The following is a 143,811-nucleotide window of genomic DNA, read 5'->3' as shown; positions in this document are numbered from 1 at the left end:
AGCAGTAGTTGGTGAGTTGCTGGACTCCCTGCCACACTGTCGTTGCTGTCCAGATAGTCCTCAATCCTCCTCCTGTAGTTCAACTTGGCCTTCCTAATGCCTCTCTTCAGGCTGGCTCAGGCTGTGCAGTAGAGAGCCCTGTCGCCAGAACTAAAAGCTGTGTTCCTTTCTTTCAGCAGCTGCTGGACCTCCCGATTCAGCAAGGGCTTCTGGTTAGGGTAGACCCAGATCCATCTGTCCCCTGTTACAGTGTCAATGCAGTATTTTATGTAACATAAAACGCTGTCAGTGAACACCGAGAGATCTGGCTGTTCAAAAATGTTCCAGCTGGTCCTCTTAAAGCAGTGCTGTTGTTGAGAGGGACCATCAGGCCATCCTCAAACTCTGGTGCGTAAAGGGTTAACTGACGATGAAAGGCCTCTGACAGACAGGTAACCAACTATACAATAGTCCTCCTGGCTGCCAGAGGTGAAGTACAAAGTGTCTGTATCCTTTTGTAGACCACATCTGATGGATCACAGATAGACAAACTTTTCATGATGGCTTTAAACTGAGATTAATGTGAAAAAAAGGGTTTCATTTAGAGTGGTCAAAGCTTTTCTGGTAACTGAGAAGGATTTTTGTGACATGACTTGTTCTGTTTCTCAGCCAGCACGTGGCCAGCCTGAGGCTACACGGATAAATATCATCTAAGAGAACATCCTGTTCACAAGAAGTCTGAAAGGCCCTCGGATTGTTAGAAAGCTGAAAGGATGAGTTTAGAAACTGAGATCTCTTCCTTTCTGTGTTATGAAGCCATTTTCTCTAGTTTAACAAGTTGTGATTGGCTTTTTTTTTGGTTGTTGTGATTGTCAAATAAATCTGATAAATCTCAACCCCAACAGTCTGCACTTTAACTTCATTCTGCGTTGCTTTCATGGTAGATTTAGTGGCTTTTCTGAAGTGAATTTAATACTTGAAGGAGAAGTCTTTCTTGCTGTTGCTTCCTGAGCAAAACTGTGGACACAGCTTTGGTGTGTTAACGCCACTCTAAACGTGTTGCTGATTTATATTTAACCAAAACACTACTATTTGTGTTTTGTTCTTTCTGTCATTGGTTTGGGTAGTTTAATAAGGCTCAGCTCTCAGCTGGGTTAGGTCATACTCAGAGGTGCCAACAGGCAAAACAGGCAAATGCTTGGGGCCCTGAGGCAGTAGGGGGCCCCCAAGGGCCAACCAACTTTGAGACTGAGCTGTGACAATGTGGAAAGTTTGCAGTGACAGTGATGACCACTACAGAACTCCCTAAAGGGGCCCCACCTCCATCTCTCAGTCTTGCAACGAGTAGTGGTGGGTCTTTTGTAAACAAACAGGAGAGAGCAGGTTTATAAAAATGAGCATTTTTCTATCTGGCAGTAACAAAAGAAAGATATAAAAAAAACAGGATGAGTAAATACAAGACCAAGACAGTGGTAAGTAGTGGAGATAATCCAGAAGCTAATTTAGCTCAGAACAGCTCAGTCTGTCCTCCTGATGACAACCTGGGTGTCAGGAGGCTGAAAATAAAAACAGATAACTTGGATCATATCCTTATCCTTCTGAAAACTACTCATTTATGTGCTGTATTTGCTGTAAATGTAATCCTAAAGGGTCACAATGCCGGTTTCAGCACATATTTACAGCACATGATCTTCTGCATTGGATCTACATTAAATCAAATTGCCCCTTGTTGATTAAATGAACATAATCAATATTGAAGAAGTCAGTAGAAGAAGCGAAAGCCATCAAAGAACATTTAAAAGTTGCAGTTGAAGAATTTAATGCTGTACCAATAATGCCTTTAAAGATATTGACATTTTGTTGTTACAATTTCATAATAAAGGGGCAATGAACGCTGGTTGGAGGGCCCCCTGTGAAATTTTATTGGGCCCCCAGAGACCCGAAATCACCTCTGGTCATACTTCTCCAACACAAACTTCTGTCACTTTTTCCTCTGCTGCGCTCCCTGGTGGGTACCACAAGGCTCTGTTCTTGGACATTTTTTATTTATTAAAGGAAAAACATTTGTGGTTTGTTGGTTTGAACATGGCCTGTAAGGAAGATGGGGTAGGGGGGATATTGCTTATAGGCAAGGCAGTTTATTTGTACAGAACATTTCATGTACAGTAATTCAAAGTGCTTTACATAAAACAAAAGCATTACAGATATTTAGAAATAGTAAAAGGCAGCAACACACAGCAAGAATCACAATAAAATAATAAATTACATTAAAATGATTAAAAGCAAGATAAGTTAAAAATAAAAAGTTAACATGCAGATTTCATGCATAGGCGCATGAGAATAGAAATGTTTTTAACCTGGATTTAAAAATTTCTACATTTGGTGAAAGTTTAATCTCCACTGGCAGTTTGTTCCACTTGTTTGCAGCATAACAGCTAAATGCTGCTTCTCCATGTTTAGTCTGGACTCTGGTCTGGACTCTGGTCTGGACTAGTTGACCAGAGTCTTTGGATCTAAGAGCTCTGCTAGGTTTATATTCTCTGAACTTATCACAGATGTATTCTGGACCTAAACCATTCTGGGATTTGTAAACAATCAGAAGGGTTAAAACAAAGGTTGTTGTCTGTCCTGGATGATTGTGAAGTTAATTGTTTTGGGGTTTTGTTGTTGTTGTTGTTGTTTTCCTGCAACCCTGGTATACTCATGTTCTTCCTTATGTCTCTTCTCTTTATTTAGGCACCAGTCTGCTACAGGAAGTAGTTTACCTAGTGAGTCAGGGAGCCGACCCTGATGAGATCGGCCTTATGAACATCGATGAACAGCTTCCTGTCTTAGAATACCCACAACCTGGATTGGATATCATACAGGTACGGAGATTCCACTAATATTTATTTATCAGCTAAGCTCAGACTGAAGGAGGCCTTAGCCATCTTCGATTCTCAGATTATCATTTAATACGTGGGGAAACTTTGATTACATATCAGAGTTTTCAGAGAGAAACCTGGTAGCAGCAGAGAAACCAAGAATAATTAAAGCTGCAAGCAAGATAAATGGCCTTTACCTTCAGCACCGCTTTCGTCTATGCAGCGACCATGTTTCCTGTCAACCTTTCTGCCACGGCGCTTTCATCCTCACTTGCAGTAACACCTGTAATCATGTAGGCTCCATGTGTACAAAATTTCATCAAGCTCCAAACATCCCTGTGACCTTGCTGCCAAAAAGGATGATTTTTGTTTTTTGGCATCACCTCAGAATTTGCCACGGATACATTTGGCAAAAACGCAGAATTCCATGAGTTTTGGGGCATGTTCAGGCCCCCAAAAGTTCATTTGAGATGAAAAAGAATATTAACCACAAGCACTAAGGGAGCGCAGACCACAACCAAATCCTTGTATGAGAGTAGAGAAAAGACAGAGATACAACAGATAGAAGGCAAGACCCTTCAATCCAAACAAATACCAACCAACTGAAAACAATGGCAATTATCATGAGCACCTAAAAGAGACAAGCAAGCTGAAAGAAAAACAAACATGTATCGCAGCAATGAAATCAGAAACACACACAATAAAACCTAAACAAAATGTATAAACCCATAGGACAACTCAGTGTCAGCATGCAAAATCTTACAACTCAAAGATGACTGATTTTGTAAGAGGCTGCCCAGAGACCCAGGCAATCAGCAGTAATACCACAGCACGAATCCCAGCCACCCCCCACCCCAGATCTGTCCAGAATGTGGAAGAGTAAGGCCCCAGCCAGAGTCCCCCCGCGATCACTGGGCACAGGCCTGGTGAGCCAAGATCGGCAGCTGCCGACCCACCAGGTACCGGCTATCCAGGGCGACCAGAGCACATAGGCCAACCCCCCCACCCCCCACCGCAGTGAGAGGGAGCCACCCCCAGGCACTGGAGCCAGAAGCCACTGCCACAAGGCGGCCCTAACTGCAGACCCCCCACAGCCCCCAAAAGGGAGCTGTGGACATGACCTTAGAGCGAAGCTGCCCAGATCCCCACCACTGGAAACCACCAAGGACCTGCAACCATCAGGGCCCCCTGGCAACATCCACCCCCCAAAGCATCAAGGTCGCAATCCTCCACCTACACTGAGTGATGGAGGTAGCCAGAGGGAGTGAAATCCAACTAACTGATTCTTTGAGGAGGCAGACATAGTTTCAGTACTGATGTGGTCTAATAAGGGATTCCTAAACTGCTGAATACACAGATTATTTTTGGTTTTCCAGTTCACAATGATAGTTTTCTTTGTGATGCACAAGACAGTAAGGATCATGTGTGCAGAGTTAAATACCATGTTGATTTGATGCACAGTGGGGGGTTTGCAGGAATATTACTTTTAAGACACGTTGACAGGTCTTCACAAACCTGGTTTTCGTTCTTCAACAGGAGCTGACGTCACCTCGTCTGATAAAAAGCCATCTTCCTTACAGATTCCTGCCGACAGCCATGCACAACGGAGAAGCAAAGGTCAGTTCACTGAAGCCAGATTAGTTATCTGTTGTTGCCAAAATACACTCCAGCTGCTCCTCGCTGGAGCGAGAGTCAGTGCCAGAGTTGCTAATCGGAAGGTGCATCGCAGCAGCGCCGTTCACCGACTGCTCGGTGATCAGTTGAACATGCAGTGATGAGTGGAGATATTTCAGTTTTACAATAAATATCTTTGATGCCCTCTGATAAGACAGGTGAGGAGACAGGAAGTATACAGAAGATAGCAATACGATGAGGACAGTAGATCAGGGATGGCCAACGTCGGTCCTCGAGAGCCACAATCCTGCAGGTTTTACATGCATCCCTGCACCGACACACCTGACTTAAACTAATGAGTCATTGTGCAGATCCTTATAGGCTGTTGGATCCATTTAATTTGAGTCAGGTGTGTTGGTGCAGGGATGCATGGAAAACCTGCAGGATTGTGGCTCTTGAGGACCGACATTGGCCACCCCTGCAGTAGATGGAGGACAGGGACAAGAGGACATGAAACAGAGGGACTGGGTTGTGTAAAACATAAGTTGCTCCAAGATAAATTTTGTTTTTTGGTTTCCAGAGACGTGTGGATGATAACCGTCTCTCTTTATTGCTTTGTGTGTTTAACTTTTGCACCTTCTTGATCTTCTGGTGGGGATCCCCAGTATAATGGTAGGGGAAAGACTGGTATTGTTGTGGCTCTTCATCACCGTGACAAGCATTGTTGTGGCTCTCTACCAGGTGATCTATATGGCCAGAAACCCAAAAGACTTGGTCGTTTCCTACTACCAGTTCCACCGCTCGCTGAGGACCATGAGCTACCGGGGAACCTTTCAGGAGTTCTGTCGGCGTTTCATGAACGACAAATGTAAAAATTTTGTTTTTTAAACTTTATATAACAATTTGTCCAGTCTTCTTTCCACACTGTGTTTTTCTTTCTTTTCCTCCAGTGGGATACGGTTCCTGGTTTGAACATGTTCAGGAGTTTTGGGAACATCGAATGGACTCTAATGTCCTCTTCCTGAAATATGAAGATATGTATAAGGTAAATCTTGTCTGGCTTCTGGGTTTTAGTGCTATTATCTTTATTTAACTGTAAATCTTATGGTCTCAGTTTGGGTTTAATGGTTAACAATTCAAGCAATTCAGTTCTTACTTTATCAATCCTGATTGGGAAATCCAGCTCTGCATTTGACTTATATGTACTAGAGAGCAGTGGAGTGCCATGTTTCAGCACTCGGGGGGCAGTTGGGAGGGGTTGGGGGTCTTGCTCAAGGAGTGTAACTCCACAATTTGTGTTGCATAAAAGCTGAGACTTTTCCAGTTTTCATCATCATAGAAAAATAAAATAAATCAGAAGTGGCCAGTATTTTTATGAGTAGGGTTAGTTTTATTGACTTTGACCTGAAGCTAATGTAAGCAATGTAAACAATGAAAATCCACTAACCCAGGAATCCTCAGTCCTGGTCCTCGCTGCAACACACCTGATTCAGATTCAAACATGCTTGAGGTCAAGCTGTGCACAAGTCTGCTGATTAGCCATTGATTTGAGTCAGGTGTGTTGCAGCAGGGAAACTTCTAAAACCTGCAAAACCGCCCCGGAAGAACAGGATTGAGGATCCCTGCAATGCCTAGCAAAATTAATCAACTTCTGGCCTTTTTTAAAGATTTCTTGTTGTCTACTTGTTTTATTTTATTTCTCTATTTGTTTTTATTTACTCTTATTAATGTGTTTATTTTATATTATTTAGAATTTGTTATTTATTTATTTATTTATTTATCATTCATTCATTATTTTTTACTGTATCTTTTTGTTGTTGTGTTAATTTTTATTTATTTATTTTTATTTTTACCTCGTCCTGTTCAGCATGGTGGCAGCAGAATGATGGTCGGGCTGCTGTGTTTTATGGGTATAAGTCTCCTCTTGATAATCTGATTTTTTTTTATTTAAATTATTGTTTATTTATTTATTATTATTTAGGGCCCAGGACCCCAAAAGCCCGAAAGCCACCTCCTTCCCGCTAAAGCAGAATGCCCACACAATGCCCAGGAAGACCAGGACCCCCAGACAGCCACTCGGTGTGGGCAAGCACTCGCCCCAATGCTCCGCCCCGCTCATCACCCAAGTGTCCAAGACACGCGGCCTTAAATAAGATAATATGACTACAAAGTCGATCATCAAACTGCAGCTTACAGGGTCCTGGTGCCAAAGATACATGTGGACACTCTTATACCTGAACATGATGTTTGTTATGGACAGTCCATGACAAGCACAGAAGTCCAATAACACAACACCGATTGGATTCAGATTGGCGGGACATTCCTCCCAGTCACGCCCCTCCAGGTCTCGCTGTCATTGCCCACGTGGGCATTGAAGTCCCCCAGCAGAACAAGGGAACCCCAAGAAGGAGTGCTCTCCAACACCCTTTCCAAGAACTCCAAATAGGGTGGGTACTCTGAACTGCTGTTCAGTGCATAAGCACAAACAACAGTCAGGACCCAGTCAGGTGGAGGGAGGCTACCCTCTCATCCACCCAGGTAAACCCCTAAATACAGGCATCAAGTCGAGGGGCAATGAGTATGTTCACACCTGCTTAGCACCTCTCAACTGGAGTAACTCCAGAATGGAAAATGGTCCAGCCCCTCTCAAGGACAGTGGTTCCAGAGCCCAAGCAGTGTGTCGAGGTGAGTCCAACTATATCTAGCCAGAACCGCTCAACCTCATGCACCAGCTCAGGCTCCTTCCCCGCCAGAGAGGTGACATTCCACGTCCTTAGAGCTAGCTTCTGCAGCCAAGGATCAGACTGCCAGGGTCCCTGCCTTCGGCTGCTGCCCAGCTCACACTGCTCTCTACCCTGAGGCCCCTCCTGTAGGTGGTGAGCCCATGGGAGGGGGAGCCCATGTCACCCTTTCTGGCTGAGCCCGACCGGGCCCACATGGGCAAAGGCCTGACCACCAGGTGCTCGCTTCCGTGCCCCACCTTCAAGCCCAGCTCCAGATGGGAGCCCCGGTGACCCACGTCCAAGACAAGGGAAACCTGGATCAGTTGTTTTTATCCATCGTAGGGGTCTGTTGAGCCATGCGTTGTCTGGTCCCTCCCCTAGAGACCTGTTTGCCATGGGTAACCCTACCAGGGGCATAAAGCCCCCAACAACATAGCTCCTAGGATCGTCTGGACACGCAATCTTCTCCATCGCAGTAAGGTGGAGGCTCAGGGAGGAAATTATTAATTATTTAATTATTTATTAATGATGACTAATAACTAGATAAGCTCTTTACTTAAGTAAATGTTTATCGACACAATAAACTAAAAAATAACACTGATGCAGTTTATGAGAAGATTTCAGCTCTTTAACCTCTGTACCAAGATGTGTAATATCTTCTATCAGTCTGTGGTGAAGAGCTCAATCAGCTTTGGGGCAGCAGAACCAGAGACTTAAAGAAACTGAACGAACTGATCCAGAAGTTCTGGTTCTGTTCTGGAACTAATCTGGAGCTCCACATCAGTCCATAACAACAAGGATTATGCACAGCCACAACTACATACAGTTTTATAAATAGTGTTTGTTTTATACTGCAAAATAATTTACAGTTCTGATGTTTTTATTGCATTGTTTCAGACAGAAATGTAATCTTAGTTTTACATTTTTCTTTGCATAATTCATTATGGCCCAAAATATAAATAATTTTAAATTAATTACTTTAGAATAAACTGACCTAGTTAAGAATAAATAAACACATTACTGCACATCATAATAGGAATAAACTAATCTTATTTCATAGTTTTAATTCTGTAATATAATTTTAACATTGCATTTCTGTCCTGGATTACAGTAATGCTGCAGTCCTGGTGCAGAGATGAAATAATTCTCTGAATTTATTGCAAAACCAAAACACTGGGAAGACAGTTAAATGATTCTTCGGTGGTCATGACACTAATTTAATTACCTCAGTCACTTCAATGACTATAAAAAAAAAGTGAAAGGTCACATGGCCCTGTTTAATCTTTACTGCTGCTTCTGGACTGGAAGAGTTTGAGATCCAAATACTGAGGGTGCACTTTCATATTAATGTTATTTAACTTAAATGGGAAAAAATAAGCTGAAGTCAGATTCTCTCACAGTTTTCTCCTGCTCCTGGCTGCCCCTGCCTCTTTTGTGCTGTGTTGCAGAAATCCATCTTATCTGTACTTAGTTCAGCACATTCTTGTTTGTAGTGTGGACTCTTTGCTTTGCCAAAGGTCCATGTTTGCATTATCTTATCAGTTTTACAGGGTTGTGTTAACACTGATGTTCTACATGTTTTCATGTAGAACAGCTTCAGAGAAAACAATCAATCAATATTTTAATCAATATTTCTACCTCAAATAGAAATCGGATTGGACCATCAGGCGCCACCTCAGGTGATTGACAGGTCGCTGGAATTGGTTTTACAGTAGCTGCAGCATGAAAATGTGGAGAAAGATCCTGGAACCAGTCTGGTTTATAGAGGAAGATATAAGAATGAAGAGGAAGGAGACAGATCAGGTGGAGACAGACCCCAGACCCAGTACCAGCAGCCCCATAGCTCCCACCATGGAGCTAGCCACACCAAGATCCAGTCCACCACCACCACCACCAGACAGTAGACCAGAACAGATCCCCCTACTACCACCCAGGATCCAGTCCACTACCACCACCAGACAGTAGACCAGAACCGATCTCCCTACTACCACCCAGGATCCAGTCCACCACCAGACAGTAGACCAGAACCGATCCCCCTACTACCACCCAGGATCCAGTCCACCACCACCAGACAGTAGACCAAAACCGACCCCCTACTACCACCCAGGATCCAGTCCACCACCACCACCAGACAATAGACCAGAACCGATCCCACTTCTACCACATCAGGATCCAGTCTACCACCATCAACAGACCGTAGACCAGAACTGATCCCCACACTACCACACCAGGATCCAGTCCACCACCACCAGACAATAGACCAAAACGGACCCCCTACTACCACCCAGGATCCAGTCCACCACCACCACCAGACAGTAGACCAGAACCGATCCCACTTCTACCACATCAGGATCCAGTCTACCACCACCAACAGACCGTAGACCAGAACTGATCCCCACACTGCCACACCAGGATCCAGTCCACCACCACCAGACAGTAGACAAGAACCAACCCCTCTACTACCACACCAGGATCTACATACTGAACCCAAAACAACCAACACCCACTCCTCATTGAGACAAATAAACTTGCTAAAATAGCGACAAAGTCGCTAACTTGGCAACATTGGACAGATTTCCTTTGTCTTTCTTCGTTGTCAGAGGTTGTTTTGGGGATATCTCCCCCTAGTGAGCAGTTGTTGTAACTACATGACGTTGTCCCAGTGGTTTGGTCTGTTTAAGTAAAGTGCAGTGTGAAAGCAAACCAAACCAGAGTTGGGACATTTTTCAGAATTCTTCATCCAAGTCCCCGAGCCTTTCCTGGTGGTAATGTGTCCTCACTCAGCGGGTAAAAGAATCTGTAATCAGATTCAGGAACAAATAGCTGCACCTTGGCCTGAGACAGGTTATTGAGTCATCCCCTGGTTCTGATTTGATTTCAAACTGAAGTCACACAGAGACATACCACACACATAATAATCAATTCTTAATTCTCCACAGGTGACTAATCCTTACACACCAGCATCTGTTGCCCTTTATACCAAACACAGCAGAAGGACACAGTGATTACTGCCCTATAAAGCCTTTTTTTATTTCTCTCCTCATGTCTTCTCCAGGATCTAGGTACGATGGTGGAGAATCTATCCAGGTTTCTGGGTGTCAGCTGTGATAAATCTCAGCAGGAGGTGATGGTGGAGAGCTGCAACCAGCTGATCGAGCAGTGCTGCAGCTCAGAGGCTCTGTCTATCTGTCGGGGTGAGTGGGAGGGGAACAAAACAGGAAGCACATCTTAGAGCAGCAACATAAACATATACACGCACATGCACACACACACACATGCACACACATATATATGTATATTATATTTATATATTATCTTCCTTTTTTATTTACAAAGTATTTGTTCTTGTTTATAATGCACTGCACAACTGGTTGAGGTCTCATTCTCTCGTGTTTATATTTTATGTGCATGATAATGACAATAAAGGAATCTTATGTCTTAGGAAGGGGTTGTGGGGTTGGAGTGGGGTGCACTGCTGCACGGACGTGCTGATCCACTTCAGTTTGCTATGTGTGAACAACCATCTTTTTTTTCTTTTTGTTCACTGAAAAAGGTGCAATAATTATTTAAAAAGGTTAAGACTAAAGGATTTCAGTCTGTTTTCAATATTTAATATATCTATATATCTATAGATATATTATTGTCTATATATTGTCTCTATATTTACCCCCCCCCCCCCCCCATCCACTTCATCAGGTCCACCTTCTAGTACTGGGTTTGACCCCCTTTTAGTACTGGGTGTGATAGATGGAAGCAGGTGGAAGTTTTCTCCATATTGACATGACAGCATCACACAGTTGCTGCAGGTTTGTCGGCTGCATCCATGATGAGAATCTCCCGTTCCACCACATCCCAAAGCTGCTCTACTGGACTGAGATCTGGTGGCTGTGGAGGCCGTTGGAGTCCAGTGAACTCATCGTCATGTTCTAGAAAGCAGGTGGAGATGATCTGAGCTTTGTGACATGGTGCATTATCCTGCTGGAAGTAGCATCAGAAGATGCTAAGGGGCCCAAAGTGGGACAGGAAAATAAAACTCAGTTGCAGGTGGACCTTTTAAAGTGACCAGTGAGTGTAAAAATCCTACAACATTTATTGTGTTTAAATTTTGTTTACATCTAAATTCACGTTGTCATTTCAGTTCTTTTTCCTACTTTTTTTTTTTGTTTGTTTGTTTTTCCATCTGTTTTATTATTATTTTGATTATTTAATTAATCAATTAATTTTTGCCATCTAGTGCTTTCAAGTCTGGTGTTTGGTTCGATATAGATTTTACAGCTGGCTGTCTGTCTCATCTGTGTCACCACAGTAGGTGAGTTGAGTCGCTGCCATGGAAAGCTGCTGTTCAATAAGATGATTTCTGGACAGGGAGGAGAGTCTGTGGCTGAAGATCTTAATGGTCCCTCTTGTTCCTGCAGGTCGTGTTGGTCTGTGGAAGGACGTCTTCACGGTGTCTATGAATGATAAATTTGATGCCGTATACAGACAGAAAATGGGCAAGTCTGACCTGACCTTTGACTTCTGGCTGTAAGAAGGACCCGGTCTCTTCATCACCACGGACTGCCGCCTCCCTCCTCACACTGATGATCACCATTTATACCACCAGTCACATTCCTACATCTACACAGAGTTTATCAGTCTGAAATGAAGTCACATTGTAAGACTTTCCCCCATAATTCGATCTATTTCAGATGAACCATATATCAGATGTGGCCTGAAGGAAATCATTGTAGTTACAGAAATACTGAATGATCAATAATCAATAATCTGTCTTTACAGTATGTTTGGATGTTACACGTACACCTGGTGTGGGATGGGCGTGGGGGGGTTGTTTGTTTTATTGAGGAACCCATGTGCACATATTTATACTGGAAATCCCATATTCATGGCATAATGAAATAAACGTGCTCACATCAACATTTTTCTAGTTTACATGTGAATATTCAGATTTAATCTCACATGTTCATACTTTTAGGAGAAATGGTCCAATGTCAGGAAATATGAGAAATGCCAACTTCAGTTTCCCTCTGGAATTAATACTTTTCTCTCAAAGAAACATATTACATATCTGGATGCTAAATGTTAAATAAATGTTAAATAAATGTTAAATAAAGTCGCGAAAGTTTCCTCTTCAGAGCTGCTTCTGATGTTTTAGATGAGCTGGAGCCACTTTCACATTACAAATATGTTTGACCTAACCTGACGCCTGGTTTTACCAGTTTTTAGTTTATTTTATTTCTGGTATCAGACTAATTTATTTATCTGCTTTTATTTATTATTTATTTTGTATTTCTTTTTTTTTTATTTATCTTTAATTGTTCATGTTGTTTTATATTGTGTTTTTTGTGTTTGTGTTTTTATTTTTGTAATTTTTTTGTTATTTTTAAAACATAATTGTAAATAAATAAGGAGTTAAGGGGTTGATGCAAAGTAATACCTTAATGACATTTCAAAGATACAATCCTTATTTTTTTCTTTTCTTTTTTTTTTCAACCCTGTCCTGTCCAGCATCCTAACATATAGAACGGTGGTCTGTGTGCCATATTTTGCTTGGCAGATTTTATTATTTTTATTATAATCTTATTTTCTTTAGTCTTTATATGTCAGTGCCGAACCTGACAGGGAGATAGAGGAAGAGGGGTAAAAAAGGAAGGAAAGGACAGAATTAAAATGTGGAAATAACAGTTGTCTATGCTGCCTAAAACACACCACAAAAAAACAATATAAACTACCACAGTACTTCAGAACTCGGCGGCACGAGTTCTGACGAGGACCAGAGGACGGGAACACATTACACCAGTTTCAAAATCGCTGCATTGGCACCCCGTGCATTTCAGAATTGATTTTAAAGTTCTTTTAGTAGTTTATAAAGGTCTTAATGGTCTTGGGCCCTCTTTTTTATCCGACTTGCTTTTAGACTATGAACCCTTGCGGACCCTGAGGTCCTCTGGTAGCGGTCTATTAGTTGTTCCAAGGGTGAGGACCAAGACATATGGTGAGGCCTCTTTCCGTTGTTACGTCCCTCGTCTGTGGACGGCCTGCCGGAGAACCTCAGGGCTGCAGAGACTGTTGATGTTTTTAAAAAGAGGCTAACAAACAGACCAGAGTTCATGAGACTGAAAGGTTGTGTGTCTGGGATGGTGGTCAGCAGCACTGGAGGACCACAAGGGACTGGACTCTCACCACTTCTCTTCACACTGTATACCTCAGACTTTTAATACAACTCTGAGTCCTGTGATCTGTAGAAATACTCTGACTATTCTAAAGCTGTGGGGAGTATCAGTAATGGACAAGAAACTGAGTACAGAGAACTGGTCATCACCCTTCAGAATGAAGCTTTATCTTAAAATTTATGTTTTTATAAAAGAAATTAAAAATCTACTACAACATTATAATCCCATCTCAGATTAATAAACTGTTTTAATTTAATTTGTTCTTAAAACACGATATGAGAAATAGAAATTTTTTACAATATTTATTGAGAATTTATGGTTCAGTACAATGATATGGAGTATTTTGTCCACAGGAAGGAAGGATTTATATATGTGAAACGTGAAATTTGAAGTTTTAAAAACATCTAAGAGTGCCCTGTGTCACAGAACACAGGCCCCAGAAAGACAGGGGGCAGCTTCCCCAGAGAGGGACAGAGCGCAGGCCCCAGAAAGACAGGGGCCAGCTTCCCCAGAGAGGGACAGAACGCAGGCCCCAGAAAGACAGGGGCCAGCTTCCCCAGAGAGGGACAGAACGCAGGCCCCAGAAAGACAGGGGCCAGCTTCCCCAGAGAGGGACAGAGCGCAGGCCCCAGAAAGACAGGGGCCAGCTTCCCCAGAGAGGGACAGAACGCAGGCCCCAGAAAGACAGGGGCCAGCTTCCCCAGAGAGGGACAGAGCGCAGGCCCCAGAAAGACAGGGGCCAGCTTCCCCAGAGAGGGACAGAACGCAGGCCCCAGAAAGACAGGGGCCAGCTTCCCCAGAGAGGGACAGAGCGCAGGCCCCAGAAAGACAGGGGCCAGCTTCCCCAGAGAGGGACAGAACGCAGGCCCCAGAAAGACAGGGGCCAGCTTCCCCAGAGAGGGACAGAACGCAGGCCCCAGAAAGACAGGGGCCAGCTTCCCCAGAGAGGGACAGAACGCAGGCCCCAGAAAGACAGGGGCCAGCTTCCCCAGAGAGGGACAGAACGCAGGCCCCAGAAAGACAGGGGCCAGCTTCCCCAGAGAGGGACAGAACGCAGGGCCCAGAAAGACAGGGGCCAGCTTCCCCAGAGAGGGACAGAACGCAGGGCCCAGAAAGACAGGGGCCAGCTTCCCCAGAGAGGGACAGAGCACAGGCCCCAGAAAGACAGGGGCCAGCTTCCCCAGAGAGGGACAGAACGCAGGGCCCAGAAAGACAGGGGCCAGCTTCCCCAGAGAGGGACAGAGCGCAGGCCCCAGAAAGACAGGGGCCAGCTTCCCCAGAGAGGGACAGAACGCAGGGCCCAGAAAGACAGGGGCCAGCTTCCCCAGAGAGGGACAGAACGCAGGGCCCAGAAAGACAGGGGCCAGCTTCCCCAGAGAGGGACAGAGCGCAGGCCCCAGAAAGACAGGGGCCAGCTTCCCCAGAGAGGGACAGAACGCAGGGCCCAGAAAGACAGGGGCCAGCTTCCCCAGAGAGGGACAGAACGCAGGGCCCAGAAAGACAGGGGCCAGCTTCCCCAGAGAGGGACAGAGCGCAGGGCCCAGAAAGACAGGGGCCAGCTTCCCCAGAGAGGGACCCAATATGAAGTTTTTTCATATTCAGTGTTTTCATAAAAGCCTTATTTTTATGCTTTTTTTGGGGGGGGGGGGGGGGGACATTATTTAAGATTTTAATTAAAACTTTAAATGAAGAACTGAACAGTGAAGCATTGGTATCACAGTTGATGATTTGTTGTTATAGCTACCTATTGAGGAGTGAAACTCCCTGTAGAGATCATTTTTAGTCCTTGGGCGTTACGTTGCAGTACCTACATGTCCAGCAGAGGGCAGACTGAGACCATTTAATTTGCTTGGTTCCATGCTGTCATACATACATGCAGAAGAAGAGAGTGCTGCAACGCTGCAGCCTGCAAGTGGTTCAGTAAAGATCCTGAAAACACAGTTCATGTGTGGTCATTGGATTTTTTATGAGGATGCAACAGAACTACAACAAACATCAGATAGTCGGAACATTATGATGCTGTAGATTAACTCTGTGATAAATTTTCATTTAACAAATTCTGCTCTCAGCTTTTAAGTTTCTGTCATCAAATGCAGCAAGATGCTGATTATGCTCATTAATTATTTTTCTCAACTGGTTTGTATTTAAATCTGTCTCCCTGTGAACCTGGTTACTCTCTCTTCAGAGTGTCTGCCTCCTTCTTTCTTACATAATTTATGATTCAAGGCTTCCCCCAGGAGAGACGGGTAGATCGATACTCTTGAGTCCGGAGAATCAAAATTTTGGATTTATTACCTTTTTGAGTATTGAGATACCCCTCTGCTGATACAAAACATGCCATTTGTTTTCACTGAGAGTTTTAGGCCAGGGATCCCCAACTTCGGTCCTCAAGCCACATAGTCCTGCAGATATTTGATGTTTCCCTGCTTTAACCACCCCGGGATGCTTCTCATCATCAGGTGGTCCCCGAACCCATCTTCCGTCCCTCCGGTGTCTTCTTATTGGCTATAAAATAGATCTACCCCTTTGTGCTGAGCCTACAACGATATGGAAATTATTGGCTACCAGAGGACTATGAGAAATTCTGACCAGTCTGAAGAATGTTTTTATAGATTGCTTTCAGTTAGACCCAGGTACGCTTGGGGATGGAGGGGCTACATCTGCTAATATAATATAATATAATATAATATAATATAATATAATATAATATAATATAATATAATATAATATAACATAATATAATGCAATATATAATATAATACAATATAATATAATATAATACAAAATTACAGTTTGAAATCCAAACAACGCAGAACGTTTTTTAGTGCATGAGTTCCTGGTTGAGACTGGTGCACACGTCAGAGATCGGCTAACAACTTAGCAACTTTGGTGCTATATTTAGCGAGTTTTCAGACCCCTCTAAGAACTGTTTAAAAGAAATCGACTAGTGACAATTCTACCAACCTTTTCTGGTGTTCTTGAGGACTTCTGGAGACGGACGGGAGAACACTTATAGTTTACTCTTCTCAATGAGCCGCAGGTGCTGCTGCAGGCCCCTCCCCCGTCCAAAAGCACTCAGCTGCAGTCGGAGCAGCTGCCTCTAGCTCTACATGACCACACCTGGGTCCCCCTGGACTCAGCATTCTGAATACCACCTAATGATGACGTCTCCTCCTGTTTGACTTCTGCTCGTGTTGTTCTTACTGTCAGATGTCAGTCGCTTTGGAGAAAAGCAACTGCTAAACGACTGTAGAATAGAATAGAATAGAATAGAATAGAATAGAATAGAATAGAATAGAATAGAATAGAATATAGCATGTTGCAGACTTTAAATCATGGAACAGTTAAAGTACTTAAAATGACACTTTAATTTTCGGTGTGCTCAGTTTTGGCCATAGATATTTACTATTTCTTTTTCTACTGTTTTCAATTGAAATACAGTTAAATAGACATTACAAACATTACTAGAGCTTTAGTTTACAATATTAATATCTGTGTTAATGTCTTTTCAACACATCAGACACTGGCGGTTACAGTCTGTGGCACATGCAGGTTCTCTGTGGAATCCATTTTACAACACATCTCATTAATTGCAGACAGAAACATCTTAACACTGCCCTCTGGTGGCCGTGTCCCAGGACATATATTCCAATATTTGGCATATCTTCATACATGCATAAATCAACAACAAGAGCGCACTGAGCTCTTGGGGCCCTGGGCCCTTCACTTTGGCCGCCCTGGATGCCTTGTGACCTTGGGGGGCTCTGGCTGGGGACTTCCTCTGCCGCCCTCGGGATGGGTCTGGGGTGATCTTCATGGCTCGGTTTGTGCTCCAGGATTGCTGCTGATGGCCTGGGTCTCTGGGCCGCCCTAGTCTGTCTCTAGCCTCCGTAGAGGCGTGTTCACATTTGCAGGATCACACTCATCTGATCACTCCTCATTCCTCATCCTCTGCATGCTGACACAGTCCAGCGGGTTTATTCACTAAGAGATGGTTCAGGTGTGTGTGTTTCTGGTACTTTGGTTGTTGTTGTGACACATGTTGTTGTTGCTGTCTTGGTTATTTTTTAGGAACTCCTGATGATTGTCAGCTTAGTTTACCTGTAAAAGTTGTAGGAAATCCTCTGCTGTGTTTCTGTACAGATGTAGCAGCTGGTTGTCCGGTGTTAGGTTGGATTGAATCTCGTTGCTTCTATCAACTGCTTTTATTATACATTCCTTTTCACTTCTCTTCATTATTCTCCTTTTTTTTTCTTTCAGCTCCAGTCAGGTCCAGCAAGATTACATAAATTCCATAATTCCAAATAAATAAATAGGTTTAAATAAACAATCTTATACCTAAAAAGCTCCTCTTGGCAAAGCAAATTTACAACACAGCAGCCAGACCATCATTCTGCTGCTACCATGCACAGTCACCGCCCAGCTGACTGTAAAGGAGTGGACCCGCTACTCCCCGGGTCACCGCCCGGCTGACGGTAAAGGAGCGGACCCACTGCTCCCCGGGTCACCGCCCGGCTGACGGTAAAGGAGCGGACCCACTGCTCCCCGGGTCACCGCCCGGCTGACGGTAAAGGAGCGGACCCAGTCAGTGTTTCGTAGCCACACACACAAAGTAGACGCAGCAACGGCGAGTCCAGAGAAAAGAGGAAGAGTTTTAAACTGGAACCACAGACACCAGTTTCCCTCGGAGACAAAAGACAAGAACGTTATGAGAAATGTTCATCATGACCAGAAAGATGTTTTTTTCATGTTAGCTGGAAGCAGGTAGAATCAGATGAAGCTCCTCCTGAAGAGGAGACGGGACATCCAGAGCAGTGTCCATGATTTTCCTGTTAGTAATTTATTCCATCAGGCTGCCATTTCAATCATTAGTCAGAACTATTATTTGGTTTTATTTTGAATTAATGAGCATGCAGATGGATGTGAAATTCTGTGAAAGGGAACATGTTTGAACATTTTTTAAAAGGTAACAGAATAGTTACTTTTCTGAGTAATTAAGTACTTTTATAATGCTGTAACTCCGTTACTACTGGCGTTACTTTTTGCAAGAATAGTAATTATAATTAATTACTGTTTTAAAGTAACGTGCCCAGCACTGCTCATAGGCATGTTTCTAATCCAACAGACTGGAGATGTGACCATCACAAATGAAATGATTCTTTTGAATGACTCTTTTATATGATGAGAACTGAGTTGTAGTTGTAAGCGGTTCTTTTCTTGGTCAGATGTTTGTGGCTGCAGGAGGTGGATTTTGATATTGCAACAAAAGTGAGAAACCTGAAGAATCTGGATCCGTAAATCCAGAAACTGGAAATAGAAGCGAGTCGTTTTAATTTACAATATAGTTTAACAAACTGTTATTGACACATTTTTTAAAATGGTCTTTACTTTGAAGTTGGATCAAACTAATTAAACATAACCATGTAAAAATAATTTGCAACCTGTGTGTTGATCAGCTAATATCAGTAATCCAGACCAAACACGTCTACATGTCTACATCGATGTGCAGTCACAGTGACTTTATTCACTGAAAGCCATGTTTTCATTCTATCACTACATAATCTATAAAGAGCAAAGAACATCAGACTGGATGAAAATATGGATTAAATCGTTTTGTTGTTTCTAACGTGATTTACTTCTGACTGGGGGGTAAACAACAAGCCCGGCTGTTAGCCTGGTGTGGAGCAACTAGCTGCACAGAATAAATCTCCAAGCTAACTTTCGTGGGACCAAATCAAGGAAAAGCTCGGCCAGGATGAACGGGAACTCTGAGCTCTTTCTTGTCTCAGGTTTGTGAAACAGCTCTGTGGGCTCGTGCAGGCGTTTTGTTCTGCTTGGTTTGTGTTGCAGACATTTCCATACGTCCACGTTTGCATCGCTGATATAGACCTTCCACATTTTACTGATTCCTTTAATAAATGACATTTTTGTAAACTTGCCTCTGTGTTGCAGCCGTTCAGCAAGGCTGTAACTCTATGAACACAATATATTTGTTCCTACTTTGTTAAATGTATTTTTGTACTTTTAAACGATCCTAATCCTTATTTTAAAAAAAACTTAAACTTTATTAATAAACAGTCAAAACATTTACAGGAGATTATTTATTGGAGGGTCAAACATTTTTATTAACATAAATGAATCAAAACAATGAGAAGCCCTCCATCTAGTGTGGATAGAAAACCCCTGACCACATTTTTACAAATCCATGTGATTAATATAAAAAATTAAACAAAAGGAAGTTTGTAATGAAAAGTCCACATCAGGATTTTATCATTTGGGAGTTAAATGCAATATAAACAGTTAAATTACAGATAAGTACACAAGCTACAACCAAACATTTAATAATTAACATTTAATCTTCACCCTGTAAAACCTGATGTGTCCAAAAGATAGAAAATCATTTATTGGTTATTTGAACTTTTTATTGGAGTTTTAAGCAAAGTAATTTTTTTCTTAATGCAAAGTTTAAGAAAAAATTCCCTCAGATCTATTTGGACCTGCAGGGCGTCGGTAAAGACACGTTTCTGGTTTTACAGGTTAGATTCCCAATCACCATGAGATGATTCTAACAGCAAGCGGAGTGGAAGGAGAGCGGAGAAGCCGGGTGGAGGCGCTGTGATGTTTGTGGGTGGAGATGTGACGGATGCTGAAGCTGAACAAACTACTGGAGGTCTAAAAGAAAAAAAAGAGAACATGGAGATTAAAAAGCCTCCTGGAGCAGTCAGTCAGTCAGATAATCATCTTCAATGGAAAGCTAAATAAGGTTAATAAAAATAATCTGAATAATTCATCCCGATGCAGAGAAATAATCTGGTTGGACATCGATGGGCTGTTTGCTACGACCACAAACCAGAAGAGCGTTGATGTAAACGTCAAAACAACATAAACAAGCAGGTCCGTCCGAGACAAACATCCTTTCATTATTACTCATAAAAATGCAACGCGTCAGGAACGGCAACATGTCAGCTCGGCTCAGAAAGTCTGGGACTTTCCTGACGGTGGCTGGACCGCATCCAAACAGACCTTTGATCAGATACTCACCAAGGCCTGCCTCCAGGACTCCACCACATCTACATGTTCGACTCTGGAACAACAGAAACAGAAACAGAAGATATTTAATCACCTGAGACTGCAGGAAACATTTAGACCTCGATAAACAGCATGGAGGAGATTCTCAGCTTTAAACCTACTGAAAAGATTCAAATCTAGAACACATCACAACATTTTCTTCTTTAGTTGCTAGACAGAATTTTGTGTGTGTGTGTGTATATATGTGTATATATATATATAAAGTGTCTGAGACAGCCGGCAGAGCTCACCCCAGGCGTAGTCTTTTTGGACTGTCCCATGAGTAACCCTGCAGATGTACTTATGACCCTCCATGGGGGTGAACGGGGCACTCTTGGTCAGATGGAAGTGCCAGTCCTGCTTGAAGGCCAGGTCGGTCTGCTTGGTGTTGGGGAGCTCCTGGCCGTCCTTCACCAGCTGGATGGTGATGTCAGGGGGGTGAAAGTCGCTGACATGGCAGATCAGAGTGTTATCCTTTCCAAACTCTCCAGGGTCGCGGGTGTACACCTGAACTTTTGGTGGAGCTGAAGAAAGGAAAAAACAAGCGGCTTTTATCATCTGACAGTGGATTTAATAAATATCTACTGACCTCCACTCAGCTGGTTATTAACATCTCACGTCAGCATCATTACCAGTTTCTAAAGTAAACCACATTTTACTGCTGTTGAAAAAACGGCAACATAACAATATCTTTATTTAAGCCACATTCTCATTAAAATTATGATCTAATATACTTAATAAAATGTTAGTATAAACTATAATATCATCAACTTTTAATAAAGTAGATGATGTAAACAGACTGACGGGGAAAGAAAATGGCTGAATTTATGCAAGTCATTGTTTTATTACTGTTTGTTTTTTAGATGAATGCTACTACGTCAACGGGAGAAATGTTTAACTTACACTTCAATAAATAAATAAATAATAAATACAAGTATAAACATAAAGTAATAACCTGATTAAATGAAGGTTTTCTTGTTTCCAGCAGACTGCGTGATCAGGAAAACGAAACTAAAAACGACTGAGGGGATTTCCACTGAAATCCAGCCACCACTAACAAATTTCTTTATTCAAGGATAATCTCTTCTCACATTTAAAAACAGACCTTTTTTTGTTCATCTTATGTTAATTTAGAATTAAATATTTATATTAATATTTACTTATTTCCTCTAGCGTCAGAAAGCGAACATGAGCTGTTATTTAAATTAGGTTTAAATAACAGAAGTGATGTAGTACTTAGTCTAGTTTAGTGAATACAGATGAAGGACAGATGGTTTCTAATATTATTCAGTAAACACATCTAGATATTATCAGACAGTTCAGAGCAGAAAATCTGTAACTTACTCAGTTTGGACTGAACTGACAAGCAAAGAGCTGCCAGAGCTGCAAGACACAGAATATGCTTCATTTTGGTTCTTTTTCTTCTTTTGTTGGTCAACAACTTCAACAATCCGTCTGCCCAACGTCGTCTCTGAGCCAAACTAAAGCGAAAGTGTCGGGAGACCACATTCAAAGCCTCACAGACCCCGCCCACTTTACGGTGACGACCAATCAGTGATTTTTCTCAGCTCGTTACCAGGCAGATTACTAACAAACACGTTCGTACGTTCATTGTGGAGGGTTGAGAGGATGTGTGGATGGAAACTACAGATAGATAGATAGATAGATAGATAGATAGATAGATAGATAGATAGATAGATAGATAGATAGATAGATAGATAGATAGATAGATAGATAGATAGATAGATAGATAGATAGATAGATAGAAGGAAAAACAATGTTGTAATAAAAAAAAGCATAAAAATCTGAGGGTATTTATATATATTTAAATATAACTAATATAATATAATTAAAATAGATATTAGGTGGGTATTTAGTATATAATATAGTTAAAATTGATATTAGGTGTGAGATTCACACAAAACAATGTTGTGGTTTATGAGTTTCAAGTGTTCTTTTGGTTTCACTTTATTGCTGAACCACATGATGTGTCGTAGTCCACTAATACATAACTAAACACACAACTACAGGGGAACAAAGTCTGCTAAATGAAACAAAAAATATGACTGTCTAGAATATAAATAAACGAGGACAAGGTATCCTGAAACACACAAGGAAATAACAAAATTAGAAAAAGAATCAACAAGAAAGGCTGTTAAATATCACGTCTCTTTATTTTTGTTAGCTCAGATGTAATTTTATTCTACTTTGTTAATCCCAGCTGGGAAATTCTTCTCTGTATTTAACCCATCCTAGTTCCTGGAGCAGTAGGCTGCCAGATTCCAGCACCCAGGGAGCATTTGGGCATTGAGGACCTTAGTCAGGGGCCACAGTGATTTTTTTTTTTTTACTGGGGACTTGAACCCAGGTTCTCCAGACCCAAGCCCAACTCTATAACCACTAGGCTACCACTCCCACCTTTTTTTTGTTTTAATTAATTTATTTTTACTTTTTTATTTTATTATACTTTATTAATCCCAAGCTGGGAAATTTTTGATTTGAGATTTGATGTTTTTAACTGCTACCATCTGGTAAAACAAGGCTTATCCATTGCTTTTCTTCTAGTTATTATGGCTAGAATAAAGCCAGGGCCAGTGGTCAGATATGTGTAAGACTTTCATTTGAAGAACACATTTGTTTAAGTCACACCTTTCTGACTTTTTGTCAGTTCAGTAGAGGAGTCGTTTGTTCATGTTCATGCTGTCAGGTGGACATAGGGACTCATCATGTATGTTTACATATTTTTCTGACTTTGTGTATGGGGTCTTTTAACTGTTTGTTGTCTTAACTGTGTTTGGTGGTGATAGAAACGGTTTTACTGAGCTGTGAGCTGAGATTCTGGACTTTGGGTGGATACCACACATGTTTATAATTACATCTACAGACCTGACGTTACACCCGGAAATGAAATGTTAACCCCTTAATTACCGGTAGCAGAGGCTGCAGATTCAGTCAAGCTAAACAGTCAAGCTAAGAATTAAATATTAGAGGATTATAGGCCAAGAATCTGGATAATGAAGCAGTGAAGGTGCATGGATGGAAGTTATTGTACACATTGTGAATATTTCTCTCTCCTCACCATCCAGAAGCTGTGAGATTCTCATCCTGCTTTCTGTCTGTTCACCTGATGCTGATATTCATCACATATTGTTCCTTCTGTGTTTAGAAGGAAGCAGCTTCACAGCTTTAAATTCATCCTTCTGACTTTTTACCTTTTAGATAGTAAAATTAGGTAAAAAAAAAAAAAAATTAGGTAAAATTTCATCCATCTTTGTCATGAATATTTGATTTAATATATATTAAAAAGTATTTTAACTGTTGGTGTTTAAAGAGAAAACTGCTGCTAAACCTGTTTATGTGTTTAGTGCAGGGATCTGCAGCCTTTCCAATCCAAAGAGCCATTTTTCCCTCAGCCAGCTAAATAAAACTAGTTTTGAGACGCAAATATTATTAGACATTAAAAATAAAAGACTATTTATAATTTCTTTTATAAGTATCTATAGTAAATTAGTTGTCATTTTTGAAAACCACATTTTTATGGTAAATGGACTTGTACTTATATAGCGCTTTTCCAGCCAGTTTGACCACTCAAAGAGCTTTACACTACTTATCACATTCACCCGTTCACAGACACATTCACACCCCGATAGACATCGGGAGTCAACTTGGGGTTAAGTGTCTTGCCCAAGGGCACTTCGGCATGTAGTCAGTGGAAGCCTGGAATCGATCCGCCTACCTTTCGGTCGAACGACGACTGCTCGTCCTCCTGAGCTACAGAGCTATGACTATTTTTAGGTTTTAAAATAAAATAGTAAAATAGCACACTATCTTCTATGGGATGTAGACATTTGTGAAGACAAACATATATATATATATATATATATATATATATATATATATATATATATATATATATATATTCAGTGCGTGTGTGTGTGTGTGTGTGTGTGTTTAAAAGGAATTAATTTTAAACAATAAAATTAAAAAATAAAAAAGAAGAAAGAAGAAAAAAAGATGAAGCGGGAAGGTCCACCGGAAGTTGTAGTTCGTAGCCGGAAACGTTCGTTTGTGTGCGTCCTGTAAATGTCTCCGTCTTTCTCTTCCTGTTTTCCAGCATGGCTGCTATAGGGGTTCATTTTGGTTATACGTGTGCCTGTGTAGCGATTTTTAAGGTAAGTCACGCGCAGTTTTGACATTTTCTGTTTATTTTCCAGCTTTTTCCCCAGATGTTTGACAGCTGCAGATTCGTGGATTTATTTTGACCGCCAGAGATGTCGGTGGTCTTCAGACTGCCGGTGTCAGCTTCAGTCTGTATAACGGAGATGGGGGAAACCAACGATACAGAAACTGTAGAAAGTAGACAAACACATGGATGAAAGCAGGATGGTTGAGTCATCATGGTTGTAGATTTGTGGCTGATGTGGAGAAAACCGAGCTGACTGATAGATGGAGGAAGAAAAATAACTAGTTCACACCTGGAAAGCAGACTGGACACAGGAAGACATTACTAGACGCAGAAAAACCCACCACCACTCTGAGTTCAGCAGACACCGAAATATTTATTTATTTTGAGCTTCTGGTAACATTAGAATTTGTGGTGCTGATCTCAGTTTAATGAGAGAGAGAGAGACATCCCTCTAATGGAGAATACTACTGACCATCAGTCATGTAATGTGTAATAAATATCAGACATTAAAGCCGTTAACAGACTCCTCTACCATTTTGCAGAGCTAATATTTAAGTGAATATAATAAATTTTATTAGATATTTTTGGAAATAAATGTGACTGAGCCATAATAAAATCTATACTCTCATCATCAGGTCCACCTTCCAGCACCGGGTAGGACTCTCTTTTTAGATTGTTAGATTGATAGATGGAAGCAGGTGGTGGAAACCTTCCTCAGAGGTTTTCTCCATATTGACATGACAGCATCACACAGTTGCTGCAGATTTGTCGCCTGCATCCATGATGAGAATTTCCTGTTCCTGAAGTTTCTTCCGAAATACGTAGACCAACAACCATGCCACGATAAATCACTTTCTTTACTTTCATCCTTTTTCTTCCTCGTTCTGATGCTCAGTTTGAGCTTTAGAAATGTGATTGGCTGATCTGATAGTTGAGCAGGTGGAGCTGGTAAGGTGAACGGTGTGTGGGTGTAGATTTGCTTTGTAAGCAGAATCGAACCAGTGACTGCATGGCGTGAACCGTGTTCTGTTGTTCAGGATGGACGGGCTGACGTGGTGGCGAACGATGCAGGAGACCGCGTGACTCCAGCTGTGGTCGGCTACAGAGACACGGAACAGGTACCGTTTAGAAGAGTCTCAGAAAAGAAGATTTACTGAGTGTCAGAACGCTTCCTGTTATTAATTAAACCTGCAGTTTTATTCATTTTAATAATTATTTTACATGTAGAAATGTTGTAATTATCAGACAAGAGTAAAAACTAAACAGTTTTTAATCCATTTTCTGATCATTTTTCCTTAATTTTAAGCCAAATTTCATTATTTTATTAAGGTGTGTTTGGTTAATTATATAGATGTATTTCTGCTTTACGCACATTTAAATAAGCTAATAAAGTTTTTCTGTCCATTATTTCTGACGAGATGCTCTAAACATTTCAAAATTATTTTAAGTCACAAAGTCGATTATTGAACTGCGGCCGAGAGTGTCCTGGTGCCAAGTGCACATGTGGACACTCTTATGCCTGAACAAGGTGTTTGTTATGGACTTTCCATGACGAGCACAGAAGTCCAATAACAAAACACCACTCGGATTCATATCAGGGGGGCTGCTCCTCCCAATCACGCCCCTCCAGGTCTCACTGTCATTGCCCACGTGAGCATTGAAGTCCCCCAGCAGAACGAGGGAGTCCCCACATGAAGTGCATCAGCATCCGGGCATGTCCCACCAGGAGGAGACCCCGGTGAAGACCCAGGACACATCAGAGGGACTACATCTCTCGGCCGGCCTGGGAACACCTTGGGATCCCCCGGATGTGGCAGAGGAGAGGGAAGTTTGGGTTTCCCTGCTTAGGCAGCTTCTCCTGGGACCGACCCCGGAAAAGTGGGAGAAAATGGATGGATTTTTTGGCATGCGTACTTTTCCAGTTTTGGTCATACACCATCTTGGAGTATGAAAGCTACACAATCCATCAAACTAAATACAGGAGACCCCAGATCCCCTGCGGACCAGATGTTCTGTCTTACTGCCACCTAGTGTTTATTTCCAGCCATTAATTAATATATCCGGGATAATTTCGTCTTTTTCTGTGATGTCATAATGACACTAAAATCCACTAAAACCTTTACAGGTGAACTTACTTTGACTGTCTCTCAACATCTAAATGCACATGTCCAATGGGTCAGTGTTTCAGTGTTTATTCTCCAGCATGTTCTTTACCAACATTTTTCACCACAAAAACCCAGAAGAAGTTTCTGAGCCATGAACAACTAAATGTTCTGGTTCAGGGACAGCTTGTGTCTAAACAGTTCTCTTCATCATCCTCTTCATCAGGCCTGGACCACACCAAACACATCTAGTAGATTTAGTTTCTAGAAACAGATGAAGGAATTACCAACACATGCTTCCACTGAAACATCCTACATTCACGTGGTCTGGCGGAGAGGATAGATCGAATATGAATGCTTACAAAGCCTAAAAATCCCAGAAAAAAAACTTGATTTTCACGTCTTTGTGTTTACAGAGCCGTTCCTGTCTGCAGTTCATTCATTCATTTGTTCTGTTTGTATTTTTCAGATTGTAGGAATTGCAGCTAAACAAGGACGAGTCCGTAACGCTGCCAACACAGTTGTTAAAGTGAAGCAAGTTCTGGGGAGAAGGTGACTACATTTACTCTGACTTTAACTCTGACTGGTTAAAACATGTTTCTGCTGCAGGTGACCTAGTTTTTATTCATCTGGTCTGCTGGTCGAACCAGTACTATCCCAGTTCTACAAAAAGCAGCATGCTGTGTAGAATATAAATAACAGAATTTCAGGATGTTGTATTCTCAGTAGAAGACAAACAACATCTCAGACGATGGAACTGAGACGTTTCACCATGTGATGAAAATATGAGCTGATAGTGAATCTGATGCAGCAACACGTCTGGAAAAAGTTGGAACAGGAGCAACAAAAGGCTGGAAAAGTAACTGGTTCAAACCAGAAACACCTGGAGGAGCATTTGATAACTAATCAGGTTAACTGCAGTCAGTAGCATGACTGGGTATAAAAGGAGCATTTCAGAGTCTCTCAGATGGAAAGATGGACTGAGGTTCACCAACCTGAGACAAACTGGATCTAAAACTGGAACAGTTCCAGAAAAATGTTCCTGTCGACCCAACTTTACGAGTTCAGGTTATTTAGTTATCACCGGCACATAATAAAATATCTTCGTAGAAGATAAATCATTTGTCTTTATCATTCTTCATCAGAGCTAAATCTTTTATTTCTTTCCTGTTGTCAGATTTGATGATCCAGAAACACAAACTCATAAAACAGAGACGAAGTGTCAGGTGAGTTTTTATCGCTTGACATCAGATCAGCTGAACCCCACTCTGAGTGGGCTTTCTGTGTGACGTGAGCCTCTGGGCTGTGCTTTGTCTGTTCAGGTTGTAAACAGAGAAGAGAAGCCGTACTACGAGATCACGGCAGGAGAAAACCCAGAATATGTCGCTCCGGAGGACGTCGCTAAGCTCATCTTTAACAAAATGAAAGGTAGTCGGTCTAAAACATCCTCACTCTGTTAAAACATGAAGAGTTGATGGATGATTCCTGTCTCCATAGAAACGGCTCAGTCTGCCCTGGGTTCCGATGTGACCGAATCCGTCATCACGGTCCCGTTTGAGTTTGAGCGTGCTCAGAGACGAGCTCTGAGGTGGGATACATCCCTTCCAGCAGTTGATGATGGAAAACCTTCACTGGCAGCTTTAAGAATAAAAGCTGATGCTTTCTGTGCAGAGAGGCAGCTGAAGCAGCAGGTTTCCACGTGTTGAGGATGATCCATGAGCCGGCTGCAGCTCTGCTGGCTTATAACATCGGACAGGACAGCTCTTCTGGAAAGAGGTACGGAAACTAAACCTCCAGGTTTCTGCATGATGTTTCTCAGCTGTCAGACTGGGAGGTAAAATGATGTAAAATGAATGTATGAATAGATGTAGCAGCATAAAGGTCGACCAGAAGAAGAAAGCAGAATTAATTACTAACAGAACTTTGTAGAAATAACACACAGATCAACAGTGACCAAACCTTTTCTCGTCTCATCGTTCTCTCAAGTCTTGGCTTTCAGGAGAAAAAACACATTGAAACAAACACACAACAGAAACTATTTCAGTTAAATTCAATTCAGCGTTATTTGTATAGCGGCACTTTACAGACAAATCAATTCTACATTTACATGTTTACACTTTTCCTCCAGCTGGTTGAGTAAACGTGTGTTTTGCAGCCATGTTCTGGTGTATAAACTGGGCGGGACGTCCCTGAGCGTGACGGTGCTGCAGATCAATGGAGGAATGTTCCGGGTTCTCAGTACTCATACGGACCACAGCATCGGAGGAGAGAGTTTTACCCAGGCCCTGGCCCAGTACCTGGCCTCAGAGTTTAAACGGTACGTCTCATCTCTGATCCAACAGAAGATTTTTCACTCTGATTTCATGAGCTTTTACTGAATTTGTTGAAAGTTTTTTTTTCCATTTACTGCCTGTTGTATTTGTTCCGGTGTGTTTGAGTCTGTACAGCCTCCTGTCGAGCCTCTGTTTCTGCTCCAGTTGTCTTCATGACGACCTTTGTGGACATTTTTTATGCTAGTTTAAATCTCATGATTCCTTCGATCGTGACTGTTTCTGTGGATGTGATGAGTTGCTTTTGCCAGCATGTTCAGTCACATTCATTCAGCAGACACAAGGATCTGAAATGTCTTAGAGACACAACTGGTGAACTGAATGAGCTGGGAATTAAAACAGCACCTGAGGTTTGACAGGTAGTTGTCCAGCAGGAGCTTCCTGTTGGACGTCTTCCAGCCATGTCTTTTACTGTCCTGACCCACCGTGGTCCAGCTTGGATTGGAAATGATCAGATAGCACGTCCAACTTCAGCTCCAGGAACGTCTGGTCTCTGTGTAAAATTGAAATAAAACAGAATTTTTATCAACTCGCATCTCATTCCCAGTAGAACAGAAATTCAATTCAATTTAGCTTTATTTGTATATCGCCAATTCACAACCTCATCACAATGTTCATAATAACAGCTTAGTTAAGAAAACCAACGACTTCAATCCCCATCCTGAGCTGCAGGAGGCAACAGTGGAAAAAAAAAAACCTCATTTTAACTGGAAGGACAAACCTCCGGTCGAACCAGAACCAAAACCTGACTCAGGGACGGCAGAGAGATGATAAGTTAGAGCCCAGTGCATCATGGGACGTCCCTCAGCAGTCTAAGCCTATGGCAGCATAAATAAGGGATGGCTAGACCCTCTAGAACTATTAGATTAATCAGGAAGGAAGGTTTTAAGCCTGATCTTAAAGGTAGAGAGGGTGTCTGCCTCCCAAACCCAAACTGAGAGCTGGTTCCATAAGAGAGGGACCTGATAGCCGAAGGCTCTGCCTCCCATTTTACTCCTAGAGACTCTGGAATCACAAGTAAACCTGCAGAGAAGATATGGAACTATGAGATCTCTGATATACAATGGAGCCTGGTCATGGAGAGCTTTATATGTGTGGAGAAGAATTTTAAATTCTCTCCTGGATTTAACAGGGAGCCGAAGAAGCTAAAACTGAACAAATATGATCTCTCCTGCTAAATCTCATCAGAACTCTCGCTGCAGCATTTTGTATCAGATGGAGACTTTTCAGGACATATTTGGGTCAGAACATCAATAAGGAACTGCAGTAATCTAATCTGGAAGTAATGAAAGCGTGGGATAGTTTTTCTGCACCACTCTGAGACAGGATGTCTCTAATTCTAGCAATATTACGTAGGTGGAAGAAGGCGGTTCTAGAAACCTGTTTTATATGCGAGCCAAGGAACAAATCCTGGTCAAAAGTAACTCCAAGGTTCCTCACTGGAGTACTGGAAGCTAAATTAATGCCATCCAGATTATTAAACATAGCTAGAAAATTTTGTCCTGAGTTTTTCAGGTCAAAGAACAACAACTTCAGACTTGTCTGACTTTAGAAGGAGAAACTTCAGTCATCCAGGTCTTTATGTCTTTAGGACATTTTTGTAATCTAACAACCTGATTGTTTTCATCAGGCTTCATGGAGAAGTAAAGCTGAGTATCATCCACATAGCAGTGAAAGTTTAGATCATGCTGTCTAATGATATTACCAAAGGGAAGCATAGTTAACGAGAAAAATATTGGACCAAGTACAGAACCCTGAGGAACTCCATGACTTACTTTGGTGTGTGAGGAAGACTCATTTACATTTTCAAACTGGAATCTATCAGATAAATATGACTTAAACCAGCCTAATGCAGTTCCTTTAATTCCAATAACATGTTCAGGCCTCTGTGACAGAATGTTGTGATCAATGGTGTCGAATGCAACACTGAGATCTAACAAGATGAGTCCAGACAGGAGTCTTTATCTGAGGCCATGAGAAGATCATTGGTAACCTTCACCAGGTCTGTCTCTGGGTTAAGATGAGCTCTAAATCCTGACTGAAATTCTCCAAACAGATTATTTCTGCTCAAATTGGCATGTAGTTGCGGTGAAAGCACTTTCTCAAGAATTTTAGACATAAGGTTGGAAATAGATCTATAATTAGCTAACCCTCCTGGGTCGTTTATTACAGCAGTCTTAAAGATTGACGTACATATCCTGTCAATAGAGATATGTTGATCAGATCCAGTACAGATGTGTTGACTTAGGAAAATACTTCCTTAAATAGCCCGGTTGGGATAAGGTCTAGAATACAAGTTGAAGGTTTAGATGAAGCTATTAAGCTGGTTAACTCAGAGAGCTGGACAGGACAGAAATGGTCCAATCAGAAATATGCAGACGTCTCTAAGGCTGCTGTGGATGAGACATCATCAATAGTGGGAACGAAAACCTGGATTTTCTAACAGAAAAAACATATTAGATGTTGAAATTGAGACATTTTGCCATTTCATGGTAAATATGAGCACATTTTGAATCTGATGGCAGCAACACGTCTGTAAGAAGTTGGTCCAGAGAAGAGGGCGCTGGTTCTGGATCCTGTTCACATCTGGCTTTTCCTCTGCATGATGGAGCTTTAACCTGCATTAGTGGGTTTCAGGGTGAACTGTGTTCACAGACAGTGGTTTCTAGAAGTCTTCCTGAGTCCATGCAGTGGTTTCCAGTAGAGAATCATGTCTGCTTTTAATGCAGAATATCACCAGCATCCAATCTTGTCCCCTGCACACAGAGATTCCTTTTGGTTCTTTTAATCATTTGATGATATTCTACACTGTAGATGGAGTCTCCACAATATTAGGTTGAAAAACATTTTTTCTGAAATTGTACCACAAATTTTAGACCCAGTTTTTCTCAGATTGGTGAACCTCTGTCTGAAATGCTCCTTTTAAACCCAGTAATGTCGCCTGTTTCCAATTAACCTAATTAGTTGTTACTTTTCCAGCCTATGTTGCTTCTGTTCCCACTTTTTAGTGAAAAAGTCTCAGACAAAAAAGGCCTGAACTATTTTAATAAAATCTTGACTGTTTTTATGTGATCCATCCAGACCAGATTTGATGTATTCCAGTCCTTTCCAGAGCTCGTTTCCAGTCCTCTCAGTGAACCTGCTGCTGTTTGTCTGCAGAACCTTTAAACACGATGTGAGCGGTAACGCTCGGGCGATGTTGAAGCTGATGAACAGCGCCGACATGGCCAAACACTCCCTGTCCTCTCTAGGGTCGGCCAACTGCTTCGTGGATTCCCTGCACGATGGCATTGACTTTGAATGCAATGTCTCCAGGTGAGCCGTCAAACTGAGGTCTGAATGTTATTAGAGTCTCTGAAATGTTGAAAACTGAAAAGTTTGTGCTTAATTTGTTAAATACATTTACTCTGAATCTGAACATTCAGAAATTGTTTCATTAGCATGTTTCTGTTTCTTAATTTTGTCAGAGCTCGATTTGAGCTGCTTTGCTCCTCCCTCTTCAACAAAAGCATCCAGCCAATCAGGTCGCTGCTGGAGGAGGCAGGACTTCCTGCTGAAAACATCAACAAGGTGGGTTTAAAGGATCTGAACTTCTTCCCATCACCGACATCAGGACCAATAGCTGCAGTAAAATGTTGTCTGTGATGAGCAACACAATTTCCACCTTATCCAGAGTAAAATGATTCACCAGACTTGCAGCACAGAGGAAAAAGTTTCAGACACATACAGCTCAAAGATTTTCACTTTGCCTTCTTATCTCAGTGAAATGAGGATTTTATTTAGACAACAGTAGTAAGATGTTGGAACATACCTGACATGTTTCAACTGTCACCTGCAGCCTTCCTTAAAAACGTCCGCTGACCCGTTGCTGACGAGTTGCTAACACGTTGCTGACGAGTTGCTAACACGTTGCTGACGTGTTGCTAACACGTTGCTGACGAGTTGCTAACACGTTGCTGACGAGTTGCTAACACGTTGCTGACATGTTGCTAACACGTTGCTGACATGTTGCTAACACGTTGCTGACACGTTGCTAACACGTTGCTAACACGTTGCTGACGAGTTGCTAACACGTTGCTGACGTGTTGCTAACACGTTGCTGACGAGTTGCTAACACGTTGCTGACGTGTTGCTAACACGTTGCTGACGAGTTACTAACACGTTGCTGACATGTTGCTAACACGTTGCTGACGAGTTGCTAACACGTTGCTGACGAGTTGCCAACACGTTGCTGACATGTTGGTGACCCGTTGCTGACGAGTTGCTAACACGTTGCTGACGTGTTGCTAACACGTTGCTGACGAGTTGCTAACACGTTGCTGACGTGTTGCTAACACGTTGCTGACGAGTTACTAACACGTTGCTGACATGTTGCTAACACGTTGCTGACGAGTTGCTAACACGTTGCTGACGAGTTGCCAACACGTTGCTGACATGTTGGTGACCCGTTGCTGACGAGTTGCTAACACGTTGCTGACGTGTTGGTGACCCGTTGCCGACGAGTTGCTAACACTTTGCTGATGTGTTGGTGCCCCGTTGCTGATGAGTCGCTAACACGTTGCTGACATGTTGGTGACCCACCACTAACACGTTGCTGACGTGTTGGTGACCCATTGCTGATGAGTCGCTAACACCACCACTAACACGTTGCTGACGTGTTAGTTACCTGCCGCTAACATGTTGCTGACGTGTTGGTGAACCACCACTAACACGTTGCTGACGTGTTGGTGACCCGTTGCTGACGAGTTGCTATCGCGTTGCTGACGAGTTGCTAACACGTTGCTGACTTGTTGATGACTTTTTTTCTTTTTAAGTGAGATGTATTGGTTTGCTTTGTAGAAAACAATCAATCCCTCCATCACAAGGAAAGAGAGAGGCCAAAATAACTGTGATGTTATTTAGAAACCAGATGTGGGCTTTTAAATTATTTGTATCGTTTTGAACCATTTTGAAAAGTATCATGAATTGTATTGAACTAAATTGCGTTATAAATAATAAAGTCAAACTGTTGTTAAATAATTAATGAAATGCACTGTGACCAGGGGTGAATCACGTCGCATCAGCAGGGGGCTTCACTGTATCATTACTGTATCGCAACACTAGCAGCGTATCGAGATACGTATCGAATCGGCCTCGTGGTGGGGATTCACATTCCTAATCTACATCTACAATATATCTGCTTTTCATCTGAAACTTCTTTTAATTTAAAGTAAATACCTCAAATTATTAGTTTTATTGGTATTATTATATAACATATTTATATATTTATTTATACATTTATATAGGGCTGTGAAAAATAACTTGGTAACGGCTGTAACTAATTTATGTAATTAATTTTGTTAGTATTTTTAACCCTAATAACGCATATGCGGCATACATCCGTCATTTCCCTGTTATGAGGGTGGAAAATGGAGAAAGATGGACAAGACAAGCTGGCTGGCTCTATCCATGGATTTCAGAATAAACTCAACATTAATGGAGCAACTCATGGACGTCACCTCCATGGAGAATGGGGGTTTTGCTTCCTCCCTCTCCTCTCATGTTGTTCTGTGAATCATGACAGCTGTCGGTGATCAGCTGATCGGCTTTTGCGTGTTTTTAAGGTTCAACTGAAAAGGAGGAAACTAGTGGTTCATAGTTTACACCGTCACATATTTACCTCAAAGTGGTGATGTTAGCAGGACCTTCTCTAACACAGTAGCTGCTGGTGGTAGACAGGGTTTATACTTCAGCTATGCAGAGGCGGGTCTAGATAAGTTATGATGGGGGGCAGGCAGGAGCACTGACCAGGAAAAGGATGTAAAAAAAAAAGTGAAGAAAAACTAGTAAAACAAGCAGTCAATGACGTATTTTACCAGCAGCTGTTTACTTTGAATGATGCTGCTGTAGGATTTTTATCTCTGTTACACAAACACTCACATTTTAATGATAAAAGGAAAAACTGTTTTTATCCAGATCATCAGTTTTATCAGAGTTTCTTCATCAACGTCGGCTGTTTAACTTCAGTCGTCACATCTGCTGCTTTTATGACAGAGATGATCACCATGGAGACGGCTGGTGAGATGATAATTTATAAATTCTGAATGATGATCTAGATCAGGGCTACTCAATTCGGTCCTACGAGGGCCGCAATCCAGCAGGTTTTCCATGTATCCCTGCACCAACACACCTGAGTCAAATTAGGTGGCTCTAACAGCCAATCAGGTTCTACACAATAACTCATTAATTTGACTCAGGTGTGTTGGTGCAGGGATACATGGAAAACCTGCTGGATTGCGGCCCTCGTAGGACCGAATTGAGTAGCCCTGATCTAGAACATGGTAGAGATGATGCAGAACAACATATAGAAGTACATTACATGCTGCATTTACTGACCCTTGGACATCTGACGTTTACCCAAGAGAAGCTCAGTTAATACTAAATATTTGTAGCATCGGCTCGTTCTGGTGATACATATCAGGTATAGTTGCGAATGGCGATTAATCATGATTAATTTGTAAGCTGTGATAATCTAAATAAAGTTTTTAATGATTTGACAGCCCTAATTTATATTTATCTGATTTATTATTATATTATTTGTTATTGTTTTTTTCTGTTTATATACTGTTTCCCCCTGAAGTATACTTAGAAAATCACATGTTATTGATATAGAGGTATATCCAATCAATATATTAAACAACAATACCATTTAATGCTTTCACTAATGATGTTTTTCTTATTATTACTATTACAACTAATATTAATAAACACATATACTCAACTTCAGTTCTAATGCCTCCCCCTCCAGTTTGTTAAACTAGACGTACTGTCGTCTTTATTATGTTTATTCTCAGTATTTATTTTGATCATATATGTACTGTATATATTATTCATAATATTTACATACATTAGTAAAGATACAGAATAGATAATTATTATTAATTAGCACTGTGTTAACCATCCACAGAATAATTAAGTGAATATTGTATTAGGAGATAAATAATAGAACAATATCGTCCTAATCTTATCATCCTAATAACGTGTGGATCCTGGAGGTCATGTGTCATGTTCCGTTTTGTATGAAGAAAAAGTAAGAAGGTGTGTTTATGTACCTGAGCTGAACAGAAGCTGTGTGTGTATGTGCTGTGTTTCAGGTCGTTCTGTGTGGCGGCTCGGCCAGGATTCCTCGTCTGCAGCATCTGATCCGTGAGATGTTTCCTGATGTGGAGCTCCTGAACTCGGCTCCTCCAGACGAGGTGATCGCCATGGGAGCAGCTGTGGAAGCAGGTCTACTGGTCGGCAGAGACGGTCTGACCTCTGAAGACGAGTCCATCACCGTAGACGTTTCTGCCACAGACATCCTGCTGAAGGTACCCTCGGCTTCTAGTTCTAGTCTGACAGATCCATCTGAAGTTTGTTCCACGTGGAGCAGAACCAGTGAAACTAAATCAGGAACCAGATCAAAATAATCCGACACACTGAGTCAAAAATCTGTCCACCTGAGGATGGACTGTGATGATGATGAGGATGAAGAGGTCCTCCTGAAGATCTAAAGTTAGGTTCAGATATTAAAAAATCTGATTTCCACCGTTTAATTTAATCTGTTATTTAAACAGGATTTCTGGAAAAAGAAAAAAAAGTTAAAAAAAAAAAGCTCAAATGTTAACATAATACACCATCCTAAACCCTGATTTTCTTCTTTCATATTCCGGTTCCAGCCACATAAATCCTGTTAGTTGAAACTATATTCTACTTTAAACATATTTCACCATCCTGCCGCTCCTCCAGGAAGTAGCACGTACCGGTAGATGGCAGGACTCCTTCATACGTTTGTACAAGAGAAGTCTCCTGAGTGACAAGGATGGTAAATGGTCTGTATTTATATAGCCCTTTTACCCATGATGGCGGAAGCTGCCATGCAAGGTGCTCAACCACGACCCATCAGGAGCAATTTGGGGTTTGGTGGAGTTTCAAACTTGGAGTTTGAAGGGCCGAGGATCGAACCGGCAACCCTCAAGATTCAAGATTCAAAGCTTTTATTGTCACATGCACAGTAAGAAAACAGGTTTCCCTGTACAGTGAAATTCTTGCTTTGCCGTCCACACTGAATGCCATAAATATTCAAAGTATATAGAAAAGACTAATTTAAGAAGAGCATGCAAAAGAGTAAACATAAAATATAAACTATAGGTAAAATATAAGTAAAGTAATCTATGTACATAATGTGCAGCGTGCTACATAAACTGTGCAACATTCAGCATTGAATGATTAATTGTGCAAAAAAAGAACTGTCATGAGGTAGACGGTATGATACGTGCAAATACTGAATAATAATAATAAGGTGTGTTGATAATGTAAACAGTCAGTATGTGTAAATGTACAGTCCATTGTTACAGACTCCAGTCTGCTCTTAACTGTTATGTAGATAGTATGCAAATGTACGGTCCAATGCTACAGTCTCAGGCTACAAGACGACCACTCTACCCACTGATCCACGCCGCCTCAGAAGAAGCAGAAGAAAAAACATTACCTAACCAGAAATATAATAAAACTAAGACCAAAACAACCTTCTTTCATCATATTTACTCGTTTGATAAAAGTATTTACACAGTTTTAATTTTGGTCATGGATCATTTATGGTTTATTTATGCTTCTAAAATCCAGATTGTTCAGAGGATCGGCTCTAAGCATCTTTACGTGGTGGGAGGAAGAAAATGTGGAACACTTCACCCACTTTACCAGATGAAGGAACCTCTAATCTTAATTTAATCTCACCTCATCTTCTTCCTCCTCTACAACAAAGCAGCAGAAACTGATCAGTGGTGATAATCAATCACATTTTTACATCTTCTGTGGTTTCTGTCTGAATATGAGGCATGGATTTAGTGAAATGGGAGCTGATTTTAATAATAATCGGGATTTATTTGATTTAAATTAATTTTAGTTTCTGCAGTGAGTTGATTTAAAGCAGTGTTTTTCTGCAGGGCCCCTTTCATCGACAAGATCTGTCAATAAATGTCAATAATAAAAACACTCAAATCTAATTAATAGAATTATTCTCATCATCAGCAACGTTTAGCATGAAGAACCAGAACAGCCGGTTCTGACCAGATCGTCTGATGACCACTGGCGCTTTCATACTTTCTGCAGGAGGTGGATGAATCCGGAGCAGAGACGTTCACGGTCCTCCTCCCGTCCGGAACGCCGCTTCCCGCCCGCAGACATCACGTCCTGCACGGAGAGGGAAAACTGTCCTCGCTGCGTTTGGACATTTATCAGAGATTTGAGGCAGCGCAGCCAGAAAAACTGGCGGCGGTAGGAAAACCGGTTCTGCTGCTTCCTGGTCGTTGGTGGGAACCGTTCTGACATCCAGTCGCTAATCTGTTGTGTTTACTCTGCAGGTTGTTGTCAGAGACCTGCAGACCAAAGAGGACAAGCACAACATCGACGCCGTCCTGACCATGAAAAGGTACTGCTTCTGAAAGATCGGCTCTTAGGTTGGGGATCCATTTGGGCTTCAGTGTTATTTCTCTCTGTTTCAGGGACGGTTCTGTTCATGTTTCATGTGTAGAACAGAACAATGGAATGTCGTCCGCCGTCTCCATCCCAGCAGCTTCATAAACACACAGTTCTACGGTCCGAGCCGGTGGAGGAGGACTGGCTCTGCTGGTTTTAACTCAATAAAAACTCAACGTTTGTGTTTGTGGTGAAATGATGCAAACTGATCTGTGCTGGTTCTAACAGAACATTCATTTCATTGTATCCTGACTGGGAATCCCTCTGAAGTACCACATGGAGTTTGTAGTTGTTAAGCTCCGAGCAAGGAGTCGGTCGAAGTTCACCAGATTTACTGCATTAAACGTAGAAAGTCTGATTTCCTCGCTGCAGATGTGCCCGGTTTTTTATCTTTGTACAAACATTTTACACAAAAACATCAACTCTGATCAGAAAGATGTTACACTTTTAAGAATGCTCCATTGACAATTCTTGTGTAGCACAATTAAATTTTATTCCTGTTGGAACATAACAAAGAAAGGCACTTAGTGGCTGTGTCTCATGTGCTGCTGCGTTACACGTATCTGCCTGACAACTCACTCTACTGGTGACGTTGTCAGTTCACACATATTACTTCCATCACAGTGAAAGGATCAGAAAATAATATCTTATATACCAAATACAGAAACCTGTATTCGATCCCTGAGTACCCAAACTACTGTATAACATTTGTGCAATTACAGCTAGTACTGTCTTGGATAAACAACAGTTAACACTCCTTTATAACCTCTTACTGCTATTAAAACAACATTAACAAGAATTTAAACATTAATAATGCATTTCAGAACCACAACGCTTATTTTGACAATAACCGGAAACTGTTTAATACTCCGCTTTTATTGTGAAGGATTTACCGGAAGTTAACTACCGCCGCTAATGGCCATTGACTACTCCACCGCGGGAAATGAGGGTTTTGCTACCGGTAGCTTCTATACTGTTAGCTCGTACTTCTTTTTACCTAAATAAAGCTTTTATAATGTTCTCAGGCCATGCGTCAGCGGGAGTTAACCTTATGTCAATTTCTCCTGGTTACACTCAAGTATGTAAAGAAACTTTTAACAAAATGCTGAAGCATTATTAGCCTCGTTAGTGTTAGCTTACTTGTTCCCGTACATCCCATCATTACAGATGTTTAGTCTCTCTCACACCTGTTGGAACATAACAAAGAAAGGCACTTAGTGGCTGTGTCTCATGTGCTGCTGCGTTACACGTATCTGCCTGACAACTCACTCTACTGGTGACGTTGTGTCGACTTACAGCAACACCAGCCCACAGCTCCCTCTGTTGGCCAAAAGTTATACGTGCTCTTCCAACATAAAAGTGGATCACACAGACAATAATGGTAATTAATATGGTCCTCTACAAGTTAAAATTAGGGGGGGTGAGGTATTTAACAGAACACTCTGCTCAGTCTTTATTAACACATAGCACCACACTCTCCCCCACTTTTTGGAATGTCTCCCGACATTTCAGACCTAAACATTACCACGGTCGCCATAAAAGTCTCTGCTCACTGTGTTGAGTCTCTGAAATTTCACACTGTTGTGCGACCAATGATGGTTGTCCTAGTTCCTCGTAACTCAATATGACCAGTGGGTGTCTGAGTCTGTGTGGGTGCGTTCTTACCACTGGCGCTAGATTTTCACCCCACCCACCGCATTCAGGGACTGGCGAGACCGCTAGGTGCAGTTCATCTTGTGCCGTAGGTGACAACGCATCAGCACCCTCTTCGCTCTGCAGTGGTGCATCTTCTTCTGAAGTATCCTTCTCGGGCTGGAAGGGTTCTGCCTCTAGATTTAGCGATGCCCGAGTCTGCTGCTGTGCTCCAGTCTGCTGCCTCTCTATGCTGGCTGACCGAAGGTGCCACTGGTAGACGCCACCTTCCTCATCATCCTCCGAGTTGCTTTCGGGTGTCATCTGCTGCCTCCGGTTGTGATGGGATGCCCTCTTCTCCGTTGCAGGCTGCTGAATCCTCTTCTGCTGCGGTCCACTTGCTGCTAAAGACAGCTCAAGGGGTAGATAGCTGCATGGCAACAGTAGATTTCTGTGGACCACCCGGTCCCGCCCCTTGCCGTTCTCCGGACTGATTCGATACACTGGGCTGTCATCACCCCTCCTCTCCTTCACTCTGAAAACTTGGTCCTCCCAGTAGGACTGAATTGTCCCTGTGCCTCCTCTTTGAGTAAGGTTCCGTATGAGAACCCGATCACCAGGCTCCAGAGCACTACCTCTGACTTTCTTGTCATAGTTGGCCTTTCCGCGGGCTGCTCCTTTCTCTGCAATCCTGGCCGCGATCTGGTAAGCCTCCTGCATCCTCCGTTTCCATTCACTCACATAGTTCTCGTAGCTCCCGTGGACTTTGTCTCTCTCAAAGTTAAACAGGAGATCGATTGGCAGGCTTGGGGAGCGGCCAAAGATAAGGTGGTAGGGTGCATATCCTGTGCTCTCATTTCTGGTGCAGTTATATGCATGCACAACCTTTGCCAAGGACTCCTTCCAATCCTTCTTCTCCTCCTCTTCTAGGGTTCTCAGCATGGAGAGCAGGGTTCGATTGAACCGCTCCACCTGCCCGTTTCCCTGGGGATGATACGGTGTTGTGTGAGAGCCCTGGATGCCTGAGAGTTCTTTCAACCTAGCCATCAGTTTGTTTTCAAACTCAGCCCCCATGTCGTGGTGTAGTTTCTGGGGGAAGCCAAATTTCAGTGCAAAATCATTGAAGAGCTTGTCAGCTACAGTCTTGGCTGATTTGTTTCTTGTCGCGTAGGCCTGCGCGAACCTCGTAAAGTGATCCATAACCACCAATATATATTCATAGCCGTTTTTACACTTATCCAAGTGCAGAAAGTCAATCGACACCAGCTCGAATGGATCGGGACCAGAGGGGCACGGGTCGGTCTACTTGGTTTCTTCCTTTTGACACATTCACAGAGGTTGGTCACAAAGTGTTCTACAGTCTTTTGCATTTGCGGCCAGTAGAACCGTTCTCGGATCAAATCCAGTGTCCTCTCTACACCCAAGTGTCCCATGTCTTGGTGCAACTCCTTGAAGATCAGTGGGTGGTAGGACTTGGGTGCCACCAGTTGCTCACGTCGAGAAGTCCTCCGATGCAGCACACCATCTTCACCCAGGACAAGCTTTGTCCACTGTTTCAGCAGTATCTGAACGTCTGGCTGCTCTGTCCTAATCTCAGCCCTATCTGGTCTGCACTTTCTGTTCTTATACCAGATGACTCGTGCCAGAGCTTCATCTCCTTCTTGAGCCTCTCTAATCTGTGACTGAGTTAGGGGTTGACCACTGTTGCTACTACTATCCCTTACCAGTTCCAGAGCACAGATCTGTATGACACCAACACCTCTGTGGGGGTCTGTCTTTTCGGCTGTGACACCCTCCACGAATGCACTGATGGTCTCTCCACTAACCTCTGTTGTGCAGCTGTTTATGTAATCCTCAATGTTGAGTGGCATTCGAGACAGTCCATCAGCATCGTTGTTCTTCTTCCCAGGGCGATAGCGTATCGTGAAGCGATAGTCAGCCAGCTCTGCCACCCATCTGTGACCCGCCGCGTTGAGTTTGGCGGTCGTCCGGACATAAGTCAGCGGGTTATTATCTGTATATACCACAAAAGATGGAGCGTGGTACAGATAATCCCGGAAGCGCTCACAGATGGCCCACTTCAATGCCAGAAATTCCAGCTTTCCTGAGTGGTACCTCTTTTCTGATGGACTGAGACTGCGCGAGCCGTAGGCTATCACTCTCATCTTGCCCTCTTGCCTTTGATACAGCACCGCACCCAATCCATCGTGGGATGCGTCACAGTGGAGTGCAAAAGGCTGGTCAAAGTCGGGGTACCCAAGGATGGGGGGGTTTGGTGAGGGTCTCAATCAGCTGATCCAGTGCGACCTGGTGTTCTGTGGTCCACTGGATCGGAGTACGGGATGGTAAGTGACCCTTTGTAGTCTTTCCCACCTTCTGTTGACTTCCCAGAGGAGCTGGGTTCTGCTGTTCAGACTTTGGTGGTGTCAGGAGGCTGTACAACGGCTTAGCTCTGCGGGCGAAGTTAGGGATGAAAGAGCGGTAATACGAGAGGAAGCCCAGCATCTGTCGCAGGTTCCCCACTGTTGTTGGTGTTCTCTCTTTCAGGGCCACAACAGGTGCAATCTCTGCTGGGTCCATAGTGTAACCCGCCCCTGTCACCATCTTCCCTAAGAACCTGACCTGTTTTCTGAACAACTCACATTTCTTTGGTGTAAGCTTTACGCCATGCTCCTTGTAGCGCTGGAGAACCAGACGGATGTGTTCCAGGTGCTGGTCAAAACTGCTACTATGCATCAAGTTGTCATCCAGGTAGGGGAGGCAGATACTGTCTCTCAAGCCCATTAAGCAGTGCTCCATACTCCGTTGAAAGTCAGCAGGTGCAGAACTCAGGCCGAAAGGTATGCGTACCCACTCGTAGAGCCCCCAGGGTGTGATGAAAGCTGTAAGTGGGCAACTCTCTTCATCCAGGAAACCCTGGTGGTACGCCTTGCCTTGATCCAACACCGAAAACCACGAGCTCCCACCAAGAGTATCCAGCATGTCCTGTATTCTTGGTATCGGGTGGCGGTCAGGCACTGACTTGCGTTTTAGTTCCCTGTAGTCACAGCAGAGACGTAAGCTGCCATCCTTCTTCCTGACACACACCACTGGCGATGAGTAGGGAGACCGGGAAGGGGTTATCCAGCCCCTATTCAGCAGGTCTTGCAGGTACTCCTTCACCTCCTTGTGAAGGGGTCTGGGTACAGACATGTAAGTCTTTTGGACGGGGCTGGTGTCATTTAGGGTTATGTGCATTTTTAATGATGGGATGCAGCCAACATCATCCCCATCGTAGGCAAAAGCTTCACATTCCTCTCTCAGCATTGCCTTGGCTAGCTCCTGTTGAGTCTCAGAAAGGTGGCTGAGGTCAATCGGGGGGTCCCACACTCTTGGCTTCTCTGCTCTGGTGCCTACTGGTTGTGCATGGTCCAGAGTCTGGTTCTGGCTGTTTTCTCTGGGCTGAAAGCCTGCTGAGTATACAGTTTTCAATGTCTCTAAATGTCCAGTTATCCTGTGTCGCTCCAGATAGATGGGGTGGTCTGTGGTGTTGGCGACTGGGACTGGTATGTATGTGACTTTCCTATCAGGGATGTGTACCAGTACCTCACTGAGGGACACACCTTCCGGCGGAGGATTCAGCATATCCGGTGTGAACATCATGTCTTCGCCTCGAGCCCGTGCATTGACATGCGCTCTGACATAGATGGTGGAGACTTGCTTGGATGGCAGTAGCGTTCTCCTCCCCCCTGTGCGAGCCACTCCAGTGTCTGGGTCTGAACCACTTTCCACTAACTTGAGCACACTCTGTGCAGTTTTCACTGAAATGGAGAAAGCTTTACTCACTCTGTGTGCTAGTTGCTTCCTTTCTCCTCTTGTCTTAATCTCTTTGCCTTTTATCACAGCTTCAATGACATTGTAGCCTATGATGGGATCACTGGCAACTGCTGCATCACTGGATACCAGTATCGGGACCTGAAGTTCATTTTTGTCATCCTCCAGCCGGAAGCTGACTTCAATCCAGCCCACAAAGGGTATCTGTGTGTTGTTAGCAGCCAGGACTGTCAGTTCCTCACTTCCTAACAACTCTGCTATTGGTTTTATTACTGTGTGAGGTAAGTGCTGTTTACGCCAGGGCTCATTGATGATACAAGACTGAGCACCCGTGTCCCACAGAGCTTGAACTTGGTTATTGTCCATGAAGCAGTGTACAATACATCTGTTACCCACCAATTCTACCAGCTGTGATTGATACTTTGAAGATCTATACTGTACTGCATGCACTGCTGCCATTCTGTCTGTGTGCATTCTCTCTGGCTGTGTTGGGCTGTCCAGGCTCTGCTGGCTCTGGGACCTTTGGTCCTGGACTACTGGTGGTCCCACCCCTGCAGTCCCGACCCATTTCCCGGCAACTGTTTCTGAGTCCTGCACCCCCGAGAGAAGTGGCCATCTTGCCCACACTTGAAGCAGTGTGAACAGTTTTCACCCGCTCCCTCACTTTTGCACTTTTTACAGCCTTTGCGTTTTTGCTTCGGTATGTTAGGTTGATGTTTAGCTTCCATAGCAGTAAGTAACATCTGCCTCATTTCATTACGCAACTCTTCGATCATCTCCTTTGTGCTCAAAGTCTGTTCAGCTTTATTTTCTCTCCCTTTTACAGCTTTGACTGTCACTACTGTGTTGGGGTCTCTGGACTTATAAGGGGTCTTAGAGGTGCCAGGGTCAGCGTGGATGTCAGAACTGAGCTCTTGCACCTTAGCACCTTTTGCAGCAGTGGATTTCTTTCGCTTTTCTTGTCGCTCATTTTCCACCCTTGAAGCCTCATTTACTTTTTCTGTCAGTTCTTCATCTGTGATTTTAACATTATTGAGGTGGGGCAGAAGGTTAAATTTCACAGAGTCACTTAATAGTCCAGTCTCAATGGATCTGAGGAACTTACGTTGTATGGTGATACGGCTATGTTGTTCCTCAGCATCCTCATTCTCAGCTTTCCACAACAGCTTCTCCTTAAGCTCTATGGCTCGAAATACAAAGTTCAGAGCTGTTTCTTTGGGCTCTTGAGACAGATTAACGAGTTGGTGGTAGAGATCTGTCGAGCTATCCACCCTGTAGTGGCCCCTCAGGATGACAAGGAGTGCGGGGAGGGTCAACCCACGCTTGATTCTAACATGTCTCTCAGAGGTAGCCCTGGACTCACAGCTCTAATCACTGCTTCAACTACCTCAGTCTCTGTGTGACCTCTTTCTAACCCAGTCTCAATTTGTCTGACCAGGCTGAGATATGACAACTTCTCCTTCTGGCCACTTTCTCCTATCTGTCCACAGATTTTAAACTCTCTCCTCAGCACGACCTCCGGCGGCATGTAGGCTGGGTCTTTGGGTGGGGGTGCTGGGCTCTTGAGAAGATGCTGTAGTGGCGAGAAGTTCCTCTCCATTCCTGCTTCAGTAGCTGGCTGTAGACGACGTAGCAGAGTCGACTTGTCGGTTAGTCTAGTCTTTGGGGCAGTTTCATGTTCTCTGCCTTGCTTCTCTATCTCAGTCAAGACATTGTTCAGGATCTCTGTGACTTTTTCATCACTGCGATCTATTTCGACCTCATCCAGGACCTCTTCTGCTTTTCTGATAAGCAATCTCCGTGGCACGCTGCCAGGCTCTCTGGTGTCCAGGCCACTACACTTCAGGGACTTGCAGACACTCAGGAGAGGTTCCAGACTCAGCTGCCACAATGCGGCGCTCACTTGATCCCGCAGAAGCTGAATTTCCTCCATCTCACTGCCGATTGAAGAAGGTTCGTCTCTTGGGTAAAGGAGGGTGAGGAGCAGATGGTTCTGATGTCCACCGACATCTCTCACTTCTCCTCCTGGCTGGCTCGCCAAAATTATGTTACACTTTTAAGAATGCTCCATTGACAATTCTTGTGTAGCACAATTAAATTTTATTCCTGTTGGAACATAACAAAGAAAGGCACTTAGTGGCTGTGTCTCATGTGCTGCTGCGTTACACGTATCTGCCTGACAACTCACTCTACTGGTGACGTTGTCAGTTCACACATATTACTTCCATCACAGTGAAAGGATCAGAAAATAATATCTTATATACCAAATGCAGAAACCTGTATTCGATCCCTGAGTACCCAAACTACTGTATAACATTTGTGCAATTACTGTCTTGGATAAACAACAGTTAACACTCCTTTATAACCTCTTATTGCTATTAAAACAACAGTAACAAGAATTTAAACATTAATAATGCATTTCAGAACCACAACGCTTATTTTGACAATAACCGGAAACTGTTTAATACTCCGCTTTTATTGTGAAGGATTTACCGGAAGTTAACTACCGCCGCTAATGGCCATTGACTACTCCACCGCGGGAAACGAGGGTTTTGCTACCGGTAGCTTCTATACTGTTAGCTCGTACTTCTTTTTACCTAAATAAAGCTTTTATAATGTTCTCAGGCCATGCGTCAGCGGGAGTTAACCTTATGTCAATTTCTCCTGGTTACACTCAAGTATGTAAAGAAACTTTTAACAAAATGCTGAAGCATTATTAGCCTCGTTAGTGTTAGCGTACTTGTTCCCGTACATCCCATCATTACAGATGTTTAGTGTGTGTCTCAAACCGCGCACTTACATGAGTGCACTGGAAGGTAGTGCGTAGTGCGCACTAAACACTACCTTCTGTAGTGACACTAGCTGTGTCCCAATTCAGGGTCTGCACACTTCGAAGTGCGCAGACTACGTAGACTACAGAGTGTCCTCCGTAGTCTACACACTTCGAAGTCTGCTTAACGTTCGTGAAATGGGACAGCCTACCTAGTCTACAAGAATTTCCCATAGCAACAACACAGGACGTTTAATCACTTAAACCTCAGAAATTACTCGTAGGAAACGTTAGTAGACGCTGAACACGGAGCGGAAACACCGACAGTAAAAAAAAAAAAAAAAAAAAACGGTTTGAGGCTCTGTTGTTTTCCAGCCGGTACACACTTCATTAACCCCTTAAAAGTAACTGAATATCAATTATTACCGAATTTTAATGTCACCGTTTAACAAACATGCTTTAAATGTACTTGATTTTGTAACGTTTATACTAAAGTGTAGTTAAAAAAACGTACTTTTTTTAAAAATAAAACTTTATTTAAACTTAATACGACTCTTCTGAGGTTGCTGATTCGCCACTGTCCTGTGCGCAACGAATTGTGGGAGAAAAGAGGCCGTGAAGGATGCATCACCAGCATCCTTCGTTTGAGGCCAAACGAAGTGGGGATTCGAAGGGTGGATTCGGAGGGTCCTTCGAAGGTCAAATCCCAAATGGAACACTTGAGCACTCCTGCACTCACGGGCGCGCTCCCGCGAGGGGCTCGAGGGTTCAGTGGTATTCCAATTGGAATTGTGTGAGTGATCAAGGGATGATGGCGGACATTTTTGAGCCCTTTCTGCCCCCTTTCCATAAGTCAGCATCGATGCCAACTTTCGCTAAGGAATTACCCATAAATCACTGCGATGTCACGTGAAACACGGAGTTTACCGAGAGAAGCCGACGTGTGAAACATGTTCTTCAGTATTGTGGCGCTGGGTCGTTACCCAGCAACCCATGTGCATAAACATTAAACAGGTTAACCCTATATTTCTTCTTTAAGTTTTCCCATTTCTTTGCAGCCTGGCTGGGGGTCACAACCTTCTGCAGACCCATTTCTGCAATGATAACACTATACACATACGCACACAGACACAAATGCTGCTCATCAACACTGGTTTTCTTTTGTTTTCAGCCCATTTACTTTTATATGGATTACAAGAACTCAACACTTACTCAAATCCTTGTAAGGACGCGTTGCGGAAGCCCGTAAATAGCGCTTCATGTTTTATCCTGAGACAAATTAATTTTTTGGTTTGGTCTTCAGACCCTGTTGATGGAGATATTACGTTGTTATTAGCCACATTCTTTCAGACATTCATGACAATAAATCATGGCTGCAGTGTTTTATACTTACAGACAAATCGTCGCTGCAGCAACTTCTCTTCTGTCATTTTTTTTTTTTTTTTAAAGAATTGTAATCCTCTCGTTTTGGCGTCTCTCTCCTTGCAGTGCAGGTCTCAAAGTGCTGTCCCAATCCTATTTAAAGCATTTCGAGCCCTTGTGGCCTGTCACCCTCGACTCCTCATGCAGGTGATGTCATTTAGTCATCAGGGGCTCAGGGCGAGTGCTCAAGTTTTCGGTTTGGGATTGGGGGAAATTCTGTGAATTGGGACAGTACTTCGCGCACCGCGATGACGTATGTGGCCGACGAATCCACACTTCGAAGTGTGCAGACCCTGAATTGGGACACACCTACTATCGTGGGTAAGTCCTGATCCAAATTGAGCACTAACGTTTTGCACTTACCGGTAGTGACGTACCAGCTTAGCAGCGCCGCTCTGTTAATATACCTTTTTTTTTTCTTCCAAAATCCAAAATCACGTCAACATACGTGTTTGCATGTCATACTTTTATGCTAAAACAGCTTTTAAATAAGCAAAGATATCTTAACTGAATTAAAGTACTTTACATTATACATGTGTTTTCTTTGGTGTTTACACTGATACATTCACGTCTGGCAACAGGAAACCGATTATACTATAAATCATCATTTAAAGTATGAAATGCAGTAATGAAGACGCTAAAACAGGGATGCAGAAAACATTTTATTTAAACTTTTTATTAAAACATTTCTCTCTTGCCGCCTCCTCTTCTCCACAGCAGTGTCCTGGCCCGCAGGTGGTAAATGCCTCAGTGCCACTGCTGGCTCGGTAGTTTGATGCCACAGTGACCTACGGTGAACACAGAATGGCAGTTTATATAAAAGCAAGCATTATTATATACTTTATGGGTACTTTGTACATCACTTTAGACAAGCGTCTGCAATCAGCGACGGCTTCGTCAGCGTTACCATGGAAACGGGCCGGTTCTCTAACCAGCGGTGTTTCCTAATCAGTTTTCAGATCAAGGACCATTTCGTTTACGCCAGAGACCCCGCAGTGCTTAATCTGGAGGTTCAACAATCATGAATAAACATACGGAACCTATAGCATTAATCATTTTTAACACTTATAGCCCATCTAGATCCGCGAAATCTGCTATAAAACTGCTAACATTTAAGTTGCTAACTCTACTGCAGCCTCCAACAAATGATCAGATCCACAACTGTCATCAGGGATAGAAGAGATAAGAAGCATGCTGCCGTTTATATTAGAATTATGATCAAATAACTTCATACTTACAACAGTAGAAAATAACCTCCGCCTGAGTCGGTACCGCTGAGTGGGTGGCTGCCAGCTCTGAAAAACTGGTTGAAAGTCCCTCCCCTTCCGCTACGTCAGCAAGATGGCGTCCGTTTAGTGCGTGTAGTGTCCATCGTTTCGCACTAGATTTTTGGCCGAGTTTAGGGCAGCATCCGGGTACTTTCAGTGCACCGAGTTTTTACTGAAATTTCTGTGTCAGCGCCCTAAACACTTAAATGTAGTGTTCGAAGTATAGAAGTGCGCGGTTTGGGACACACCCTTAGTCTCTCTCACACCTATGCTTAAATCGCTGTGACTGTTCACACATCCCTGGCACTCATATCCGATACGACCTTATAAATTTACTGTTTGTGATTTCTTGGCTTCTTACCTGTTGGAACATAACAAAGAAAGGCACTTAGTGGCTGTGTCTCATGTGCTGCTGCGTTACACGTATCTGCCTGACAACTCACTCTACTGGTGACGTTGTGTCGACTTACAGCAACACCAGCCCACAGCTCCCTCTGTTGGCCAAAAGTTATACGTGCTCTTCCAACATAAAAGTGGATCACACAGACAATAATGGTAATTAATATGGTCCTCTACAAGTTAAAATTAGGGGGGGTGAGGTATTTAACAGAACACTCTGCTCAGTCTTTATTAACACATAGCACCACAAAGACACGGTTCACGGGGGCTTCTAGACCACCTGGAAGCAGATGGGCCACGGCAGCAGAAGACACACCGGGAGCCTCCTGCCAGCTAAGAACAGGAAACTGAGGCTACAATTCACACACACTCACCAACACTGGACAATAGAAGATGGAGAAACGTTGCTGGTCTGATGAGTCTCCATTTCAGCTCCACATTCAGATGCTCGGCTCAGAATCTGCTGGAAACATCATGAAAACATGGATCCATCCTGCCATGGATCAACCAGAGAACAGCACCGACCCATGCAGGTCAATCGTAGGTAGACGGTGGACCATCACTAACAACGCATTAAACAAAGCCTTACGTAATACGTGTAGTTGATCAAGCACATAGAAGATGTGTTTATTGATCAGTAACCGTGAACTCTGTCCTATTTAGGCTGTTTTTCATGTTCTTCCTCTGACCCCGTTTTGAAAAGTTAAGATTAGTTTCGGATGACATCCACACGAACCAGGTTCAGACCCAAAGGTGTATTCAAGGAAAGAAAAACTGTTAATGGTGAGTTCATGAATCAGAACTGGGGGAAGCTGAGGACACAAAGGCAGAGTGAAACGGTCCAATCAGCGACTGTGGTCATGATGTATGATTAAAATGGCTTCATCTTTTCATGTTTAACCATAGGAAACGTTCCAACAGGAAACCTGGAGCAGCATGGAGGTTGGCGATGAACTGACCTGGTTTAGATTTGGTCCTTGAGGATCATCTGAAAAGTTACCAGTTCAAGTTAAAGATATAATCCAGCTTTAAGTAAAAACACTCTACACGGAAAACATGTTAACGATATCAAGATTTGAACTATCAACACTATTTGAAAACGAGTAACGACTGAATCAGCTGTTTGTACGACGTGAGGATACCTCTCTTTAACCTGGGTTGACTTAACAGACATTCAGATTCTGGATGAGCGGTGCTGCGAAGCTGGTTATCAACCCAGGGTCTTCCCATCTAGATCAGTGCGCACTCACGTAAAAGGGGCGGAGTTTACAGCATCTGACCAATCACGAATATGGAGAAACCCTGCAGAGAAGCTACTCCACCATGGAGGAGCAGGAATATGAAGAACTTAAATGCACCACCCAGGCCAGAAGCAACAGCCAGGAAGGAATGCTGGCTGAAAATTAGCCACTCTGTTAATCTGTAAATGAGGTAAATTATACAATATTAATTTATCAGTCTAAAACAGACATCACTCTGATTACTTATGGGCAGAGCTTTCTCACTTTCCTTTGAATTTAGAACCTCGCCAAAATATATGCGCATTTGTCTGTCTGTTAGCTCCATAACTCAAAAAGTTAAGGACGAATTTTGGTTGGATTTTCAGGAAAAGTTCAGAAATGGAATAAAGGAACAAGCAATTACATGTTGGGGGTGATCCAAATCACCGCCTGGATCTAAGATTCTTTAAAAGGATTCTTTACTATGAGCAGACAGGGATCATTTTGCTATTAGAGCATCGAACTCAAAAATAATGCCCATAATCATTGGCTTAAAAATGACTAAAATGGCTGGGTGGAAGTCTGAGTTCTAAGTGCTTCTAGTTTCTCATCACGTGTGAGAGCATTTGTGTTGGAATATTAATTCCTCGACATGACCGCTAGTTATGGTTTCAAAAATTCATTATGCAACTCTAATGGAGCTTGTTCTTGACTTGGGAACAAGAAGAAGACTCAGCTAGCCGCTAGCATGTAGCAAAAGATATGAAGAATTATTTAAAACAACCAAACAACAACAGTGGTGGTAAGCTAGTGGCAGACAGTGATGGATGTGCAGACAGACTGGATGGTGGCGGTGTAAAAGGGGATCAGCAGCTCCTGTAGCAGGTTGAACTTCCTAAGCTGTCGCAGGAAGTACAGCCTCTGCTGGGCCTCTTTCCTGACAGAGTCTATGTGAGGAGTCCACTTCAGATCCCAAGAGGTTGTGGTTTCCACTAACCTGAAGTGTCTGCAGTAGACAGGGTTGTTGAGGATTGTGAGGGGGGCAGATGTTGGCAGGATTTCTCCTTAAGTCCACTATCATCGCCACACTCTTGAGTGGGTTCGGCTCCAGATGGTTCCGTCTACACCAGTGGACCTGTTGTTCCACCTCCCATCTGTATGCATCCCTGTCTTGGATTAGACTGACCACAGTGGTGTCATCTGCATACAGGAGTTTCACAGAAATCCACTGGCAGGTGGAGGTGGGCACTATGAGCTGGGTGAGCTTCCAGTGGAGGATTTTATGGGTGACTGTGTTGAACGCAAAGCTGAAGTCCATGAACAGGATCCTCGCATACGTCCCTGGGGAGTCAAGGGGATGCAGGATGTAGTGCAGTCCCACATGAACTGAATCGTCTATCAACCTGTTTGTCCAACAGGGGGCCTGTGGTGTCCCTCAGGTGGCTTAACTTGCTCAGCTGGCTCAACACCAGTCTCTCAAAGGCTTTGCATGATCACAGATGTCTGGGTGATTGGTCTGTAGTCATTTAATCCTGTGATGGGGCTTCTTGGGGACCGGTATAATGACAGAGTGTTTGAAGAATGAGGGCACTTCACACAACTCCACGGATTGGTTAAAGTTCTGTATGAAGGTTGGAGCCAGCTGTTCAACACAGACTCTTAGGCAGTCTGAGTCAAGCTGACTGGGAACTGTCTGACTATGATCACATAACAATCATATATATTGAAGCTTGCAGAAACACTTTACCATGGCAACATCAGTATTGGCAAAGATTAACATCATGAACCACATGGTTCTCAGGTTCAGACTCAGTAGCAGCAGCAGGTCCATCATCACGTCCAGATGAGTTCTTCAGTTTACAATCAGTCATCTGCAGCTGGTTCAAACAAAATGATGTCAGTAACACTTTATTCTATTGTATGTTCTGCTATAAGCAGGTTAGGATAAACTTGTTATCTTATTTTCCACATGCTGTATTCATTTTCATACGTTCTCACCACCGTCAGCTGATAATTAAGGCCCCCCAAAAAGGCCAAAAGCCAGTCTGACAACATTAGTAGGTATGACTGTGTGTTTGTGATTGAGTAATAGAAAAATCTGAAATGTAGACTGCCTTGATAGACATGACACAAATGTACATAAGCCAGTGAGTTCCACCACAATGTGTAGTTTGTTGCTATTGGCACCACCGACTGAGAAATCTTAGAAGTGTAATTTTACATTGTGTCATGGACAATTTTTACAATATTGTTGTGGGTAGGGGGGCCCCTTGGACACTCTGTGCCCAGGGGCCCCGGCACTTTTAATCCGGCCCTGCACACACCTGTCTCTCATTGAGCTAATTTTAAGGGTTGATTGGCTTCCAGAGGGTATCAATAAAACCACTTCAAAATACTGCATAAAACCAAGGATATAAAATGAGTAAAACAAGTGGTTAAAAATATGAATAAATAACACAAATAAAATAACATGCAGTTAAGGAAATAAATAAACCATGTCCTAATTAAAATAAGTCACACACCCTCTTTAGCCCCATCACAGTTACCTGGATAAGAGAAAATCCAACTTCGTCCTACATAAAACTGATTTACTGACTGGTTCTGATTGATTGATCTGGTTTTATATTAAAAATCATGTACAACAGCTGAAAAACTTTCAAGACGTCTTCAGCTGGTGAGCAGAGTCACCCTGGAGCCGTCTCAGGACAACAGGACAGGGAACTGTGATAACAATAAAAAACTGGTATTGCTTGTATCTGCTGGTGTGTGGGACTGATGCAGAAAAACTTAAATGCTGGATTTATTAAGTTTTACTTTTAGCTAAACTGTAGATGTTTGAAGCACGTTGTATTATTGTGACTGATCCTCACAGAGCTGTTGCACAAACATAGGATTTAGACATTTAGGATGAAGCTGGGCTAGCGGAGCTCTTTTTGTTCATTTTTGGCCTCAGCAGTCTGTCTTCCTGTCAGTAAATCAACACGTTGCTGTTCAGAAGGCTGGAAAATGTGTAACTCTAGATATGTTGGGTTATGATCAAGCAGCGCTTCTACACAGGAGCATGATCATCTGGAGCGTTGATTTAACTTCAGATTTCTGGATAAATCAGAAACACACAGACTGAAAACATCTGATTATTACAGATTAAAAATCATCTTTCCTTCATTTTGACCTCTTGCAGCAGCCAGAAACTCAATTTTCAGAGCTGGTAATAATTTCCGGATGTGGAATGTACTGCAGCAGCGAAATGAATTAAAATCCATAATGTTTAAATATTTTTATTATATGACCATACTTAAACATGATATGTCTTTTATAACACGTATTACACTCATCTGTTCATGTCTGTCATCTGTTCTCTGAGGACGGAACATAACATGTGGGGCAACAGTTTCTGGTTTCCTCTTCAGCCAGGACAGAACTGAACAAATGATGCTTGCATCAGCTGATGTGACAGAAAAACCACAGCTTTGTCAGGGTTGTTTGTATAACTGAAATATGTCTGTTCCACTTGATATATCCTAGTTTGTTTTTTTGTTTTTGGCTTCTAACATCCATGCTCTGGGACGATTCGACATTTAAGGATCTTCAGGTAGTTCTGAATTTTGTTGGAGTCTCGGCGGAAGCAGTAGAGGAGGTCGTAGTCCTTCATGAGGCGCCACTCTGCAGCGTCAGACCCCAACAAAGCCTCTGGAGAAGCCAGGCTGCTAACAGAATTCCCTAACATTCCCAGCACCTGCATCTAGGAAGAACATAGGAAGAACACACATCAGGTTTATACAAATATAACCAACAGGTTTCTGAGTTTAGTTCTCACAAACTTATCTGTGTTAAAGATAGTTTGAGATAAAAGTAGAAAGAAAGAAAGAAAAAAAGAAAGAAAGAAAGAAAGAAAGAAAGAAAGAAAGAAAAGAATAAGAAGAAATGTCGATGGTTTCCATCACACAAAAGATGCCTGAACTAAAAGTTGAACTGAGTAGAACATGTTTAATTAAGCCTGTTTTCTTTGTCACCTCATTCTATCATTCTAGCAATTTAACCCTTTAAACGACATTTTCAAAGTTTTTAAGACACTGTAAATGAGAAACAAAGTTGAATATGCACCAGAGTTTAAGATGGCAGTAAAATGACTCATTTAATATAATATTTCTGTATCATAGGTTGGCCATAGTAGATTCTATATCTTTTACTGTGAACAATGTATATATATATATTAGTGCTGGGCAACGATTAAAATTTTTAATCGCGATTAATCGCATCGTTACGCGCAAAATGTCTCTTTCCTTTAAAAGAAGGCCTACAGCTATATAAAGAAAATGCAGTAAATTTTGGTTTACTAACACACATCAGGGGTGTTTAACCTGCGACTCTGGACCTTCCACTATGCCTCTAAATATGTGGCTAAAACATTTTTTTAAATCCATCTTTCTTGTCATTAGGTTGGAAACCAGGGACTTTTTTTTCTTTTACAGCATTTTCCACAAATATCTCCATCCCTTAGAAGAAAGTCTGTCTATCCTCTTTTTATAAAGGTTTTATGTGTTTCCTTTATTTTAAAACCTTAAAAATTTAAATTAAAAATGTGGTTCTTCAAAAATTACAAATATCCTATGGTGGCTCTTTATTAAAAATATGTATTAAGCTGACTTTTTGAAAAGTCTCATAACATTGCGTCTCTAAAGGAGTTTTATTTAGCTGTCTGAGGGAAAATGTTTCTTTGGATTGGAAAGGCTGCAGACCCCTGAACTAAACACATAAACAGGTTTAGCAGCAATTTTCTCTTTAAACAGCAACAGTTAAAATATTTCTTCATGTATAAAACCACATATTTATGAGAAAGAAGGATGAAATGTTCAGGATTTACTAACTAAAAGGTAAAAAGTCAGCAGGATGGATTTAAAGCTGTGAAGCTGCTTCCTTCTAAACACAGAAGGAACAATATGTGATGAATATCAGCATCAGGTGAACAGACAGAAAGCAGGATGAGAATCTCACAGCTTCTAGATGGTGAGGAGAGAGAAATATTCACAATATGCACAATAACTTCCATCCATGCACCTTCACTGCTTCATTATCCACATTTCTGGATATAATTTCTTTAAACTTTCATTCTCAGCTTGACTGTTTAGCTTCACCTCTGCACCTGCAGCCTCTTCTACTGGGAGTTAAGGGTTAACATCTTGTTTCCGGGTGTAACGTCAGGTCTGTAGATGTAACTATAAACATGTGTGGTATCCACAGAAAGTCCAGAATCTCAGCTACCAGCTCAGTAAAACCATTTCTATCACCAACAAACACAGTTAAGACAACAAATTATTTAAAGAGCAGCTACACAAAGTCCGAAAAATATGTCAACACAAATGTCGTCTCCCCGTGTCCACCCCACGACATGAACACGAACAAACGACTCCTCTACTGAAAGCTCACATCTCTGGAACATGGAGGAGGTTCTGTTATGTTCTGGGGCTGCTTTGCTGCATCTGGCACAGGGTGTCTTGAATCTGTGCAGGTACAATGAAATCTCAAGACTATCAAGGGATTCTAGAGAGAAATGTGCTGGCCAGTGTCAGAAAGCTTGGTCTCAGTCGCAGGTCATGGGTCTTACAACAGGACAATGATCCATGTTGTAGAAAAATTACCAAGAGTCTGGAATGAGTAAAAGTATATAAGGTTTATTTACAGGAGAAGTATTGCAAAAAGAATTACTTGCAAGTAAGAGAGTGGTCGTCCCGACTTGCATGGAGTCGGAAGAGACTCTGATGATTCATCAGAGAGAAACAGTTTTATTCAGCTGGTCTCCAGCTGAAGGTCAAACAGCAAAATAATAAATGAGGAATAGACGACTGAGTGGAGCCACTTTCTTCCAGTTTTCAGACAAAGCCCACATACCACAACAAGCTGATATCCCAAAAAACTATTGCTATCTAGCAGGTGGAAAACCAGCCTCAACTCTGTCATATCAGAGCTCTGGAAGAAAGTGATCAGTCTGACCTCACACACACACACACACAATGTAAACTGTAACTTCAGTATACTGTAGAATGACAACACACAATATGAAAATGTAAAAGTGAATGGATTAACAATATTAAAGAAAACTGAATATACATGTGATTATTATGAGTATATATGAGTGATTACCATATACAGCTAAATTTCTTTCACACCCAAAACACAGCTAAAAACACCAAGAATGGCTAAGAGGAAAACATGGACTATTCTAAAGTGGCTTCTATGAGCCCTGACCTAAATCCTATTGAGCATCTTTGGAAGGAGCTGAAACATGGCGTCTGGAAAAGGCTCCCTTCAAACCTGAGACACCTGGAGCAGTTTGCTTATGAGGAGTGGATCAAAATACCTGCTGAGAGGTGCAGAAGTCTCACTGACAGTTACAGAAATCATTTGATTGCAGTGATTGCCTCAAAAGGTTGTACAACAAAATATTAGGTTAAGGGTACCATCATTTTTGTCCAGGCTTGTTTCATGAGTTTATTTTTTTAAATAATTCTGTTGAAGCATGGCTGAAAAGCAATGTCTGACTTTTACTGGTTACATTTCATAGAATTTTTATTTATTATTACTTTTGTCAGATTCAAGTTATTTCTGTGAACATTGTGAGTTTTTCTCTCAATAACCGAAGGGTACCAACAATTTTGTCCACATCTGTATCTTGTCTGGAACATCATCTATGTTGAATGTTTTCATGAACTGTAGTATTCCAGCCCCCTTTTCTAAATCACATGTTAAAACTCTGAATGGAACATGTGACAGTGGGCTCAGATTTGATTGACAGATTAGTTCTGTTGTTAGAACAAGTTTTTTTCAGCTCCGTCTTTTGGCCAAAGTGAAGCCCTTTTTCAGTCAGCAGGATCTTGAAAAGGCAGTCCATGCAATCATAAGCTCAAGACTGGACTGCTGTAATGCCCTTTATGTTGACCTCAGTTGGTCTTCAGTTTCATGTCTCCAACTCATACAGAACGCTGCTACCTGATTTTTAACAAGAACATCCAGATGTGAACACATAACTCCCATGCTGTCGTCACTCCACTGGCTTCCAGTTTGTTTTTAGAATAGATTTTTTGAACTTCTGTTGTTTGTTTTTAATGCCGTTAATGGTTTGAACCTCCCACCAGATGAGGCTCAAACCACCTTCTTGCTGTGAGGCTGTGGTGCTAACACCACACCACACTAACATGCAGCCCAAGTAATTACATAATGCAATTAATTACACAAATTAGTTACCACTGTTAACACATTATTTTTTGACAGCCCTAATATATATATATATATATATATATAAAAATATATATTAGAGAGAGAGAGAGAACTGTGGCCAACTGCCAGGTCTCATGTCTGCCATCTAGTGGCAGAAAGTGGGAACAGATTTTAGTTCTCTGGCCTGATGTTTGTTGCGATTTCGCAACTTTGGTCCTGAAAGGGTTAACACAAAATGTCATCTCTAAACCTGAACATGGACCCAGCAAATCCTGCAGAAGAAAGGATTCATGGTTTTGTTTATGAACAAACAGGTGTGTTTTTACCTTTTCAACCACTTTTTGTACACCTTTCCGTAGCTCGTGCACCATGTCGCTCATTTCTAAAGACTTATTGGAGGTGAAGCTGTTGAGGTCGCGGTGGTGAGCCATATTCTGGTGGAAGTGCCACAGAGGATCTCTCCACGCCACCAGGAGTTTAAGGATCACCTCTGTCAGCTCCTCCCTCTGCAGTCACATGTTTTAAAAGTCAGCTGGATTTGTTGCCATGACAACTTTGTACCTGATGATGGGGTCAATTTAAAACCAACATGAAAGAGAGGTGGATGGAATGATATCGATGTGAAATAAAGAGATCTGAAACAGTTGTATAACTCATCGTACCAGGAACGGAAAGGTGACATGATCTCTACCTTCAGCTGTAAACATGAAGTAGATGTTGATGTCAATGAGAGGAAATAACTTTTAAAGGTTAATTCACCGCCATTCTCTGAGCGTTCTCTTTTCCATTTGGGGTGAGGATGGTGGAGGTGTGACAGTTACGACTGACCCGGCCAATCTGGTTCTTACTGGGAAGGAAGGAAAGCTCCTGAAGGAATGAATGAAATGTCAGAGGTCAGGTGTCATTTAAATGTCAGAGTACGGAAGTGATGAATGAAATAGTAAAAAGTATGCTCTCTGTGTGTGTACTATGATCTTCACACACACTAAGAACCAGGCATTGTCAACCAAACCAAACACAGTTCAAACCCCAAGCAATTATATGGGAATGTAAGGAAACCATGAGAACAGCTCTGTCCACTTTAGAGCTTCTGATAATTTCTCCACTTCCATCAGACCACACAAACAAAGCAGACTATAAAGATGCCTTTGTAAAGCCTTTGTAATCACTGTGGGACAGAAAGTCTGGGAGCTAGCAGCCAGAATCAGAAATCATTTTTTTTTTGTTGTTGTTTTGTGGTGAAAAGTTTGATTCCAGATCTAAAACTCTGCTAATGTGTTCTATGACTCTGCCTTAATTTGAAATGAATTATGAAGGTCCTGCTGGTTTCCATGGAGATGAAGGAGGTTTTAAAGTGAAGGATGCTCTCTTCCTATCATAGACCATCTTGGGCTTCACTTCTTTCTAGATCTTCATGGTGTTTCTAAGGTGAATGTGGGGCTATCCCTGGATCCTCCTGACTCTAACCATTGATACAGGTGTTCATCATCATCATCGGCCGATGGCTTCCTGAGATATTTACCTGTGTAACACCTCTATTAAATACCTGGAAACCTGCTCAGGTTCACTATTTACCTTCTACTGTAGCACAGATCCTCATCAGACATTACTTTACTAATTCCTAAAACTACTTTACTTGTTGCTCGGACTACTTTCGCAAGTGCTAAGACTACTTTACTAATTTCTAGAACTAGTTTAGTAATTCCTAGGAATTCCTTAGGCCACTTTAGTCATTCCAAGGACTAACTTACGTAGTGATTCCCTCAACAACTTTACCCATTTGAAGTCACTATTTGCTAAGTCTACTTTACTGGTTCCTTGGACTAATTTACTCCTTCCTAGGGCTATTTTCATAATTCGTAGGACAACTTTACTCATTCCTAATACTATGTTTATAATTCCTAGGTCTATATTAGTAATTACAAGGGCTACTTTACTAATTTCTGGGACAACTTTCCAAACATTTCAAACAATACACCACTAATAGGAATGTACTCATTCCTATTTTAGTTCCTAGAACAACGTTACTAGTTCCCCGGACTACGTCACTAATTCCTAAAACTAATTCACTAATTCCTAGGACTATATTACTAATTCCTGTGACTACTTTACTCATTCCTAGGACTGTCTTAGTAATGTCTAGGACTACATAATTACACTACACTAATTCCTATTACTAAGTTGCTTATTCCTACGACAACTTCATTAATTTCTTTTTATACTTACTAAGTCTTAGGACTACTTTACTTATTCCTAGGACCAATTAATCAATTTCTAGGACTACTCCGAAGATTATATTGGTGTTTCCTAGGACTAATTTACTTATTCGTATGACTAGTAATTCCTAAAACTATGCTACTAATCCCTAGGACTACTTCACTAATTCCTAGGACTACTTTACTCATTGCTAGGACTAATTTACTCATTTCTACGACTACTTCACTAATTCTGATGGATACATGAGTCATCCCTAGGGCTATGTTGCTAATTCCTAGGACTACATCAATAGCTTCTGGGACAACGTTAATAAGTCCTAGGAGTACTTCACTGATTTCTTGGAAAAATTTACTAATTCCTAAGACTGCTTATTCATAGGACTACATAGTTCATTTCTAGGACTACTTTAGTAATTTATAGGACTACCTCACTAATTCATAATACTACTTAATTCATTCCTAGGACTACTTCACTAATTGCTAGGACTAGTTTACAAATACCTAGTACTATTAAGGTCACTATTTCATAGGGTGACATTACTAATTCCTAAAACTAAATCACAAAGTCCTCAGACTACTTCACTCATCCCAAGGACTGCATTACAAGTTCATAAGAACACATTACCATTTCGTAGGGCTACTTTACTAATTACTTGGACTACATTACTAACTAGTAGGATCACTTTACTAATTTCTGGGACTACTTTACTCATTCATATGATTACTTTATGTATTCCTAGAACTACTTTAGACATTCGTAGGACTACTTTACTTTTTCATAGATCCACTTTACAATGTCTAGAACTACTCCAGTAATTTGAAGGACTCCTTCAGTAATTCAGTGTCTACTTAGCTTATTCCTGGGACTATCACACTAGTTGCTAGGACTTTATTACTAATTGCTAGGCCTTCCTTACTAATTTCCTGAACTACATCATTCATTCCTAGGACTACTTTAGAACTTGCTTAGGTTATCTTAATTATTCCAATGACAACTTTACTGATTCCTAAGACTTCGTAACAAATTCTTTACCAATACCTAGAGCTACCTTAATCATTCCTAGGACTATTTTTCTAATTCTTAGGACTATGTCATTAATTCCTAGGTCTGCTTTACTAATTCATACTTACCCATCCTAGGACTACATCACTAATTTTTAGGTCTACTTTATTGGTTCCTATACTATTTCACTAATTCCTTGGATTCTTTCACTAATTGCTAGGACTATGTTCATAATTCTAAATCTACTTTACTCATTCCAAGGACTACTTCACCAATTCTTTTGACTACTTTAATTGTTCCAACGACTATGGTACTAATTTCTAGTATTAATTTATTCATTCCTTTGACTATTTTAATATTTCCCAGCGATACGTTAATAATCCCCAGGACTACTTCACTAACTCCTACAACTGATTTTACTCATGTCTAAGACGACTCCACTTGTTTCTAGGACTGTTTAATTCCTAGGACTATGTTACCAATTTTTATGACCACATTACAAATTCCTAGGACTAATTTACCAATTCCTAAGGATACTTCACTGACTCCTAGGACTACTTCACTCATTCCTGGGGCAATCGTAATTTCTAGGACTACTTCACTAATTCTTAGGACTATTTTACTCATTCCAAAGAATGAGTTCCAAGAAGTACTTCGTAGGAGTACTATATTAATTCCTAGGACTATTTCACAAATCCCTAGCACTACTTCGCTCAATCCTCAAGACCATTTTACCAGTTCTTAGGTCTACTTTATTCATTCGTAGGACTACAATACTAATTCCTAGGACTACTTTACCATTTTCTAGGAGTATGTCAGTAATTCCCAGGAATACATCACTAATTTCTCGGCATACTTTACAAATTCCTGTGATTACTTCATTAATTTCTAGGAATACTACAAAAATTTCTAGGACTATTTCACTAATTCCTATAACTATGATACCCTAACCAATGACTACTTTTTTTTATTTGTAGAATTATTTTGATCATTCTTGTCACTACTTCAGTAACTTCTGGAACTATGTCACTATTTCCTAGGACTACTTCACTCACTCTAAGGACCACATTACTCATTCCTAGGACTAATTTACTAATTCCTATGTCTACTTCAGTAATTCCTAGGACTACTTTACTTATTCCCTAGGATTATGTTACTAATCATTCCTTGGACTATGAGCCTTTTTTAATTTCTGTGACTATGTTAGGATTAATTTTCTAAATTCTGGTTGTATTTGTCTGGTTTTCACTGAAAGTCCTGTGTTTTTTTTTTTTTTTTTTGATGATATACATTTTTGACATTGTTCCAGGTCAATTTACTCTGACACAGCTCTGACAGCTGACACACATCTTGATTCTGACAGCTCTGTTGTAATCTCACTTGTCACAGACCAAGTATATACATACAGCCCTTGTAGTTTTGACGATATACTTAATTTATTTTGGCTTTGTCATTTCAGACAGGAGTAAAAAAAAATAGACTTCATCCAAAAGAAGTTAATGGTTGGCTCCAGTCAGAGGCAATAACACTTAGATCCAGTTTCTGAAACATTATCAGAAGACACTTACGAACTCAGAATGGAGGTCATTGGATATACCGTGCATCCTGGCTGAGTGCTGAATGACCCGGTCAAACAGGTTTGCCAGGGAGAGGACATGGCATCCAGCCTGGGCGTTGGTACAGAGAGGTGCTGCCTCTACGCTGGTCAGCCGGCTGCAGAAAACCAGACAGACTAGTACCACCCACATGCTAAACACTGGAAAGACAAAATACAAGGCAAGAACATAAATAAAACAAACTCCACATGAACTCTGTCTTTTCAATAAACTTTTCTTTCAGTGTTTAAGGTTGAATGAAAAACCCAGAACTAATGGAACTAAAGAAAAAAAGTAATGATGGAATGGCAGTTTGAGGAAAATTAATGAAAAGACAATAACAAGACAGAGAAAATAAAATCTGAGTTCTTCCTTTTGGTTCGTTAATGCAAAATCCTCTTTTTTTCCTGCCTTTCTTGATATCTACCTGATCTGATGTGTCCAAGCATCCCACAGGGTGCAGATGAGTTCCTGTCTCTGAGCCGAGAGGACAGATATGTTTCTGTTTAAAGATCTCAGTAGATTCAGATGAACGTTTCCCACTGACAACTTCCCTTTAAGAACGGGAGAAAGGGAGAGGGTGAAAGAGAGAGAGAGAGAGAGAGAGAGATAGGGAGGGAGAGGCAGGACTATGATGGTCAATCTTGTCACAGCCACCCATCGCTGACTGTACCAGGTCCATCTTCCAGTACCAGGTTGGACCCCCTTTTTACTCCAGAACTGCCTTAATTCTTGGTGTCATGGATTCAACCAGGTGGAGGAAACCTTCCTCAGAGGTTTTCTCCATGAGAATCTCCCGTTCCACCACATCCCAAAGCTGCTCTACTGGACTGAGATCTGGTGGCTGTGGAGGCCGTTGGAGTCCAGTGAACTCATCGTCATGTTCTAGAAAGCAGGTGGAGATGATCTGAGCTTTGTGACATGGTGCATTATCCTGCTGGAAGTAGCATCAGAAGATAGGTACATCAGTAATGTGAAATTACTGAGCAAAACAGCCCCAGAGGTACAATACTGGCCTTTATAAAGTACAAACAGAAGGGTTGAGGGTACAGCTGTACCTTTGAGGCTACCATCCCAGTGACAATCCTGTGAACCCTAACGTACATTTATGTACTTTATTTTGTTAGAACCTTCTGTGCACTGAGCATGTCTGTTATCCTGATTCAACTCTCCACTAGAGTAAAAAATTCTATTCTCAGATACTAATTGATTCTAAAATTTAGTATCTAGTTAGATATCAATTAGCACGGGTAACGATACTTGAATGCCACTTTGGCGTCTTCTGGTTCATGGAAAAAGCTAGCTATCCATCTTAAACAGGCTGTTAACTGTTAATGTCTTTTCTTATATTTATTCATATTTTTTTTGTTGAATTGTTGTGTGGTGTTCTGACTTTGATCAAAAGAATAATACATTTTTTTCCCCCTATATAGTATCGAAAATATTATCAAGTATCGAGCATCATCATTGATATTGGTATCAAGTTTGAAATTTTAGTATAGCAACAACCATACTCGCCACCAGCTCAGTTCATCTCTTCAACTAATGATACAGTCACCAAACCAATCATCAATCTGTGACCTGGGGTGTCAAATGCTTGAACATCATCAGTCTGGGACCAGCTCTGAAGTCCTACAACAAACACCAACTGGGTTTTGATTGGCCAGGTCATTCCTCCTCTTTAGGCTTTACTATGAGCACTGACACCCCCCCAGCAGGATGATGGAGTACCCAGACATCACTCTTAACACCGTCCAGAGACAGGTAGGTACCCTGAACTATCGTTAGACATCAGGGGCCGTATTCCTAAAGACTGAATCCTCTCAGTGAACTCCTAACCTCCTAGCCTAAAAAATCCCAGCAAGGAGTCTTAGCTTAGAAGTGATTCCAGAACATTCTCAGAGAACTCTGCGCAAGGAATGGACAGAAAGTCCTGTCTTAGTAAGGAGGTGTGGTCAACCTCATTGCTAGGTATGACTCATCATTTCAAAAGCTGTGATTGGTTGAGCCTGAAAGCTAGGTACACCTTTGGTGAAAATGAGCATAGAATGGACGTCAAATCAATAAACTTAATTATAGAATTTAATTTATATGAAAACTGTAATTATAAATTATATTTTACATAAAAAGAAAAACTGTTCAATAAATAATAAGCTATGCTTAAAATGATCCTACAGAATGAGTAGAAACTCAGAACCACCTGCACAGTATTCAAATGCTGAGTTTTATTTGTTTGCTTACCTTTATTTACCATGCTGGTAAAAACATTTCAACTCCATTTTGTATTAACAAGGGTAAAATGGCTCAGCTTCCACCGCTGTCTGTGATACTGACCGGCCTATAAGAAGCAGTGTTGGTTGGCGTTCAGGTCCACCACAAACCAGTTAACAGGAACTGGACAGAGGGCAGGGTTTGCTCCTGGCTCAGTTGGTCAATGAGCATAAAACCACACAAAAACCACAAATATTATTCCTGCACATTCCAGTCTGTAACATTTAATTAATTCACTGTCATCCAGTGTTTGGAGAACATCTGTCCTGCCTCTTCTGTCCACCATTTTGTCTTCTGCTTAGGGAACTCCTAGCATCTTAAAAGTCCTCCTCCCTGCGCTTAACAGATCTCACCATAGGAGCTCTGTTAAGAGCTAGGATTCTTTAGGAAAAGCTTTTATCTTTGCTAGGATCTGCTCTTCACTTCACTTCACTTCACTTCACTTCACTTCACTTCACTTCACTTCTATTCTATTCTATTCTATTCTAATGAAAACATCATGATTCTCAGAATGTTCTTAGAATTTGGCCACAAGGAGCGGCTCTTTCCACTAAGAACCTTCAGGAAAACGGCCCCAAAGCTTTGTCCAGGTATGAGAGAAACAGATTCAAATAGGCTGGATACTGAAAAAAAAGTTCTTTGGAAACTTATTTTAGCCAATTTAAAACCTAAATGTGAGCTTTTATATATCTGAGTGGGATAATCATAATTAACAGACAAGAATAAAGAGGGTTTAATGGTGGTTCATTAAATGCTTCTTGTTTCTCCGGTATTAAAATGTGAACTTTATCAGCTTGCAGTATATATCTGACCCTGACGCTTTGACAGCATGGTCCAGTAAACTACAGATAGCAGACCTTTGGGGCCCTAAATCGTTTGACCCTTCACATCCATGACTCACATCAAGCAGTGACCTATGATGGGAGGTGACAGCTGTAAAATGTCTGGCTCATTCTAGGTAATTGTTTGTAGTAGAAAAACAAACCTGATGGCTCTGCATCTACTAGGAAATGCTGAAGACAGGGATATAGGTCACACCAGTTTCCCTCATGAAATGTTTATGTCATTTTGACATTTGGGAAAACATTGTTCTGTCCTATTTTCTTCTAACTTTATACAATCTCCATTGAACTTGATTATATATATATATATATATATAATGTTGACATTAATAAAAATCCAAAAGTTTAGAAAGAAGTAAAAATTAAGGCTACATAACACATCATTTCACACAATACAATATTTACGGGGGAAAACGACACTGGCACATGGGCAGGTAGTTATGCCACACAAAAACAGAAAACATGTAATTACCATAAAGATAAGATGGTTATATACATGATATACATCCTGTAGCTCAGGAGGAAGAGCAGTCGTCATTCAACCGGAAGGTAGGCGGATCGATTCCAGGCTTCCACTGACTACATGCCGAAGTGTCCTTGGGCAAGACACTTAACCCCACGTTGCCTCCTGATGTGCCTATCGGGGTGTGAATGTGTGTGTGAATGGGTGAATGTAATAAGTAGTGTAAAGCGCTTTGAGTGGTCAAACTGACTGTAAAAGCGTATAAGTACAAGTCCATTTACCATTTAAAAGCACCTCTTGTTAAAGAAGCGCAGCCATGACATGATCCTGGCACATGGTAGAAAACATACGGGACAAGAACTTCCTTCAACATTTAGTTTGGAGAATGCTGGAGAGCATTTGATGAAGATTTCAAAATAAATACATAGTAAAGTGGTAAAACAGTTTTAAACTTGAATGTAAAGGTTTAACTATGTTTTTCATTCAAGTAAGTGAAATTACGATGAATCTGAAAATGCCATATACCGCCCTTTTTATGTGAAGCAAAACTGCATCTCCTTTTAAAACAATGTAAAATTTCTCTTTTTTTCAGATACAAGTTCTTCATGTTATTCAAAAACAGGTGAACACAACGCCCACGTCTCAGTGGAGTAATGCTGAGTGCTGCGCTGTAAAGGTAATATTAGGTAAATAAGGATAGTCTGCACACAGAAGCAGTTCAACTGTTTAGTTCAGGAAAGCTTTCGGTTGATGGTCGTTATTTATTTTATGCAATTATTATGTTGTTTTATTTCACCCATTTTATGTACAGAACTTTGTGATTTTTGTCCTTGAAAAGCGCTTCAGAAATAAACTTTTACTTACTTTTACTTTAACATGATACGACGTTTATTAAAAAGACAGTTTCATTCTCTTTCAGGCGCAGATGCAGTAAAACGTAACACACTACTAAACTTTTTAAGCAGCAGCTTCCGATGTGCAAATCTTTCATGTTAACATTAAACGTATTAATTTGCAGTCTATTTCTATTTCTGTTTCTATTTAAACAATACACGAAAAACTAAAATAATAAAAAGAACTGTAATATTACATATTGTTTTGCAGTACAGGGCTGTATACAACACAGTTTTCAGTATGAAAACTTAATATTTAGGCAGTTTTTTCTGGGGAAACTGTTGCTTTGTAAAAATGAAATGAAAGGTTGAAGCCAGGGAGGGTGATGGCCGGTGGGCATCTATGAATGTAACGGTCACCCTGTAACTCTGCAGGTCAGCCTGACTATGACAGCATGAGACCATCTGCCCAACAACAAGCCTTTTTTCCTGCGTATTTCTAAGTGTGTTTGTGAACGTGAGGCAGAATCACATGTAGGACCAGCTTCCAAGCAACACATCTGAGTCAAATGTGAGTGGAAACACTTCTCCTTCACTGTCCTTCATGAAATAAAACATTATTTTAACAAATCTTTCTTTTATAAAGTCATATTCTGCTAATTTACTGAAGGGAGGTGACTTTATTAACTTTGCAAGAAGAGCCAGAGTCCCGGTCTACATCATGATCTGCATCCTGACCTTCTGCATCACCTTATGGACAGCACCTGCACAGTACATGAGACTCCAGAGCACTGTGAGAACAGCTGAAAGGATCACTGGTGTCTCTCTCCCTTCCCGTCAACACATGTACAACACTCCACAGCATCCCACCCACCTGTCTCTACATCTTCTTTAGCCTGCTGCCATCAGGGAGTAGGTGTGACGGCTGCATGAGCAGCCACACACTAAACAATGGTCTGGTAACCTTTTTTGTTTGTCCACACGGCACTGAAGCCGGTTCAGGTGTGAAAACGAACCCGCTGTAGTAAATACTAGCAGGCTGTGGGGGCGCTACAATGATTAAAGAGTAACAGTCCAGAGCTAGAACAAGACGTAGCGCGTGTGCAGACAATGACGTATCTGCTTGGTCCCGCTGCTGATGGTACAGCAGCACTGTGTTGTAGCTGCACACGAGCCAGGACTGTCTGGAGCACCACAACACAGCTGTTGTTGTGTTTGGTGCGTGTTCATCACATTGAGGTCATATCCTCTAGTGGTGCGGTTACGCTGTCCTCACAGGACAGGACAGAGGTTTCAAACTTATCCACCTTGGTACCTGGTTTCATGGGGATGAAAGGGTGGATTTGCTGTTTTATTGCAATCCGGTGTCGTGGGGACAGTCCCTAAGTTCAGCTAATTGTATAAACACTTTAAATAAATATGCTTCACATTTTCTTAACAGCTTTTTATGGGGTGCCAAGTGTTAAAATTCAGTATAAAAGTTGTAGCTGACACATTTTCATTATTTATCTCACTTTTCTCACATTTAGCACATTTTTCCTACATTTTCCTACATTTAACATAACTTTTAACCACATGTATAATGGTCAAATAGAACATCTAAATCTAAATTTTAAATCTAAATCTAAATGTTATACGTTAAATCTAAATGTTAAATCTTATATTTAAATCTTAAATAATAAATCTAAATCTTCAATCTTACATCTAAATGTTAAATCTTATATCTAAAAGTTAAATCTTATATCTAAATGTTAAACCTTATATCTAAATGTTAAATCTTATATCTAAAAGTACCTAAATGTTAAATCTTATATCTAAAAGTACCTAAATGTTAAATCTTATATCTAAATGTTAAATCTTATATCTAAATGTTAAACCTTATATCTAAATGTTAAATCTTATATCTAAATGTTAAACCTTATATCTAAATGTTAAATCTTATATTTAAATCTTAAATAATAAATCTAAATCTTCAATCTTACATCTAAATGTTAAATCTTATATCTAAAAGTTAAATCTTATATCTAAATGTTAAACCTTATATCTAAATGTTAAATCTTATATCTAAAAGTACCTAAATGTTAAATCTTATATCTAAAAGTACCTAAATGTTAAATCTTATATCTAAATGTTAAACCTTATATCTAAATGTTAAATCTTATATCTAAAAGTACCTAAATGTTAAATCTTATATCTAAAAGTACCTAAATGTTAAATCTTATATCTAAATGTTAAATCTTATATCTAAATGTTAAATCTTATATCTAAATCTAAATGTTATATGTTAAATCTAAATCTAAATGTTTAACCTAAATGTTTCGAACATATGCTAATTAACCCCGCCCCTTTTAACCTCAACCAATACGCTAGTAGGGAAACACTCGCTGGCACACACACACACACACACACACACACAGGTGCTCCACACAGGTCTTTACTGTGAATGTCTTTCTGCATTTACGAGCTGCACTTCAAAGTACACTTCCAACCAACCACTCACACCATTAATGGTAAGATGCATATATTTATTTTTAACTTTCTAACCAACATTTTGCGGACTTTTACTGTTAGCTAGCTACTTAGCTGTAGCTAACGTCCAAGGCTAATTTATCGCTATCACTGCTGTCACGTCACAAAGAAAAGTGAAGTGAACCAAGAATGCATTTGCTAATCCTTAACTGAGTAAATGTTGTAATGTCCAAAGTTTGTGTCTGTATTATTTAAAAGCCACTACCTGTACTCAGTCCATTAAGAGAAATCTTTGTTTTCTCTTTTTCAATAGGCTCCTCTGCCCTCTATCCCTTGACGAAATGGGGCTTCATCAGGCTACTTGAGCCAAAGTCAAAACATATAAAAGCAAGATGCTTGCCTTTTTCTCCAGAAGCATCAGTCTTTGTCAGATTACCAGATTAGCTTAGGCTGGTCTTCTAGGAAACTTTTCCTTTTCCACAGCATGGTCTGAAGATCAACTAAATCATATTTTATGATATACCATTTAGATTTAACATTTAGATTTAGATTTAACATTTAGATTTAACATATAACATTTAGATTTAGATTTAACATTTAGATTTAACATATAACATTTAGATTTAGATTTAACATTTAGATTTAACATATAACATTTAGATTTAGATTTAAAATTTAGATTTAACATATAACATTTAGATTTAGATTTAACATTTAGATTTAACATATAACATTTAGATTTAGATTTAACATTTAGATTTAACATATAACATTTAGATTTAGATTTAAACATTTAGATTTAACACATAACATTTAGATTTAGATTTAAACATTTAGATTTAACACATAACATTTAGATTTAGATTTAACATTTAGATTTAACACATAACATTTAGATTTAGATTTAACATTTAGATTTAACATATAACATTTAGATTTAGATTTAACATTTAGATTTAACATATAACATTTAGATTTAGATTTAATATTTAGATTTAACATATAACATTTAGATGTAAACATTTAGATTTAGATTTAAACATTTAGATATAACATATAACATTTAGATTTAGATTTAACATTTAGATTTAACATATAAAATTTAGATTTAGATTTAACATTTAGATTTAACATATAACATTTAGATGTAAACATTTAGATTTAGATTTAAACATTTAGATTTAACATATAACATTTAGATGTAAACATTTAGATTTAGATTTAAACATTTAGATTTAACATATAACATTTAGATTTAGATTTAACATTTAGATTTAACATATAAAATTTAGATTTAGATTTAACAGTTAGATTTAACATATAAAATTTAGATTTAGATTTAATATTTAGATTTAACATATAACATTTAGATTTAGATTTAACATTTAGATTTAACATATAACATTTAGATTTAGATTTAACATTTAGATTTAACATATAACATTTAGATTTAGATTTAACATTTAGATTTAACATATAACATTTAGATTTAGATTTAACATTTAGATTTAACATATAACATTTAGATTTAGATTTAACATTTAGATTTAACATATAACATTTAGATTTAGATTTAACATTTAGATTTAACATATAACATTTAGATTTAGATTTAACATTTAGATTTAACATATAACATTTAGATTTAGATTTAACATTTAGATTTAACATATAACATTTAGATTTAGATTTAACATTTAGATTTAACATATAACATTTAGATTTAGATTTAACATATAACATTTAGATTTAGATTTAACATTTAGATTTAACATATAACATTTAGATTTAGATTTAACATATAACATTTAGATTTAGATTTAACATTTAGATTTAACATATAACATTTAGATTTAGATTTAACATTTAGATTTAACATATAACATTTAGATTTAACATATAACATTTAGATTTAGATTTAACATTTAGATTTAACATATAACATTTAGATTTAGATTTAACATTTAGATTTAACATATAACATTTAGATTTAGATTTAACATTTAGATTTAACATATAACATTTAGATTTAGATTTAACATATAACATTTAGATTTAGATTTAACATATAACATTTAGATTTAGATTTAACATTCAGATTTAACATATAACATTTAGATTTAGATTTAAACATTTAGATTTAACACATAACATTTAGATTTAGATTTAACATTTAGATTTAACACATAACATTTAGATTTAGATTTAACATTTAGATTTAACATATAACATTTAGATTTAGATTTAATATTTAGATTTAACATATAACATTTAGATGTAAACATTTAGATTTAGATTTAAACATTTAGATTTAGATTTAACATTTAGATTTAACATATAAAATTTAGATTTAGATTTAAACATTTAGATTTAACATATAACATTTAGATTTAGATTTAACATATAGATTTAACATATAACATTTAGATGTAAACATTTAGATTTAGATTTAAACATTTAGATTTAACATATAACATTTAGATTTAGATTTAACATATAGATTTAACATATAACATTTAGATGTAAACATTTAGATTTAGATTTAAACATTTAGATATAACATATAACATTTAGATTTAGATTTAACATTTAGATTTAACATATAAAATTTAGATTTAGATTTAACATTTAGATTTAACATATAACATTTAGATGTAAACATTTAGATTTAGATTTAAACATTTAGATTTAACATATAACATTTAGATGTAAACATTTAGATTTAGATTTAAACATTTAGATTTAACATATAACATTTAGATTTAGATTTAACATTTAGATTTAACATATAAAATTTAGATTTAGATTTAACAGTTAGATTTAACATATAACATTTAGATTTAGATTTAATATTTAGATTTAACATATAACATTTAGATTTAGATTTAACATTTAGATTTAACATATAACATTTAGATTTAGATTTTACATTTAGATTTAACATATAACATTTAGATTTAGATTTAACATTTAGATTTAACATATAACATTTAGATTTAGATTTAACATTTAGATTTAACATATAACATTTAGATTTAGATTTAACATTTAGATTTAACATATAACATTTAGATTTAGATTTAACATTTAGATTTAACACATAACATTTAGATTTAGATTTAACATTTAGATTTAACATATAACATTTAGATTTAGATTTAACATTTAGATTTAACATATAACATTTAGATTTAGATTTAACATTTAGATTTAACATATAACATTTAGATTTAGATTTAACATTTAGATTTAACATATAACATTTAGATTTAACATATAACATTTAGATTTAGATTTAACATTTAGATTAACATATAACATTTAGATTTAGATTTAACATTTAGATTTAACATATAACATTTAGATTTAGATTTAACTTTTAGATTTAACATATAACATTTAGATTTAGATTTAACATTTAGATTTAACATATAACATTTAGATTTAGATTTAAACATTTAGATTTAACACATAACATTTAGATTTAGATTTAACATTTAGATTTAACACATAACATTTAGATTTAGATTTAACATTTAGATTTAACATATAACATTTAGATTTAGATTTAATATTTAGATTTAACATATAACATTTAGATGTAAACATTTAGATTTAGATTTAAACATTTAGATTTTAGATTTAACATTTAGATTTAACATATAAAATTTAGATTTAGATTTAAACATTTAGATTTAACATATAACATTTAGATTTAGATTTAACATATAGATTTAACATATAACATTTAGATGTAAACATTTAGATTTAGATTTAAACATTTAGATTTAACATATAACATTTAGATTTAGATTTAACATATAGATTTAACATATAACATTTAGATGTAAACATTTAGATTTAGATTTAAACATTTAGATATAACATATAACATTTAGATTTAGATTTAACATTTAGATTTAACATATAAAATTTAGATTTAGATTTAACATTTAGATTTAACATATAACATTTAGATGTAAACATTTAGATTTAGATTTAAACATTTAGATTTAACATATAACATTTAGATGTAAACATTTAGATTTAGATTTAAACATTTAGATTAACATATAACATTTAGATTAGATTTAACATTTAGATTTAACATATAAAATTTAGATTTAGATTTAACAGTTAGATTTAACATATAACATTTAGATTTAGATTTAATATTTAGATTTAACATATAACATTTAGATTTAGATTTAACATTTAGATTTAACATATAACATTTAGATTTAGATTTAACATTTAGATTTAACATATAACATTTAGATTTAGATTTAACATTTAGATTTAACATATAACATTTAGATTTAGATTTAACATTTAGATTTAACATATAACATTTAGATTTAGATTTAACATTTAGATTTAACATATAACATTTAGATTTAGATTTAACATTTAGATTTAACACATAACATTTAGATTTAGATTTAACATTTAGATTTAACATATAACATTTAGATTTAGATTTAACATTTAGATTTAACATATAACATTTAGATTTAGATTAACATTTAGATTTAACATATAACATTTAGATTAGATTTAACATTTAGATTTAACATATAACATTTAGATTTAGATTTAACATTTAGATTTAACATATAACATTTAGATTTAGATTTAACATTTAGATTTAACATATAACATTTAGATTTAACATATAACATTTAGATTTAGATTTAACATTTAGATTTAACATATAACATTTAGATTTAGATTTAACATTTAGATTTAACATATAACATTTAGATTTAGATTTAACATATAACATTTAGATTTAGATTTAACATATAACATTTAGATTTAGATTTAACATTCAGATTTAACATATAACATTTAGATATAAGATTTAACTTTTAGATTTAAGATTCATCATTTAGATTTATTATTTAAGATTTAAATATAAGATTTAACATTTAGATATAACATATAACATTTAGATTTAACATATAGCATTTAGATTTAGATTTAAACATTTAGATTTAACATATTGTTGGGGAAATTTCATATTATTCCCTTTATTATATTGTGTCTACTGATCACTCTCAGGGTAAACAGCTTGTTTAAGTTCTTGGTAATTGAGTTTAATCCTGAGTAGCCTGTTGCTATCGTAAGTGGATGCATTCTTTAGAACAGTTCACTCTGACCTGTGTGACTTATCTGATACCAGCCAGGCGCCTCAGGATGACCCAGCCGGGCATCCTGCCTTAATGTCACTGGGATTGTTTACGTGCTCAATAAACTGAAGAAGCTCATTAGGTTTGCTGAAGTGTCTAATCCTGTGTGAGGAACAGACAATCTCTTTGTTTGTATTTCATGATGTGCTGTGACGTGATCATTCTGCTTAAAAGATGCTGCATGTGTGTTTCTTATCAGATTCTGGTCAGATCTCTGTGCTGTCAGACCTCTGAACAGTGTCTCGGATTGCAATTCTATTCTTCCTATTCATTCTATTCCTTGTATTTTAATCCTGTGTTCAATAAACTTGTAATCATTTTTCACTTCAGAACCAGACTCCTCATCCTTGACAGAGTAACTTTTTGCCTCAACATTTAGATTTAGATTTAAAATTTAGATTTTGATGTTCTATTTGACCATTATACATGTGGTTAAAAGTTATGTTAAATGTAGGAAAATGTAGGAAAAATGTGCTAAATGTGAGAAAAGTGAGATAAATAATGAAAATGTGTCAGCTACAACTTTTATACTGAATTTTAACACTTGGCACCCCATAGATTTTGCCAGTGTGAGTGACTGACTGGTTGCACACATTTAGTTAACTTATTTTGTCCCATTGTTGATTTGGTTTGCTTTAAGTTAATATACTTTCATTTTGATTTGCCAGCTCCTGTGGGGCTGCTGCGTGGGATTTGCCTGGCCTGCTAAGGGAAAGAGTCCCAGCTGCTATGGAAGTCCTTAAAGAGGTCATCACCTGGTCTTTTCACATATCCACTGTCCTCTAAGTGTCTAAATATGTTTTTTTTGAAAACTTATCAAACAAAATAAATCACACTAACCCTTTGCTCATACCACAACTTTGTCTCGTGAGAGTTCATGCAAGCTTTTGACTAATGTTAATGAGGTGCATGCTGATTGGCTGCAGGGAGGCCAGAGCCGGAAGGGGGGCGCTGGCCTGGTGCATGCACAGTTTCAGACTCCAAACCACCAACAGCTTAGTGATGGCGAGGAGCCTGACCGAGCAGCAGCTTATGGAATTCAGCCATTAATCATTTTTTATGCTTTCGGAGCAGTTAGCCGTCTCAACAATAAAGGCAGGAACACAGCCCACTCAGACTCAATGTCCCCCGCCTCGCCCGGGACATGGTTGAAGTTTTACTGGAGATGGGAGTTGAAACTCTTTCTGACAGGGGACTCCGCCAGACGTTCCCAGCAGCCCCTCACAACACGCTTGGGTCTGCCAGACCTGGTTTTGGTTCACGTTAAAAACTCATGGATAAGTTATGTTAAAAACATGTTTGCTTATCTGAATAAATTTCCATGTTTATCTAAAGGATTTCCGAATTTAGTAAAGCTAAGAAATTGTCCAGAGGAGAGGGACAAAGATCCGTGCTGTTACTAAATTCTGGTAGGTAAAGAGTGAGTCTCAAAGACTTTGGACATGACTTGGACTTGCAAAAAAGGACTTGTGAACATCTCTGTAGGCACCCAATAAAAACTTTCTGCAGAAATTTTATAGCTGAAAATTGGAATCCCACCTCCTTCCTCAACAATGATTGTAAGATTATGGTTGTAATATTTGTGTCCACAACCTAAAGTGGTTGTGGACACAAATTCCTAAACCCAACACAGTCGGGTTTAGGAAAACAGAGACATTTCTAACAATTTTAGATTGCATGGTGATGGCTTCATTCTCTTTCTGGATTTTTCTGAAGCCTTCGACACAATTGCACATAAATTCATTTTTCAGTCATTACAAGAATTTGGCTTTGGAGACTTTTTCTGTAAGGCCATTAAAACTATATACACTAATGGTCACCGGTCCAATTAAAATGAGATATGGTTCTAGCCCCAGATTTGGCTTGACACATGGTATCTGCCAAGGATGCCCCATCTCTTCATTTTTATTCTTTCTTTGTACACAAATTCTAGCAACTCACATTTCTAATAGCACAGTAGAATATCTGTATCTGATAAGGAGCTGATCATCAGTCAGCAGCTGATGACGCCACAGCTTTCCTAAAGAATGTAAATCAAATTCATGTTGCTCTTGGTGTAATTAATGATGTAATTAATGTAAGGCATAATTTTCTCTGAGGCCTCTGAAAGGCAGAGTGTTAGTCTCATTTTGGTGGCTTGTTGACAAACTCCCTGTGAATTGTTCACCTTCCCATAAACAGGTCTTTTTTTTTAGCATGGTCTGTTATCTATAAACAGAACTTTCCACCACATTCATACCTCATCTGGAACAACAGAGATATGTTATTAGAAATATGTCACTTTTAATTGAAAACTGGGTTAAGAATGGGATTCTACTGGTGGGTGAGTTGGTTAATAGAGAGGGACGACTACTCACGTATAATGAATTCCTTATAGCTTTGCAATTCTCATTAGTTTCAGTGCCATCCCTTCAGGTACCTTAATGTTATTTAAAAGCACAGGCAGTGATGGCAAAACACGTTATTCTGTTTTTTTTAATGTCCTCAAATCATTTGGGGATACTGACAAAAAGTATTTGTCAGATGATAAACCTCTAATTCTTATAGCTAAAGTTTTCATACATAAATGTAAATTTACCAGTAAAATGCCGTATTAATTTTCTTAAAGACACAGAACAATATATATAGTCAATATCAGACTCGAATAACAAAAAGGCTCAAAACAATTTGCATGTAAATCTACTAAATCTTTGTGTTTGTTTTTATAAATTTTTATTTGCATCCCTGTACCCCACCCTCACCAGGTGGTGGCAGTAAGGATTAAGATTGGTTTGTGCAATCTGCAGTCAACGTGAAGAAGAAACAGGAGCAGAAGAAGAAAAAGAAGCAGAAGAAGAAGAAGCCGCTATCGTTGACGTTGACGGTGATTCCTTGCACTTGATTCCGTAAGCAGTGAAATGTTTGAAGAAACGGATGATTTGTGTGGTGATTCAGTGGATCCGCGGGATTATGGAGTGGACTTCCTGGACAAAGAAGTTGGAAATGACTGGAAATCTGCGGAGAAAGTTGTGGAGCTGCTGGAAAAACTGAGAGAGGAGAACATAGCTCTGGAGGAACAGGTAACCTTCTTCTGGATGGAGATAAAAACAAAAAACAGCATCTAGGTCAATATTGCCAGATTAGAAAAGATAAAGTACCGTACCAGGGACTCAGAATGATGGTGTTTTAAGGGAAACATTATCAGACTGCATATTATTGCCGATAAATTCATTTTAGAGGCGCTTTTACAGAAAACTCCCTTTCTGCAGACGGGAGATATTTTACTGCACTTTAACAAACCACAGAAACATTTCCAGTGGTTTAGAGAACAAGTAGTACCACAGTCATTATTACAGCTTAAGAGATTCAGGGAGAAAGTTTCCAGCTTCTAACACACTCACACACACACCAGCCATCTCTCCTCCATCACTCGTTTATCAAACAGTGGACTCCCTTACTCCTTCTTCTCCTCCTTTGTTCTTTTACTTTTTTCCTTGTTGTGTTTCAACAAGCAGGCCACTCAGGCTACATTAAGGCCCAGGCCATCAGGAATGGTCCCCCTCCTTCCGCAGACCAGCCATATGGGCTGGATCCGTATGGTGCTGGATCAGTAACTCAGCTGGAAAACGAAGGGGCCAAATTATCGTACATTATGGGATTTTTGGAATTTGTGATTGTACAGAGTACTCAGTTATCATACAAATACAATAATTCCCATAATTCTGACAACACTGATCCAGGTTTTGTTTAAACCGGACAGGTGATTCATGTCAGACTGGTAGAGCTGACAACCAATCACAGTCATTTATTTCTGACTGGCTGGTAATCGGGAAGAAAAGATTCTGGATTAGTTGTAGATGTGATTTATTTAGAAAGGCCTGTTAAAACTCCATTACGGTAGTCAAGACTACTGAAAGCAGATGATGAAGTCTTCTGTTCTTCAGGTGGTAAAAGGCTGATCTGGTTCCTGCTTTAATATGACCGTTTAAATTTAGCTCAGAATCCAAAATCACTCCGAGATTTCTGGATTGATCTGTTGGATTTAACATTGCTGACTGAAGTTGGACTCTAATCTTTGGATGTTTATTTTTGGTTCCAAAGACAATTTCAGATTTATCGTTATTTAGAAAAACTTCTGGAACATCCACGTAATGATTTGACTGAGACACAAACTGAAGCTTTGTCTGGGACCAGAGTCCCCTGTGAGACGGTAATATAGAGCTGAGTGCCATCAGCATAGTGATGATCAGATATTTGCTTTGTTTCCACGTGGGAGCATGTAGATGCTGAACAACAGTGACTGTGTCAAAAGCATCTCTGAGATCCTGCAGAACCAGAACCAAACCTGTGCTGGTTAGATGGATGAAGACTTTGAGCTGTGGCCCATAATCTGACTGAATGACGTCACTTTAGGAGCTTTTTATTATTAAAGATTAGACTTTTCATTTAATCAATGAAGTTATTTTGGTCACATTTTGCACCTTGAGACTGAAAATGACACTTTTTCTTTCAAACATTTTTAGAAACAAATCTGAAACAAATAACCGACTCGGTCTGGTTCATTTATATCGTTGGACCGTCTCCTGTGTGTCGTTCAGGTTCTGACCGTGTCCATTTCCGGACCACCGAAGGTTTCAGCAGCTTTGTCTGCTGCAGACGAGGCCAGGTGTTCCCTGGAGGAGCTGCTGCAGAGAGAGCAGCTCATCTCCGGCATGCTGCATCAGGTACGCGCCACAATGCCACAAATGAAAATAACATGTCTGCTTCCTGTTAGCATGTGTTCAGTCTGACCCCACCCAGAGAGAGGAGTTCACGGATGGTCCTTCACTCTGCGGTGGAACGTCAACACATCCTCGTTCAGTCTTTTTACAGCAGTCAGATTCCTGACGCTGTTTTTACACACTGCAGATATTCAGAATAATCAGACAGGTGAGATTTTCTCCAGGTGATCACGTTTCTGTCCTCCCACAGCTGAGATGTGACGGAGGGTTTACGGAGCAACCAAAATCCCAATCCGTGACCTTTCTGTAGGAATTTCTAGGGAAAAAGCTAGAAGTCGGGAATAACTTAAAGTGCTATCCAAACATGAATGTAAACATCTAGTTTATTCAGCAGCAGACATGTAGAAAACAGCTCAGCAGGTTTATCTGTTAGAAAAACTTTTATCAAGTTTGAATTATTTTATTGAACAAAACATGAAGTTGTTGTGGTATTCCGAATATTACTCGAACATTAATACCACACATCAGATATATTTACCCATTATATCATCAAAACTTTATGTCGTCCACATGTAAGAAGTGGTCCAGAAATCATGTGTGCAGGTGATGGAGGCGCGAACGGTGCACGTCGGGCCGTGGCCTCAGTGCTCCTGCAGGACTGATGTGTGACAGCGTTGCTGCGACGTGAAGTGAAATGCTGCTGTAACTCCGGACTGGAAGTAGAAGTTGTGAAGTGGTTTCTCAGCCTGCATGGAAGCTGCATCAGTGGATCCAGGAAGGAACCTAATAAATGTCCCTGTGGCATCAAAACAAGCTAGAAACAGTTTCATGGTCGTAAAGCTGCAAACCTTCAGCATTTTAATTCCAGGTTTCCGGTTTATACTACGGCTTTGAATCAAATCCTGAACTCAGTTCATCTAAACTACAGATAAAAAAAGAGGAAAGCTGGTGGGGTTGTGTCTGGTTTGTGGTGTTGTCTGTGGTTGGTGGTTGTTTCTTAGGTCTGACAGATGATTGGATGTCCTCATCTGGTAGCACCTCCAGGGGGCGGAGCTGTGGATGGAGGATCTTGGCCAGACCTGCAGCCAGGTGGACTCTGTGGAGAGACACATGAAGTACCTGCAGTGTCTCCATCACATAGAGGAGCTCAGGTACTAAATGTGACCACAGACTGGAACCGGGTCGGTGGGGGTCCCATCCGGACGTTTCAGACGTTGTTTCTGCCTCTGATCTTCATCTTCATTTCCTGTTTCTGTCAACAAAATGGAGATAATTGTTTCCAGTTGGCTGCGTCACCATGACAACACTGTGTGTGTGTGTGTGTGTGTGTGCGTGCGCAGTGCTGAGGTCCAGCAGTGTCTGATGATCAGCAGCGTGTGGGACGCCATCCGGGCTGTAGACAGCATGGCAGCTCTGGATTCTGGACTGAACCAGTCCGGATGTTCCCACCTCCAGGACTTCCTCAGAGAGACTCTCTGTTTCTGGCACAACATCATCAAGGACCGCCTGAGCAGGTGTAGCTCCGCCCACGTCACCTGCACGGCTGTGTTCTATTCACTGAGCTAATTCTGTCTCTTTGCCTCCTCCACAGTGACTTTGAGAAGATCCTGACTCAGCTCCACTGGCCGATCATCTCGCCGTCCTCTCAGCCCCTCACCCCCACCTCCGCTAGCCAGGACGTCGACAGTCAGCTGGAGGTGGCGGTGACGCAGCTGCTGGCTCTGCAGACGTCGTATCCTTCCACCGCAGCAGTTAGAGCAGCAGCTGTTCTGTTTTTCTTTTTTATTTTTGCCTTAATTTGTTCACATCAATTAAGACTTAAATTAACTTTTTTATAATAAATCTTTTAACAAAATCATCACATTGGTGAAAAGAAACAAAAAAGATAAAGAAAGGTGATTGTGGGCATAAAATTATAATCCTGAAACAATCCTGCCACGTCTTTATAAGCTTGTTTTATATACCTGATAAAAATCTTCTGGGTGGAAAACCTTCGTTAACTGTCCTGGCAGAGATGACCTCTTATCTCAGAGGACTTCAGCTTCTCCTCAAAGTCCACCCTCCAACCAGTCTGCATCTTCGTCCTCCTCTTCCTCCCTCTGTCTGCCCATCCAGATCATGATGCTGCCGCTCAGCCGGAGGTTCAGATTTCACTTCCATGGAAACCGCCAGACCAACTCTCTGAACAAGGTCAGCAGCACACTGCTGACCTCTTCCAGATCTTCTCCTCCTCTTCTCTTCTTTTCCTCCTACTTTTCCATTCGCTCAGACTTTCCTTTCCTAAACAAATTCCAGGACCCAACAGACTGGAATTCTGTGAGAAATTATAGCTGAGTTGTTCCAGAACTTTCCACTAAAACACAAACATTTCACGTGTCTTCAGCCAACAATGACGTGGATCTTTTGACCTCTCCAAGGACAGACCCTGGACCACAGAAAGAACCACTTTGGAGCTCAGACTAATCAGTATTTCTGTTTTCTGTTCCTCAGCCAGAGTGGTACCTCACTCAGGTTCTGATATGGATGGGAAGCAACTCCACGTTCATGGATGAGAAGATCCAGCCTGCCCTGGAAGCAGCTGGTTCCACCATCAGCGCTCGGGTAGGCGGTTTCCTAACGGCTTTAGTCCGGATCGTCCTTCACGAAACACAAGCAACAGCTTGTTTGTTCCTGAAAATGTGTCAGAAAAAACACTGAAACGTCACTTTTCTCAGTCTCTTAACTTTAAAAGTGTTTGGAAAACTCTCCTAAATAGTTAGAAACTCCATCTTCCTACACCGTCTGTAGGAAGCAGAGGTCTCCATCTGGTCCTCCAGGACCACCGTCCTGCAGGTGCTTCAGCACACCTGGTTCAGGTGAAATGGATCTAACAGCTTGTTGCCATGTTTTGAACAACACCCCTTAATCTGAATCAGATGTGATGGAGCTGGAAAACATCTAAAATCCGCAGGACGGGCGATTGGAGGCAGAGATCTCTGGAATACTGTGCAAGTAGCACCACCAACTACTGCGTCTGTCGTATTTGTATAAGGAAACAGAAGTAAACGTGCAGCTTAATTTCTCCAGATGTTAGTGAGAATGTCCTCAGAGGTCCTCCATCTGTTACCAACATCAGCTGAGCGATCAGCGTCTGTGCAGGTGGAGCTGTGTCGAGGTCTGGTGGCTCTGGTCCAGGAGAAGGTGGCCAATGATGCCGTCAGGTTGCTGTACGACGACGTGCTCTTCTGCCACCTGGTGGAGGAGGTGCTGCAGTTTGAGAAGGAGCTGCGGAGCAACCACTCCTACCCCCCAGCGCTGCCCAGTCTGCTCCACATCATGGTGGAGGACGCCGTACTGGAGAAGTGGCTTGCTGTGGAAAAGAAGAGTAAGTTTCTGAGCCACTCGGCTGCAGCATGTCAGGTTTACAGGAAGACATGACACCACCAGCTTCTTTAGACCCAGAGTCTTCTGCTGAAAGATGACGATGTAGATGACAACAATGATGATGATTTCTGTGTTTATTTAATTTTATTTCATGATGATGACACAGTAGTGAACACTTTTATTTTCAGTAGGCTGGAGGACCACATCAGGTCGTGTTGGTGAATGAAATGAAAAATATTTTATTTATCCTGGAGGGAAAGTTTAATGTTACAGTAGTTTCATTTCTCTTTTTTCTTAAACAATAATAATAATAATTTAAAAGATGATTCCTCGTTCAGCTGCAGGAACGAACTCCTGAACCTTTGTGTTCCATCAGATATGAAAAAGCCTCCGAATGAACTCAGAACCAGACTTATCCCCAGTACAGAACCAGACTTATCCCCAGTACAGAACCAGACTTATCCCCAGTACAGAACCAGAACCAGATTTATCCCCAGTACAGAACCAGAACCAGATTTATCCCCAGTACAGAACCAGACCCAGACTTATCCCCAGTACAGAACCAGACTTATCCCCAGTACAGAACCAGAACCAGATTTATCCCCAGTACAGAACCAGACCCAGACTTATCCCCAGTACAGAACCAGAGTTATCCCCAGTACAGAACCAGAACCAGACTTATCCCCAGTACAGAACCAGAGTTATCCCCAGTACAGAACCAGAACCAGACTTATCCCCAGTACAGAACCAGACTTATACCCAGTGCAGAACCAGAGTTATCCCCAGTACAGAACCAGAGTTATCCTCAGTACAGAACCAGAACCAGACTTATCCCCAGTACAGAACCAGAGTTATCCCCAGTACAGAACCAGAACCAGACTTATCCCCAGTACAGAACCAGACTTATACCCAGTGCAGAACCAGAGTTATCCCCAGTACAGAACCAGAGTTAACCCCAGTACAGAACCAGAACCAGACTTATCCCCAGTACAGAACCAGACTTATCCCCAGTACAGAACCAGAGTTATCCCCAGTACAGAACCAGAACCAGACTTATCCCCAGTACAGAACCAAAGTTATACCCAGTGCAGAACCAGAGTTATCCCCAGTACAGAACCAGAGTTAACCCCAGTACAGAACCAGAACCAGATTTATCCCCAGTACAGAACCAGAACCAGATTTATCCCCAGTACAGAACCAGAACCAGTTATCCAGTTATATTTTGCTGAACATTTGAAGACAGCAGCCTCTGCGGCATCCTTACTGACTAGATCTGCTGAACTGATGTGAGCTGATCTCAGGGACACATTTCACTCCAAGCTGAACTCAAACATATTTATTGCAACATTTTCTTATAACCGTATTAGGTAGGAACCAGAAACTGTAGGAACAGAAAACTGTAGGACCTGGAACTGGAACCTCTCGGATCCAAAAGTAGGAACCAGAACCTATGGGAACCTGCTTATTTACATAATTTACCCAGTTGATCACAATTTGCCAAGGAACTGGATTAAACTGGTTCACATCTTATATACCAAACTGAGCAGCAGCTCCAGACCCGGTTTCCAGGTCCACTTTCCAGGTTTGGTGTCCAAGTCTGGTTTCCAGATCCAGATTCTCTCTGGGGTAACACAGCGATCGGTTTTAGGACAGGAGACTCTCAAGTTTGTTTAACCTGTTGGATCCCTTGTTCAGGCCCTCAGAGTTTACAACAAGACCTACTGCTTTTAAAGTTTGAATATGGTTTTTATTAGAATATTTTTGCAGACGTGGGAAAACCAGGTGTTGTGGTGTTACCATTTTCGGTGGGATGCGTGTAGCGTGTGATTAGATTTGTTTGTGTGCTTCCAGTGGCCGTGGAGAAGATGGACGCCATGCTGTCCTCCGAGGGAGCGTGGAGCTGTCAGTACAAAGACATCAGTGACATGGACGAGCTGAAGGCTCCAGACTGCGCTGAGACCTTCATGACTCTGCTACAGGTCATCACTGGTGAGACCTTCATGAACCCCGGTCGTCAAATATCTGAGAAAACTTTGTGACCCTGGTTAACACTTGTCTGGTCTTCCTGGACTGCAGAGCGGTACCGAGGCCTGCCCTGTCCTGCTGCCCAGCTCAGGTTCCTCAGGCTGCAGACAGAACTGGTCGATGACTTCCGCATACGACTCACACAGGTAACGATGACTGACTCGGGCAGAAGGAAGGTGATCTCAGAAAACTGAAGGACAGTCTTTCTAAAACATAAATCCCAAAACTGGTCTGGATCTGTCTCCACCTGTGTTTTAAAGCCTGCCTGAGAAGTTACTGCCAGTAAACATGTTTCTGTAAAATGAAGCATTTACCCACAAAGTGCAGCACCTTCAGTCTGTTAGCAGGTGAAAACAAGCGTCAGGTTCCCTTAATGCTGATTAAAAACTAAAGAATTACTTGTGTAGAGTCATTTTAGGGAAATGAGAGCACCAACATGCCTCCTAAATCATTGAAGGCCATCATGTTATTATTTACTTTTTTATTACAGCAAGTCCATAAAAGTTGCGACTCTTGTTTAAAATGTAAATTAAAACAGAATGCAGTAATTAATAAATCTCATCAAGACATATTTTATTCCCAGTAGAACATAAACATATCAGATGCTGAAACTGGGACATTTTACCATTTCATGGAGAATATGAGCTGATTTTGAATATAAAACCTGTTTAACTTGGTGTTTTCTTTTATTCTGAAATAGAAAAAGTTCATTAGTTCATTAACATTCAGCCTCTCTGCCTTTTTGTTTCATTAACCGTTTGGTAGTGATGGTTATGTGAAACTGTGAGGATCTCCAGCAACATCTGGTGGCCGAATGAAGCCACAGCAACCTCTGACGGCAGTAAAAGTTCAGAGAAGACGTGTGGTTGTCTGAATCGGTTGATGCTTTTGGTCATTTATACTAATAAATATATTACACTCTTGTTAAGACACTGAGACACTGCAGCAAAAGGACAAGTTCTGTTAAAATGAGAAAGAATTTTGTTTAATGAAATACAATAAAAACCTGATATGTGCTGCTGAAACACACATAAAAAACATTCCAGTTTAAACCAGAGTATACAAACACATGACAGAATATGGAGGAAGAAATGTTAAATCAGGTTCATTTAGAAAGATGTTTGTCTAAAAATAATGATGATACTCTTTTGAAGCAGAAGTAGTGAGAGCACTGTTTCAATAAGTTGCTTCAAAATGCCAAAAAACCATGTGACCACACCAACCAAGGCCTCGTTGCGTCACATACGCGTCGAGCTGCTTCAGCAGGATTTGAAGGGTCTTGTCAGCGTCTCAATGCTTCAAAAGGAATTTTAGTCTCTCACATTACAACTTTACAAATGCAACCACTATCCCAGACCCATAAGGACAAGATTATACTACATTTCCCCTTTTTTAAATGACTGATTTAGCTGGAAAAGTTTGTGTTTTTACAGACGCGTTTCTTTAAGTTCCTCCATCATCTCTTAATATTCCCTAAATCAAAGTAATCCACCAGCCGCTTTCATCATTTGGGGTTGAGAGACATGAAAACAGATGTCAACGCTTCCGCTAAATTACATCTCAAACACTGACTGGTTCGGATGCTTCAAAGCAGGGAGTCGATTTTACAACAGACGTGATTCGGTGCTTCATAAAGATTCAGTTTCACCAGCATCCATAACTCAGTTTGTCTAAACTAGACCAGAGATGTTTCCTGCTGCAGATGATGGTGTTTGGATGAACAGAAAACCTTTACAGACAAAACTAAGAGCTGCCAAACCAATGAAACGCTTTGAAATGCTCCGAGTCAATGAAACACTTCAAAACATTATGAATCAGTGAAGCACAAAGCGGAGCAGAAATGAAGATCAGCAAGGAACAAGAAGATTTGGAAACCTTCACGATGTCCACTTTGAGCAGATGAGTTGCAGACGTAGCTGGTGACTGAGGTCAGTTTCATTAGGTAGAGATGAACCTGACCGAGGAGGCTGATGCTGCTTTTCACCTCTGCCAAGACACAGCTTATGTTTTCCGCTTCTGCCTGTTAGCAACATAACACAAAAAGTTATGGACAAATTTTAATGATATTTTTAGGAAATCTTAGAAAAGGAATAAATTAAGGGGGTGGATCACCGCCTGGATGCAGGAATTTTTTTAAAGGATTCTCTACTATGGTAAGATAAGGATAATTTTGCCATTATAGCTTCTAACGCATCAGATAATGCTCAGAATCATTGGCAACAAAACAAGGTGACATCATGATGTTATAATCCAACATGTTTGACCCGGATCATGTTGCTGTGGATCACCAGAAGGTACAAAATACAGGGGATGCTGGGTGTGCTTTCGGGCCTTTTGGGGTTTGTCTATGACTATGACTTGGCCGAGAACTGTGCTCTCTGAATGCTTCTAGTTTATTTTTGTTTTTTTCCAGGTGATGAAAGTGGAGTCTCGCTGCCCGCTGGGCGTCCGCTACTGTGCCATCCTCAGTGCAGTCAACTACATTTCCACCATCCTGAGAGACTGGGGAGATGATGTGGTACGTTTTATTAAACGTCTGTCTGTCTGTCTGTCACACAAACAAACACAAAACACAGGAAGTTTTCCAGTTTTCCAGGTCATTTTCAAACCCGGATTGGTAATATTCAGACCAGCTCCAGGTCAAACCTCAGAGATGTTAAAAGTGGAAATCTTTTTTTCCTCCTCAGTTTTTTCTGCAGCTGCAGCAGGCAGCCGTTTCACTCGGGGAGGAAGTAGTGCTGGGGGGTCTGGGCATGATGGAAGTGGGTCGCCTGGCTTCCCTGGAGGGGTCTCTGTTTGACGGTCTGCTGGCACTGCTGGATCGATTGAAAGGAGACATGCTGGGAAGATTGTTGGAATTTCTCATGAAGGAAATAGCAGAAAAAGCCAAACCTTACTGTCAGGAAAGGTGAGACATAAAAACTACGAAAACACAGCAGATCTCAGCTCTGAATCCACAACACATCCAGCTTCATTTCTTTCTTCCTGCAGGTGGTTGTCCCTTCCATCTCAGCAGGACCAGTCCACCATGTCCCTGTCCAGCTCAGCGTGTCCCATGATGCTTTGTGTGAGAGACAGATTACTGAATCTTCATCAGGTTCTGAGTCTTCCTCTGTTCCAGCTGGCTTGGCAGGGCCTGGCGGAAAGACTCGACAACTTCCTGTATCAGGATGTAAGCTATCAATTTACATCCTTACTTACAATTCCGTCCAGTTCATTGTAAACCAACACAGTCCGGTTCATCATAATCCATCACATTCCAGTTCAACCCAGTTCATAATAAACCAACACAGTCCGGTTCATTATAATCCATCACCGTCCGGTTCATTATAATCCATCACCGTCCGGTTCATTATAATCCATCACAGTCCGGTTCATTATAATCCATCACCGTCCGGTTCATTATAATCCATCACCGTCCGGTTCATTATAATCCATCACCGTCCGGTTCATTATAATCCATCACAGTCCGGTTCATTATAATCCATCACCGTCCAGTTCATTATAATCCATCACCGTCCGGTTCATTATAATCCATCACAGTCCGGTTCATTATAATCCATCACCGTCCAGTTCATTATAATCCATCACAGTCCGGTTCATTATAATCCATCACATTCCGGTTCATTATAATCCATCACCGTCCGGTTCATTATAATCCATCACAGTCCGGTTCATTATAATCCATCACCGTCCAGTTCATTATAATCCATCACAGTCCGGTTCATTATAATCCATCACATTCCGGTTCAACCCAGTTCATAATAAACCAACACAGTCCGGTTCATTATAATCCATCACCGTCCGGTTCATTATAATCCATCACCGTCCGGTTCATTATAATCCATCACCGTCCGGTTCATTATAATCCATCACAGTCCGGTTCATTATAATCCATCACAGTCCGGTTCATTATAATCCATCACCGTCCAGTTCGTTATAATCCATCACAGTCCGGTTCATTATAATCCATCACAGTCCGGTTCATTATAATCCATCACATTCCGGTTCAACCCAGTTCATAATAAACCAACACAGTCCGGTTCATTATAATCCATCACCGTCCGGTTCATTATAATCCATCACAGTCTGGTTCATTATAATCCATCACAGTCCAGTTCATTATAATCCATCATAGTCCAGTTCATTATAATCCATCACAGTCCGGTTCAACCCAGTTCATTATAAACCAACACAGTCCGGTTCATTATAATCCATCACTGTCCGGTTCAATCCGGTTCATTATAAACCAACACAGTCCGGTTCATTATAATCCATCACAGTCCGGTTCAATCCGGTTCATTATAAACCAACACAGTCCAGTTCATTATAATCCATCACAGTCCGGTTCAATCCGGTTCATTATAAACCAACACAGTCCGGTTCATTATAATCCATCACAGTCCGGTTCAATCCGGTTCATAATAAACCAACACAGTCCGGTTCATTATAATCCATCACAGTCCGGTTCATTATAATCCATCACAGTCCGGTTCAATCCGGTTCATTATAAACCAACACAGTCCGGTTCCGGGGCATGTATTGTTTATAAACAGCTGACCGGGTTATTTCATGTTTAACGAGAAACTTCCTGTCTGTGGCAGGGCGGGGTTGCGCACCGTGGTAGGGCAGGGTTGTATACGATTGTGTCCGTGTCTTTAAATCCCACGTGTTGTTTACTGTAGGTACTACTGTAGGCTGCTTGGCTGATGTGTCGACAACACGTATCCACGTACGCAAGAGCAAAATGACGTCATTTTTTTCTCGTGGCCTCGAGAACAAGAAAAAAGTTCTTGCTTTTCACAGAGTATGTAACAGCCTTTAGATTGGAATCACGCACACACCTCTCCAGTACAGTAATATATTGTGATTCAGAGGAACAGGATGGATTTAATAAACAATCCACAGTTTTTATTGGTTTATAATGGACATCATTGATTCAGTGCTGTCATTCAGTGTCTATGGACCATTCTCACTGACATCACATATTGCTACCCGATTTACCTTACCATGACACCTACCTGGTCAATGGACGGTCGCACGTAGGGCAGAATTAAAAGCATAAAGTCAGATCAGAGGCTAATAAATATTTCGTGGCAGGATGGGAATCAGACCTTCAGCTGTGGAAAGTGACCCAAACAAAGTATTTCCTCTTCATGTCAAAGCTGAGTAGAAACCAGCAGAAACCGTTAGCGTTAACGCGATGTAAACATTAGAGATGTCCCGGTGAGTTAATATTACTAATAATTACTAGGAAAAAACATTGCTGTTTAAAGACTGTTTGGTTTATTGAGACCACAAAGAAAAGTCCATGTCCAGCTTTTCATTAACACTGAAAACTGCCATCACCTTGGTGATCTGCAGTGGAGGCTGGATTAGTGGAACATCCACCCGTCACCGTGGGGATTGGCGGTGGAGGCTGGATTAGTGGAACATCCAACCAGTTTCACGTGGTCGCATTTCCACTGGGAAAACTGGAGAATGTTTGGTTCATTTGCTGCTTCACATAAAACATGACTTGCGTATAAACTTCTTTTCTGACCGCTTTCCTGGTTACACATGAACAACGTTTGTGTTCCTGGTTGAATGAACCAGAATTTCTGTTCAAGAATTAACGAATGAACGAGACCATTTTCATAAACTTTAATGTAATTTTTTTCTCTTCTCTTCTTGCTGTCAACAAGCAACAGGCTAACATGAAGTGTCTGGTCCCGGGGCGCAATAACGTTAAACCCCTGCAGTTTGCTGCATTTTAGTAACGCATGGCCTTCATTTTTTATTAAGAAATATGTTAAAAATTACAGCAGCTCACCATAAATAGACATGGAAAGCGTACGAAACAAAATTTTCTATAAACTTCCCACCGAGAAAGAGCAGCTACACAGCTGAGAGTCTCTGACAGTTTCCACTTATCTGGTCTGACGGCAGCAACAGGTTTAGCCGTCATTCAGGGTCAGCAGCAGTCTGGAAAACACAGTCTCATCCTTGGGATGTGGGATCCAAAGGCACAACATGGATGTACCATTATTATTTTTTACATGAAAAGCTAGCTGTAGAGTTCACAGAGAGACATTCCCAAAACCAATTTATATGTCGGTGAAGAGAAGTACTCGCTGGTTCTTCCAACGATCAGAAGGTTGGTTGAGCTTACACACTCTGTCGTACTCGTTAGACCTCACAATTTAAATTTAAATCTATAAAAAATAAAATTATTTATAGAAATTTAAAGGAGTTCCTTAAACCAAATAAATAAATAATAGACTGTCTGGACTAAAGTGAAGTGAAGCACCTTCCTGGTGGTGGAGGATAGAGATATGGTAGTCCTGTCCTCTGATCAGCTGATGACCATCTCTTCTCTTCCAGGTGATCCTGTCCAACCACTTCAGCGACGGTGGAGCCGCTCAGCTTCAGTTTGACATGAGCAGAAACCTCTTTCCTCTGTTTGGTCACTACTGCAAGAGACCTGAGAACTTCTTCAAACAGTGAGTCTGAAAGCAGTTTCTGTACTGTAGTCCCAGTCTAGAGCTGCACCGATCCGCTTTTCTGGGGTTACAATTCGATTTTGAAATCTGAAATCTGGATATCGGCCGATAGATATTTTCCAGTCAGTTTACGTGAACTTATTGTGATTCTGGTGATTATTACTGCTGTTGTTATTGTGTAGGTTTTATTAGGTTGTAGTAAACATATCACAGCAACTGGTAAACAAAATAATCCAATTTAAATGTTTTCCAAAATAATTTCTAAAGATCACAAGACAATGTCTGTAGTTGCTTCATAATCCTAATAAAAACAAAGGTAGTAATAATTTTGCAGTAAACCCTGCTTTTTTAACATTTAAGGTCCAAGAGAATGTGTTGAAAGAAAAGATGGATGCATACAAATAATCTGGGAACGCTAGGTAGTCTGACACCGTAGCAGGATGTACACAAGTAATCTGGGAACGCTAGATAGTCTGACACCGTAGCAGGATGTACGCAAATAATCTGGGAAAGATAAACAGTCTGACACCGTAGCAGGATGTACACAAATAATCTGGGAACGATAAACAGTCTGACACCGTAGCAGGATGTACGCAAGTAATCTGGGAACGATAAACAGTCTGACACCGTAGCAGGATGTACACAAATAATCTGGGAACGCTAGATAGTCTGACACCTTAGCAGGATGTATGCAAATAATCTGGGAACGATAAACAGTCTGACACCGTAGCAGGATGTACACAAATAATCTGGGAACGCTAGATAGTCTGACACCTTAGCAGGATGTACGCAAATAATCTGGGAACGATAAACAGTCTGACACCGTAGCAGGATGTACATGAATAATCTGGGAACGCTAGATAGTTTGACAGCGTTACAGACAGATTGTGGTCTGCAGTATCTGCTCAGAGGGCTTGCTTCAGCTGAAGAGGACTTGTGATCATAAAAGCAGCTGTTCAGTCTGACCCAAACGTCTTGATGGAGCCGATTGGCACCAACTTTTAGTTTATTTTGAAGATGCTACAAACAGGACTGTGCAAGTTGCGAATGTTTAAAATGCTCCACAGGTTTGGCTAACGCTGTGCTGTGTAATTAGCCCATCATGATAAACAAGTTTCCCACGTTGTCCTTCACCTTCTTCATGTGAGTCGCATTGTCACGCAAGGATTATAGCTGGTGCGTTAAGTGGAACAAATAAGTGCCGGTACTCCCCTTTATGACCTGCTTTCAGTCTCTCATGCAAATATGGGACAGGGGTGAAAAATTACATGAAAAATGACACAAAAAAAATTAAGATGTTAAATAAAAGCTCCCTAAAAACATAAGCAGTGATACGTCTTCAAACAGTGTCTTCAAAAAGTTCTGACCAGTCGTACACAGAGCCTCAGCATGAACATGTTGAATATGACATTGTCCACCAGGTAACGTGAACTGTATACAGAACTGAGTAAAGTGTAAAAAGTCATCAGGCCTGAACTTGGAGTCTACTGGAGGGCAACAAAAACAAGCCGACTGCACTCCATCACACAGCAGGACAGATGTGGAGAGGAGATGGCAGAGGCTGAAAGAGAAAGCGTAAATAAGCAGGAAAAAATTAGCTATGAACGTGAGGAAATTTCTTTCATTACGGGCTCATTAGTGCCACTTGAATGAATGAATGAATGAAAAATACTTTATTAATCCCAAAGGGAAATTCAATATTGTAGTAGTAGTAATTTTTTAGTAAAACAATCACATTAATTAATTAAGGGCTTTGTTCTTCAGCCTGATAGCTGCTGGAAGGAAGGATCTTCTGTATCTCTCTGTCTTGCATCGGACTTGAACAAGCCTCCCACTGAACACACTCTGTTGTTTCGTCACGGCGTTGTGTAGAGGGTGTGAAGGATCTTCCATTATCTTCGTCAGCTTGTACAGAATTCTTTTTTTGATGATCAACTCCAGCGGCTCCAGAGTTACTCCAAGCACAGAACCAGCTTTCTTGATCAGTTTGTTAATTCTTTTCAAGTCTCTGGTTCTGATGCCGCTGCCCCAGCAGATTGCTGCAAAGCTGATTGCACTTTCAACAACAGACCTGTAGAACATTTGCAACATTTTGGTGCAGACGTTAAAAGATCTCAGCTTCCTTAAGAAGTAGAGTCTGCTCTGACCTTTCTTGTAAATGTACTCAGTGTTGCTTTTCCACTCAAGTCTGTTGTCCAGCTGAACTCCAAGGTACTTGTATTCCTCCACCACCTCCACCTCCTCTCCCATGATGGAAACACTTCTATGTGTGTTCTTGTTCCTCCTGAAGTCAACAATCATCTCCTTTGTTTTCTTGGTATTCAAGATGAGATGATTGTCACCGCACCATTTCACAAACTGACCGACCAGTTCTCTGTACTCTGCTTCTTGTCCATCACTGATACACCCAACAACTGCTGAGTCATCAGAGTATTTCTGCAGATGACAGAACTCAGAGTTGTACTGGAAGTCTGAGGTGTACAGCGTGAATAGAAATGGTGAAAGTACAGTCCCTTGTGGTGTTCCAGTGCAGCTGACCACCATCTCAGACACACAACCTTTCAGTCTCACAAACTGTGGTCTGTTTGTGAGGTAGTCGTAAATCCAGGTGGTTGTGGAGGCATCCACCTGGAATTTCTGCAGCTTCTCACACAGCAGAGCAGGCTGAATCGTATTAAAAGCACTTGAGAAATCAAAGAACATGACCCTCAAAGTGCTGCCTGACTGGTCCAGATGAGAGTGGGCTCTCTGAAGCAGGTATATGATGGCATCTTCAACCCCAAGCCCATTACGGTATGCAAACTGTAATGGGTCCTGAAAGGTCTTCACCTGCTTGCTGAGGTGAGCCAGTAAGAGTCTCTCCAGGACTTTCATGACGTGAGATGTCAGGGCGACTGGTCTGTAGTCTTTTGGTTCAGCTGGTTGTGGTTTTTTAGGCACTGGAACAAGGCAGGATGTTTTCCACAGCACCGGGATTCTTCTCTGACTCAGGCTGGTGTTGAACAGGTGCTGGAGAATCGGACATAGCTGTTTTGAGCAGGTCTTGAGAACTCTGGGACTGACACCATCTGGACCTGCAGCCTTGTTCTGGTTCAGTTTCACCAGTTGTTGCATGATTTGGTTACAGGAGACAGACAGAGTGGAGGTGGAGGCAGAGGAGGTTTCAGGAAGTCCTGATGTGGAGGGAGATGAGGTTGTGTCCAGGTCCTTGACTGAGCTGCAGGGTGACAGAGTGGAGGTGTGACAGGAAAGCTGTGGGCTCATGGAGGGTGTGTGGCTAGTTGGGGTTGAAGCAGGAGGTGAGCTAAACCTATTGAAGAACATGTTCAGTTCATTCGCTCTGTCCAGACCTCCATCAGTCTGATCCTCCTTTATCCCGAAGCCAGTGATCTTCTTCATTCCTGACCACACATCCCTCAAACTTTTAGTACTTTGAACAATTGAACTGCATCAGCAGGGTTTGCACATACAGTACAATGTTAAATATTAGTCCTTTCTCTTTAAAAAGTAGTCTGCAGCTACAAAATAGGACAACGGTGATTGATCTACAGTTGCTCCAGCGGGTCTTGGGTTCATCTTTGCTCGATGGGTTTGGTGCTTTACAAGCCCTTTCATCAGTCCATCTTCTTCGCTTTGCCAGCCATGACCTGACATGACCGTGTGGGTTGATTTGCTCTAACGGTGGTCCTTTTCATAAAAATCAGGTTTGAAAGGCTGCGTACGGCAGAAAGAATGTTGTTCATGCTGCTGAAGGCTCGCTCATCTTCACGGGTAGAAACAGTTGACAGGTTTAAGTAGAGGCTTCAAGTCTGCTGGTGTCCCGGATCTCCTTTGCTTCTTATATCCCTGAAATCCCTGGATACTTCCTGTCCACCCTCTTCACATGTCAGCTTCGTGTGCTGACATTTTATCTGACATGATATTTTCTGCCATGCTGTCCTGCATTTATCTTCACAATTCTCTCATTTTCATGAAGAGCTACATGTGTTAAAGACTTTTCTTTCTGAGCTTGAAGAGCATCCTGTGTGTACGGGCCTGGTGATGATACCATGGATTCAGATGTTCGAATCTGTCCAGCCAGCAGCTTCTCTGCTTCAGCGGCGTCATGTCTGTTATGGAGCATCACTAACAGATCACTGAGCTCTGTGATGACTCCAAGACTGAAAACAAAGGACACAGAGGTGAGAACATCATGGAGTTCTTAGTATTTTGCTCACTCTGTTAATTCTCTGGTTACATCATTAGCTGCAGTAGAAAAGTGCACCTGGAGCACTTCGTTCCCAAACCGCAGTTCTTTTCCTTGAAGCCACCCAGCAGACAGTCAGGACAGGAGGGCGCTGGCAACGCTTGGTGCACAGTGAGGTAACTCGCTGGTTTGTAGGTGAGGCGTGATATAAACTGTACAGCTTGTCATAAAAACTCTTGAAATGGTCAAGTCTTCAGACTTCCTTCAGGACATCCCCAACAGCCCATTCTAGACCAGTTCTGGTCCTCAGGGACCACTGCCCTGCATGTTTTAGTTCTTTCCAACTTCAGTAGACCTGATACAGATTAACTGAACTACTCGTCAAGTTCTTTGCAAGCCTGCTAACGAGCCATTAATTTGAGTCAGGTGTGTTAAAGATGGACGCCTCTAAAACATGCAGGGTAGTGGTCCCCGTGGACCAGGACTGAGAAGCACTGTTCTAGACAATGGTTTGAGCAGTGCCACATAAACAGTCTGGAAATCTTGAACTACACTGCTCTTCTGCTGGGCAGAAGAGGCTTGATGTAAAACTCAGAAAATCTTCCAGACCTGATGTGCACCCCTGCAATGCAGCACAGTTACATGAAGGACTCTCTTGTGATTGGTCAGTTTGTGTTTACTTATTTCCAGATTTCTGGATCTTCTCGCTGAATTTGTTCAGTAGCCACCATTTTTTAAAACCAATATCAGGAAATGCCTGCCAGAGCTGAGTAAACCATAGAAAGAGCTCCGCCCTGTGGAGTTTACCAGGTGATCCCAGCCCTACTGCACCTTCAGATTCACAAGAGAAACTGCAACAAAATGGCTCAACCTACAAGAGCGAGAGCACACTTCACTAGCGTGATTTGAGCCGGCTCTACCGTACGTAGACCCCGGCGTAAATAGCTTTTTCCTGGAAATGCGGAGACCTTGGCCGTACACACATTTCAAGTTGCCATCTTGCTTTTTTTTTTTATATATATATTTCCAGGCTAAAATATATTTACGTTAGTGACATACTAAAATGGTAAAGGCAGCTCATTCTCCGTCAGACTTGCAGGTGCAGGTGTGGGTAACGCATCTAAACTGGAGTCAATCCATTTTCTGCTGCTTATCCGGAGTCGGGTCGCGGGGCAGCTGCCTGAGCAGGGAAACCCAGACTTCCCTCTCCCCGGCCACATTCACCAGCTCATCCGAGGGAATCCCGAGGCGTTCCCAGGCCAGCTGAGAGATGTAGTCCCTCCAGCGTGTCCTCGGTCTTCCCTGGGGCCTCCTCCTGGTGGGACGTGCCTGGAACACCTCACCAGGGAGGCGTCCAGGAGGCATCCTGACCAGATGCCCGAGCCACTTCATCTGGCTCCTCTCGATGTGGAGGAGCAGCGACTTTACTCTGAGCCCCTCCCGGATCACCGTAGCAGGATCTCTAAGGGAGACAGGCTGCTCACCAAAGTTATGGCCAATAAGCTACAACACTGGTGAGCACCATGTTGAATCAGCCATGATTGGAATGTTTAGGGAATGAAAATGATTTGACTCATGACAGCAGATTTCATTTCCAATTTGCAATCTCCCTCTGGGATCATTATTTTTTAATTAATTTTTTTTTATTCCATTTCATTCTCTCTTGTTGCTCTTATTGCAACTGTAGTGCATCAGTAGCGCCGGTTCCATCCAACCGGATGTTGCTGCAGGTTGCATTGTTTTGTTTGCCTGTTCGTCCTCAGTGTAGGAACTTTAGGACAAAGCGAAGATGCCGTCTAACACGGCTGAAGGCCCAAAGCGTCACAGAGGTCTGAGAGCACAGTCAGAACCAGTTCATGAGCCATGCGGTAAGTCTTGCTGGTCTCACTCTGGAGTCTCGTGCCACATCGTCCAGCAGAGCCAGATCAGCCGTTGCGCGTCTTTACACGCGGTGGAGCCATTTTATATCCAACTATCAATTTTCTGAACAGCTACAGGAAGGAACACCCTGATTGTAGCCTGACTGACCAGCACGTTTCCATGGTGACCATGGCACATGCTGGCAGCAGATTGTCGCCATATTTAGCTGAATGTATTTTATCATGGTAGTAAATTTGTCAAGTTGACCTTTAAGAAAAACTAAAACTGGATTTTTTTGTTATATGTTCTTATTAAAAAAAAATGAAATCTTACCATATGAGGAAACTAAACCAGAATGGAGGCCAGAAACTGAGGCAAGATTGACCTGAAAGTAGAAAAACATCCATAAGTGCCTTCAAAGGTTAGACCTGGGACTCGGATGGTTTTATCTTTTAGCAGATTCACCCTCAAAAGTGGTTTAGAGACATCCTGAATAGTTTGATCATTGTCATTTAATGTGTTGGGTAAAAAATGGAGAATTCCAGCAGAAAGGGGAGTTTTCTGAGACGTGTCCATGTCTCTGCAGTGTGAAGGAGGCCTGTATCGTGCTCTGTCTGGCGGTGGGTTCTGCTGTTCTGCTCAAGTCCGTCCTCAAAGAGTCGGAGCTGGACACCAGAGACTGGGAAGCACGAGAAGATCCTCCACCAGAGTCAGTCCTCAATGAGATGGGAGTTTACTGCTTAGCTCCATGTGATGTGTTGATTCTTCTCAATCTCAGAGCCTCCTGGCCTGGACAGTAAACCCCCCCACTGTAAGAAATCTGGTCCACAGCACGATGATATCCATGATCAACACCATGGAAATGTTCTGTACATGAAAATAAACTCAGATCACAACAAACATGCTTTTTCTTTTATTCATCTCTTTTTGAAAATGACAGAATTCTGGTTTTAACCATAAAAACTAAATAAAATAAATGTTTGACAGATTTGGGTGGAGAGAGATTGAGGACCTGAGCAGCTGAGATGATCAGAAGCTGGTCGGGTTCAGTCAGAGATCAGCTGAAGAGCATCCAGAGGAGGCTGGAGAGGAGATGCTGCTCCTTTGGAGTCACCAGAGGGGGTTCAGACGTCTGACCAGAATGATTCTGGGTCGTCTCCACGTGGAGGTTTTCTGGACAAGACCTACTGGGAGGAGACTCCTTGGAGGGATTATGGATCCCTTCTAGCATGGGAACATCTCAGAATCCCCCAGGAGGAGCTGGCCTGGGTCTCCCTCCTTAACCTGTTGTCTCTGTGATCCAACCATGAATGATGGAGGATTAAGTATCCACAATATTCAGACTCTGGCTCTTCATAAATTCTGTTCTGTTTCAGTGGAATTCTTCTCTCTGTCCTCAGGTGTAACTTAACCTGTCATGATTTTAATGGAAGAGGAGTTTTCTCCTTATTTTTAGTAACAGATTAATTTTCTCCCTATTTTAAGTTTCATTTTACCAAAGATCAGTTTTTGTGCTGTAATGGTCTAACCCAGTGGTTCCCAAACTTTATCTGTGGGGCCCCTTTTCATCAACAGCAATGTCAAGCCCCGCCCACATTCACTGATCCCGCTACCACATGCACATGTGCTCACAAAGAAACGTATGAGGAAATGTCCCACAAAATAATCTTTAGTTTATTGGCTGCTCCTCCATTAACTCCAGTTAAAACCATGTCTGGCAGACGGACTCGGGTCCTCTGCTGTAGTGTGAGACGTTTAAACCAGGAAACTCTGTAAACTACTTCACGTGAGCATTTGATGAGTCGTGCTGCAACAACTCTGCTGCATGACAGTCGAGTAGTTTATTTCTAAAGTAATCCACAGGCTTTTCTTTGTGTTCAGGATGAGACGTCCGTAAGTGGCTTCGTAATGTCAGCTGCTGATAACGACACTGGTTTCTCTTCATTACCCACCATAGACCATCATTACTTAACCATTACCTAGTCAAGCCTAGACAAGATATGACTCATGATATTTTCTTGTCTTGTTTTTGGTAGTTGCTCTCTGTTGTTTTGTAGCAGTATAAAAACCTAGAACTGGATGGATGGATGGTTTAACCAGTGTGTTGCATCTACACCATCTTTGACTTTTTAGAAAATGTGGTTAAAGATTTCTTAGCTTATGGACAATGCGCCGAGTATCAGGACCATCCCAGCTTTGCCAGACTAGGCCATATTACCACTGCAGGGCTGCTTATTACACAAAATATTTATTCAACTAAGCAGACCTGGAACATGGAAACTGCTGTCTTTACTAAATGCTGTGCCAACAATGTCATGACCAAGTCACGTTTCTGTATAAAGCACATTTAAAGCCACCACAGCTGAACAAAGTCCTGTACAAAACATGACACATCAACAGTAAAGCAGTGGTTCTCAAACCAGGTGCGCCCCCCTGGGTGGTGCAGTAACATGACAGTGGGGGGGTGCATGGGATCGGGAAAAAGTTTTGACAACTTGGACTCTTGGAAACATGCTGGTCCACACTCCAGACCAGTTGGTGCCAGTAATGGTTGGTTTGTTTTTAGCAACTTAACTCAAAAAGTTATGGACAGATTCTGATGAAATTTTCAGGAAATCTCAGAAATGGACTGAAGAACAAGATTTTGGGGGTGATCTGGATCACCACCTGGATCCAGAAAGTTTTGAAGGATTCTTTACTATGAAGACACGAGGGTTGTTTTTCTATTAGAGCTTCTAACTAAAAAATATTGCCAACAATCACTGGCAAAACATAACATAAAAAAAAAGATTGCAATGGCTTGGCGGAGCTCTGAGTGCTTCTAGGTAACAAATAAATTATCCTTATGATGGTGTAGATGCAGCTGACAGTCTGTAGACCTGCAGGTTTTAATCCATCTGTTTCTAAAAATGGCTGCATGCAGGGGTGTTGCTAGAACGCTCTACAGGGGCACAGGCTCACTAACTCATTACTTAGACCACATTTTTTATTATAAAGACCTGCTTTTTGTTAAAATGAGCAGAGTTATGTTCCACCTACTCCCCCTTGCTTACCTTACTGCTGCTGAAACTGAAACACCAAATTATTAATGATAATAATACATTTGTAGTAAAATTTGAGGAAAAAAGCATCCTCCTATTTGTGTTACCAACCAAAAGACAATTTAGAATCTAATCAAATGTATAAACTAATATGGATTCAAGTTAAAAAAAATATTTCCAACTGCATTTCAGACTGATTTTCAGGCAGACTCTGTTGGAGACCTGGTGGAGAAGCACTTTAGGAGCAAGATGTTGGCCATCCTCAGGAACAGTAGTCACCCCCTGCATGACACTGGTCGTCCAGAAAAGCAGCCACAGGGACCGACTCCTCTCCGTACGCTGCAGGACTGAAAGTCTCAGGAAGTCATTTATCCCGGCCGCTATAAGACTCCACAATTAATCATGTTAATGTGTACTTTGTTACTATTGGTGGTAGTTTTGAACTTCTTTTATTTACTGTTGTCATGGTGTCATGTAGTTTTGTATGGTAGTGAGAGTGCTTGATTATGGCAAACATTGTATGCTGCTGGACACCTGCATTTCCCCATTTGGGGATGAATAAAGTATGTCTTAATCCCAAATTGCTCTTTTTGTGCCAAAACATGGAAGCCCACTGCTTTCTAGAGAAACTAGAGATAGGTTAAATGCAGTGGTTATTTCCCAATCAGGATTAATAAAGTAAATAAAAAATAAAAACAAATAAATCCCTGTTCTGTGGGTGAAGGGCTGTTCCACTCCAACGCCTCAGGGGGCGGCAGTGCTCCTTCCGGCGAGAGTCAGGCGCCATAAAACCGGAAGAAGAAGAAGAATCTGTTCCAACAATAAATTTTCTCCAAGATGGCGTCAACGCAGTTAACAGACGAGGAGCTATTTTCCCAGTTAAAATCTTTTGGTATCACCCCAGGTCCGGTTACCGAGAACACTCGTCCGGTGTATCTGAAGAAATTGAAGAAGCTTCGTGAAGAGCAGCAGCAACGAGGATCCAAACCCAGTAAGACCCGTGGCAGCGGAACCATTACTGGTAGTAAGTGCCCAGCGGCATTAAGGCCAGTTAGACATGACGTCACGCACCCGAGCACTAGCAGGAGACCGGGCCGGAAGTCTTCCGTCCTCGGCTTCAGCTCCGACGAGTCTGACGCTGAAACTCCGCTAAAAAGGAAGGGCCTGGATCCCAGTGGAAGGCCGAACCGGAGCTCCGGCTGTCCCCAACAACCGAAGTTTAAAGTGGGAACGCCGTCGACCGAGACTCGGAGGCAGTATGGTGCTGAGAAGTCTCTAAACAGCAGCTCACCCCCGGGTCCTGGCGGACAGATGAATGCCTCTCTGAATTGGGGGGTCGATGAAAGATCCAGGCACTACGAGGAGTCCGGGGATGAGGACTACTGTGAAGACGAGTTAAAGAACTCGCGTTCAGTCAATGGTCGCGGTGCGTCTCGGCTGAACAGCAGCAAACTAGCCGGAGAGTATTCAGACTCTGACGAAGAGGAAGTGGGGGGCCCCGGGGCCCGAGACTCGGAGCGGAGTAGACTGGAAGTCCGGCGGAGCCACAAGGGAGTTTACCCCGGTGAGAAAAACAGTGCGCTTAATCCGCCTGGGACTCGGAAAATGGTGGGAGGCCAGGAGGAGGATGAGGAAGGAGGAGAGGCAATGGAGGAGAATCTGGAATCACGGAGCCACAGGTTTCCCAGGAAGTCCTTCCACGTGTCCCCCACGGAAAAACAAGGAGGAAAACCCGGTAAAAACCATCACTTTGACGGCAAAGACGCAGCCCTGTTAAGTAATAACACTAGTACCTGGAGTGCTGGTCTGAGACCGCGGTTCTCCGGCTACAGTAGCCTGGCCCCGGGTTACAGGGACAACCACTCCAACCACACCCCCGCTCCCAACCACTCCTACAGCCCGCTGGGGAAGAAGAAGCACTCCGTGCCGGAGGATGAGCTGCTTCTGCAGTTCAGAAGGGAAGAGCTGGCCTCGCCTGGGAGCTTCAGCGCACATTATCTGTCCATGTTCCTGCTCACGGCGGCCTGCCTCTTCTTCCTGCTTCTGGGCCTCGTCTACCTCCGGATGAGGGGCTCCGGGACAGCGGAGATGGACGGTGTGGGTAAGTTTCCATCAGAAAGTAGTCCCCTGAGGTTAACCTAGAATTTTAATCCATCTTATCATAAAGCTGCTTGATGACGAGCCCCAAACAGTTGTTTCTCTATCCAGCACCATGTCAGAGTTAGACATTACCTTTATTTAGTTCTATTTATAAATGGTACATAGTTCTATTTATCTTTCAACCAGATAGACTTTATTGTCCATTTTTGTCTCAAGTGGTCTTATGTGGCAATTCTCCAGGATGTAAAGCCGTTATTTAGCCACAGAGTCTGTTTTGGTTTTACTAAACATCTAAAACATCTCCCAAGCTACTTAAACCATTTTAAACTATCACCACAGACAGGATCTCAGTCTGTAGATTGAAACCTCCATCATGAGTATAAATGGTTAAATGGGTAGTTAGTAAACAGGATCTGGGCGCTCATTCAGACGGCACACTGACTGGGAGTTGGAACGAACCTAAAAAAAAGTGTGGAGAATATCTCAAGTTTGTCAGAAAATAGAAAACTAGTTGATCTTTGGCTGCTCCTGATTGGACGTTACCGTCAATCTAAGCTCTCTGATTGGTGGAAAGTCTGACAGGAAGTGGCTTCATCATCATGTCCAGGTCTAAATAGAGGTCTCTTAGCAACATAGTAGTGATGGTGATGTTTTTATGATGAAATGTGATAAATAATGCTGTTATCATGGATCATTGTGGATTTACCAGATGGAGTCTCTGATCATAGATCATCTAAAGCACATATGTCAAACTGGTCCAGCAAAGGGCCGTGTGGCTGCAGGTTTTTGTTCCAACCAAGCAGCAGCACACCAGATTTGACTGATTCAATCAACAGATCTCAGTCTTCAGACAGCTGATTGGTCAAACTGTGTGCTCTTGGCTGGCTGGAACAAAAACCTGCAGCCACACGGCCCTTTGCTGGACCAGTTTGACATGCCTGATCTAAAGGGTAGCTATCCCACAGAGCTACACACCACCACTCCTGGGACACTGATGGTGTAAATGACAGCGCTCAGGGATGCCGGAGATCTGGTGGAGGTTTAAGGGTTTATAGATTTTACAGTTTCTTCTCAGATCAAGTTAAGATGATCCTACATGCAGTTCTGGACCAGTGAAACCAGAGGATGGTGTGCTGGGGCCGTGTCCGTTTCTGTCATGTTGTTCAGTCGTGACTGAGTTTAGTTTCTGGGTACAGTCTGGTTCCTGAACAGGATGAAACACATAAACAGACCGGTTTTACTGAGTGTGCTCTGTGTGCCTCCTTCCTCACAGTTAAGAGCCACCCGTTTGGCAGCGACTTCGACTCCTCGTATGTAAGTAGAAAGAACTAAAGATGCTCTGATTGATTAGGAAATTTTGTTTCTAAAAAGCCCAAAAGTTAGTTTCTGAACAATTGTGTAAGTATATGCAAATTTATTTGTCATTCATTATCTTTGTTTGCAGAACAAGGCAGAGAAAGAGGTGATCCTGAAGCTGCTGCTCTGTCTTCATGACCACCTGGCCAGCGTTGCAGGTAGCCCTTCATTTCCTGCTAGACATACTTATGTCCATGTTTGGAAACACCAGGGCACTGTATATTTCTTTGAAGTGAAAATCAGTTTTACACTTCATCTCCTTTTGATATTTAGATTCTTTAATGTCTATTCTAATATTTTATATTTAGATCAAGGAGAGAAAGTTTTGGCCACTGTCCTGCAGGCTTTAAATGGTTTCCGGCTTCAACAAACCCGATTCATTGTGCAAAATTTGACAACAAGCTGTTGAATCCATTTTATCTGAATCAGGTTTATATGTATGTATGTTCTTTTTTTTTTTAAATCCTCATGTCTTTTACAAGCATTTGCTGGTGTTTGTTGTTGCTGTGGTTTATTGCACTGTTGCTTTAAGACAACAAACTCCTGGTGCTTTTAAATGTGATGGCAACCCAAACGCTTTATAAGGCTGCTGGTATTAAATTTGCCAGAATCCGCGTCGCCTCTGGAAACGTCAGCCCTGCATTCGAGGCACGTGGCTGTTTTGCTGGTGGGATTTTCAGTGAGTGATGCCGAACTGACGTAACGCTGATGCTACTTGTTAGCTCAACAGTGATTCGCATGCAGATCCTTCTCTACCAAGCAACTCAAAGATTACGTAACTTCCGTTGTGTGATGTGGTGCTGGGCGGGAAAAATTAATTATGATTCCGTTTCCATGGTATCTGATGATGTTTAGATAGAAATACTTACTTTTCCCGATCCCCTCATTCTTGGCGGGATTGACGAGTATTTCCGATGCTATTATCGACATCGGGCCAACTCTACAATAAATATATAATTATTATTGTTGTTGGTTTATTTACTAGGATCCACACCAGACGTCTTGTATGTCACACTCAATACTCACTGGACTGGAAATAAAACTGTTTAATGGTTACAGGCCAGTATGACTGCGGAGACCAGCAGCAGCATCCCAACAGGAGTCTTTCCATAGACGAGGCCTCATCATATTTACTGGTACGGCTTCACATTAACACCTGTTTTCCTGGACAAGAATTGAGCTTTTCTCCACTTACAAACTCATCATGTCACACGAGGGTTTTTGCTCCCACTTGGACTAAATAATGTTTCTTTCATTGCTGGAGTGAAGGAGAGGTTTTTTCTGGTTAATACTATGTCCACCATGTGTCTGTTTTAGGCCCAGAATCAGGAATTTGAAGCGTTTCTTCATACGTCTCTGGAGTGGATCATCCGGACGGACCAGGATGTTGGTATAAGGTAATATGAGGGCATGTAACGGGGTCAAGCTGAGATGCACCACGACGAAGAATCGAACGTTATTTATTGATTGAACTGGTTTGGTTGGTTTACAGCGTCAGACATGAACATAGATTCAGTAGGTCTGGTCTGAGTCCTGTCTGATGATCAGATGAATCAGACTGAACATGAACTGTCCACAGGACTATGTTCCTGCTGGTCTCGGGTCCAGCTGAAAGTCCACCCCACTGTTCTGATTCTGTTCTCAGGCTGACGGGGCAGGTAGCCGATGAGCCGGTGACCGATGTGTCTGACATCGCTCGGCTGGAGTCCACTCATCCCAGGATGCCCTTCACATGCCGGTTTAGACGAGCCTTCCTCACAGTCATTGGCAAAGTCCTCCTCGTTGCAGTTGGTGAGTAAAACACAGGAAATAAATATGGTTTTTAGGTCCCCAAAACCCTGAACTATAAACTAGAGATCACCGATACTGATACCAGTCTCGGGTATCAGTCCGATACCGTGTGTGTGTACTCGTACTTTATATTCACGTTATTACAAAGAGATTAATCTGTGCAACTGACAAACATTAAGAAGAAGGAAAATAAAATCCAGTAATACATAAACCACTAAACCAGGTGAAAAGTCTGAGGCCGACACCCATGTTAGCAAACGCAACGTTATAGCACTCCTAGCTGACCACAGATCAGCCCTGCTCTCCAAACTCAAGACATCTTTCCAAAAACGTAACGACAAATTGGAGGGAGCCGAACAACCGTCGCTAGCCACCACAACGGACTGTCGAAGAAAAAGCTGTTTACCAGCAGCTGGAGGAGGTAGAAACTTTATGCACTTGGCTTTAAACTGACAACAGGAAGCTAAAGGCTAAGCTAGCTGACCTGGAGGAGAGAAGCAGCTGATTGGGCTCTCTGAGGGAACTGAAGGTCCACAACCTACGCAGTTCTTTTCTAAACTGCTGCAAGAGGCCGTGAGGAAATCTGGACCGGGTTCACGCCACACATCCCTCAAACCAAAGCCACGACTTGTCATGCTCTGCTTCCAGAAGGGAACGCCTGGTCCACAGGCTCGAAGGAGAGGAACGCCGCTTTACCAGGGTCATTCATCCACAGCTTAAGAAGACTTCTCCTGGAGGTGCTCGACCAGAGGAAGGAATATAAGAAACTGATGTCCTTCCTTTAGAAGATGGGATTGAAGCCATCTCTCCTGCACCCCCCAGACTTCACCACCTAGCAGGAACGCTCCCCTGTCAGCGGTGAGGCCGAGCAGTTCATCCAAGACTTCGGTAAACCCTCCTGAATGTTTACTTGATCCGTTCTGGGGTTAAAAATAAATCGGATCTGGAGATGATCAGTGTTTGCTACGTGTAATTATAGCTACATTAAATGTAAGAGGTGATTACATCATTACTATTCTCCTCTTTTAACTTTGTCTTTATTTTTTCTCCTCTTCCTAGCATTTTTATTTATTTTATTTAACAATGTTATTACTCATGCCTTATTAAACACCTGAATTTGGCACTATCTCAGTGAAAGAAGCTTATTTTGGGCATGCAGGTGCTTTGTCACAGCGGTGAAGAGAATCCACCAAAAAACTCATCTTCCTCATTTCTGAAGATTCGGACCGTTTTCCAGCCTTTCGATTCATATATGGCTGCAAGTTGACTCCTATAACACACAGTTTACTACTCAGTCGTCACATCCGTCCACACTCCTGACCAGTGTAACATTATTTATTAGTACTCAGTATCAGCGAGTACTCAAATGTCAGTACTTATACTCTGTTTGTAAAAATGTGGTATTGTTGCATCCCTACTGAAAACCAAGCTGCAGGAGGACATACGTCCAGTCTTCTTTGCTTTGCTGAGTTAGTGGAGCATGTTAAGCTGTCCTGAGTTAAGAAGAGCTGGAGGTGAGTTTAAAGACAGTGGGACAGAGTTGTGTGTCCCACATTCCTCACTGGATGATGAGAACCTCACTGAAAACCACCTAGCTTTCTCTTTACTAAAACTTCTAGAACTTTGCTCTGTTTCACTTTAGCTCCGTGGATCTTTGACCAGGTAACGTCCACATGCTGATTCGTGCTTTTCTAAATGTTTTTGTCTCCTGCAGTAGATTTTCAAAGCAGTTATATGCTATAATACGCAACAAAAAAGAGAATCTTTCCATTTTTCCTATGTTCCATTCTCATTTACTTTAACACAGTGGGTCCCTGCGGTGATGCTTCCACCTCTGATTAATCTCACCAGTGTTCATTTTTATACCAAGAGGGTTTCCATGGGGTTGAATTACAGAGAAACAATCCATTATTTTGGGGTCATTTTAGAGCAGAAACCAAAAGACCCTTATGACCTCAGAGGTTAACTGGGTTTGTACCAGGTGAACTAGCTTTGAACTAGTGGGTCTTGTCTGTGTACAGTGGTGGGCTTGGTGTGGAGTGTGGTCTGCTACATGAAGTATCGGTGGAGGAGGGAGGAGGAGGAGACCAGGCACATGTATGACATGGTGGAGAGGATCATCGGTAAGGAGTGCCACACACATGCATGTTTCCTTCCCAGTACCAGCAAACTGAGAAACCAGTGAAACAAACTGTGTTGTTGTTCAGATGTGTTGAGGACTCATGGTGAGGCGTGCCAGGAGAACCAGGACCTGCAGCCCTACCTGCCTATCCCTCATGTCAGAGATTCCCTGGTCCAGCCTCAGGACCGGTGAGTGTAACCGATGCTCCACTGGTGGTGGAGTTAGACCAGGTCCAGATCCACACAAACCCAGAAAAACACTAATATGAAATTTGAATTATTTATTTCGTTTGTTCCGTTTTATATTTATTTTAATTAAGCAATATTCCTGTTGTTATATTTTATCCTGTAAGCATATTAGCAGGTAATGTCACTACCAAAGAAATCTTCTATTTTTCCTCAGCGAGCTGGACAGAACCACCTTCGTGTCACCTGGAGGTTTAACAGGTTTCTTGTTTTGGCCTCGGACATGTTGTTTCTGTTACATACGTGTTTGTGGGTCAGTCCACGATCCCTCTGTAGGTTGGACCAGACACCGAGCTACAAGTTGCTCCTCGTGGCAATACATCCTCTCTGTGGACTAAAAACTTGACTTCCTGTACGACCAGAACATGACAGCGTTGTCCTGAGTGTACAGTGTTCACACACAGTTTTTCTGCACCAGCTCTACACAGTGAACCTTGTCGGGCCATTCCAAGGTCTGTCCGGTCCTAGGACCTGGGTTGGATCTGGTCCAGGGTTGGTCTGGTTCGTGGACTCGTTTCGGTTCTGTCCATAGACTCGTTTCAGTCCGGTCCAGGCTCAGTTCTATGGAGAGTTTTGATAGTCTTGTCAAACATGACATAGGAGTCCTCATTAAGAGACAGAAAGGGAACGTTTGTTTCTGTTTTCATTCTTGTCAATCCTCCATGTCCTGTCTGTCCTCCCTGTCCATCAGTCCTCCTGTCTGTCTGTCCTCCCTGTCCATCAGTCCGCCTGTCTGTCTGTCCTCCCTGTCCATCAGTCCTCCCTGTCTGTCTGTCCTCCCTGTCCATCAGTCCGCCTGTCTGTCTGTCCTCCCTGTCCATCAGTCCTCCTGTCTGTCTGTCCTCCCTGTCCATCAGTCCTCCTGTCTGTCTGTCCTCCCTGTCCATCAGTCCTCCTGTCTGTCTGTCCTCCCTGTCCATCAGTCCGCCTGTCTGTCTGTCCTCCCTGTCCATCAGTCCGCCTGTCTGTCTGTCCTCCCTGTCCATCAGTCCGCCTGTCTGTCTGTCCTCCCTGTCCATCAGTCCGTCTGTCCTCCTGTCTGTCTGTCCATCTCTCCGTATGTCGTCTGTTTCTAAGGCCTGTCTGTCCTGAATGTCCTACAGGAAGAAGATGAAGAAGGTTTGGGAGCGAGCGGTCAGCTTCCTGTCAGCCAACGAGTCCAGGATCCGAACAGAGACTCAGAGGATTGGTGGAGCAGACTTCCTGGTTTGGAGGTGGATCCAACCTTCGCTCAGCTCTGATAAAAGCAGCTCGATGCCCCCCAAAGTCTGGCAGGGAAAAGGTTCGCCACGCCACCAGCACACGTTCCTGCTCCCAGTTTATAACAGTTACATGTTGTTTCAGTCCATCCTGAAACTTACTGACATGAATAATCCAGCATGTTTACACCGACACAAAAATCTGATCAGTAATCAGATTATTCTAGTGATCATGTAGACAGCATCACGTGATCTGCTTCGTCAGACACATCTACATGTTTTCCTGGGTATTGACCCATAGATGTACTTCCCTTTGCTCTTTTAAATGTGTAAAAACAAAATGGAAAAAACATGATGGAAGATGGAAAAACCCAAATGTGTGCTTGTTTCTGCAGCTTTTGTAAAATAAGCAAAGTTTTAACGATGCTTCAGAGGAGCACACACACTTCATGCAGGGTTAATGGACATTTTTCTGCACAGAGACGCGATCAGAATGAAAGCTGCATTTTTAATGCTGCAACATTAATGTGTCATTTCCACTGAACTGGTAACTATCCAAACAAAGTGGAATAAACATACGAGGGTGAGGGAGCTGCAGAAGGAATATGGAGGAGGTCCAAGCTAGCTAAAGCAAAGTATAAAGAGAGTGTAGAGAAGAGGATAACATCAGGACACGCAGAAGAAGCCTGGAGGGGCTTAAACGTCGTGATGGGGAGAGCATCCAAACCTGTGATCTCTCAAACCCCGCCTCTCCAGCAGAACAGCTAAACAACTTCATCCGTTTCAACAACAGCACACCAACAACCTGGACTCCTGTAACCCCCAGCTCCCCCCACGAGCCCCCACCCTTAACAAGCAGTTGGTAACCTCCAGTAAACCCCAGTAAAGTTGCTGGCCTTGACAGGCTCAGAGGCAGGGTGCTTAAAGAATGCTGCACCCAGGTAGGTGGGGTTGTTTCAGCACCAGCATTGTCCCTAACCAGCGAAAGGAGTCAGCCATCATTCCAGTCCCAATCGCCTGCAATAGAGGACGAATGAGACTTTAAATATGCAGACAACATGGCCCTGGTAGCACATGGGACCCCCAAGGCAGTGAGACGGTCCAAACCTGGTCCAGACTTTTGCTGAAAGCTCGTTAGAGCTAAACATCTCAAACACCAAGTGCTGTGCTGTGGGAGGCAGATGTTCCAGCTACTCGGCATCCATGGTCAGGTGGTGGAGCAGGTACAGAGCTTCAAGTATGGGATGGAGACACCTGCCTGTATTTTCACAACATGCTGAGTCCATCTACAAAAAGGCTCAACAGCGTCTCCATCTGCCCAGAAAATTGAGAACTTAACGTCCGCTAAGACATTTTAACCCTTGTTTATAAATCACTCAAGTCCACCCTCATCTATAACATTTCCCCCTGGTTCAACTTCCTCACCTCTACAACCAAAACTCTCCCACCAGTAAGGTAACCAGACCCGCCCACCTCATCACCAAGGACGCCTGCCGTCCCTGCACCAGTCTTTCATGATACCACACCACAGAACCCCACTGGCCCAGAAAAACCTTTACAAGAACTCGTTCGTCCTCTCTGCAGTAGCTGTTTTTAGGTTTTATTTGTTGCAGGAATGTGAATTAATAAGAATGTTTTTAAATGTGCTGGAACTGTGTCACACACTAATTATTGTCCGTTATGGAACAGACAATAAAGTTCTGTCCATCTGCATGACCACACTGAATGAAGGCTGACGCTGACCCAGTGTGATGGTTGTCTTTTTTTCCTTCCAGCTTTCCCTTTGGATCGGAGGAATTCTCCTCCCAACAGTCTCACTCCATGTCTGAAGATCAGAAACATGTTCGACCCGATCATGTGAGTTGTTCTTCTGGCCGTGTGATGAGCCGTCAGAGGCTTTACGTGTCCCCTCACTTTCTAAATTTCTGCTCTGAACTCAGGGAGGTTGGGGAGAACTGGGATTTAGCCATCCAAGAAGCCATCCTGGAGAAGTGCAGCGACAACGACGGCATTGTCCACATCGCTGTTGACAAGAACTCTCGGGAGGTATGCGCTGTCCTCTGAGTGAGCCATCATCGTCCTGAATGCTGTACATGTCTCACTGAGTCTCTGTTGTCTCCACAGGGTTGTGTTTATGTCAAGTGTCTCTCTGCAGAATACTCAGGGAAAGCCTTCAAAGCTCTCCATGGCTCCTGGTTTGATGGTAAATACACACTTTACACACATCTACAGGCTCACAGGGCTTAAAGTATTCCAGCACCGTGCTGGAGTTCTTACATTAGTTAATAAGTAATGTTGTCACGTTCATCTACCAATGGTGTGAGGGCACCGCTGAGCGGCGCCTTGGAAAAGGTATGGCTTAGATCATGCAGCGTGGTAAAGCTGGATTCATGCTCGCGAAACGTCTTCGTGCGGTCGTTTACTGCGTAGCTGATGCTGGTGAGTTTGCTCTCACTCAAGCATAGGGGGTACGCATCGTTTTAACTCGCCAGGTCCGAGTTCTTTTGATGGTTCTCTTCAGTTCGGTGGTATTTTCTGTTTCAAAACAACAATGGCGTCCAGCACGGTTCAGTGTCTTTATTAGCTTGTGGAAGAAAACGAAGACATAATTCGATCAGCATCTCATCAACTTGATCCACTGGTTATTGTTTTTTAAAAAGGTGGTTACCACACAAATTCAACGAGAAGATCCAGATATCCGGCAACACGTGATCCCAAACTGACCAATCACAAGAGAGAACCTCTGTGTAACCAATCAGCATAGCAGGGGTGCACGTCAGGTCTGGAGGAGGTGCACGTGGAGCTGCTGCAGAACACGCTGAGCCTACGGCGGTTACACAGACACCGTGCGACCATAAATCCACCTCCGTGTGTGGAGCCAGGTTACTACCTGGTATTTATGCCACATAATTTCTGAGGCATGCTCTAGTCTGTCCTCTGGTGGGAGTGTGCGCACCTACGTGAGCGCACACCTGTCTGCATCAGGGCGTGTGAGCTTGAGACCATGTAGAGTCGGAAATGACATGCTGTCATTTAAATAAGGTAAAAGAAAAAAACATCGGGTTGTTTAGTTTTTCAACTCTGTCTCCGAACTTCAGACGCAGCCTGACGTTGATGAAGTTAGCTTCTGATTGGTGATGTACAAAAAGGGCGAATCCACAGCTTTTTGGAGAGCCAGCCTACATTAGACCAGGTCCTGCTGAAAAACTGCCACTTAGGACAGGGGTCTGAACCTTTACAGTCCAAAGAGCCGTTTTTCCCTCAGCCAGCTAAATAAAACTTGTTCAGCAAATGTTACGAGACCTTTTGAAAAATCTTATCATTTTTTATAAATATCTACTATAGGAAATTTGTTTTGTTTATTTTTGAAGAACCACATTTTTTTCTAATTTTAGGTTTTAAAATAAAAAAGAAACCTCAAACTTGTGCAAGAAGACTTGACTTTAGACAGACTTTCTTCTAAGGGATGTAGATGTGTGTGGAAAATGAAATGTATAAAAAAAGCCCAAAGTTTCCAACCCAGTGAAAAGAAAAATAGATGAATGTACAAATATTACTGGTACTTTTAGTGTCATTATGTTAAGAATTTCACTGTAATTATTGACTGAAATTTGCAATTCTTAATATATCTAAATTTAAATACATGAGTTCTTTAGCATTTTTAGCCATGTTTTAAGAGCCATTGTTGAAGATCCAGAGAGCCACTCGTGGCTCCGCAGTCTGGACTAGGATGTGCTGAAAAACTGCAAGACTTGGAATGAATAATGAAATAATAATTAAGTGTGGGTGTTAAAATTGTTGTTCCTGGTGAGAGGGTTCAACACCAGCACGTCTCCTGCATTTTAAAGAACAACTTTTTACGCAGCACAAACGTTGCTGTCCGGTTGTTTCTGTCTGCTGCAGCGCATCACGGACGCCTCCTCCACCTCCCTCTGCTGTTATGAATCATGATGGCTGCCCGTGATCAGCTGATCGGCTTTTCTCTCCTGTTGTGTTTGTTTATCATTCAGCTGAGGAGGAGGAAACTAGCGGTTCATGGTTCACAGTGGCACATATTTAACCAAACGTATTGTTTATGGACGTGCTAGCAATAGCAAGCTAAATTTAACGTCTCGTCAATCGGCCACGTCACTGTCGCGTGAAGCTGGAGAAGGACAAATGTTGGTAACAGCAGCCTATTTCAAAGAGATATTGTTTGCCTTTATTTCATAGAACTTTTCAGTATAAATAGGGTTTGCTGGTGAAACAGACGTAAAATCTGCTAGTCATCAGACAGCCGTCACACATCTATGATCATAGATCAGGTTCGGAAGTCCAGTGAGAGTAAAGAGAAAAGGAAGCAAGGAGACGTCTCTAGATCATTGCTGCTGGGCAGATGTTGGAGACACAGGTCTGATCATTTAGGACCATGAATATGGTGAAAGTCTCTAAAATACATGTCAGAGCCGAACTCTTCACTAACACAGTAGCTGACAGGCGGTAGAAAGGGTTTCTGTCATATTGAAAGTGATCATCTAATGTAAAAATGCAAAGAAAAACCCAAGTTGGAAATCTGTCCAAGCTGGAAAACCCAATACAGGAAAAACAGGCATATTTTAGGCATAGTCGTGAATGGTGATTAACCATAATTAATTTGTAAGCTGTGATTAATCAGATTAAAAATGGAACCTTTTGACAGGCCTGGTAATAACTCAAAATATTTTTACGTTTTAAATGCCAGTCTGAAGACATGTCGCTGTTTTTATGAAAATGTGTGTGAAAGCGTTCATCAGGGGTTTGGGTGGGGATACAGGGGGGTACAGGGTCAGATTTATAACTTCCCACGCTGTCGGGTCAGTAGTGGACAAAAGTCCTATTCCAAAAACTGCTGGGACCCACAAGAGTTAAATTACTTGAATTTTATTTCTTTAAACAGTAAGTAATCAGACTACTGTTTTACCTGCCGAGCAGAATATGGCCTAGAGTTCTTTATTTTCCAGTTTTAGATGCGTTTCTTCTGAATATTTAGCTGTTTGTGTCTCTGGTTGCCGTGACGATGCCGTTGTGACGGTTCCTCCCGTGTTTTACAGGGAAGCTGGTGACTGTGAAGTATCTGCGTCTGGACCGGTACCACCAGCGCTTCCCGCAGGCCCAGAGCTGCAGCACCCCGTTGAAGCCCTCCAGCCTCCACCCCAACACCCCCTCCTCGCCCTGCCAGCACCACCACGTCTCAGCCAATTCTTCAGGCTTCTCATGAGATGAGCGTGTCACCCCCCCCCCCAGCATCACGGGGGGCGCGTCTGGTGGAACATATCCCCCCCCGCCCCCCCTCCCTCCCAGCATCACCAAACCGATCCCTGATGGGGAACACTTCAGCTCCCCAACCCCCCAGCATATTTGCAGAGAAGCAGTTCAGTGGTGCCGTGTTGGTTTTCCAGAGTTTATCTGGAGTATTTAAGACGTGTGCGTAGACTTCAGCCTTCTCCACTCTTCTTCCAGAGTCGGACAGATTCCCAGCTGCATATATCCAGGAGCAGTCTGTATGTACGCTTTCAGCAGCGGTTTTAATCTCATGATTTGTGGAAGGTGGAAAGATGAGATTCACGTGATTTCTGAAGCACAAGCTTAAATCACATCTGTATGAAAACATTTTGCTGCATCGGAAGACGGGAGATGGACATTCAGCGACATCGTTCTGGCGAAACTCCGGAAATGTTTCCCTCAGCTGATGCTTTTCCAGAATATATTATTGCCAAGTTATAATAATTCATATTATCTTTCCTAAATTAATAATTGACCTGTTTGAACTGGGCTTGTTTCTGCTGTTAACAGATTGTTTATATTGTCTCCAGATCTGAGGAGCAAACATCAGATCGTTTACAGTCTGAGCTCTTCCCACTTCTGCGAAACAGATGTTTGTTGTCATGACGACGCCAGGTTCTGATGCTAGCGCTCTTTAACTTGTTTGTAACACTAAATTCTCACACTAAGCTTGTGTATTACAACGACATGAACACGAGGACCCGTCTGCAGATTTTCATTTGATGCAGTGAACTTTTTTTTGCAGTGTAAAATTGAATCTGTGCACATTTCCTGCGTTGAGCGGCTGCAGCGACGCTTTGCAGCCGATGATCCGACTGTGCCTTAAATTTGTGCTTTTTCTTTTTTTTTACTGGCACTGTTACTGGAGAATGTAGTAGATTAAAGTGTAAAACCTGGATGTAGTTTTAGTTTGACATTTTCAGAGTTGGTATTTTGTAGCAGTTCCTTCAATATTAAACCAAAAGCTTCTATTTATTTTTTCTTTTTTTTTTTTTTTTTTAAACAAGGGTGATGTATTATTTTAATGTCACTTATATATGTTTTTCATCAATGATCAACCTTACATTTGCTACAAGATCTGTCAGGATATGTAAGATAAAATAAAGTCAACACTTTGAGAAATATGTTGAGTGTTTGGAGCTGAAACCTTTCTGGATGTTTCCGGCTGGACGCCTAGAATTCACTTTGGAGAAGCATCTGATGTAAATCTGTATGTTGATGTACTGATGTGTGAAGCTCTTCTGTTTTCTGAGCTGCAGTATCACACATTTTAAAACAAACACCAGTCCTGATGTCATTTTCAAAGTGGCTGCAATTAAAAGCAAATTAGTTTTTATCTTTTGTTGTGTTTTTCTCCATCTCCACTTTTATTTGTAGAGCACGTTAAAAACAACAAAGCTGGCCAGAGTGCTTCACACCAAAATAAAAGCAATGCAGACAGTAAAAGTAAAAAAAATAAAAGCATATGATCAGCCAATAAAACAGTTAAATAATTATAAAAAAAAGAAAATCACAATAACCAACATCTGACCTGTTAAAAGCTAAAGAAAAGGTGTTTAATCTGATTTAAAAACAGCAGGTGAAGAGGCCTCCTGTGGGAACTGGTTCCAGTCTCGGTCCAGCTACAGAAAATGCTCGGTCACCTCTAAGTTTCCTCTTGGTTGAGGGGACGGCTAAAAGTGACCGGTCTGCTGAGCTAAGGGAACGTGTCAGGAGAAGAAATCATTTTAAAATATTTCTTTTTATATTTGCTTTTAGTTATTCTATAGAAAAAAAATGAACAGTTTCTCTTTTTTGTTAAATTACTCATTGAGCCATTTTCTAATATTTTCATATTAAGTCTTAAGTATGAACCAGAAAATTAAATATAAATTTATGTATGAATGAATTCAGTATAGAAATGACGATGAAGATTCAGAGAACCAGGAGGAATCTCTGCGTGCAGGGGACAAGATTGGATGCAGGTGATTTTCTGCATTAACAGCAGACATGATTCTCTACTGGAAACCGCTGCATGGACTCAGGAAGACTTCCAGAAACCACTGTCTGTGAACACAGTTCACCCATAAATCATGCAATCATGCAAAGAAGAAGCCAGATGTGAACAGGATCCAGAACCAGCTTCTTCCGTCTTCTCTGGACCAAAGCTCATTTAAAATGTTCTGAGGCAAAGTGGAAACCTGGATGAAGATGTGAACTAGTTTGTGGAAAGCATGGACGGCGTGTCCTGCAGACTAAAGAGGAGAGGGAGCATCCAGCTTGTTATCAGTGGACAGGTGAAAAGCTGCATCTCTGATGGGATGGGGCTGCATTAGTGCCTATGGCGTGGGCAGCTTCCACATCTGTGAAGCTCCATCAATGCTGAAAAGTACATGGAGGTTTTAGAGCAACATCTGTTCCCATCCAGACAACGTCTCTTTCAGGGAAGACCTTGAAGATTTCAGCAAGACGATGCTGAACCACATCCTGCATCCATCACAGCAGCATGGCTTCACAGGAGAAGAGTCCGGCTGCTGAACTGGCCTGCCTGCAGTCCAGACCTTTCACCAGTACACAACATCTGGAGCATCATGGAAGCAGAAATCCAGCAACCAAGGTCCAGGACTGTAGAGCAGCTAGAATCCTGCATCAGACCAGAATGGGACAACATTCCTCTCCTAAAACTCCAGCAACTGGTCTCCTCACTTCCCAGACGTCTCCAGACATGTTAGAAGAAGAGATGCTACACCATGCTGAACACCACCCTGGAACTACTTTTTACACCATGCTGAACACCACCCTGGAACTACTTTTTACACCATGCTGAACATCACCCTGGAACTACTTTTTACACCATGCTGAACATCACCCTGGAACTACTTTTTACACCGTGCTGAACATCACCCTGGAACTACTTTTTACACCGCGCTGAACACCACCCTGGAACTACTTTTTACACCGTGCTGAACATCACCCTGGAACTACTTTTTACACCATGCTGAACATCACCCTGGAACTACTTTTTACACCGTGCTGAACATCACCCTGGAACTACTTTTTACACCGTGCTGAACATCACCCTGGAACTACTTTTTACACCGTGCTGAACATCACCCTGGAACTACTTTTTACACCGTGCTGAACATCACCCTGGAACTACTTTTTACACCGTGCTGAACATCACCCTGGAACTACTTTTTACACCGTGCTGAACACCACCCTGGAACTACTTTTTACACCGTGCTGAACATCACCCTGGAACTACTTTTTACACCGTGCTGAACATCACCCTGGAACTACTTTTTACACCGTGCTGAACATCACCCTGGAACTACTTTTTACACCGTGCTGAACATCACCCTGGAACTACTTTTTACACCGTGCTGAACACCACCCTGGAACTACTTTTTACACCATGCTGAACACCACCCTGGAACTACTTTTTTCAGACATGTTGCTGCATCAGATTAACTATCAACTCATATTTTCCATCACCAAATGTCTCTGTTTCATTATCTGATGTTTGATGTTCTACTTTTTCTTTGTTTACATTTCACACAGTATGAAGATGAGCATAATCGTTATGCTGTAAAGCCAAAATGTTTGAAATATTCTGTTGATTAACACGATGCTCTATTCAAACCCGCATTTTTGGTCATTTCTGTTACATTCCAGTAGAATTTATAACTAATTTAGAAATTTACGTTAATACTTTGGGTTAATTAATTTGTTACTTATTAACATTCTTCACCTCAAAAAAAAAAAAAAAAAAAAAGTAAATTAAGTTTGTGACCATAATAGGAGATGCTGGTCTTATCCCACCCAGCCTGCTGGGCTCGCACTCTGTCAGGCTAACACAGTTAGCTTGTTGCTGCTCCACATCCTCCGGATGTCTGCGGGGCTCACCAGAGGACGATCGCCGCCGCATCGAGGCTGTTTCTGGGAGAACTCGGTGCTGGTATTCCTGCTCCTCTCCGGTAGGTAAACAGGGTAACTTTGATCATGTTGGATAATGTCATAGTTGTGTTTCCAGAGCTGACTTTATCAAAATCTTACGTGTCGTAAACATGACAGAGTTTCAGGAAGGTTTAATGTAGAGAGGACAGATAGTAACGGGTTAGTTTGTTTTGACTGTTAGCTAACAGAGCTGCGTCATAATCCCCTCTAATGGGTTTAAATACGACCACCAAACAAACCGAAAGGCTGCAGTTTTTAATGGAAAAAAGAGAGAGAATAGTAGTAGATTAGCTTATTACTTCGGGCTACCTTAAAAGTTATAAAATCTTAAAATAATAATACTAATAACGTTGATGGAGGGCTGTTACGTCAGCGCGCTGCCATATTGTCCGTGGAAACTAGTCCAGAGAACTGAAACTGCTCCCCGGCTATGATCGTTATAATGAAGTATCGCTGTAATTTAGCTCCACATCTCTCTTTGTAGCTTCTACGTTTTTTCCCTATAAAATGTAAATTCCAGGAAGAAGATACCACCAGCAGACCTGCCAGCCTAACATCTCCTCTCAACACTGAGGGAAATAAAACATCCTCCCAGAGCAGTAGCAGCACCCAAACATGTTGCTCCAGGTTCAGGCCGTGGTTGGTGTTAAACTGTGACAGGTCCAGCCGCAGTCAGCGTCTGTTAGGTTCACAATATTTCTGCTGCAGACACGGAGAACCGCAGATTTAAGGCCCATTTATTCTCCACATCGCTATTTAAGTAAGAGAGCACAAATGGAGCTTTACGTACGTAAATAGCAACGTGCTTTTCAAATGTTATTATATACCGCTGGCATACTTCCATGCATCTTTTGTGTTGCCATTGTTGTAAGTCAGTTCCTCCACTAGGTGGCAGTGCTGAGTTCAGAGGTCGCTACTGCGAACTGACGTAGTTTCAGACATTGTTTAGCAGCGGTAACATGTCGCTTTAAAGTTGTTTCCAGCAGCCCATCACACCCACATGCTCATATAATCATCTGTTCATATTTAACTTGTCATGTTGCCTCGGTTTCATTAAACTTAATCTGTAGGCCATGTGCAACAAGCTAAACTAGCCACTAGCTTAGCCTGGAAGGATATCTGGTGTACCTTCAGACTGCGGTGTTAAATGGTGTTCAGTCATTTTAAACTGGTAACAGTGAAACCTTCTTTTCTTTGTCAATTTCAAGTCAACAAAATAGTTTGATTAACTTAAACATGAGATTTATGTTTTTACTTTCTGGTCGTCATCCATATTGATCTGTAATGAAATAGAGGGCGATGTTGGGAAAAGACAAGGAGCCCAGAAGGCAAGGCAAGGCAGTTTATTTGTATAGCACATTTCATGTACAGGACAATTCAAAGTGCTTTACATAAAACAAAGACATTACAGATATTTAGAATAGTAAAAGGCATCAACACATAATCAACACATAATCACAATAAAATAATAAATTACATTAAAATGATTAAAAGCAAGATATGTTAAAAAAAAAGTTACCGTGCAGATTTCATGCATAGGCGCATGAGAAAAGAAAAGTTTTTAACCTGGATTTAAAAATGTCTACATTTGGGGAAAGTTTAATCTCCACTGGCAGTTTGTTCCATTTGTTTGCAGCATAACAGCTAAATGCTGCTTCTCCATGTTTAGTCTGGACTCTGGCCTGGACTAGTTGACCAGAGTCTTTGGATCTAAGAGCTCTGCTAGGTTTATATTCTCTGAACATATCACAGATGTATTCTGGGCCTAAACCATTCTGGGATTTGTAAATGATCAGAAGGGTTTTAAAATCTATTCTGTGACTGACTGGAAGCCAGTGTAAAGATTTTAAAACTGGTGTGATGCGCGTCTGAACCTGCAGGTCTCCGGGTCTGCAGACACATGCTTCTCGTTATGTGTGATAATTACAGCCTGACCTTCAGATTAAAATGACTCCTCTTCAACAACTGTAAAGTTAATAATTAAACTTGTCGTCATGAAAACAGCTAGTGGTTTTCCAGATGAAAAGTCATCTGCTAGAATCATCTCCTTGTGTTTGCAGCCTCTTTTTAAACAATAAAAAATCTAGCGACTTAAAGCAGTTGCAGACTTATTAAGGATATTTTGAGTAAACCGGCATCTCTCCGTGTGAGTCAGACGGACAGGAAAGGAGGCGACTTTACAGTAAATTCTGATCTCTTCCATTTTTTGGGATTATAGAATAATCCAGCTGTATGCTCTCTCCCTGTCTTTATAGTGCTGCTGTTTCATGGCTGCCTTCCTTAGACGTGGGTTCTTCTTGGCCCTGCACGATGCCCTTGGGCAAGGCAGGAGCTCAGTTTACCACCATGCACTAGCTGCTGCTCTTCTAGGTAGAGTAACGTGTTAGTGTTAAATTATCCTCCCCACATGGAACCATTTAGGTTATAAAAACATGAAAGATTTTTGTTCTTTGATGGTGTCTAAACTCATGACTTACCACAGAGCTGGTCTACATGGTTGTTGAAAGTCTGAAGAAAAAAGAAGTTGTTGTTCTGAGAGACAATGAAACTGAGAGCAGGAAGGTAGATTCAGAGAAAACTGGAAACAAGTCGGCAGTGTGCAGAACCAGTAACCTACATGGTGGTCTTTATTTCCACATTCAGACTGTCATGCTGTTCCTGATCTTGACCTGTGTTGTTGTATGCTGTTTTCCCCTCTTTTTCCTCCCCACCTCTTTATCCAGCCCAGTCCCTGGTTGTGGGCCTGCTGAGGGGTGTTTGGGTCTAGTGGATCAGCCATGTCGGGCTTCAATCTGCTGCATCTAATAACCAAGAGTCAGCCTGTATCTGTGAGGTCCTGCAGCCTTCCCTCAGGTCCACTGATGCTGCTGTGTGACTGCTGTGCTCTGCCTCTAAAACACATCACTGCTGTGGCGTGGCATGTTTCTTCTGTCCAGTCAGAGTGCTCTGACCTTTACTTCATTTATTCACTCTCTTTCATCCTCTCAGGGACCAAAGACCAAACTTTATGTGAGCAGGTTGGTTATTTGACCTAAAATTTCCAGCTACAACGAAACTTGAAAGTTTTAGAAACATTTTGAATTTTTTATGTTATGGATGAGAATGAAATGTCAGATTTTCACAGATCCTAAAAATAACGTGAACAGAACAGGCCATGTTTTCTTCAGACAACGGTTTGTAGCGCAAACTGATGCAGCGCTGAGCTGCTTCTCTTTGCTCCGTATCAACTACCAGCAGGGAACAGCACAGGTACGATACGATGATACGAGATACGAAGCATCAGCAACTGCTGCGTGAAAAGGGCTGAAAATTCAGCTAAGACATGTTAGAAAGAAATTTGTGTACAAGAATTTTCTTTTTTTATTTTGCTGATCTGAAGTTGCAGCATAAAGTAATAAAAATTCAACAAACTCAAGACGTCTGATGCTGATGCCTTCAAGATGTAGAGAACGACCATTATGTTCAGGTGACTTAAAACCAAACTTAAGGGTTCAGCTTCCAAAATTAACCTCTGGGTTAACTAAAGTCTAACGGCGCATGCTCACCACCGCCGTGGCCTCCAGAGCTATTTGCGTCTGTTTTAGTCGAACCAGTTTGGCTTGAACCGGGCGCGCTGCTGTGTCGGAACGAAACCACGGTGCACACGGACTTGGTGGAAATTGGCTGTTAGTCTCAATTTCTGGTTCCAGAAGAACTGATTTGAGTTGCTTCCTTCAGCTCTGAGTATCTTATCCAGAGTTAGGAACCACAATAAAAATCCATCATCAATAGAGCGGTGATACCTGGAATCACCATGGCAACCGCTGACAAAAAGCTATTATTTCACCCCATTGGAGCAGAAGTTTCTCATAGCGAGGAATACAAAGAGGAATTCTGGGAAAAAGCGAAGAACACTGCTGCTGGGGAGAGAGATGCATCATGGGAGAAAACTGCTGCCTTAAGAAAACCAACAGATTGCATCAAATCTTGACTTTGCTTTAATCCCCCATCCTGAGATGCATCAGTGGTTCATCAGTGGCAAGGAAAATAATCCCCTTTAACAGCAAGGAAAAACCTCTGGCAGAAAGAGCCCAGTGCATCATGGGACATCCCTCAGCAGTCTAGCCTATGGCAGCATAACTGAGGGATGGATAGATCACCCTAATTATAAGGATTATCAAAAAGGAAGGTTTTAAGTCTGATCTTAAAGGTAGAGATGGTGTCTGCTTCCCAAACCCAAACTTGGAGCTGGTTCCATAAGAGAAGAGCCTGATACCCGAAGGCTCTGCCTCACATTGTACTCTTAAGCCCCGTTTCCACTGAGTTCTTCGGTTCGGGCCAGTGCAGTCCGGTACACTATTTTGTGTGTTTCTATTATAAAAGAGGCACATACAACCGAACCATACCACACCATTTATGGACCGCTTTCAGTTGTAGGTCCATAGGAAAATGCTATGGTATGGTTAAGGTGGAGCGACTGGCATGGAATGATAAAATCCATTCATTGGTGGACGGAAAAACATCACTGCCCACGACAAAAGCAAGCGCGAAACAAACACAATGTTGGCATTCAGTTCGTGGTTCAGTTGGATGTTGGAAAGATAACGGGAAAAGGATGCCTGTAAACAACATTTACGTCTGGTCGTACAATGCGGCATGCATCGTTCTTACAAAGAACCGAAAGCCGAGCAGAACAAAAACGAGCTGCTGATTGGCCTCCATTGCTTGTAGTGTCACATTTGTTGTCGTCGCACTAGTATGACACCACGTTGGGTATTTGGGCTAAACCCTGCATACCCAGTGGTGGTCCGACTTGCACTGGGATCGCTCACCTGAATTGGCTGGACCATTCTAAAACTTCCGAACCGGACCGAACGGCTCAATGGAAACAGGGCTTTAGAGACTCTGGGAACCTCAAGTAAACCTGTAGTCTGAGAGTGAAGTGCTCTGTTGAGAATATATGGAACTATGAGAGCTCTGATATACAGTGGAGCCTTTAAACAAACAAAAACTGAGGGGTCGGCCCCCGTTGGTCACTAAGGAGAAGATCATTAGATATACAGTATTTCTCTGTTGGTTTCACCTCTCAGACTTGGAGACTGTGGAGTCTGGTTTTCATCATTCTTGGGGGTCCCATCTCCTCACCGACAGCCATGTTGAGGACAACCTGAATGTTTCATTTGTGGATTAAACTGGACATTTACCTGCTTCCCTTCCAGGAAACCACACCTCCATTTCCACAGAGACTTCTTCCACTTCCTGTTTCTTTCCAGACTGTCCAACCGGAAGGTCACACAGTCTTGACAGTAGACCATAAAATGTCCCAGCTGAACACCTTAGATGCCGCTAGTTTGTCTCTGAGGTCAGCTGAATGTGACCAGCACCTGTCACCTGCCATGTCAGGAACACAGTTGTTGGAAGACGATCAGTCTACTCTTGACCTGGAGTCCCGAGATGGACCAGCTGTGTCCCTGTCAGCTCATTCCTGGTTCCTGCCGTACAATTCATTACTGTTGTGGATAGGACTGGGCGATTAATCGATAAAATCGATAAATCGAATTTTCCATTTCTGGAGATTTATTTTTATGAAAATCTGGATTTTTTTCCATAGTTAGTTAGCAGCAGGCTTCGCCCTCCCTCCACACCAGAACGGTGTTTGTCTGACAGATTTTCAGTGAAGTGACCCTTCAGTCACGCCTGGATTTAGCTGTGTGTATAACTGCAGTCAGAAATGCTGAACTCAACTTAACCCACAAACCCTCGTTAAGAGACAACCTTCATCAGGGGAATTATTCCTCTGTGGATCCTGTACGATAAGGATCCAGATGGAAAGAGATCACGGATGCATTGTGTCGCATATTTCTATGTAAGATATGAAGTCATTTATATGGTGGAAAAGCTACGACATTATATGCTTTATTTTTGCTGGCATTCATCTCTATAAACAAATTAATGTTTTTAATAAGTTTATGTTTTGTAAAAGAAAAGAAAAAAAATCGATTAAAATTGGAAATCGGATTTGGTTATAAAAAATCGGAGATTTTATTATTAGGCCATATCGCCCAGCCCTAGTTGTGGAGTAGAAGTTCTGTGTAGATGCTTCTCAGCTCAGACGGAGTTCAGGCTACATCTCTGTGGTTGAGGATGGTGTGAAATGAAACAAACCAGTCTAAACATGGAGACCCTAAACACACAGACACACACATCTTCCTGTCACTGCTTCGCTAACAGTTCTTCAGACATGGAGAATGAGTTAAATCCCTCACGGGTTTAAAAGCCCAACATGTGTGGACCTTCCAGCTTTAACCGTGTGCTGAGGTTTGAGGTGATGACGTGTCTGGCTTTCTGCACCATGCATGAGCTCAGTCCACACCTTGTTTATGATCATTTAGTTGCACATCAGGGCAGCACGGTGGTGTGGTGGTCAGCCCTACAGCTTCACAGCTAGGTCGCTGGTTCGAGCCTCGGCTGGGGGGAGGTTCAAACCTGGAGGTGGTGGTCTTTCTGTGTGGAGTTTGCATGTTCTCCCTGTGTATGCGTGGGTTCTCTCCGGGTTCTCCAGCTTCCTCCCACCGTCCAAAGACATGCATGATAGGTTAATTGGTCACTCTAAATTCTCTCTATGAGTGTGTGTTTGTGTGTGAATGGTCGTCTCTCTCTGTGTTGGCACTGCGATGGACTGGTGATCTGTCCAGGGTGTACCTGCCTCTCACCTGCTGAAAATGCTGGGATAGGCTCCAGCTAACCCAGGACCTGTAATGGACTAAGCGGTACAGAGAATGAATGAATAGTTGCACATCTGTTCAACTTAGTAAGAAAACACTGGTGTGTTTGTGGAAATTTGTTGGTGCTATCAGGGGAGCTGCAGAGTTAACATTGTTCTGCCCCCCAGGAGCACGTAGGACTGTGAAGTCATGGCCGTTGAGCTTCTCTCAGGAGGAGCTGAAGAAACGTCTCACACCGATGCAATACCACGTTACCCAGGAGAGAGGAACCGAGAGGTGGGAGGACTCCTGCAAGTTTTTCTCTCATTGCAGTTGGCCTCAGAAGTTTTCTCATGTCACCACTGCTGTCTGTTCTACAGTGCCTTCACCGGAGAGCTGACGTATCACAAAGATGAGGGGACCTATCACTGTGTGGTCTGTGGGGTCGTCCTCTTCAGGTAAGAAGCAGGTAACTCAGGTCCGCTGCACCAATCATCTGGGATGGAAACCTGGAGCTGGTTTCAGTTTAGACCTGAACATTCATCACATTACAGACGAACAGGTGAAGTTAAACATTTCCATGTTAACATTTTTATTGTTGGTGTTTTCGTTTGTTTTCTAGCTCCAACTTTAAATTTGACTCTGGATCAGGTGAGTTGAACCTGTCAGCTTCTCTCCTCTTTATCTAGTTAAAGCACACAGATCCAGATCTTTAGATAAAAAAATTTAGATGTTATAAGCACACAGAAAAAAACATCTCATTGTTTTCTTTGTTGAAATCTTTTTTTAGAATCAGGGAAGTTCATAGTGTCACAGGGAGTATAAGCAAACTGAATGGCTGCTTTGGGTCCCCACGACACCAGACGGCCACCAGCAGCACTGAGCTGTCCAGAAATGTTGGTTAAGAAAATAACAGTTTCAAAAATGTAATTGATTAAATGTAATATACAAAACTCTATTTTATACCTATGATAACTTTCTCATTCCTAGGATTACTTTACCCATTCCTAGGATTATTTACTCATTCCTAGGACTACTTTACTCATTCCTAGGATTACTTTACTCATTCCTAGGACTACTTTACTCATTCCTAGGACACTTTACTCATTCCTAGGATTACTTTACTCATTCCTAGGACTACTTTACTCATTCCTAGGACACTTTACTCATTCCTAGGATTACTTTACTCATTCCTAGGACTACTTTACTCATTCCTAGGACACTTTACTCATTCCTAGGATTACTTTACTCATTCCTAGGACTACTTTACTCATTCCTAGGAATACTTACTCATTCCTAGGATTACTTTACTCATTCCTAGGATTATTTACTCATTCCTAGGATTACTTTACTCATTCCTAGGATTACTTTACTCATTCCTAGGACTACTTTACTCATTCCTAGGACACTTTACTCATTCCTAGGATTACTTTACTCATTCCTAGGACACATTACTCATTCCTAGGAATACTTACTCATTCCTAGGATTACTTTACTCATTCCTAGGACTACTTTACTCATTCCTAGGACACTTTACTCATTCCTAGGATTACTTTACTCATTCCTAGGACACATTACTCATTCCTAGGACTACTTTACTCATTCCTAGGATTACTTTACTCATTCCTAGGACTACTTTACTCATTCCTAGGACACTTTACTCATTCCTAGGATTACTTTACTCATTCCTAGGACACATTACTCATTCCTAGGATTACTTTACTCATTCCTAGGACACTTTACTCATTCCTAGGACACTTTACTCATTCCTAGGTCTACATTACTTATTGCTAGATGGATTGAGATGCTGTCCTCAGGTTTTCAATGAAAGTATTGAATATGAATTTATTTTTTGAGGAAATCATTACTGCAGATTTTTCATCCCTTTAACCAAACCGACAAATTTCCAACATTTTTCCAAAACTTTATTTGAACTTCATCAGTTTGTACAACAAATACACTTATCTCCTCCACCTTCTGTTAAAATGCTTTGGATATTTCCAGAAAGTGTCTGCTTTCTAACTGGTTCCTGTGGTTTGTCTAGGTTGGCCATCTTTCTTTGATGTCCTGAAGGAGGAGTCTGTCTCCCTCTCAGATGATTATTCGTATGGGATGCACAGGATAGAGACTACCTGCAGTCAGGTGAGGCCTGTACATAGTGATGTTGTGTTCAGGGTGCAGCTAGCTTTTCTAGCATGAACAGCAGATGGTGTCTGCTGAGGATTTACAGCATAGTGATGTTGTTGAACATGTTCAGTTTGTTGCTAAATTCCTGTAAATCTTTTCTGATGTGTTTCAGTGTGGAGCGCATCTTGGACACCTTTTTGATGATGGTCCAAAGCCCACCGGGAAACGCTACTGCATTAACTCTATTTCACTGGCTTTTCAGCCTAAAGATTCCAACCCGTCCTCCAGCTCTGCAGCCGAGGCTGGAGCGGCTGGCGGATCAGGGAATGACGGGAAGACGGAGCTCTGAGAAAGCAGGGAGCACCTGCCAGATGGAAAGGCAAAGTTCGGATTGGATTTCTGGTTTTGGTTTGTGTAAAGACAGAGTTCAGAGGTAGCAGCAAAACAAGCGTAATTCTCTCTGAAACGGCGGCTGCAGATTAAAATGCAGTTCAGGGTAATGCAGACTACTTTAACCTCTCATCCAAAACATGCTTCACTTCTGACTGACTGCTGGAGAGTCTGGTCAAATGACCGGAGGCGTATCCAGGAAATATTTAACAGGGTGGCCGGTCAATAGATATCACCAACTACGATGATTAGTTTAACTTTGCTTAGAATCAGTGTGTGAAATCCAGGATTCAAAATTCAGGGGTGGTTTCATCATCATCATTGTAGGAGCCATTATTTCTACTCATTGTTTGGTTTAGATGGTGTTTGTTTATGTTTGGATGGCACAGGTGACCTATATTTTCCTCCACCATTGGGGTTGAGGGGAAGTGCATGGAGGTGACAGTGCACGGTGTGCTTGGGTAACGGGAGATCACACGGTTTTTACTGCTTCTGAACACTTCTTACATCGCTTTGTAACAGTTCACCGTTTCTTTTACCGCTTCTTCCACCATCTTTTACTACCTCCATACCTGTCGTAACCTCGAGGCCATCCATCCATCATGTTGCTGTAGACCGCCATCCTGGTGTTCAGATCGTCATTCATCCATGTTTCTTATTCCTTCAATAAAAGGGAACACACCCCAAACTTTCCTTCCAGTCTAGACATTGGTTCAAAGAAGCGCGTTATGACCAGGATCCCCCGCACCCAGAGCGACTAAAATGATAAAACCAGATAGTTGCTACAATCATCATCATCATCATCATCATCATCATCATCATGAAAATGGATGATGATGATGATGATGATGACGACCAGTGATCAAACCGCCGATTTGCCTCTGATCCATTTATCTGAAACCTCCACTGCTGTGTAAAAACATCAGGTTTGTTGTGATTTGGATCAGGTGTCGATTGTTTAACCCTTAAAACTCCAGGTCCACATGTTTTAATTAAATATAAACCTGTAGCAGCCGAAGCTTTTAATCCCAGTATAAACCAGTGATAAATAATGCTGTTATTATGGGTCATTGTGGATTTACCAGATAGAGTCTCTGAATAAAACTACATTTAGTGGCTGGATTGTAAACCTCCTGGATGGGATAGAAATGTCTAGAAAACTTCCGTAGATCACCTAAAGGGTAGCTATCCATGACAGTTTACCCCACAGAGCTACACACTACCGCTCCTGAAACACTACTGATGTAAATGACGGCGCTTGGGGAGGTCTGGTTGATGGGTGAGTACGTCAGTGGCAGTCGACCCAGCAGTCAGTGTTTGGATGAGAAGTTAAAGACGTCCAGTGTGAAGGCCTCTGAGAAGCAGCTGCAGGAATGCCCACATCTTCACCGAGCTCCAGCAACAAGTGCCTGAAATGATTGTTTTAGAAAGTCAGATCATTGAACTCGGTTTGCGTCGTTCATCCTGCTTTGTCCAGCCGTCTGTAGCAGATTTTACCTGATCAGAAACTCATTTAATCCAGTTTTGCTGTTATATTTAAGAAGATTGTGGTGAATACACATTAGCTTGTAGAGGCTTTATATTATTACACCAAACTTTGATCTTCCTGGATCATATTTAGTGTGTGTGTGTGTGTGTGTGACATTAAACACTGAGAAGCTGATTTAATGAAAATGTCTATGCAAATGTTGGTCCCATTTTCTTTCTTTTTGTATTATTTTCAGTCTCTTCTTAATTTAGATTTATGAGTAAATAAAAATATCTAGAAAATATTTAAGACTTGTATTTCTACCCCAGTAGCAGGGCTGCAAGCGTAGAAGTATGACTGCAGTCATGTGACTGTGCTATAAAAAAAAACGTTTTTTATGTTAAGATTTGTAAATGGGACGGTTTTTAACTACAGCCACAACACTGTTTGATGTGTGTATTATTCAGTCAGGATTTATTTCTACATCACTTCATACCAACTGAACGAAACGCTGTTTATCCAATGCCATCAGGTAAATATGGAGCAAAATCTCTGAGGATTGTCTCCATGTTGAATCTGTGTCACCAAGAACTAGAAAGAACTTTAACCATAGACTATGTAAAAGATGGACGCAGCCTCCGTGACGTCACCGGTAGGTTTCTGAAGCGCAAAAGTGAAGCTCGTTGGGCGTTCCCACCGTCGCCATCTTGCCAGCGTCATGAATGTCATTAGGCCTGGAAAATCCATAAATGGGCAAAGAGGTGGAGCTGAGAGGGCGACTGTGATGGTGGGGGTGGATAATTGACAACCATCAAACTCCGAGCTGCCTGTAGCTAAGAGCTAACCCGAAGCTAACGGTAGCTAAGCAGCTAACGGAGGCAGGCAGGCTAAAGGCTAAAGCTAAGGCACGTTGTTAGCCGGCTAAAAAGTTGTGCTACACTCTCCCTTCTTTCTGCGGATATTGGATACATGTCAATCAAAAGGACACGGCCCTAATTATGCCGAATTTCAAGATTAAATAACATCCAAACGGATGAGTTAGAAAAAAATTCACCCCCCCACCCCCCACAGTTGTCACCACCATCAGTTCTAATGTCATCATCATCATTTCTAATATCATCATTGTCAGTTCTAATGTCACCACCATCAGTTCTAATGTCCCTACCGTCAGTTCTAACGTCATCATCATCATTTCTGTCACTACCGTCAGTTCTAATGTCATCATCATTTCTGTCACTACCGTCAGTTCTAATGTCGCCACCGTCAGTTCTAATGTCATCATCATCATTTCTAATGTCATCATCGTCAGTTCTAATGTCGCCACCGTCAGTTCTAATCTCACCACCGTCACTTCTAATGTCGCCACCGTCACTTCTAATGTCGCCACTGTCGGTTCTAGTGTCACCACCGTCAGTTCTAATGTTGCCACCGTCAGTTCTAATTTCACCACTGTTGGTTCTAATGTCGCCACCGTCAGTTCTAATGTCACTACCGTCACTTCTAATGTCGCCACTATCAGTTCTAATGTCGCCACCGTCAGTTCTAATGTCATTATCCTCATTTCTAATGTCACTGCCGTCACTTCTAATGTCGCCACCGCCACTTCTAATGTCGCCACATTCAGTTCTAATGTCACCACCATCACTTCTAAAGTCGCCACCGTCACTTCTAATGTCGCCACTGTCGGTTCTAGTGTCACCACCGTCAGTTCTAATTTCACCACTGTTGGTTCTAATGTCGCCACCGTCAGTTCTAATGTCGCTACCGTCACTTCTAATGTCGCCACCGTCACTTCTAATGTCGCCACTGTCAGTTCTAATGTCGCCACCGTCAGTTCTAATTTCACCACTGTCGGTTCTAATGTCGCCACCGTCAGTTCTAATGTCGCCACCGTAACTTCTAAAGTCGCCACCATCAGTTCTAATGTCCCTACCGTCAGTTCTAATGTCACCATCATCATTTCTGTCACTACCGTCAGTTCTAATGTCATCATCATCATTTCTGTCACTACCGTCAGTTCTAATGTCGCCACCGTCAGTTCTAATGTCGCCACCGTCAGTTCTAATGTCATCATCATCATTTCTAATGTCATCATCGTCAGTTCTAATGTCACCACCGTCACTTCTAATGTTGCCACCACCAGTTCTAATGTCATCGTCATTTCTAATGTCACTACCGTCACTTCTAATGTCGCCACTATCAGTTCTAATGTCGCCACCATCATTTCTAATGTCGCCACCTTCAGTTCTAATGTCATCATCATCATTTCTAATGTCTTCATCGTCAGTTCTAATGTCACCACCGTCACTTCTAATGTTGCCACCACCAGTTCTAATGTCATCATCGTCAGTTCTAATGTCACTACCGTCACTTCTAATGTCGCCACTATCAGTTCTAATGTCGCCACCGTCACTTCTAATGTCGCCACTATCAGTTCTAATGTCGCCACCGTCAGTTCTAATGTCATCATCATCATTTCTAATGTCATCATCGTCAGTTCTAATGTCGCCACCGTCAGTTCTAATGTCATCATCATCATTTCTAATGTCATCATCGTCAGTTCTAATGTCACCACCGTCACTTCTAATGTTGCCACCACCAGTTCTAATGTCATCATCGTCATTTCTAATGTCACTACCGTCACTTCTAATGTCGCCACCGTCAGTTCTAATGTCGCCACCATCAGTTCTAATGTCATCATCCTCATTTCTGATGTCACTGCCGTCACTTCTAATGTCGCCACCGCCACTTCTGATGTCACCACCTTCAGTTCTAATGTCGCCACCGTCACTTCTAATGTCGCCACCATCACTTCTGATGTCGCCACTGTCGGATCTAGTGTCACCACTGTCAGTTCTAATTTCACCACTGTCGGTTCTAAAGTCGCCACCGTCACTTCTAATGTCGCGACCGTCACTCCTAATGTCGCCACCGTCAGTTCTAATGTCGCCACCATCAGTTCTAATGTCGCCACCGTCACTTCTAACGTCGTCACCGTCAGTTCTAACGTCGCCACCGTCAGTTCTAATTTCACCACCGTCAGTTCTAATGTCGCCACCGTCAGTTCTAATTTCACCACTGTCGGTTCTAATGTCGCCACCGTCACTTCTAATGTCGCCACCATCAGTTCTGATGTCGCCACCATCACTTCTAATGTCGCCACCGTCAGTTCTAATGTCGCCACCGTCAGTTGTAATGTCGCCACCGTCAGTTCTAATTTCGCCACCTTCAGTTCTAATTTCACCACTGTCGGTTCTAATGTCACCACCGTCAGTTCTAATGTCGCCACCGTCAGTTCTAATGTCGCCACCGTCAGTTCTATTTTCACCACTGTCGGTTCTAATGTCGCCACTGTCACTTCTAATGTCGCCACCGTCGGTTCTAATGTCACCACCGTCAGTTCTAATGTCGCCACCATCAGTTCTAATGTCATCGTCCTCATTTCTGATGTCACTGCCGTCACTTCTAATGTCGCAACCGCCACTTCTGATGTCGCCACCTTCAGTTCTAATGTCGCCACCGTCACTTCTAAAGTCGCCACCGTCACTTCTAATGTCGCCACCGTTACTTCTAATGTCGCCACCGTCACTTCTAATGTCGCCACTGTCGGTTCTAGTGTCGCCACTGTCGGTTCTAGTGTCGCCACTGTCGGTTCTAGTGTCACCACTGTCGGTTCTAATTTCACCACTGTCGGTTCTAATGTCGCCATGCCACCGTCAGTTCTAATGTCGCGACCGTCACTCCTAATGTCGCCACCGTCAGTTCTAATCTCGCCACCGTCAGTTCCAATGTCGCCACCGTCGGTTCTAATTTCACCACCGTCAGTTCTAATGTCGCCACTATCAGTTCTAATGTCACCACCGTCAGTTCTAATGTCGCCAACATCAGTTCTATTGTCGCCACCGTCAGTTCCAATGTCGCCACCGTCAGTTCTATTTTCACCACTGTCGGTTCTAATGTCGCCACTGTCACTTCTAATGTCGCCACCTTCAGTTCTAATGTCGCCACCGTCAGTTCTAATGTCGCCACTGTCGGCTCTAGTGTCACCACCGTCAGTTCTAATGTCGCCACCGTCAGTTCTAATTTCACCACTGTTGGTTCTAATGTCGCCACCGTCAGTTCTGATGTCGCCACCCTCAGTTCTAATGTCGCCACCGTCAGTTCTAATGTCGCCACCTTCAGTTCTAATTTCACCACTGTCGGTTCTAATGTCGCCACCGTCAGTTCTAATGTTGCCACCAACAGTTCTAATGTCGCCACCGTCAGTTCTAATGTCGCCACTGTCGGCTCTAGTGTCACCACCGTCAGTTCTAATGTCGCCACCGTCAGTTCTAATTTCACCACTGTTGGTTCTAATGTCGCCACTGTCAGTTCTAATGTCGCCACCGTCACTTCTAATGTCCCCACTGTCGGTTCTAGTGTCACCACCATGACTTCTAATGTCGCCACTGTCGGTTCTAGTGTCACCACCGTCAGTTCTAATGTCGCCACCGTCAGTTCTAATGTCGCCACCTTCAGTTCTAATGTCGCCACCGACACTTCTAATGTCGCCACCGTCACTTCCAAGGTCGCCACCGTCGGTTCTAACTTCACCACCGTCACTTCTAATGTCGCCACTGTTGGTTCTAGTGTCACCACCGTCACTTCTAATGTCGCCACCATCAGTTCTAATGTCGCCACTGTCAGTTCTAATTTCACTACTATCGGTTCTAATGTCGCCACCGTCAGTTCTAATGTCGCCACCTTCAGTTCTAATTTCACCACTGTCAGTTCTAATGTCGCCACCGTCAGTTCTAATGTTGCCACCAACAGTTCTAATGTCGCCACCGTCAGTTCTAATGTCGCCACTGTCGGCTCTAGTGTCACCACCGTCAGTTCTAATGTCGCCACTGTCAGTTCTAATTTCACCACTGTTGGTTCTAATGTCGCCACCGTCACTTCTAATGTCCCCACTGTCGGTTCTAGTGTCACCATCGTCAGTTCTAATGTCGCCACCGTCAGTTCTAATGTCGCCACCGTCACTTCTAATGTCGCCACCGTCGATTCTAGTGTCACCACCGTCAGTTCTAATGTCGCCACCTTCAGTTCTAATTTCACCACCGTCAGTTCTAATGTCGCCACCGTCAGTTCTAATGTCGCCACCTTCAGTTCTAATGTCGCCACCGTCACTTCTAATGTCGCCACTGTCACTTCTAATGTAGCCACCTTCAGTTCTAATGTCGCCACCGTCACTTCTAATGTCGCCACCTTCAGTTCTAATGTCGCCACCGGCACTTCTAATGTCGCCACCGTCACTTCTAATGTCGCCACCGTCGGTTCTAACGTCACCACCCTCACTTCTAATGTCGCCACTGTCTGTTCTAGTGTCACCACCGTCACTTCTAATGTCGCCACTGTCGGCTCTAGTGTCACCACCGTGAGTTCTAATGTCGCCACCGTCAGTTCTAATTTCACCACTGTTGGTTCTAATGTCGCCACCGTCAGTTCTAATGTCGCCACCGTCACTTCTAATGTCCCCACTGTCGGTTCTAGTGTCACCACTGTCAGTTCTAATGTCGCCACCGTCAGTTCTAATGTCGCCACTGTCACTTCTAATGTCGCCACCGTCACTTCTAATTTCGCCACTGTCGGTTCTAGTGTCACCACCGTCAGTTCTAATGTCGCCACCGTCAGTTCTAATTTCACCACTGTCGGTTCTAATGTCGCCACCGTCAGTTCTAATGTCGCCACCTTCAGTTCTAATGTCACCACCGTCACTTCTAATGTCGCCACCGTCACTTCTAATGTCACCACCGTCACTTCTAATGTCGCCACCTTCAGTTCTAATGTCGCCACCGTCACTTCTAATGTCGCCACCTTCAGTTCTAATGTCGCCACCGTCACTTCCAATGTCGCCACCGTCGGTTCTAACGTCGCCACCGTCACTTCTAATGTCGCCACCGTCGGTTCTAGTGTCACCACCGTCACTTCTAATGTCGCCACCATCAGTTCTAATCTCGCCACTGTCAGTTCTAATGTCGCCACTGTCAGTTCTAATGTCGCCACCGTCACTTCTAATGTCCCCACTGTCGGTTCTAGTGTCACCACCATGACTTCTAATGTCGCCACTGTCGGTTCTAGTGTCACCACCGTCAGTTCTAATGTCGCCACCGTCAGTTCTAATGTCGCCACCTTCAGTTCTAATGTCGCCACCGACACTTCTAATGTCGCCACCGTCACTTCCAAGGTCGCCACCGTCGGTTCTAACTTCACCACCGTCACTTCTAATGTCGCCACTGTTGGTTCTAGTGTCACCACCGTCACTTCTAATGTCGCCACCATCAGTTCTAATGTCGCCACTGTCAGTTCTAATTTCACTACTATCGGTTCTAATGTCGCCACCGTCAGTTCTAATGTCGCCACCTTCAGTTCTAATTTCACCACTGTCAGTTCTAATGTCGCCACCGTCAGTTCTAATGTTGCCACCAACAGTTCTAATGTCGCCACCGTCAGTTCTAATGTCGCCACTGTCGGCTCTAGTGTCACCACCGTCAGTTCTAATGTCGCCACTGTCAGTTCTAATTTCACCACTGTTGGTTCTAATGTCGCCACCGTCACTTCTAATGTCCCCACTGTCGGTTCTAGTGTCACCATCGTCAGTTCTAATGTCGCCACCGTCAGTTCTAATGTCGCCACCGTCACTTCTAATGTCGCCACCGTCGATTCTAGTGTCACCACCGTCAGTTCTAATGTCGCCACCTTCAGTTCTAATTTCACCACCGTCAGTTCTAATGTCGCCACCGTCAGTTCTAATGTCGCCACCTTCAGTTCTAATGTCGCCACCGTCACTTCTAATGTCGCCACTGTCACTTCTAATGTAGCCACCTTCAGTTCTAATGTCGCCACCGTCACTTCTAATGTCGCCACCTTCAGTTCTAATGTCGCCACCGGCACTTCTAATGTCGCCACCGTCACTTCTAATGTCGCCACCGTCGGTTCTAACGTCACCACCCTCACTTCTAATGTCGCCACTGTCTGTTCTAGTGTCACCACCGTCACTTCTAATGTCGCCACTGTCGGCTCTAGTGTCACCACCGTGAGTTCTAATGTCGCCACCGTCAGTTCTAATTTCACCACTGTTGGTTCTAATGTCGCCACCGTCAGTTCTAATGTCGCCACCGTCACTTCTAATGTCCCCACTGTCGGTTCTAGTGTCACCACTGTCAGTTCTAATGTCGCCACCGTCAGTTCTAATGTCGCCACTGTCACTTCTAATGTCGCCACCGTCACTTCTAATTTCGCCACTGTCGGTTCTAGTGTCACCACCGTCAGTTCTAATGTCGCCACCGTCAGTTCTAATTTCACCACTGTCGGTTCTAATGTCGCCACCGTCAGTTCTAATGTCGCCACCTTCAGTTCTAATGTCACCACCGTCACTTCTAATGTCGCCACCGTCACTTCTAATGTCACCACCGTCACTTCTAATGTCGCCACCTTCAGTTCTAATGTCGCCACCGTCACTTCTAATGTCGCCACCTTCAGTTCTAATGTCGCCACCGTCACTTCCAATGTCGCCACCGTCGGTTCTAACGTCGCCACCGTCACTTCTAATGTCGCCACCGTCGGTTCTAGTGTCACCACCGTCACTTCTAATGTCGCCACCATCAGTTCTAATCTCGCCACTGTCAGTTCTAATTTCACCACTATCGGTTCTAATGTCGCCACCGTCAGTTCTAATGTCGCCACCTTCAGTTCTAATTTCACCACTGTCGGTTCTAATGTCGCCACCGTCAGTTCTGATGTCGCCACCAACAGTTCTAATGTTGCCACCGTCAGTTCTAATGTCGCCACCGTCAGTTCTAATGTCGCCACCGTCACTTCTGATGTCGCCACCGTCACTTCTAATGTCGCCACCTTCAGTTCTAATGTCGCCACCGTCACTTCTAATGTCGCCACCGTCACTTCTAATGTCGCCACCGTCGGTTCTAACGTCACCACCGTCACTTCTAATGTCGCCACTGTCGGTTCTAGTGTCACCACCGTCACTTCTAATGTCGCCACCATCAGTTCTAATGTCGCCACCGTCAGTTCTAATGTCGCCACTTTCGGCTCTAGTGTCACCACCGTCAGTTCTAATGTCGCCACCGTCAGTTCTAATTTAACCACTGTTGGTTCTAATGTCGCCACCATCAGTTCTAATGTCGCCACCGTCAGTTCTAATGTCGCCACCGTCAATTCTAATGTTGCCACCGTCACTTCTAATGTCGCCACCGTCACTTCTAATGTCGCCACTTTCGGTTCTAGTGTCACCACTGTCAGTTCTAATGTCGCCACCGTCAGTTCTAATTTCACCACTGTCAGTTCTAATGTCGCCACTGTCAGTTCTAATGTCGCCACCGTCAGTTCTAATGTCGCCACCGTCAGTTCTAATGTTGCCACCGTCACTTCTAATGTTGCCACCGTCACTTCTAATGTCGCCACCTTCAGTTCTAATGTCGCCACCGTCACTTCTAATGTTGCCACCGTCACTTCTAATGTCGCCACCTTCAGTTCTAATGTCGCCACCGTCACTTCTAATGTCGCCACCGTCAGTTTTAATTTCACCACTGTCGGTTCTAATGTCGCCACCGTCAGTTCTAATGTCGCCACCGTCACTTCCAATGTCGCCACCATCACTTCTAATGTCGCGACCGTCACTTCCAATGTCGCCACCATCACTTCTAATGTCGCCACCGTCACTTCTAATGTCCGCACTGTCGGATCTAGTGTCACCACCGTGACTTCTAATGTCGCCACTGTCGGTTCTAGTGTCACCACCGTCAGTTCTAATGTCGCCACCATCAGTTCTAATGTCGCCACCTTCAGTTCTAATGTCGCCACCGTCACTTCTAATGTCGCCACCGTCACTTCTAATGTCGCCACTGTCGGTTCTAGTCTCACCACCGTCACTTCTAATGTCGCCACCATCGGTTCTAATGTTGCCACTGTCAGTTCTAATTTTACCACTATCGGTTCTAATGTCGCCACCGTCAGTTCTAATGTCGCCACCTTCAGTTCTAATTTCACCACTGTCGGTTCTAATGTCGCCACCGTCAGTTCTAATGTTGCCACCAACAGTTCTAATGTCGCCACCGTCAGTTCTAATGTCGCCACTGCCGGCTCTAGTGTCACCACCGTCAGTTCTAATTTCACCACTGTTGGTTCTAAGGTCGCCACCGTCAGTTCTAATGTCGCCACCTTCAGTTCTAATTTCACCACTGTCGGTTCTAATGTCGCCACCTTCAGTTCTAATGTTGCCATCAACAGTTCTAATGTCGCCACCGTCAGTTCTAATGTCGCCACTGTCGGCTCTAGTGTCGCCACCGTCAGTTCTAATTTCACCACTGTTGGTTCTAATGTCGCCACCGTCAGTTCTAATGTCGCCACCGTCACTTCTAATGTCCCCACTGTCGGTTCTAGTGTCACCACCGTCAGTTCTAATGTCGCCACCGTCAGCTCTAATGTCGCCACCGTCACTTCTAATGTCGCCACTGTCGGTTCTAGTGTCACCACCGTCAGTTCTAATGTCGCCACCGTCAGTTCTAATTTCACCACCGTCAATTCTAATGTCGCCACCGTCAGTTCTAATGTCGCCACCATCAGTTCTAATGTCGCCACCTTCAGTTCTAATGTCGCCACTGTCAGTTCTAATTTCACCACTGTCGGTTCTAATGTCGCCACCGTCAGTTCTAATGTTGCCACCAACAGTTCTAATGTCACCATCGTCAGTTCTAATGTCGCCACCGTCACTTCTAATGTCGCCACCGTCACTTCTAATGTCGCCACCTTCAGTTCTAATGTCTCCACCATCAGTTCTAATGTCGCCGTCAGTTCTAATGTCACCACCGTCAGTTCTAATTTCACCACTGTTGGTTCTAATGTTGCCACCGTCACTTCTAATGTCGCCACCGTCAGTTCTGATGTCGCCACCGTCAGTTCTAATTTCACCACTGTCGGTTCTAATGTCGCCACCGTCAGTTCTAATGTCGCCACCGTCACTTCCAATGTCGCCACTGTCGGTTCTAGTGTCACCACCGTCACTTCTAATGTCGCCACCGTCGGTTCTAATGTCGCCACCGTCAGGTCTAATGTCGCCACCGTCACTTCTAATGTTTCCACCGTCACTCCTAATTTTACGACTGTCGGTTCTAACGTCGCCTCCGTCACTTCTAATGGCGCCACCGTCAGTTCTAATTTCGCCACCATCAGTTCTAATTTCACCACTGTCGGTTCTAATTTTACCACTGTCGGTTCTAATGTTGCCACTGTCACTTCTAATGTCGCCACCGTCAGATGGAGTTTTGTTTGTTTAAAACAAATATGTTTACAATATATTTCCTCAGTGCAGTTAAGTTATTAAAGTAATAGTCTCTTTCAATGCTATAATGTGTTTATTATATTAAAAATCATAACTTTTTAAATTTAAGCTTAAACGTTTGATGTAAGAACTTTCATAGTAGTACCATTGAAACTGTACAGAAAATGAAATAAAAGTGAATGTTCAACATTTAACAGCATATACTAAAATGCCAAATAATGTTAGAAAAACTCTAAATACACATTAGACCAAATCAATAAAAGAAATTTTGCTTTTTATTATGTCTGACGGGGTTGACAAAAACAAAGTGTTAACAGGAAAAACGCCGATTTTGTTAAAAAAAACAACGAAATGAGGAGGTTGCACTGGTACATTGTTGAACAGCCAAGACCTTGGTCTTTAATGACATAACTTCAGATTTTGTAAAATAACTAACTTTTTATTTTCAAAATTAAAACCTGTTTTATCCAAATTTCCAAGAATCAGTGAGGAGTGAAAATCCTTATGCTTTAGATTGTTTAAGCTATTGCAGTGTTTTGGTCTTGATGCTTCGTGTACATTTGTAGGAAGCTTTTACAGATAAGGTGACATGGCTTTACAGTGGCTGCCGGTGCTCCTCCCAGCTGCGTCTGACAAAGTTGGAAGAAGAACTTTGCTGCCCAGAGGTCTGGAGATTTGCAAGGCTCTTGCTGTCCAGCTTGTGAGCTGACAGTAATATCTAACATTCTACTCCAAAGTGATAGTTAGCTTCTCCTCACATTGGAACAAACATGGTGGAGTACCTATTGCTCCAGAAGAGGATCCATGTTCCTGATGCTGGCAGAAGAGTGCTGGGCTACTCAAGTATATGTGTTAATAAATGGGACAGCCATTGAACATCCATCTCTTTTAAGTGCAGTTGATGGGTTTTCAGAACATTTTTGTGTTGTACATAAATTACAAAAAACCAAATATTACTGGAATAATCACCTTTTAAAAATAATTTTTCATTTTAGTTTCACACATTGTACGTTGTATGTTTTGCCTTTTTTTCAATAAAAGAATGAAACATGATGTGTTTTATTATTATTTGCCACCAAATGCTGATTTGGGATAAAACTTCTTGGGTCTTTTTTTTTACCCAATTGCTAGTAGTTTATTAATCCAAATTTAGGGTTTTCTTTTTGATCCACTTTTAGATAGCTTAAACTATACAAGTGGGTAGAAAACATGACCCAAACCCATAACCCAACCCCGCTGGGTTAGAAGAACCCATGGCTGGGCCAATCCTTTGCACCCAACAGCTGGGTAGCAGAACAACCCAAACTGGGTGATTGTTAACCCAGTAGTTTTAGGTGTGTTCTCACTTTTTTTTTCAGTTGTATTCCTTATAGTTTATTTATACGTGTTTATTTGAGTGTGTTACATTGAAATAACTGAGCTTCATATCTAAGTGTAATAACTTGTAGGCTGCGATACATTTTGTGTTGCTTTGTTGAGGCAGTCAAACATCAGCCTGTCCAGGTTTAGTAAAGATGAGCCAAAATGCAATATGAAACACCAAGGCTGTTAGAAATCATTTATGAAGCCAAGACCAGAATGGATTTATTACTGGGCGAGGTTGAACCAATCTGGATCTAGTTCTGTCTTGAGGTTGCACCATACATATGTCTATGGGTTGCGCTCATAGACTGTATATAAAAACTCGACGGCGCCATCTTAATAGCGTCATGCGTGTCATTAGTCCAAATTCAAAAATCCCCAAATCCAAAAATGGGCAAAGAGGTGGAGCTGAGGGGGGGACTGTGATGGTGGGGGTGGATGATTGACAACCATCAAATTCCGAACTCTGAGCTGCATGTAGCTAAGAGCTAACCGAGATAACCCGGAGCTAACGGTAGCTAACCAGCTAACAGAGATAGGCGGGCTAAAATTAAGGCGCGCTGTTAGCCGGCTTAAAACCACTGTGGTAAAGTTGGTTGGTTATTCGATATTGGCTTGACATTCGTATTTATTTGTGCTTCTAATCACAGACCACGGCGGTGCCAACTTGGTCAAAGACTGTAGCTTATAGATAAATTATCATACTTTAATATACTACAAGATTTATGTAAACTGTCCTTGCGATTTGAAAATTTTACCAGAAAATAGCGACTTCGCATTGTAAACCGACCATCACTCGCCGTAGTCGACTAAGGGACCGTGTGTAAATTACACGTTTCAGCATAAATGAAGTCATGAAAATTGGTAACCAAAAATGATAAAAATGATCTTTCACTATTTTGTTTGCTGTAGTACATCATGTTTATCATGTCCTATCTACTACAAGTGAGATTATTCTGATAAAGTACTTTATATGCCCACAGTATGCATTTATGACCTGAAAATATTCACTAAAAATCAATTAATTGACTTTTTATCATTCTTTTTGCTGTAGTACATCATTTTTAGCATGTCCTATCTACTACAGGTCCGTTTATCTTGATATGGTATTTTATATGCCCATAGTATGCATTTATGACCTGAAAATATTCACTAAAAATCAATTAATTGACTTTTTATCATTCTTTTTGCTGTAGTACATCATGTTTATCATGTCCTATCTACTACAGGTGAGTGTTATTTTTTTAAAGTATTTTGTATGTCCATATTATTCATAATTACCTAAAATTAAAACATAAGGCTCAAAAAGTTGGCATCAGGTTTATTTGCAAATTTCACAGGCCCACTTTGCCACCCTCGCCTTTTTGAGTTGGTCTTCTGAAAGGTTGAGACACCGCTCATGGTACCATCGTCCGCAAGTGTCACACTGTATCTGTTACATTAAAAAAGCAAAGATAAAATCTTTATTACCTTGTGTGCAAATAATTTTGAATATGCAAAAGAGTATCATTTTCTGGCAGTAAGCAAGATTTTGTTATATTTTCTTTCAATTTTTTTATGTTTTTACATTTCCTTTTAATTGTGTATGACTTTTATCAATGTCTTGTGACCATCCACTGTCTGTCAAATTTGACTGCAAAACGAATTTACCCACTGAGAGACAATAATTTTTAAATGTCTTCATAGTGATAATATAGTAAATTCCTTACACTGAACTCTCTTCTTTTTTTTTAGAACATTTTGAAACACACTCTTCCAAAACTTTACAATAAAATCCAAAACATAAATGTACAAGACACTGTGACAAAAACTCACCCAATGAGTAGTCGGAGGCCCTGTTCCCGGGGGCTTTGAGGCAGAGCACATGGCACAGTTGTTGTCCATATCAAATACTGAAATAAAATACATTTCTGTTATTATGTACATATTACATATGTACACTCTTGTTGGTAGCTGTGTTAGTATCAAATTAACTTATCAACTGTATTATAAATAATGCTCAACTCACATACATCAAAGGAGATTTAAAGTCTATCTAATACATTTATCTGTATTCTGATTCCTTTATCATTATTTTTAATAAATAATTGATAATTGATAAAAAAAAAACTTTTTTCTTATTTTTTGATTATTAGTTCATCTGCAATGCATTTTCAAGAGATCTTTTCAATGAAATCTATGACACTTCCTACAGAAGAAAAAAGAAACCTGAATCCTTCAGTACTGCCAGTGCAAAGTTGGTCCTTTCCAAAGCCATGTCCCTCTTTGCAGTTGGAAAGGACATGGCTGGAAGTGCAGGATATGCCTCCATCACTGCCTTTGCCATCTACAGCAATATACAGAATTAAGAAAGTCATCTTAGAAAATGTGATTTTGAAGTGTTGTTGTTCAGCCTGTGTGTTATTTCATTCATCCTTTAGAATTTGTTTTTGTGATTTTGTCATGTGAATCTACTTATTTTAATTAATTATTTTTGTTTATGGACACCCTCGAAGACGAGATGTTTCATCTCAGGAGACTATCCAATGAATGAATAATTGATTAAATATTTATTACGACTTAAAATTACCCATACCATGTCACT

The 143,811-nt window shown here is 41.8% G+C and overlaps 7 protein-coding genes and 1 long non-coding RNA gene across 12 annotated transcripts in view; 5 read left to right on the top strand and 3 right to left on the bottom strand.

The window, feature by feature from the left end:
• Window positions 1-12,094, top strand: part of sult4a1 (sulfotransferase family 4A, member 1) — a 28,905-nt gene extending 16,811 nt beyond the window's left edge. The window contains exons 2-7 of the mRNA XM_041977561.1: window positions 2,716-2,846; window positions 4,380-4,460; window positions 5,199-5,325; window positions 5,408-5,502; window positions 10,236-10,374; window positions 11,596-12,094. Of these exons, the coding sequence (XP_041833495.1) occupies window positions 2,716-2,846; window positions 4,380-4,460; window positions 5,199-5,325; window positions 5,408-5,502; window positions 10,236-10,374; window positions 11,596-11,708 (686 nt within the window). The 3' untranslated portion in view covers window positions 11,709-12,094. The remainder of the gene's footprint in view (window positions 1-2,715; window positions 2,847-4,379; window positions 4,461-5,198; window positions 5,326-5,407; window positions 5,503-10,235; window positions 10,375-11,595) is intronic.
• A 7,342-nt stretch (window positions 12,095-19,436) lies between these two features.
• b2m (beta-2-microglobulin) lies at window positions 19,437-21,919 on the bottom strand. The gene is made up of 4 exons (XM_041977586.1): window positions 21,763-21,919; window positions 20,670-20,942; window positions 20,392-20,434; window positions 19,437-20,022 (listed from the first exon to the last, which is right to left on the bottom strand). The coding sequence occupies exons 1-3, from the start codon at window positions 21,824-21,826 to the stop codon at window positions 20,421-20,423; spliced, it is 351 nt and encodes a 116-aa protein (XP_041833520.1). The 5' UTR covers window positions 21,827-21,919; the 3' UTR covers window positions 19,437-20,022; window positions 20,392-20,420.
• A 2,561-nt stretch (window positions 21,920-24,480) lies between these two features.
• Window positions 24,481-38,902, top strand: hspa14 (heat shock protein 14). The gene is made up of 14 exons (XM_041977555.1): window positions 24,481-24,590; window positions 25,642-25,722; window positions 27,176-27,258; window positions 27,884-27,932; window positions 28,029-28,134; window positions 28,204-28,294; window positions 28,378-28,482; window positions 28,862-29,023; window positions 32,196-32,351; window positions 32,504-32,606; window positions 36,170-36,385; window positions 38,166-38,330; window positions 38,417-38,484; window positions 38,558-38,902. Exons 1-14 carry the CDS (start codon window positions 24,534-24,536, stop codon window positions 38,634-38,636), a joined length of 1,521 nt encoding a protein of 506 aa, XP_041833489.1. The 5' UTR covers window positions 24,481-24,533; the 3' UTR covers window positions 38,637-38,902.
• A 15,462-nt stretch (window positions 38,903-54,364) lies between these two features.
• prl2 (prolactin 2) lies at window positions 54,365-63,603 on the bottom strand. Its single transcript, XM_041977572.1, has 5 exons — window positions 63,512-63,603; window positions 63,058-63,245; window positions 59,030-59,137; window positions 58,597-58,776; window positions 54,365-54,797 (listed from the first exon to the last, which is right to left on the bottom strand). The coding sequence occupies exons 1-5, from the start codon at window positions 63,531-63,533 to the stop codon at window positions 54,603-54,605; spliced, it is 693 nt and encodes a 230-aa protein (XP_041833506.1). The 5' UTR covers window positions 63,534-63,603; the 3' UTR covers window positions 54,365-54,602.
• A 14,367-nt stretch (window positions 63,604-77,970) lies between these two features.
• rint1 (RAD50 interactor 1) lies at window positions 77,971-101,371 on the top strand. 2 transcript variants are annotated; one of them, XM_041977547.1, is made up of 15 exons: window positions 77,971-78,213; window positions 79,732-79,857; window positions 80,890-81,005; window positions 81,195-81,368; window positions 81,446-81,586; window positions 81,867-82,044; window positions 82,345-82,455; window positions 82,993-83,218; window positions 85,069-85,206; window positions 85,294-85,388; window positions 87,656-87,760; window positions 87,930-88,150; window positions 88,234-88,414; window positions 91,606-91,724; window positions 101,004-101,371. In XM_041977547.1, exons 1-15 carry the CDS (start codon window positions 78,052-78,054, stop codon window positions 101,209-101,211), a joined length of 2,301 nt encoding a protein of 766 aa, XP_041833481.1. In that variant the 5' UTR covers window positions 77,971-78,051; the 3' UTR covers window positions 101,212-101,371. The 2 variants fall into 2 exon arrangements, with proteins under 2 accessions (XP_041833481.1, XP_041833480.1); XM_041977546.1 differs by lacking the exon at window positions 101,004-101,371 and adding an exon at window positions 98,357-98,715 and having other exon boundaries at window positions 77,972-78,213.
• A 240-nt stretch (window positions 101,372-101,611) lies between these two features.
• On the top strand, window positions 101,612-116,261 carry lemd3 (LEM domain containing 3). The gene is made up of 13 exons (XM_041977538.1): window positions 101,612-102,912; window positions 104,185-104,225; window positions 104,356-104,425; window positions 105,327-105,403; window positions 105,585-105,664; window positions 105,913-106,058; window positions 108,080-108,181; window positions 108,266-108,368; window positions 109,529-109,707; window positions 111,400-111,481; window positions 111,565-111,670; window positions 111,749-111,827; window positions 114,694-116,261. The coding sequence occupies exons 1-13, from the start codon at window positions 101,649-101,651 to the stop codon at window positions 114,858-114,860; spliced, it is 2,496 nt and encodes an 831-aa protein (XP_041833472.1). The 5' UTR covers window positions 101,612-101,648; the 3' UTR covers window positions 114,861-116,261.
• A 2,472-nt stretch (window positions 116,262-118,733) lies between these two features.
• msrb3 (methionine sulfoxide reductase B3) lies at window positions 118,734-128,627 on the top strand. 4 transcript variants are annotated; one of them, XM_041977582.1, is made up of 7 exons: window positions 118,792-118,881; window positions 121,585-121,714; window positions 125,733-125,841; window positions 125,925-126,002; window positions 126,167-126,195; window positions 127,589-127,686; window positions 127,844-128,627. In XM_041977582.1, the coding sequence occupies exons 2-7, from the start codon at window positions 121,639-121,641 to the stop codon at window positions 128,018-128,020; spliced, it is 567 nt and encodes a 188-aa protein (XP_041833516.1). In that variant the 5' UTR covers window positions 118,792-118,881; window positions 121,585-121,638; the 3' UTR covers window positions 128,021-128,627. The 4 variants fall into 4 exon arrangements, with proteins under 4 accessions (XP_041833515.1, XP_041833516.1, XP_041833514.1 ...); XM_041977580.1 differs by lacking the exon at window positions 121,585-121,714 and adding an exon at window positions 121,117-121,231 and having other exon boundaries at window positions 118,797-118,881; XM_041977581.1 differs by lacking the exon at window positions 121,585-121,714 and having other exon boundaries at window positions 118,734-118,881.
• A 13,996-nt stretch (window positions 128,628-142,623) lies between these two features.
• The window catches only part of LOC121634711, a 1,227-nt gene continuing 39 nt past the window's right edge, over window positions 142,624-143,811 (bottom strand). Inside the window, exons 1-3 of the long non-coding RNA XR_006009278.1 lie at window positions 143,436-143,811; window positions 143,043-143,119; window positions 142,624-142,659 (exon numbers count right to left, since the gene is read on the bottom strand). The exon at window positions 143,436-143,811 is cut by the window's right edge and continues 39 nt beyond it. This is a non-coding gene — a long non-coding RNA (uncharacterized LOC121634711). The remainder of the gene's footprint in view (window positions 142,660-143,042; window positions 143,120-143,435) is intronic.

This window comes from Melanotaenia boesemani, chromosome 23 (assembly GCF_017639745.1).
Source record: "Melanotaenia boesemani isolate fMelBoe1 chromosome 23, fMelBoe1.pri, whole genome shotgun sequence".
NCBI classification, from domain to species: Eukaryota; Metazoa; Chordata; class Actinopteri; order Atheriniformes; family Melanotaeniidae; genus Melanotaenia; species Melanotaenia boesemani.
The sequence above is the reverse complement of the archived record's forward strand: the minus strand, read 5'-3'. Positions and strand labels throughout refer to the sequence as shown.

What these genes read in the sequence shown, in the direction of transcription:
- b2m (XM_041977586.1), bottom strand. Translation starts at nt 21,826, where the DNA reads ATGAAGCATATTCTGTGTCTTGCAGCTCTGGCAGCTCTTTGCTTGTCA. An exon ending in GTCAGTTCAGTCCAAACTGA is followed by an intron (nt 20,943 to 21,762) that starts GTAAGTTACAGA and finishes TCCTTTCTTCAG; the next exon opens with CTCCACCAAAAGTTCAGGTG.
- hspa14 (XM_041977555.1), top strand. Translation starts at nt 24,534, where the DNA reads ATGGCTGCTATAGGGGTTCATTTTGGTTATACGTGTGCCTGTGTAGCG. An exon ending in CCTGTGTAGCGATTTTTAAG is followed by an intron (nt 24,591 to 25,641) that starts GTAAGTCACGCG and finishes TCTGTTGTTCAG; the next exon opens with GATGGACGGGCTGACGTGGT. An exon ending in AAACAGAGACGAAGTGTCAG is followed by an intron (nt 27,933 to 28,028) that starts GTGAGTTTTTAT and finishes TTGTCTGTTCAG; the next exon opens with GTTGTAAACAGAGAAGAGAA.
- prl2 (XM_041977572.1), bottom strand. Translation starts at nt 63,533, where the DNA reads ATGCTTGGACACATCAGATCAG. An exon ending in ATGACCTCCATTCTGAGTTC is followed by an intron (nt 59,138 to 63,057) that starts GTAAGTGTCTTC and finishes TCATTCCTTCAG; the next exon opens with GAGCTTTCCTTCCTTCCCAG. An exon ending in AGAACGCTCAGAGAATGGCG is followed by an intron (nt 58,777 to 59,029) that starts GTGAATTAACCT and finishes ATGTGACTGCAG; the next exon opens with AGGGAGGAGCTGACAGAGGT.
- rint1 (XM_041977546.1), top strand. Translation starts at nt 78,052, where the DNA reads ATGTTTGAAGAAACGGATGATTTGTGTGGTGATTCAGTGGATCCGCGG. An exon ending in ACATAGCTCTGGAGGAACAG is followed by an intron (nt 78,214 to 79,731) that starts GTAACCTTCTTC and finishes TGTGTCGTTCAG; the next exon opens with GTTCTGACCGTGTCCATTTC. An exon ending in ACAACTTCCTGTATCAGGAT is followed by an intron (nt 88,415 to 91,605) that starts GTAAGCTATCAA and finishes CTTCTCTTCCAG; the next exon opens with GTGATCCTGTCCAACCACTT.
- lemd3 (XM_041977538.1), top strand. Translation starts at nt 101,649, where the DNA reads ATGGCGTCAACGCAGTTAACAGACGAGGAGCTATTTTCCCAGTTAAAA. An exon ending in AGCGGAGATGGACGGTGTGG is followed by an intron (nt 102,913 to 104,184) that starts GTAAGTTTCCAT and finishes CCTTCCTCACAG; the next exon opens with TTAAGAGCCACCCGTTTGGC. An exon ending in TTGACAAGAACTCTCGGGAG is followed by an intron (nt 111,671 to 111,748) that starts GTATGCGCTGTC and finishes TTGTCTCCACAG; the next exon opens with GGTTGTGTTTATGTCAAGTG.
- msrb3 (XM_041977579.1), top strand. Translation starts at nt 125,624, where the DNA reads ATGAATAGTTGCACATCTGTTCAACTTAGTAAGAAAACACTGGTGTGT. An exon ending in CAGGAGAGAGGAACCGAGAG is followed by an intron (nt 125,842 to 125,924) that starts GTGGGAGGACTC and finishes TCTGTTCTACAG; the next exon opens with TGCCTTCACCGGAGAGCTGA. An exon ending in TGTGGGGTCGTCCTCTTCAG is followed by an intron (nt 126,003 to 126,166) that starts GTAAGAAGCAGG and finishes TTTGTTTTCTAG; the next exon opens with CTCCAACTTTAAATTTGACT.